This window comes from Salvelinus alpinus, chromosome 7, assembly GCF_045679555.1.
Source record: "Salvelinus alpinus chromosome 7, SLU_Salpinus.1, whole genome shotgun sequence".
Classification (NCBI taxonomy): domain Eukaryota; kingdom Metazoa; phylum Chordata; class Actinopteri; order Salmoniformes; family Salmonidae; genus Salvelinus; species Salvelinus alpinus.
The window spans coordinates 9,906,267-10,049,691 of NC_092092.1; the positions used below are offsets into that span (position 1 = coordinate 9,906,267).

Consider the following 143,425-nt stretch of genomic DNA (forward strand, 5'->3'; position numbering starts at 1 on the left):
GCGTGTCTCCAGCTCAGTGCCTCCAGTTCCGGCACCACGCACAAAGCCTCCTGTGCGTCTCCAGAGCCCTGTACGCACTGTTCCTTCTCCCCGCACTCGCCCTGAGGTGCGTGCCCTCAGCCCGGTACCTCCAGTTCCGGTACCACGCACCAGGCCTATAGTGCGCCTCGAGAGTCCAGTGTGCCCTGTTCCTTCTCCCCGCACTCGCCCTGAGGTGCGTGCCCTCAGCCCGGTACCTCCAGTTCCGGTACCACGCACCAGGCCTATAGTGCGCCTCGAGAGTCCAGTGTGCCCTGTTCCTGCTCCCCGCACTCGCCCTGAGGTGCGTGCCCTCAGCCCGGTACCTCCAGTTCCGGCACCACGCATCAGGCCTATAGTGCGTCTCAGCCGGCCAGAGTCTGCCGTCTGCCCAGCGGTGCCTGAACTGCCCGTCTGCCCAGCGGCGCCTGAACTGCCCGTCTGCTCAACGCCGTCTGAACTGCCCGTCTGCCCAACGCCGTCTGAACTGTCCGTCTGCCCAACGCCGTCTGAGCCGGCCGTCTGCCAAGCGCCATCTGAGCCATCCGTCTCCCCAGCGCCATCTGAGCCATCCGTCTCCCCAGCGCCATCTGAGCCATCCGTCTCCCCAGCGCCATCTGAGCCATCCGTCTCCCCAGCGCCGTCTGAGCCATCCGTCTCCCCAGCGCCGTCTGAGCCATCCGTCTCCCCAGCGCCGTCTGAGCCATCCGTCTGTCCCGAGCCGTTAGAGCCGCCCGTCTGTCCCGAGCCGTTCGTCAGTCAGGAGCCGCTAGAGCCATTCGTCAGTCAGGATCTGCCAGGGCCGCCAACCAGACAGGATCTGCCAGAGCCGCCAACCAGACAGGATCTGCCAGAGCCGCCAACCAGACAGGATCTGCCGGAGCTGTCAGCCAGCCATGAGCGTCCAGAGCCGCCAGCCAGTCATGAGCTGCCCTACAGTCATGAGCTGCCCTACAGCCATGAGCTGCCCTACAGCCATGAGCTGCCCTACAGCCATGAGCTGCCCTACAGCCATGAGCTGCCCTACAGCCATGAGCTGCCCTACAGTCAGGAGCTGCCCTACAGTCAGGAGCTGCCCTACAGTCAGGAGCTGCCCTACAGTCCGGAGCTGCCCTACAGTCCGGAGCTGCCCTACAGTCCGGAGCTGCCCTACAGTCCGGAGCTGCCCTACAGTCCGGAGCTGCCACTCAGTCCGGAGCTGCCACTCAGTCCGGAGCTGCCACTCAGTCCGGAGCTGCCACTCGTCCTGAGCTACTTCTCTGTCCTGAGCTACCTCTCTGTCCTGAGCTACCTCTCTGTCCTGAGCTACCTCTCTGTCCTGAGCTACCTCTCTGTCCTGAGCTACCTCCAAAATCATGTGGGGGCCTTGGGGAGGATTCTTAGGCCAAGGTCGTGGGCGAGGGTCGCCACTCAAAGGACGCTAAGGAGGGGGACAAAGACAGTGGTGGAGTGGTGTCCTCGTCCTGCGCCGGAGCCGCCACCGCAGACAGATGCCCACCCAGACCCTCCCCTTGAGTTTTAGGGGTGCGCCCGGAGTTCGCACCTTGAGGGGGGGGTTCTGTCACGTTCCTGACCTGTTTTCTGTTGTTTTGTATGTGTTTAGTTGGTCAGGACGTGAGCTGGGTGGGAATTCTATGTTGTGTGTCTAGTTTGTCTGTTTCTATGTCCAGCCTAATATGGTTCTCAATCAGAGGCAGATGGTAATCGTTGTCCCTGATTGAGAATCATATATAGGAGGCTTGTTTTGTGTTGGGATTTTGTGGGTGTTTGTTTGCTGTCTCTGTGATTGTCTGCACCAGATAGGTCTGTCTCGGTTTTTGCACATTTGTTATTTTGTATTGTTTGTAGTGTTTTACTTGTTCTTTATTAAACATGTTTAACACTAGCCGCGCTGCACTTTGGTCCTCTCCTTCACCCCTGGAAGAAAACCGTTACAGATCTTTTGGTTGGTTGTATCAAAAACATTGTTATTCTTCTGTTAATATACGGCAGTTTTTTATTCAACCATATGTAACAGTTTTAACTTTACGTCCGTCCCCTCGCCCATACCCGGGCTCGAACCAGGGACCCTCTGCACACATCAACAACAGTCACCCACGAAGCATCGTTACCCATCGCTCCACAAAATCCGCGGCCCTTGCAGAGCAAGGGGAACCATTACTTCAAGGTCTCAGAGCGAGTGACGTCACCGATTGAAAGGCTATTAGCGCGCACCACCGCTAACTAGCTAGCCATTTCACATCCGTTACACATAGGCTACTCATCTGAGAACCTTTCATGACTGTTTTTCCTTTGCATCACATGCTAGTCAGTTGCAGTGAAGGCCATCCTCCAGCCCCGTTTGCCTCCCACTCCTTTCCTTCCACTCATTCAAGCCAAACATGTTCAATATTAACATTGAAAATATCAACACTGTTGCTTTGTTAAACCAGTATTAGTTGATTATATTACAAATTATGCTGTGATATTATGGAGGCTGCCAGGGGATTGTGTGTGCACAATGATGTCTCATGTTAAAATCCATATACCGTTTTCAGTAGGGAACCATGAGACTGCAACAGAGTGTCAGAGCCGAGACAGAGGGATAAAGAAAGAGACGGTTGGATCTAACTGTAGAATTTGGCAAAGGCATTTTCCATTGTGTGGTTGATTGTGCATAACATGCATCAGATCAGGAGAACAGCTCTGGTAGCCCTTAACAAGACTGATTCTAATTTAGTGGAGTATATTATTGGGCTTGAAGAAAATGTAATTATAGCTCTATAGACAAGTTACTCAATCACCGCCTAGTAACCTGGCTTGAGGTTAATTCATTGGAGATTTGTATTGAACTGTTGTCATGCCTTTGTTGTTGCTGCTACGTTACTAATTGTAAAGATATAATAAATTAGAATAGAACAGAATAGAATAACTTTATTTTACACCGACTGAACTTTGGTAAGATATAAGACAATTTTCCACTGTAGTGTAGACAGACTTTAACCAGTCTTCCCTCTTCTCTCCCTACCCAGGATGCTCCACCCCAGTACAACAGAAGACAGTCTCTAGTGGTGTCTCCCTACGATGAACATACTGCTGCCATGGCCCACGGAAACATTGGATCCCAGGTGAAAAAAAGCCTCCCTCTTTACATAGTAGGGGAGAGTGGGGTAAGTTTAGCCATTTTGTTCATTCAGCATCACTCTGTCAAGGGAAATATGGTGTTCTTTCTAACAAAGATATCTACATATATTTCAGGATGTTGTGTATACCTGGTAATAATCAGAATACATGTCGACTTTACAGTTTTAAAAACATAGCTTGTCCAAAGAAAGTGTTCTTTCATCATAACTTACTCAGGGTATGGGGTACGTTGGGTATGGGGTACGTTGGGTATGGGGTACGTTGGGTATGGGGTACGTTGGGTATGGGGTACGTTGGGTATGGGGTACGTTGGGTATGGGGTACGTTGGGTATGGGATACGTTGGGTATGGGGTAAGTTGGGTATGGGGTACGTTGGGTATGGGGTAAGTTGAGCCGCGGGACAGGGTAAGTTAAGCCGCCTACACATTTCTGTACTGAATGAAATATTCCCACTACTTTTTAAAAACCGTGTCTATCTTTATTTCCCCAACACAATCACAATCATATTTTAGCCCTCTAGACTCTATTGTCTAAGCCTGTGGGGTTCTACTATGCTAACATATGGAATTGTTTTAAGGTGGCCATACCAAGGATCATTTAGCTATTTGATTTAGAATTTTACGACCCCTTTAGGTATCCCAAATGTATTTTTTTATTTTTTTTGATGAAACATTGAATTTGGCCTTACTGGTATTAGCCTATAGAAATGAAATGAATAACAGATTCATACATGGAAAAACAGATGTCCTATATCTGAGAGATTAAATAAAGATCAGGAGAAGTATTTGTTTTTACACATACAGTGGGGAGAACAAGTATTTGATACACTGCCGATTTTGCAGGTTTTCCTACTTACAAAGCATGTAGAGGTCTGTAATTTCTATCATGGGTACACTTCAACTATGAGAGACGGAATCTAAAACAAAAATCCAGAAAATCACATTGTATGATTTTTAAGTAATTCATTTGCATTTTATTGCATGACATAAGTATTTGATACATCAGAAAAGCAGATCTTAATATTTGGTACAGAAACCTTTGTTTGCAATTACAGAGATCATACGTTTCCTGTAGTTCTTGACCAGGTTTGCACACACTGCAGCAGGGATTTTGGCCCACTCCTCCATACAGATCTTCTCCAGATCCTTCAGGTTTCGGGGCTGTCGCGGGGCTATACGGACTTTCAGCTCCCTCCAAAGATTTTCTATTGGGTTCAGGTCTGGAGACTGGCTAGGCCACTCCAGGACCTTGAGATGCTTCTTACGGCGCCACTCCTTAGTTGCCCTGGCTGTGTGTTTCGGGTCGTTGTCATGCTGGAAGACCCAGCCACGACCCATCTTCAATGCTCTTACTGAGGGAAGGAGGTTGTTGGCCAAGATCTCGCGATACATGGCCCCATCCATCCTCCCCTCAATACGGTGCAGTCATCCTGTACCCTTTGCAGAAAAGCATCCCCAAAGAATGATGTTTCCACCTCCATGCTTCACGGTTGGGATGGTGTTCTTGGGGTTGTACTCATCCTTCTTCTTCCTCCAAACACGGCGAGTGGAGTTTAGACCAAAAAGCTCTATTTTTGTCTCATCAGACCACATGACCTGCTCCCATTCCTCCTCTGGATCATCCAGATGGTCATTGGCAAACTTCAGACGGGCCTGGACATGCGCTGGCTTGAGCAGGTGGACCTTGCGTGCGCTGCAGGATTTTAATCCATGACGGTGTAGTGTGTTACTAATGGTTTTCTTTGAGACTGTGGTCCCAGCTCTCTTCAGGTCATTGACCAGGTCCTGCCGTGTAGTTCTGGGCTGATAACTCACCTTCCTCATGATCATTGATGCCCCACGAGGTGAGATCTTGCATGGAGCCCCAGACCGAGGGTGATTGACCGTCATCTTGAACTTCTTCCATTTTCTAATAATTGCGCCAACAGTTGTTGCCTTCTCACCAAGCTGCTTGCCTATTGTCCTGTAGCCCATCCCAGCCTGTTGCATGTCTACAATTTTATCCCTGATGTCCTTATACAGCTCTCTGGTCTTGGCCATTGTGGAGAGGTTGGAGTCTGTTTGATTGAGTGTGTGGACAGGTGTTTTTTATACAGGTAACGAGTTCAAACAGGTGCAGTTAATACAGGTAATGAGTGGAGAACAGGAGGGCTTCTTAAAGAAAAACTAACAGGTCTGTGAGAGCCGGAATTCTTACTGGTTGGTAGGTGATCAAATACTTATGTCATGCAATAAAATGCAAATTAATTACTTAAAAATCATACAATGTGATTTTCTGGATTTTTGTTTTAGATTCCGTCTCTCACAGTTGAAGTGTACCTATGATAAAAATTACAGACCTCTACATGCTTTGTAAGTAGGAAAACCTGCAAAATCGGCAGTGTATCAAATACTTGTTCTCCCCACTGTATTTAGCCCCTTTTTTAGGCACTAAACTACTTCCAAACAGTATGTACTTCCATCCATTCAACTGGTACTGGGCTACCTTCAGGCGAGTCTTGTGAGGCTTGTCGGCGTTCTAGAGCAACACAACCGACATGTACTGTACATGTAATGAAAGAGTCACCTTTCCATAGAGGGGTCATATTAGTGTGTAGCCCAAAACGTTTGGACGCTACAGACAGAAGTTGGCAGATCGGCGGTACCGACTTCAGACGAGTCTAGTGACGCTTGTGGGGTTGTAGAGCAAAACCACAATAGAGATCTCTAGCCTAACAGACAGATTTTTATGGGGATTTTTTAAATTACGCTAATTATATTTCCACGTGGGGAAATGGACTCAAGAGGATTTTAACACAGGCTTAACACCTAACAAACACTTTATACTTTTTTAAAACACTTTTAACACAGGCAAGGCCCTGTTGTTACCTCATATCCCAGCGATAATGCCTTGCATTACGCCTGGGGAAGAAAACATTTCAATTTGCTCAATTTGACTCAAATTACCACATGGCCATTGGCTCAATTTACCCTAAGGCAAACATTTTAACTATATTACCCCACACAGCTACAAGGTTGCACTTTCATGCTAGGTTTAGGACCTCATATTGAAGCTTATAGAGAAGCTTGTTTTTTGTACCTAACTTGCTTAAACACTTTTTCCATGTGGTTACTTCCTCCACAAACTCCATGAAATTATGACCTCTTCCTAAATATTTGGGGAAATTATACATTTTGTGTATGATTTACTAGAAACAAGGGTGGCTCAACTTACCCCACACTCCCCTATTACGCATAGAGATTTAGGTATTAATCAATTCATTCACTTCTCCCTTTTATAATCTCTATTTAAAAACCATCTGAGCTGCTTTCACATTGTTATTGATGCCCAGTGCCGTTTGTAATTAGGCTGCGTTTACACAGGCAGCCCAATTCTGATCTTTTTCCACTAACTGGTCTTTTGACGAATCAGATCTCAGAACTCTTGAAAAATAGAAAAAGTGATATCATATCAACATGTTTGGTGTGTGTCTGCAGCTTCCAGGGAGGCTGTTTATCATCGGTAAGCCCAGCAGCTATCACCTGGATGGGATCCTGCCCCGCCTTCCGTCCTACGAGAGCGTCCGTAAGAAGGACCGTCAGAGACAGATTCACTCTATGATAGCCGACCGCTTTGGTATCAGCCCCACACAGTCTGAAACGGAGGTCAGTCACTCCTCTGTTCTGGACCTATTTTTATTATGTATTGTTCACTGCATATGTAAATATTGTCATTGATCATTGATTTATTCAAGCCTTATTTTACCATGTAAGTTGACTGAGAACACATTCTCATTTACATCAATGAAATTGTGGAAGGATGTTGCAGGGCTCCCTTGTAAAAGAGACCTTGCTCTCAATGGGAATCCCTGTTGAGATCAAGGTCAAATAAAAATAAATATATTCATACATAGAATATTTATTTATTACAGTAAATTTGATCTCCTAAAATGTCTCTGTACCTACAGCCTCCTCCGACGTATGAGGAGACTCTTCGCCAGTCCATGATCATCTCCTCTGAAGAACTTCAGTCTGTTGAGGCACTTCCCTCAGACCTCCCTCTCTCCACCTCTAACTCCAGCCTTGAACACACAAGTAGACAGTAGATGCAGCCCCGTCACCCTACCACCCTATTCAGAGCCCGACCCGGGAACCCCTCTCTGTCTAGACCAGGAGGTATTTGAGGGCCGGAACACTACTGGTTTTCAACTTCGCATTTTAACTAGAGACTCATGTTTCTACCCTTTGCAAGAGAAAAGAAGACGAATCAACAAAGAAAGAGACATTGTCATGATAATGCATGAGTAAGTTTCACTCAGAGTTTGTCCTCCTGAGACTAACGCTCAACTCTGACTGTCGTCTGTTGGTGTAGTGAGTGGTTTTAACATGACTGTATGCTGTAAATGGCTTGATATCCTGCCACTGGCAATGATATCCTTTATCAGCTAAATAATCAAATCAGCCTACATTTCAAACTAGACATGCTCGGGTGTGTGGAAAGAAGATGTCCGCACCTCACAAGCAGACATATTGTGCTTCATCACAACGTCCAATGTCGTAGACAACCACAAAACAATGACATTGTCTCGGGTTGAACGTGTTAATGAAAAATCTAAATCTCCTTGTTTCAAAAGAACACCGAGCTATGAATACCCAGCTACCTGACATGTGATGCTGACGGCTTTGAGTGTAGGGCCAGACCAGAGAGCTGTTGTGGTTGAACACATCACTAATTATTAACACTGCTGAGACAGACAATGCCTATGTCTCAAATGGCACCCTAATCCCCATGTAGTGCACTACATAGGAAATAGGGTCGCATTTGAGACACAATCAAAGTGTGTTCACTCAGGGACAGTTGACCAGAGACTGTTTGTCTTAACCCAGGTCAGACTAACTATACGCAGAGAAACTCACCATGACCCTGACGTTTTATGACCCTGACGTTTTTTTTTTTTCACTGTCGATTAGGGGCTCGTAAGTAAGCATTTCACTGTAAGGTCTACTACACCTGTTGTACTCGGCGCATGTGACTAATAAAATTTGATTTGATTTACCTCCTGGGCTAAACTGGAATGGGTTTTTTCAATGTGTTTAGACTGAGATACTAACTATGCAAAACATTCATATTATGTGTGACCCAAATCAAACAAACATATGAAAGTAATAGTTAAATAGCTGAACCAAAAAGGGTAAAATAGGTATAAAATAGATATAAATGACCTATCCGCTTTAAAAAAAAGTTTACTCTAACCACGTTTCCATAAGACAGTTTTTATGCGAGTAAAGTCATACCTTATAAAAATGAAATCACTACAGCTGTGATGGAAACAAGAAGTTTCAGTACAATGTTATAAATGCTGACAGATCATTTGTTCGTTCGACATGGTGGGATCTTTTTGTGTCTGTAAAATGTATTATGTGGGAAATGGTGGTGGAAACTCGTTTATGCACAAATATTGATATAACAACCATCGTATCGAAGTAAACTTGGAGTCACGCGATGACATGGTGTGTGTGGTCCTCCCACTACAACTGGGGAATCCATGCAGTTTATTAGAATACAGATTAAATAAATTATGAACTTCACAGGGTGATGAAAGTGCACAGTGATCTTGATGCTCCTTTCCAATAAATATTGAGGATCTTATTCTTGTGATCGATGCTTGACTGCCATATGACAAAAATAAATCCCTATCCATAATCTCCTCATGTAGACTAGCCTACCCGCACTGTATCTACAAGCTGTTGGCTAGAGCGAACGTGCCAAGACCAATGAGCCTGTCCTCCTACAGCTCCCCCCACCAGCCTCCATTGCAGGTTAGGCACATTTGCTATTTAACGTAGAGGTGAAAATGCGATGACAACATATTGAACTTTAGACTTTTATTTAGTACATGAAAACTTAAGCAAAAAATAAAATTGTGTGTGTCCTACGTCATCGCTCACTGATTTTTATTTGCAAGAAGTCAGTTTGAATTACACTAGTGGAAAAATTTCCATATTTTCTTTATGCAATTTATTGAATATTCACATGAAAATCTGTCGCAAATTGAATGGAAAACTAGCTAGTGAGACAAATTAGTTCAGATTTGTTGTATTAACTTGACCTATATTCATCTGATAGGATTGCTATCAACCTTACTGTCAAGGTGTCAAAAGGGAACACTCCTGCATCTGTTCATTGACGTTTGTTAAAGTGAGTTAATTTGGCTGTTTTTCTCTACCAGGCACAAATATGTCCATAACATAGAATAGATGGTGAGTAATGTCAGCGAAGGGAGTAGCGACCTCATTTTGACCTCTCCCTCTTTGCAGAGTTTCTCTCCCCAAACCCAATCTTCCCCTAAGCACTTACAAATCTTATAACACATACAACAGCGCTCTAAACTACAGCGCTCATCAGTTATTAGAGGGCCTCCATCAGAAGTGTTTTGACAAGCTGTCGTGTTGTGGTGAATGTACCAGGGCATTCGTAATGTATTCCACACTCCCCTGCATTCCACTGGGAGGAGTTGACATACCATCTGTAACTCAAACTCTCAAAATAAATGGCACCTAACTCACTCTACAAGTTCTGAGTAAAGTATGATCTGTAAAATACTATAAACATCCTGCCATCACACTGGCACAGACGTCAGTCCAACTTCTAGTTTTGATTTTCATTTGGAGGAGTTGTCAACTACTGTGAATTCAACTTCAACAACAAAACATCTCACCATGTCATTGGATTTAGGTTCAAAGTTTGGCGAAAGACAAATTCCCTTACGTTGATGACTTTTTTTCAAATTGAATCAGTTTTACACATTGATTCATTTTTTTGTTGTTGAAATAACATAGAAACATTGATTCAACCAGTTTTTGCCCAGTGGGATATCTATTTGGAGTTTTGTTATTCTCCAGAATGTGAATGGGTTTTACACTAAATTACAAGTCAACACCCAACGTTTCTTGAACCAGGGTCATCAACACGAAATTATGTGAGGTAGTTGGCTATAAGATAACGCATAGGCTGTGAGTTAATGATTAATGAGAGTTCTTTAGAATACACAGTGCTGCTAAAAAGTGTGATATTACTTCACTCTGCTTCGTAGGTTCTTTAAAAAACAAAACGTTTTTACATCAGCTCTCCGTGGTCTGTATGGAGAAAACAGAGGGGAAGCTTGAGCCTTGAGACACCCTGTGGTTACTTCAAGAACTATAGACCACATTCACACTTGATACAGGGGTGGTTTTAGATATTGATATTTTCCCAAACGATACTAAAATATTCCCAACAATGAAATACCTTTGGATACACAGGAAATTGTTCTCTTAACTAAGCTTAAAATTCCAACAACAGACTGCTGATGTCATGATTATATATAAAACTTTATTGGATGGAATGACATAGGTATGTCTTCTTAAAGCACAACAAGTCATAAAGGTGCCTGTTGAATAAACTTTCGACCAGTCACATTTCCAAGAGTGCAGGATCGATGACACCGGTCACCACAGCAACACAGGAAGCTCTGAGGAATTCCCTTGGAACATCCAGAATCCTCATCACGCAGTAGCTCAGTTCCACAACATTCACGACAAAGGAGTCCGCTGTTGAACAGAACCTTTCAAATCCAAACTGCCCAGTCCATAGAAAGAGTAGGGTTTGTACTTCCACAGAGTGGAGTAGGAATGAGAGTCATCAGTCTTTAGAACATGCCAACCAGTTTGAATTTGCCCTCCTGTTTATTGGGCACTATGTTGATGAAGGTCTTGTAGAGTACAGTTCCCGTGGGCAGCTTGGTGATGACCTTGAAGGTCTCAGAGCTGCGTGGGGCTGGAACATACACCTCCTTAGTGAACCTGACAATGCCGTCCTCCAGGGCATACAGGGTGTTGTTGGTTCCAATCCCCACCTGAGAGAGAAAGAGAGAGGTGGGGAAGAGAGATTAGTTGACAATCAACCAGCCACCTACAGACATTTGAACGCTTCCAGGGGTGTACTCACTAGGAACCAAACGAAACAGCGAGGGACCTACCTGAATTTGTCCTAATAGAAACATAGTTCTTCGGAGTAAATGGTTTCTTTTGAAAAACGTTTTGCTATGATGTCCAACGAATGAATACACCCCAGGATATTAACAGTGACAGTGTGAAACCTTACATGTGCTCCTGGTTGCCACCTCATGAGCCTCTGTGTTGCTAGGATGTTGCCAGCATGGACAAAGTTCCCTGAAGATGGATGACAACAAAACAGAAGAGTTAGTTAGATAATGCAAACATGAAGTGTGTAGGATCTAATGTTGTCACGATACCAGTATTGCGATACTTCGACACCTAATTTTCCATGGCAAAAAGATAAAGCAGAATAAACACTTTGGACTTTCAAAAACGACTGTATGAAAGTGTGTGTGACAAACTCAGCAAAAAAAAAGAAACGTCCCTTTTTAAAGGACCCTGTCATTCAAAGATAATTCGTAAAAAATCCTAATTGCTTCACAGATCTTCATTGTAAAGGTTTTAAACACTGTTTCCCATGCTTGTTCAATGAAACATAAACAATTCATGAACATGCACATGTGGAACGGTCATTAAGACACTACAGACGGTAGGCAATTAAGGTCACAGTTATGAAAACTTAGGACACTAAAGAAGCCTTTCTACTGACTCTGAAAAACACCAAAAGAAAGATGCCCAGGGTCCCTGCTCATCTGCGTGAATGTGCCTTAGGCATGCTGCAAGGAGGCATGAGGACTGCAGATGTGGCCAGGGCAATAAATTGCAATGTCCATACTGTGAGACGCCTAAGACAGCGCTACAGGGAGACAGGACAGACAGCTGATTGTCCTCGCAGTGGCAGACCACGTGTATCAACACCTACAGGATCGGTACATCCGAACATCACACCTGCGGGACAGGTACAGGATGGCAACAACAACTGCCCGAGTTACACCAAGAATGCACAATCCCTCCATCAGTGCTCAGACTGTCCTCAATAGGCTGAGAGAGGCTGGACTGAGGGCTTGTAGGCCTGTTGTAAGGCAGGTCCTCACCAGACATCACCGGCAACAACGTCGCCTATGGGCACAAACCTACCGTCGCTGGACAAGACAGGACTGGCAAAAAGTGCTCTTCCCTGAAGAGTTTTGTCTCACCAGGGGTGATGGTCGGATTCGCGCTTATCGTCGAAGGAATGAGCGTTACACCGAGGCCTGTACTCTGGAGCGGGATCGATTTGGAGGTGGAGGGTCTGTCATGGTCTGGGGCGGTGTGTCACAGCATCATCGGACTGAGCTTATTGTCATTGCAGGCAATCTCAACGCTGTGCATTACAGGGAAGACTTCCTCCTCCCTCATGTGGTACCCTTCCTGCAGGCTCATCCTGACATGACCCTCCAGCATGACAATGTTAGTCACATGTCTGTTGTCTGTGGAATTTGTTCAGTTTATGTCTCAGTTGTTGAATCTTGTTATGTTCATACAAATATTTACACATGTTAAGTTTGCAGAAAATAAACGCAGTTGACAGTGAGAGGACGTTGCTTGTTTCTTTGCTGAGTTCAGTGTGAGACACAGTGTGTGACATAGTGCTATAGCTTGGAAAAGAAACACGTGATTCTGGGTGACAAAATCAGATGGTTTTTTTTCCAACATTAGGACTGATTTCCTCAAGAAATGTAGTCCGATTCATGTTTTGTTTCCTTGCCACGATACCTCTTGAGTATCGCGATACTGGTATCGTGACTGCCCTAGTAGGGTGAAAGACATAACATGCACCTCACAGAGATGTCAGCACTAAGCATACTGACAAATAAACAGCATTAACGTAGCTACCATCTGTTTTCTTGAAGCCATATCTGCGACCAGGGCTCTTTCCACCGAGGTTCTTGCTGCTACCGCCTGCCTTCTTGGACGCGAACCGAACCCAGTCCGCAAGAGAGGACTGGCAAGGGAGCAGAAGACCTGCAATTTCATTGAGTTAACATTGTAGTTTGGAAACATTGTAACAGTTGTAGCAAGGGGATACAATGACTGTCTGGCTTGTATAATGACAGTGGGCTGTTCAATGCCATTTGTGATGCTCAAGCAATGCTAGCAACTTCTTTCCAATGTAGGTAGCTAGTTGTCGGATACACCAGCTGTAGTCCCAACATGACCAATCTCTCAAACTTAAGGCAGCATTCTGCCTTCTCCTTAGTTCTCAGGCATTCGTTTCACCCACGACTGCCTCATGTGAACTACAATCGAAAACATATGGCCCTTAACTTTCATCAGTGAGAAACAATCCTTCAAATAAAAGATAGTTATTGTAGCAGTTGTGCACTGATCCACAGTTATGGAGCCGCCATCCGACGAAAGTACACTTCCTGAGTTACACTTACACACAGGTGTTCAGAGCATGCTAGATAGCTAATTAGAACAGGAGGTCGGCTCTTGGCTTCTGTCTGTTTTCTGTAAACAAGTGCTGTAACATGGAGATATGGCCGTGTGGGAACACTAACCCTATCAAGGTATGTATCAATTCAACTTTTTTTTTTTTTTTTTAACCATACTGCAAGTGATGCATGTTAAGATCCCCGACGCTCGGTTTTTACATTAACAAAACTACCCCGTACAGAAGACGCCTTCGTCCAATGACTTATGTATAAAGTAATGTAACTGAGAGTCATGATCAAGAGCTAGACGTGACCATGCAATCCAATCCCTCGACAGCATGGCCACTATTACATATTACTATTACATATTATTACATAAACAAAAAACAAAATGTTCAAATATAATTTTAAATCAACATTTGTGATAACCTAAACTCCTCATGTCTTTCATCTAATAGAAGGGGCCCTGCTGTCCAGGGATTGGATAGCATGGTCATGTCGGGACGACACTAGTTATTGATAAGCCAAGGGGGCTTTACAGCCTCCCCTTAGGGTTCTCAGTTGAAGGTATGGACCCCAGCTGGCTCACTGTGAATTACAATCTGGACGCTCTGTTAACATTTACAAACAAACGTTATTAACCATCGCTTGCGATACAGTTTTGGACACCTTTGGAACTTAACTATAATTTCAGATAGAAAGAATTAGGGCTGGACGATATGGTCAAAATATCAGATCCCAGTATCTTTAATAAATTGGATGGAGTTTCAAGTTTTTTAATAATAAAAAGTTCAACATTTTCTTTATGAGTAGTGGGGTGACCCTAGGGTGGCAACACATATATTCTAAATTATTTCAATGGGTCTTTCTCCATTCTGATTGTTTTATACTGTTCAATTCAACCAAAAATCAGGGTAGCCCATCAATGTAAATAAGAATTTGTTCTTAACTGACTTGCCTAGTTAAATAAAATGAAAAAATGAATACAAAAGATACACTTACTGTATGCAGTTCAGAAAAGTTGCAAAAGGCTGTTTTCAATTACAGCCTCCAGCAGTGGTATGTCACCCTGTGCTCGCATTTCCATTGGACAATTCCATTTCATATTTTCAGCTGGAAGCAGGCGTTTGTCAAAACACAGCCGGGTGCGACTTTGCTATGTGTATCTTTTGTATTTGAACAATTCTCTTCTATGAAAGTTATGTTCCCAAAACCATATTGCAAGCGAGGTGTATTTGCGTTTGGACAGAGGGTCGGCGCGCCGGGCATAATCCTTGGGCAGCATATAGGTACGTGGAATGCCTCAATCTATTACACTATTGCAATTTGAGTCATAAGGGCAAGGACTACACCAGCCGGTGATAGTTAGCTAACTAAATCCAGAACGAAATAGCCAGCAGATCCGACCAGCTTGTTTACAGCTGCACAACATTCCTGTGTATCTCAATCCAAGGATGAGAAATGCGTTTTACTCGGAATTGTCCCATTATTCTAACTGTTACACAGAAGATTAAATTGTGTTAAATTTTCTCGGTGTAACAGTTGGGATAATGGAACAATTCGGACTACAACGCTTTTCTCATCCCTGAATTGAGGTACATTTTTCGACCCATATCTCTCGCCGGCTCCACGGTGTCTTAAAATACTGTATACACAGGAATGCCGTCTGACCCTATTGCAGCGTTAAGCAAGCTGATGACAGAGAACGAGCGATTTTGCTATTGTCATGCTAGCTAGCGTCAAAAACACGTTATCCAGCTAAATAGCTTTAAAATAAATACGCGTCATTGGCGTATATTAGTCTAAAGACGAGGTTTTAATTAACGCACATAAATGATGATTTGAATATTTTACCTGCTCTGGACTTGAACATCAAGGACGCGAGCGCAGCCATCTTGTTTTACTAGTTACCAGAGCCGCAAAGTCAAAATGGTCTATATAGTAACAATTCATGAAATCAAAAAAATCGATTTTTTTTAAATTTAAGGTTAGGCATAAGGTTAGCAGTGTGGTTGAGGTTAGGGTTAAAATCTGATTTTAAGAAAAAAATTAGAAATAGGCGGGGTTTAGCCTTGACTTTGTGGCTGCGGTTACTAGTGACGACCTTGTGTCACATCAAAATCCTCCCGTCAACCACCACACCCACGGAACCCAAAATTGTAATGGCTAGCATGTCGAGATAAATAGCGAATTACTTTTATTCTTTTGAAAAAAAAATATTGAATACATTATACAATAATGGTTTAATAACAATGTGAGTAGTTAGTTATTTTAAATTACTTTGACAGGTAGCTAACTATTAACGCTAGCTAATGTATTGGTAGCTAAACGTTACTGTAGCTTGCGAGGTTAGTTTTTACTTCGGCAACATTTCTTAGGTAACGTTAATTAGCTAATGTAGCTAAATGTAATAGTATGGCATTAGCCCAGACTATAATACGTCGCGAATGTCACTGTTACAATAATTACTTACAAGTTATTAACTATATAACTAGCTAGCTGCACGACGACGAACCCGTGTATATGGGCTAAGAATGGCATTATAGCCGAGAGACCTTCTTCTTCGATTAGATTTAACGGCGGTTGGCATCTAATAAATGTTGCATTACCGCCACCTACTAGACTGGAGTATAACTCCCTTATACTTGAAAAAATAAATAAAACAAATACCCTACCACCTAACACTACACTCACAAAAATAAATATATCATAGTCCACTATTTAAATATATTTAGTCCTACTTCAGGCCAACAGCCTGAAATGATGGGACACCACCACTTAAAACACCCCATAACTCTTCTGATGTCAAGTCTCGCACACCCAAATACCTCTCTGCAGCTGCCACCACAACCTCTATTTTCTGCGATTTACTTCCCATCCCAGCAGTACAGTTGATTACTATTGCTATAAATGCCAAAAATTCAATCTTACTGGAACGTATATCACTTGTTGGTTTATCCCTCTGTACTGGTACAGCTCTACTACTCCCACCACTCCTTTCAGGATCCCTCCCCCTTGACCCATCTTTATGTACTTTCTTCACTGCCTCAGCATATGAAAACTTCTGCACTACTCTAACCCTGGAAACCTCAACCTGCCTCTCTCACACGGGACATTTCTGATCCCCAGCCCCATGGGCACCACATACCACTACTTTCCCCAGGGCTACACATTCCTTTGTCTCATGCCCTTCTGCACACTTCTCACACCTAGGAACCTCCCTCCTACACACTACTGCCACCTGCCAATGAGCTTGACACCTGTAACATCTTAATATATTCGGCACAAAAGCTCATACAGGATAACTTATATATCCTAACAACACTTTGTCAGGCAAAGACTCATCAAAACTCAAAAGAACAGACAATAACTCTTCAGTTTCACCACTCACGCCACCCTGTCTGCGTCGCACAAAACGTTGAGCATCAAACACCAGGAATCCGCCCCTTCAGTTGGTCAGCTTTCACATTTACCGCTATCCCAGTAATCACTCCTTTCAATGGCGCCCTTTTCTTGAGAGCAAAACAATTCACATCTCCACTTTTTTCAAAAACATCTTTATCTTGACCCTCGGTGCAAGCCTCGGGCTCTGAGAACTTCACCACACCTACCACCTCCGATATTTTGCCCTCATTCACTTCCAGTTCTCCTCCTGTCTTCAGCTCATTCAGCTTATACTTTCTTACCATTCTTCTTTAACAAACCATCTCCCTTTTTTTCTGCCATTTTTAACTGACTCAAGCTCAACCTCTTCCTCCCTCTCTCTCGCTCAGACCTCCTCTGCCTCTCTTTTTTCCTCCATTCCTCCTCCGTATTCCAAGTATAAGCCTCCTTATGATAATACTGCACTTCTCCTTACATACATCTTGTTCTTGCCTTGTCAAGGGACGCCATTTAACCGGCTGTCACAATCTCCGTACAATCAACATGAACCCCTCGGGATGTAGCCCTCAAATCAAATTTTATTGGTCACATACACGTATTTAGCAGATGTTATTGCAGGTGTAGCGAAATGCTTGTGTTTCTAGCTCCAACAGTGCAGTAATATCTAACAATTCACAACAATACACACAAGTCTAAAAGTAAAAGAATGGAATTATGAAATGTATAAATATTAGATTGAGCAATGTCGGAGTGGCATTGACAAAGATACAGTAGAATACAGTATATACATATGAGATGAGTATGTAAGCAGTATGTAAACATTATTAAAGTGACTAGTGTTCCATTATTAAAGTGGCCAGTGATTCCAAGTCTATGTATATAGGGCAGTAGCCTCTAAGGTGCAGGGTTGTGTAACTGGGTGGAAGCCAGCTAGTGATAACTATTTAAGTCTGATGGCCTTGAGATAGAAGCTGTTTTTCAGTCTCTCGGTCCCGGCTTTGATGCACCTGTACTGAGCTTGCTTTCTGGAGTGAACAGGCCGTGGCTCAGGTGGTTGATGTCCTTGATGATCTTTTTGGCCTTCCTGTGACATCGGGTGCTGTAGGTGTCATGGAGAGCAGGTAGTTTGCCCCCGGTGATACGTTTGGCAGACCGCACCACCCTCTGGAGAGCCCTGCGGTTGCGGGCGCTGCAGTTGCCGTACCAGGCGGTGATACAGCCCGACAGGATACTCTCAAATGTGCATCCTGAGGTTGAAGAGGCGCTGTTGCGCCTTCTTCACCACACTGTCTGTGTGGGTGGACTATTTCAGATCGTCAGTGATGTGTACGCCGAGGAACTTGAAGCTTTCCACCTTCTTCACTGTGGTCCCGTCAATGTGGATAGGGGCGTGCAGCCTCTGCTGTTTCCTGAAGTCCACGATCACCTACTTTGTTTTGTTGACGTTGAGTGAGAGGTTATTTTCCTGGCACCTCTCTCCCAGGGCCCTCACCACCACCCTGTAGGCGGTCTCGTCATTGTGGGTAATCAGTCCTACTATTGTAGGCCAGTGCATCCCACTTGTAAAAAAGAAGCCTCGAGAGATCGCTAGCGAGCACTGTTCTTACTAACATTGTCCGCTAAGCAGAACTACAACATCAGAAGAACAGCACCCGATAGATGTTTCTCGAGGCTAATATGGCCAGAGAGGAAGGCCAATAAAGATACTATTTTGTATAGCATATGCCTTTTAGGCCGTCTCAAAATAGAACACAATAGATTGTAAATTAAATTTGCATGGCCAATGGTACCGGCAATATAACACCATCGTTCTGATTTTAACCTGCTTTTGTAACAGTATATGTAACAGTATAACTTTAAACCGTCCCCTCGCCCCGACCTCGGGCGCGAACCAGGGACCCTCTGCACACATCAACAACGGTCGCCTACGAAGCATCGTTACCCATCGCTCCACAAAGGCCGGGGCCCTTGCAGAGCAAGGGGAAAAACTACTTCTAGGTTTCAGAGCAAGTGACGTAACTGATTGAAAGGCTATTAGCGCGTACCCGCTAACTAGCTAGCCATTTCACATCCGTTACACTTTGTCCATCTACAGTCAGTCTCATCTGTCTGAGACCGGAGCCACCATGGGCAGCTACAGTGACTCCACTAGTGTCCTAGACGAGGATCTCCCTGTGTAATACTTCCTGCAGCCCGGCCGTAGCCTCAGCCGAGCCTCCCAGAACCACATAGACCAACCAAACCTGGTGGTCCTGGACAGTTCCGATATAGAGATCCCCATCTCCTCCTCCCCCGTCTCCGCCTCAGAGGGGGTGGTAGGGAGGCTGGTGGTTTAGGCCTGTTGGCACCGAATGGTCACTCAGAGTCCAAACCTCTATTCACCTCATACCAGAGCCTAAACATTCACCGTAGGATGGAGGAAGGTGGAGGTGAAGGACCAGACTGGGATGACCGAGAGGAGGCATCTCTCCCTCAGCTATGGCCCCTGCCAAAGCCCTTCTCCAGGGCTGGGAGTACCTCCAGCTCCCCTGCTAAGAGGAAGCCCTCCAAGAGGACTGCTGAGAAGATCCAGGCATCCAGAGAGAAGGCGCTGAGGAGGAGGGAGGCCCTGGAGAGACAGCAGGGGAAAAAGGAGGCGCAGAGGCTAGAGCAGGAGAGGCAAAAGGCAGAGAAGGCCCTGGCGGAGGCTGTGAAAGCACTGCGACCAGAGGAGTGTATCAAACACATAGTGGTGGCTGTGGATCCAGGTGAGTGGAAGAGAGGCCGTGGCTGTAGTTCCAGGTGGGTGGAAGAGTGGCCGTGGCTCCATTCCCTACCTTTCTCCCCGGAATGTGCACTTGTAAACAAAGGCTACACAGAGGAGTTTCCACCATATTTTAGTAGTTTCACATTTTTACCATGTGTGTGTATCCGAGGCCCACACAGTGATGCAAGTACCTGTTGATGACTTCATCAACCTGATCCACAGCTACAATATCTGCGCAGGGCGTTGCTATGGTTTGATTCCACTTCGTGTTTCTGCTGACGAGCTGGAATGTGCAAGTTGGGGAGCAATGTCAGCACAGCAGTTAATGGCCATAGGTTTATTCACACACATACACACACATGCCACACACAAACTTGTGTGGCATTGGATTTATGTAAACCAATATGCTTTAAAATCCAGCCCGCAGGTGGTTTAGAGTAAAATAATATATTTTTTTAGCGGTGGGAAAATTAACTCGATACACTTTCAAATGACTAAAACCAAATCGAAACTTGGTAGAAATTAAAACGGACCTACATTTATACAGTTTCTTGACTGTGTCCAGCACACTAATAATCACTGTAATTATTAGTCAGGTAGTATGGAAAATTCCATAAAAGATGCATAGAGGACTATCTTTTGCAAATTTTGATGGCGTGGAAATATAACACATTTTCAGTGCAGCCCTCTGTACCTCGTTGAAGACTGAATACTGCCCTAGGGCAAAATGAGTTTGACATCCCTGATTTACACCATGGATATTACATAGTTTTTTTTCTAAAGTTAAATCGCAAAACTTTTTGCAGGTATTTTTTCTATTTCATATTAAAGACAATATGGCATCATACACAGTGTGACATTTCTTCCCTATAGACATCGACAACAACAGTATTCAAATATGACATTTCCTATCTACAGACATCAACAATGACAGTATTCAAATATGCCAAGAAAGTGCTGTAAGATAATGTCATATTGTTGAGTATACTTTATTTTAAGTCTAGGAACAAAAAGAACAACCAAAAAAGCAGTCACACAATGATCATGTAAAGTATTTCATGCTAAACCTCCATAAAAAAGCGGGGCTGTGAACAGACGGGTCCATGACCTGGGCGAGCAGGGCTGTGAACAGACGGGTCCATGGCCTGGGCGAGCAGGGCTGTGAACAGACGGGTTCATGGCCTGGGCGAGCAGGGCTGTGAACAGACGGGTCCATGGCCTGGGCGAGCAGGGCTGTGAACAGACGGGTTCATGGCCTGGGCGAGCAGGGCTGTGAACAGACGGGTCCATGGCCTGGGCGAGCAGGGCTGTGAACAGACGGGTCCATGGCCTGAGCGAGCAGGGCTGTGAACAGACGGGTGTACCTCGGTTGTATCTCAATGTACAGAGGAAGTGAGAGTTAGAGTGATTGCCGGGGTTGGTTTAAAGGAAAGACTGGCCTTTGATCATCATGGTGATCGTGCTCCTGGGGATCTCCAAAACGAGTTCCTTGGATAAGGCTGTATAAATGAACGGGATATAACCATACTGTGGAAACTGAACCATTTGTTTCTTCACTTACGGTTCCACCCTCACACTGAATCTTGCTAGCTAGCATAATTAGCTGTCAGCTGGTCGAGATGGCTTGTTCTCAGAGGTGTGCAGTTTCAGCTTGTTTGTATAGCTAAATAAACCTAATATAAAAGCTAGGTTTTAGCCAAAGTTTAAACTGTTTCACGTCTCCACTAGTTACTTTGACATTGTTCAAAGATGTTATTTTCCACACAAGCTCAGCCATCCACATAGAGATGTATGTGCAATTATTGAACTGTGAACATTTTCACACTGTGAGAAATTTTACAACACGACTTCACAATCTGAACATGATTGGGAACATTTTCAAGCTGGGAAGATTTTTTACATGACATATGGCAGAGCCATTCACCTTTGCAACCAAATTAGTTTGCTGTTCCCGGTCACAACCATATTTTTATGGTCACACAAAGTAGTCAGCTGTGAATTTAAAATTAGTAGCCTAGCAATTATTTACATGCTCCAGTTGCATTTGCAACCAAATATTTTTTTCTGTGCAAATTTATTATGAATGGATTAACGGTTTAGCCTAAAGATTTGATCTAGGCTTTTTTGTTTTGTTTTACCGCTTGTCAAGGTGGGTTTCTGCTAGTTGAGTATATTTACGAATACAACTGGTCATATAATTGTTCTACAAATGTGTTGAATGGAATTCTACACTCTGGTTATACAGTAGGTAGTGAAGTTGGCAGTTCAAGGTCATGGTTGGATACACACAAACTCACATATCCATTTTTCTTTGGCATCATTGCATTCATTCCAAACGTTGACACTTCAACAGACATGGCTTTATAGTCATTTAAGTTGGCCATTCTGTCTCTGAGAGAAAGGTATCCTGACAATATAGTATAGTAAATAGAACAAGATAAAGCGATTTAATTGCAATGAATGTATCACACAAGTGTTAATACAGGGACCCGCTACATTTTGGGCTATCCCTAAGAGATGCCTCAACTATCATTTAAAGGACATCAACGTATTCAAAGAAAGTACCTTGTCTCATAACTATTCATTATTAAAATACAGTAGTTCAAGCAAACAGAAGATAATCCAGGAAACATTTACAACGATTAGAAAATACACTGTGGCCAGATGCTGCCCTCACTCCCTTTATGTTATCCAGTAGCAGAGGGGTAGAGGTGCAGACTGTAGCCCCTCTTTGACCTCCTGGAACTTGGGTCTGCAGGCTCCCCAACCCTGGTGGTTATAGACTTGGATAAGTACTTCAGGTGAGGGGCCTGGAGAGGAAGATTTGGTCAGCATCCCAAAATGGCACCCTATATAGTGCACTACTTTTGACCAGGGCCCATAGCGTACTGCACTATATAGGACTCTGGTCAAAAGTAATGCACTATGTAGGGACTATGCAACAGTCCCCTTACGGGGGTATTTATAATAGTTTATAAAGCATTAAAGTGTTACCATTTCAAGTAAGTGTAAGGGAGGAATAGTGTTTAGGTGGAAGGGGTGGGAAAGGGGACTTTTAGCTATCTCTTGTAGAAACATCAAACTGTGTCCCATAAAAGTCCACCATTTTGCAAAATAAAATAAAAAAATAACAGCTTGTTTTGCTTTTAGATCCCAGAAGTCCCAGAGCCAAAAGAAGCAAGCAGCAGGAAAGGGGGCGGGGGAAAAAGAGGAGGAAGAAAGATGGCGGTGAGGCACTGCCCTCGCAAGGTTTCTCGAGTTGAGGTTGAGGAGGTGGGTTGACATCATTAGCAGCTGATGATAGATAACATCTTCACAAAATAATTTAGTCATTTGATAATATAGTGGAAGGGATTATTTTTGCAAATACTATAGGAGCAAGTTTTGAGTCTTTGAAACCAACTCAACTATGGGCCATTCTGGATTCGACTTACTTGAGCCACGAAAGGACTTGGGGAACCTGTTTAATCATGAATCACATACCTATATGCACTTGTTCACTCCCATGTCCACTTGTATGGAGTATGTAGTAGGACACTAATGTGACACCTGGTCCAAAATCCTTCCCATCAGGCTGTGGTGCACCTGAAGCTACACACGGGGAGGGGGGGGGGGGGGTTTCCAGGGGGACGGGAAACGTATCCAGGTGCGTTTCCTGTCTACCTGGAAGGAATTCGCCAACCAGCTTCCCCATCCCAATCCTAACCTTAACCATTCAGGTAGGCAACGGAAAACAGACCTTAGATCAGTGTTTAAGGGCAACTTCCTCCTTCTCCGGCAAGGCACCACCCAAGGACTTCCTCCTGTGTCGGAGCAAGGCATTCTGGGTACAGTCGGATACCTGGAATGGTGCGTCTTGATTGGAAGAAGCATCCCCTGGCCTGTGGCTGCTATAAAATAAGGTTTTCCATTGATTCAATAAACTGAGGCATGCCACAATGCTCCATTCTCACGTACACGTCTCTGCAAAAACTACAGAGACAATCCTCCAGCTTACAGGCATTTATTGATGTTGACAGTCCTTGAGCAGAGATGTAGCGTTACAGAAATGAGTGCAGCCAACTTGCCCCAGATGGAAGACACAGGATTACTCAATATTTACAGCCTCACTGCACATGCTCAGACTGCCCCAACCAACCACAGATACCATTTATGATATGATCCGATTGGCTCAAATTCTGGCCAATACCTGGCTCTGATTGGCAGTTGGACTCAATTTTTTTTAATGATTATTTGACCCCTTTTGCCTCCCAATTTTGTGATATCCAATTGGTAGTTACAGTTTTGTCCCATCGCTGCAACTCGCATACGGACTCGGGAGAGGCTAAGGTGGAGAGCCATGCGTCCTCCGAAACATGACCATGCCAAGCCGCACTGCCTCTTGACACACTGCCTGCTTAACCCGGAAGCCAGCCGCACCAATGTGTCGGGAAAAACACTGTGCAACTGACGACCGAGGAGTCGCTAGAGCGCAATGGGACAAGGACATCCCATCCGGCCAAACCCTCCCCTAACTCGGACGACGCTGGGCCAATTGTACGCCGCCTCATGGGTCTCCCGGTCGCAGCCGGGGATCTAACCCGGATCTGTAGTGACGCCTCTAGCACTGCAGTGCCTTAGACCGCTGCGCCACTCGGGAGGCCCAGTTGGACTCTTAAGACTTTGACGCAGCACAGACGAGGTCTGTTACTATTGCCCAATCCCAAATCAACCCCTACCCTTTACGCCCTGTGCACCTGTGTAGATATGAAAGGAATGCACAGGTGTGTGTATATATATTGTATCTTGACCTTGCCCTCTGATGGGCAAGTTTGAGTTTTCACCATATTGAATACACTTATCCAGACCTTTCAGATCTACCGTGCCTAGGGGGTAGTAGGGGCTGGGGGTTGACTTGGGAGTGTGCATATGAGTCACACGGAAATTCTCCAATCACAACCTATTCCCTTTTTAATAGTGCACTACTTTGCAATAGAGTCCCACACTTTAGGGAACTAGGGTGTGAGACTGGGGTGTGAGTAACTTGTGACACAGACATCCACTGGTTAAAAAGAGAGCATACAAAACAGAGGAAACCAGGAGCGACGAAAGGACAATTCCATAGGAATTTAAGCTGGTCGTCTATCTTTCTTTTTTTCTCGTCAGTCCTACCTTCCTTCCTTACTCAGTTTTCTAACGTTTCCACAGGTTCCGTTGCCCTGGGTGCCATGCCGAGCGGTTCGAGGAAATGCGGCGCCAGAGAGGTTAGTTTCTGCAGCAGCTCTCTGGCTCTTATATCCACTTCCTGTACCAGCTCTCTGACCCTCAAATCTACTTCCTGTTCCCGGATCCAGGATAGGCCGTCATCCACAGCAATGTTGATTGGCGCGCACACCGCCTCCTTCTTTAGCCCTGTCAGATGACATACCCCGACAACTCCAGCCAATCCCAGCAGCACCAGGAGGAGGAGCTTGAAAAGCAGGCCAATGAGAGAACGTCGTTGGGCTTTGGGGGTGGATTCAGCTGCTGCTTTCTTATCTGGAGAGAGAGAAGTGAGTAAGTGATGTTCGCTGTATAGTCAACACGTGCACTGCACGACTGCATTAATGTCAACCTGGAACGCGCCCATTACATACCTGCTGCCATCTGTCCATTCCGCTTTTTCTTCTCCTCCTTTCTCTTATTCTTCTGTTCCTGAACAGCTAAGGCAGCCATGTGAGCGTTGTACTCCTTCCTCTTCCTCTCCTTCCCCTCTGCCTTCTCTCGTTTACGAGCCTCCCTCTCTTTCGCCTCCCTCTCTCTCTGTTTCGTCTCTTTCTTCTTTTCCAGTTCTAATGCCATGAAAAAAGATGAACATACGTTTTTATATGTTCACTCTGTGTTCTTAATGTTTTGTACACTCTCCTGCGGCTTCCATTAACATGTTTGTTGTCTCGTTCAATGATTGCCCAGTGGGGAATAATAATGTTTATTGAATTTAATCAAATTCCTAGCTATAATCATGGCAAGCTAGATATTACTGACTATCAGCTGCTCTGAGCTAACAATGTTAAAACAGTATGAAATATCACGAGTGAACCCATAGTGAGACGTATGCAGCAGGGACTCCAGACAATCACGGATTACAGAGGGAATACCAGCAGCGTCGCGGACACCGACGTCTTGCCCTTGGACAAGCTAAACACCTTCTTCGCCCGCTTTGAGGATAATACAGTGCCACCAACGCTGGACACTCCCGAGGTCTGTGGGCTCTCCTCCGTGGCCGACGTGAGTAAGACATGTTAACCACGTGATAACCCCCGCAAGACTGCCGGCCCAAGACAGCATCCCTAGCCGCGTCCTCAGAGCATGCACAGACCAGCTGGCAGGAGTGTTTACGGACATATTCAATCTCTCCCTATCTCAGTCTGCCTTCCCCACTTGATTCAAGATGTCCACTATTGTTCCTGTACCCAAGAACGCAAAAGGTAACTGAATGAAATGACTATCGACCGGTAGCACTCACTTCTGTCATCATGAAGTGCTTTGAGAAGCTAGTTAAGGATCATATCACCTCACTTGACACCCTAGACCAGTGGTTCCCAAACTTTTTATAGTCCCGTACATCTTCAAACATTCAACCTCCAGCTGCGTACCCCCTCTAGCACCAGGGTCAGCGCACTCTCAAATGTTGTTTTTTGCCATCATTGTAAGCCTGCCACACACACACACTATACGATACATATATTAAATATAAGAATGAGTGAGATTTTGGGTCACAACCCGACTTGTGGGAAGTGACAAAGAGCTCTTATGGGACAAGGGCACAAATAATAATATAATAATCAATAATTTAGCTCTTTAGTTAGACATCTTACATATAAAACCTTATTTGTTTATAAAAAAAATGTGAATAACTCACCACAGGTTAATGAGAAGGGTGTGCTTGAAAGGACGCACATAACTCTGCAATGTTGTGTTGTATTGGAGAGAGTCTCAGTCTTAAATCATTTTCCACACAGTATGTGCCTGTATTTAGTTTTCATGCTAGTGAGGGCCACGAATCTACTCTCACATAGATACGTGGTTGAAAAGGGCATCAGTGTCTTAACAGCACGATTTGCCACGGCAGAACACTCTTGAGTGCAGCCCTATCCAGAAATCTGGCAGTGGCTTCTGATTAAATTCAATTTTCACAGAACTGCCTTTTGCAATTTCGATGAGGCTCTCTTGTTCAGATATCGGTAAGTGAACTGGAGGCAGGGTATGAAAGGGATAACAAATCCAGTTGTTTGTGTCGTCCGTTTCGGGAAAGTACCTGCGTATTTGCGCACCCAACTCACTCAGGTGCGTCGCTATATCACATTTGACATTGTCCGTAAGCTTGAGTTCAGTTGCACACAAAAAAATCATACGATTATGGAAAGCCCTCTGTGTTGTCCTTGTTAATGTGTAACAGTATAACTTTAAACCGTCCCCTCGCCCCGACACGGGCGCGAACCAGGGACCCTCTGCACACATCAACAACGGTTGCCCACGAAGCACGGTCGTTACCCATCGCTCCACAAAAGCCGCGGCCCTTGCACAGCAAGGGGAAACCCTACTTAAAGTCTCAGAGCAAGTGACGTAACTGATTGAAATGCTACTAGCGCGTACCCGCTAACTAGCTAGCCATTTCACATCCGTTACAAATGCAGACAGAGAAGAGCTCCAACTTCTTAATCATAGCCTCAATTTTGTCCCGCACATTAAATATAGTTGCGGAGAGTCCCTGTAATCCTAGATTCAGATCATTCAGGTGATAAAAAATGTCACTCAGATAGGCCAGTCGTGTGAGAAACTCATCATGCAAGCGGTCAGACAAGTGAAAATTATGGTCAGTAAAGTAAACTTTAAGCACGTCTCTCAATTCAAAAAAGCGTGTCAATACTTTGCCCCTTGATAACCAGCGCACTTCTGTATGTTGTAAAAGCATTACATGGTCGCTGCCCATATCATTGCATAATGCAGAAAATACACGAGAGTTCAGTGGCCTTGCTTTAACAAAGTTAACCATTTTCACTGTAGTGTCCAAAACGTCTTTCAAGCTGTCAGGCATTCCCTTGGCAGCAAGAGCCTCTCGGTGGCGTCGGGAGCAACTGCTTGCACGCGCGTTACCACTCCACTATGTCTCCCTGTCATGGCTTTTGCGCCATCAGTACAGATACCAACACATCCTGACCACCAAAGTTCATTTGATGTCACAAAGCTGTCCAGTACTTAAAAAATATCCTCTCATGTTGTCCTGGTTTCCAGTCGTTTGCAGAAGAGAATGTCTTTCCTAATTGACCCCCCATAAATGTAAAGGACATATACCAGGAGCTGTGCCAGGCCCCCCCATGTCTGTTGACTCATCCAGCTGTAATGCATATAATTCACTGGCTTGTATGTGAAGCAGTAATTGTTTCAAAACATCTCCTGCCATGTCACTGATGTGTCGTGAAACAGTGTTTGATGAAGACATTGTATAGTTTTTGGGGCCTTTTGCTCCAGCATTGTCCCAGCCATATCCGCAGCAGCAGGAAGAATTAAGTCCTCCACAATAGTATGGGGCTTGCCTGTTCTAGCCACTCGGTAACTCACCATATAAGAGGCTTCTAGTCCCTTCTTATTAATGGTATCTGTTGCTTTTACACGTCTTACTACTCGAAAGTCGTCTTTATTCTCGCTCCAAAAACTCCCGTGGCTTATTTTTCAAATAGTTATGTTTCGTTTCTAAATGTCTGCACAAGAGTGAAGGTTTCCCGCAAGAGAGTAACAGTTAATGTGATTGGATGTTAATTATTTGACTAGGCTACCTGTATTTGACATTGTGTTGTTATTTCGCTGAACACTAGATGTTTTAATTTTATTTTTGGCAGTGAAACGAGGCTACTCAGGCGAGAAAAAAACCTCAACCAAATGTATAGCCCCATTGGAAAATATAAATGTACTGTTTGAAAATGTGAATCACAGTTGTATTTGGCGTACCGCCGATGGCATTGCGTGAAACGAGGCTAGTTTGGGAATACCTGCCCTAGACCCACTGTAATTTGCATACCGCCCCGATAGAGCCACGGATGATGCAATCGCCATCGCACTGCAAGAATGCTGTTCATTGACTATAGCTCAGCCTTCAACACCATAGTACCCTCCAAGCTCATCATTAAGCTCGGTGCCCTGGGTCTGACCCCGTCCTGTGGAACTGGGTCCTGGACTTCCTGACAGGCTGCCCCAAGGTGCTGAAGGTAGGAAACAACACCTGCACCACCCTGATCCTCAACACAGGGGCCCCACATGGGTGCATGCTCAGCCCCCTCCTGTACTCCCTGTTCACCCATGACTACGTAGCCACGCACGCCTCCAACTCAATCATCAAGTCTGCAGACGACACAACAGTGGTAGGCCTGATTACCAACAACCACAAGATAGCCTAGGTGAGGAGGTGAGGGCCCTGGCGGAGTGGTGCCAGGAAAATAACCTCTCCCTCAACGTCCACAAAAACGAAAGAGCAGATCGTGGACTTCAGGAGACAGCAAAGGTAGCATTCCCCTATCCACATCGACAGGGCCGCAGTGGAGAAGGTGAAAAGCTTCAAGTTCCTCTGCGTACCAATCACTGACTATTTGAAATGGTCCACCCGCACAGTGTGGTGAAGAAGGCACAACAGAAAAATGCCACGGGCACTATCTGATGTGTGGAGACATTTCACTGCAGCTAATGTAGAAGGAAAAGCTGTGTACATTTGCAAATACTGTGCCAAATCATTTGTGAAGAATGCAACAAAGATACAGAATCATCTGGCCAAGTGCATAAAGGTCCCTCAGCGCTCACAACAAGCAACCTCTGACAAAAGTCCCTCCACTTCTATTCAAGGTGAAAATTATGAATCAGACACCTTATTGATAGCAACAGCTCATGGTCCTCCTGGAATCAGACGTTTTTTTAACTCAATGGAGGAACGTAGTCAAAGAAATGAGGATGAATGTCGTGCTCAAGCTGTGTATGCAACTGGTTCACCTCTGATGCTCACAGGCAATGGGTATTGGAAGAGATTTCTGAATGTTCTTCGCCCAGCATACACCCCTCCAACCAGACATGCTTTATCTACTCATTTGCTGGATGCAGAGTTCAACAGAATTCAAGTGAAGGTCAAGCAAATCATAGAGAAAGCAGACTGTATTGCAATCATCTCTGATGGGTGGTCGAATGTTTGTGGGCAAGGAATAATTCACGACATCATCTCCACCCCTCAACCAGTATTCTACAAGGGCACAGCCACAAGGGACAACAGACACACCAGTCTCTACATTGCAGATGAGCTGAAGGCAGTCATCAATGACCTTGGACCACAGAAGGTATTTGCACTGGTGACAGACAATGCTGCGAACATGAAGGCTGCTTGGTCTAAAGTGGAGGAGTCCTACCCTCACATCACACCCATTGGCTGTGCTGCTCATGCATTGAATCTGCTCCTCAAGGACGTCATGGCACTGAAAACAATGGATACATTCTACAAGAGAGCCAAGGAAATGGTTATGTATGTGAAGGGTCATCAAGTTATAGCAGCAATCTACCTCACCAAGCAAAGTGAGAAGAATAAGAGCACCACATTGAAGCTGCCCAGCAACACCCATTTGGGTGGTGTTGTCATCATGTTTGACAGTCTCCTGGAGGGGAAGGAGTCTCTCCAAGAAATGGCCATATCACAGTTTGCCAATATGGACAGCCCCATCAAGAGGATCCTCCTGGATGATGTATTTTGGGAGAGAGTGGTAATCAGCCTGAAACCTATAGCAGTAGCCATTGCACGGATTGAGGGAGACAATGCCACCCTGTCTGATGTTCAGACTCTGCTTGCAGATGTAAAAGAGATCCGTACTGCCCTGCCCACTTCACTGTTGCTCCAAGCAGAGGAAACTGCAGTTCTGAAATATATCAAAAAGCGTGACGACTTCTGCCTGAAGCCCATACACGCCGCAGCGTACATGTTGGACCCCAAGTACGCTGGCAAGAGCATCCTGTTTGGTGCAGAGATCAACAAGGCCTATGGTGTCATCACTACCGTGTCTCACCACCTTGGCCTGGATAAGGGCAATGTTCTTGGCAGTCTGACGAAGTACACTTCCAAGCAAGGGCTTTGGGATGGAGATGCAATATGGCAGTCGTGCCAACATATCTCATCAGCCACCTGGTGGTAGGGACTTTGTGGATCAGAGGATCTTTCCCCTGTTGCCTCCATCATCCTCCAAATCCCACCAACAATCGGCCGCCTCAGTGCGCAACTGGTCCTTGTTTGGGAACACACACACCAAAGCACGCAACAGGCTGAACAATACAAGGGTTGACAATTGGTGGCCATCTGGGCAAATTTTTGGCTTTTGAGCCTGACAACGAGCCATCCTCAACAAAGTTGGAAAGTGACAGAGAAGATGAGGCCTCAGAGTCTGATGTTCAAGATATGGACATTGATGAGGTCCGGGGAGAAGAAATGGAAGCCTGAGAGGAAGACAACCAAAGCTTTAGTTTCTACACTATCATTTTACAGATGTATGTTGAAAACATTTTTTGGGACATGTGATGGATCTTTGGGATCATTCAATATTTCCTTTCTTTTGTTCAGTGAAATCATCCCATGTGAAGAGTCAACTCATATTGTTAAAGTTCAATTTGTAACTAAATAGTTTTTTTTATTTCTATTGGAAGGATTTAATCATTTGCAATTATGTCTACTTATGATAAGGTAAAAGGTTTATGTTTCTGTCTCCATATGATATGGTAAATATATCCAATGCAAAAAACATCTACATTTAAATAATATTAATTTTCATAAATTTCCGTTAATTCCCATATATTCCCACAGAAAGTTTCCATCTCTGAATATTCCCCAAAATGTGCAACGCTACACAGCACCCAAGGTCACAGGAAGGCCAAAAAGATCATCAAGGACCTCAGCCACCCGAGCCACGGCCTGTTCACCCCGCTATCATCCAGAAGGCGAGGCAGTACAGGTGCATCAAAGCTGGGACCAATAGACTGAAAAACAGCTTCTATCTCAAGGCCATCAGACTGTTAAATAGCCATCGCTAGCCGGCCTACATCCAGTACTCTGACTTGAACTTAGTTACTGTCACTAGCCAGCTACCACCCGGTTACTCACCCCTGCACCTTAGAGGCTGCTGCCCTATGTACATAGTCAAGGAACACTGGTCACTTTAACAATGGAACACTGGTCACTTAAATAATGTTAACATACTGTTCAAAATGTATATACTGTATTCTAGTCTATGCCATCCTATTCAACTATTACTGTACATATACTATTCTATCCACGTATTCTTCAGATATACTACATATTATATCCACATACTGTTCATACTGTCTATACAGCCTACCACACACACACATATACATATTTTACTCCGGACTACGACATTGCTCATCCTAATATTTCTTAATTCCATTCTTTTACTTTTAGATTTGTGTGTATTGTTAGATATTACTGCACTGTTGGAGCTAAGAACACAAGCATTTCGCTACACCTACAATAACATCTGCTAAATGTGTATGTGACCAATAGCATTTTATTTGATAGCTTCTAGCAATCCTAGGCTATGTCTCAAGTGGCACCCTTTTCCCCATATAGTGCACTACTTTTGATTAGAGCCCTATGCTTTGGTCAAAAGTAGTGCACTACAGAGGGAAAAGGGCGCCATGTTGGACGCAGACCCGGGCGGAGCCCGATGACTGACCACTGTTCAACGGTATCGTAGTACCTACCTTTGTTCTTTAGGAGGCGCCGCTCCCTCTCTTTGTCTACCTCTTCCTGAAGGATCCTCATGTGCTGGAGAACCTACAATCACATTGTAGTTGAAATGACACTGCACCATGCTAGAACCCAACAAACCTCTAGTCCATCTCAACGTCTCCTTCCTCTCACTGTCCTCCTGAGTGGCGCAGTGGTCTAAGGCACTGCATCTCAGTGCTAAAGGCATCACTACAGACCCTGGTTTGATTCCAGGCTGTATCACAATTGGCCATGATTAGGAGCCCCATAGGGCAGTGCACAATTGGCTCAGCATCATCTGGGTTAGGATTTGGCCGGGGTAGGCCGTCATTGTAAATAAGAATTTGTTCTTAACTGACTTTCCTTGTTAAATAAAAATGTCATCTCTTTGCTTCTTTTGAAGAAAGAAGGAACTTTATTATCAACTTCCATTGTCCTCCAAGAGTTGCTGAATCTCCTCAACTTCCCTCTGCCTACCTTCCCATCTCTCTCTCCCTCCCAGTCTTACCCTGGCAGCACATTGTTTACACTGTTTCTCGTCCAGACAGTCTCCTGCAGCCTTGGCCAGGTTGATTTCCAGAGGGTTGTCCTTCAGATCCAGCCACTTCAGGTTCTGCGCACACAAACACACATGCAGACAAAGGGGAAAAAAGAAGACTGTTGAGACTGTGTAAAGTGTTTTCTGTCTTCAACCTCCATCCATATACCACTGTGGTCGTGTTGAGTTCACCAATTTTACCCAGCTCAAAGATAACTGGCTAATTGTAGAGTTTACTGTGTAGTCTTGGTGATGAAAGGCACATATGACTTAATGTTTTTAAAACTGTTTGTAATTAACTGTCTAACAATAGAATTTTCAGATTGTCGTAAAAGGTTATGGATTGGCTGAGTACAGTTAGCCTTTCATACTGTTGATGGTTGGATTCAAAGTTTATTCCCAGCTCATTCACAGAGCTTTACACATTTTTCAGATTAATATCTGTGTCCACCAAAAATAAATTAACAGTAAATATTGCTATATATTATAGAATTAAGCAGATTCCCATATTAATTAATAATAGTAGTAAAAATGGCAGGAGAATACTGGGACTTTGAAACCCAGGGGGTGAGTACATTTGGGCTGTCTGTACGCTGATGTTTGGGAAATGTCTATTTTTCCTCTATTACATGAGAAGTATCATCACTAACTCATTTTGCCAAGTCAGCAGTATTTCCATACACCCACGCATTAAGACCACTTATTTGGGACTCGTAATTGCTCTGAATAAATTCACTCTAGTTCCAGGTCAAATTTATTTCCAGCAGAATGTCATCAGTGAACATGAGCCTTATATTGTGCTGTAGTTTGCCTACTAGAACTATTGCTCCAGAAGAGCTTGGGAGGGGAACTAACTACTATACCCAGGCAGATCTTGGCCAGCAGCATACCACTGCTGGCTTGCCTCTGAAGCTAAGCAGGGTTGGTCCTGGTCAGTCCCTGGATGGGAGACCAGATGCTGCTAGAAGTGGTGTTGGAGGGCAAGTAGGAGGCACTCTTTCCTCTGGTCTAAAAATATCACAATGCTCCAGGGCAGTGATTGGGGACATTGCCCTGTGTAGGGTGCTGTCTTTCAGATGGGATGTTAAATGAGTGTCCTGACTCTGTGGTCACTAAAGATCTAATGGCACATCGTAGGGGTGTGGCCACCTAATGCTTCCAATTGGCTCATGACTATTTCCAGGTCATTGAGAATGTGTTCTCAGCCAACTTACCTAGTAAAAAAAAAAGTTACATGGGTGCCAATGGTGAAACATGCTAACTCCTTTTGTTTTCTAATTAAATAGTGATCATTGTCTGGTTAATGACTTCAGTGGTTAGATACCGTTTAGTATCATGAGGTCCCTGGCAATTCCAAGTTCTAGTGTGTGTGTATTACCTACCTTGAGCTGTGAGAAGCTGACCGGCAGAATGGTCAGCTTGTTGTTGTACAGATCCAGGTGTTGCAGGTTGCCAAGGCGACCCAGATCATCAGGTAGAACAGTCAGCTGGTTCTTACTGAGGTCCACCTTGACCAGGTGGCTCAGGCTGCAGAACTCCAGCTGGACACACACACACACACACACACACACACACACACACACACACACACAGTTATGTACAGTCTGTAATACTCATCTCTCTCCCCTCCTACAGCATCATTCCGCCGTGGCTTCTATGATCCACAGACAGGAGACAGTGGAATGTCTGCGCAAGTTCAACGCTCAGAGGAAACTCAAGGTACACTAGTGCTGCTAACTCTTACACCCCTCTCCTCCTCTACCCATATACCTCTTGTTAACACACTGTAGTACAACTCCTTGACCCTCTGGCTGGGTTGGCTACCATACATTAGTCTTTAAAGAATATCTACTTTAAAGACATTAGCCACTTGTCTTCAGAGGAGAGCAACACTGTGAGCAGGATTTAGTTCCAGTCAAGCACTAACACAACTGACCGAACTGAAGATTGTGGTGACCAGTGTTTGGCTTTGGGGCTGAGGTCATTCAAGGTTACTCACAGGCAGGGAGGTGATGTTGTTGCAGGACAGATCCAGGACTGTAACTTTCGGGAAGGCAGCCTGAAAGCACACACATAACAGTATGACAACAAGACTACTGCCTATAATACATGGCGTTATAAAAAGTAATGTGGTGTGAGTGTGTCGTTGTTGGCCTACCAGTTCTTTAACAGGAACTTCAGTGAGGTTACAGAGGCTCAGATCCATCTCGTTGCCATCGATTTTGTCCTTCAGATTCAACACCTTGTTTTTACTCATCCTGAGTTTTGGGTGGGGGCTGGGGGAGAATACAAATGATTGTGAAAACTTCCAAACATAATTGAATAGCTAACTGACATGTTGACTACCATGGTTTGCTATCTGTAGCCTATCTAGGCAAACAAATTGAGAAAGCATACAGGAGCTAGCTACCGTAAGATACGTTGTTCCAACCTTATTTTAATGTCATTGCAATTACTTAGTAATTAAGCTGACTAGCTAAAGTTACACTTTGTTTCTCTTCTAGTGTGCTACCGTTTCTACGTTGGCAGCTAACGTAGTGACAGCGCAGCAAAGTAACCTTTTCTTGGTACAGTAACGTTAGTGAAAGTACTTACCTGTTTCACTGAGAAATTCACCACCGTTTTCAAACGTCTCAGACCTTCTATTCCTACTAATAAATACTACAAGAATGGCTACTTTATAGACAATTGTCAAAATAGTCGAGAAATCGCAGACAAATATATTAAATCGCATTAAATCGCAGACAAATATATTGTGTATAAGTAGCGAGGCTGCAGTAAATTCTTACAATGAAAGTCCACGTCATTGATAGAAAGATACAGTCGTGCCAATGACGCGATATTTCAGAGCATATCGCCATCTACAGCTTGGAGGAGCAACTGGCAAGATACTCTCTCTCTCACACACACGCACACTGGAAGGTCTTTCAGTTCTTTCTTTATTGCTGTTCAGCATAGTCTACAATATATAAAAAAAAATGTTTCATTAACACATTATAAGACACGAAAAGCATGCACCGTTTATTATAACCAGTTAAGAAACAATGTTGGGTAACAGAAATACTCTTGGGGCGGAAGGTAGGCAGGCAGGCAGGCAGGCAGGTAGGTAGGTAGGCAGGCAGGTAGGTAGGCAGGCAGGTAGGTAGGCAGGCAGGCAGGTAGGTAGGTAGGCAGGTAGGTAGGTAGGTAGCCAAGTGGGTAGATCGTTGGGCCAGTAACCGAAAGATTTCTAGATCGAATATCCGAGCTGACAAAGTAAACATCTGTCGTTATGCCCCTGAACAAGGCAGTTAACCCACTGTTCCTAGACCGTCATAGTAAATAAGAATTTGTTCTTAACTGACTTGCCTAGTTAATTAAAGGTTACGTTTAAAAATGTATTGTCATTTGAATATGCAAATGTCACAGGGTTATATTGGTGATTCCCCTTGCCACTTAATTGTTAAGGCAATGGGTTTTTGGTTTTTGTTTTGTTTTGCCTTCACCTACTCAACATGCCATCTTATTGGCTGGTTTGTGTAGCTTTCTTACGAGGGAGGATGTTTCGGGTTAGAATTGTCCCAGTGAACAAGCACCAAACCAGCGGAAAGTTGTTGGATGTAAAGCACTGTCCTTCAAAAGTGAATTTTATACTCCCAAGTGATGATTTAAATGTACAATTTATATCAATTTATTTGTAAATGTTATTCGAACATCACACATAAGATGCAGCGTTTTTTGGTGAATATTTGTTGTGCATTTTGTTGTAGAGAATTCCAGCTAATACTAGCTAGCAATTTACTGTGTGGTGGGGGGGTTCGTATATTTTGTACAGTGCGTGAGTGCAGAGTTGGATTGCATGACGTGCAATTTTGTGCTGTTCCTATCAGGTACATTGTTAAAGATATTATATTGTAATTGTATTATTTTGGTAACTACATGCCCAGTGAACAAGCACCAAACCAGGGTGCGTGAGTGCAGAGTTGGATGGTGAGCCGTGCATTGCATGACGTGCAATTTTGTGCTGTTCCTATCAGAATAAAGCTACATGACTGGTGCTACAAGTTGGAGTTCGTGTCGATGAATGATTGTACACAACGCAAGAAGAGTACTGTTACGCAAACCTACACACTTATTGATAAAATATTCTATAGATACATGGTATATATTTTATATAGATGAGCAAATGTAACAGTATAACTTTAAACCGTCGCCCCGACACGGGCGCGAACCAGGGACCCTCGTCGTTACCCATCGCTCCACAAAAGCCGCGGCCCTTGCAGAGCAAGGTGCAACACTACTTCTAGGTTTCAGAGCAAGTGACGTAACTGATTGAAACGCTAGTAGCGCGTACCCGCTAACTAGCTAGCCATTTCACATCCGTTACACAAACACACAAGTGCCTTTCAAAACAAAACAAAACACTCAAAACACCCATTGACACTGCACATGATGGAATTGATGAAAGAACACAAACATCGTTGAACTTATTAAACCACAAATGTAATTACGGGTGAAACTTAAAAGATCTTCTCATAAACCGTCATTCAGATTGACTCGCAACTCAGAAAGTATGTTCATTATGTCAGTCTACTAAGTTTGAAAGCTAAGTGACACTTCAAAAGATGGAAGAGAAAATCGCAACTTTCTAAAAAATAAATATTGCGTTCTCAATCAACCCCTAATAACTCAACTTCTCTTCCCTCTATGTCATGTCTGCATTTATGTGTTGTTTTTTTGTACCATGCTCATTAGGGACCACAATAGAAATAAGTCAGATTTTTTTCTGTTATCCCTGTGAAGTTTTTCAAATGTACAGTATGTACATGTGTGTATGTGTTGTTTTTTTACATGCAAATAAACTCAATCAAGTATGTTCATTGTGTCAGCCTCTGACATGCACTGTCAACACAAGTGTGTGCCTTTCCAAATCATGTCCAATTAATTGAATTTACCAGAGGTGGACTCCAATCAAGTTGTGGAAACAGGATGCACCTGAGCTCACTTTCGAGTCTCATAGCAAAGGGTCTGAATACTTACGTAAATAAGGTATTTCTGTTTTTTTATTTGTAATACATTTGCAAAAATGTCTAAAAACCTGTTTTCACTTTGTCAATAGGGGGCATTGTGTGTAGATTGATGAGGAAAAAGAATAAGGCTGTAACAAAAAGTTAAGGGGTCTGAATACTTTCTGAATGCACTGGTCGTGCTGCTGCTCCAGTTTCAACTGTTCTGCCTGCGGCTATGGAACCCTGACCTGTTCACCGGACGTGCTACCCATCCCAGACCTGCTGTTTTCAACTCTCTAGAGACCGCAGGAGCGGTAGAGATACTCTTAATGATCGGCTATGAAAAGCCAACTGACATTTACTCCTGAGGTGCTGACTTGCTGCACGCTCGACAACTACTGTGATTATTATTATTTGACCATGCTGGTCATTTATGAACTTTTGAACATCTTGGCCATGTTCTGTTATAATCTCCACCCGGCACAGCCAGAAGAGGACTGGCCACCCCTCATAGCCTGGTTCCTCTCTAGGTTTCTTCCTAGGTTTTGGCCTTTCTAGGGAGTTTTTCCCAGCCACCGTGCTTCTACACCTGCATTGCTTGCTGTTTGGGGTTTTAGGCTGGGTTTCTGTAAAGCACTTTGAGATATCAGCTGATGTACGAAGGGCTATATAAATAAATTTGATTTGATATGAAGAATACTTGTCTAAGCATTAACAATGATTCATATTTGTTCATATTTAAGTGACCTATGCATTACATTTGGGTTTTAAAACATGTTCCAAGGTCAAATAAATGCCCCCAATGCAAATTGCTGTATTGGCTTAGAGCAAGAACTATTCTGGCTGCCGCAGTAAAAATATTGTCGGAAATACTCAGTAGGGTCTGTAGATTGTATATATGGTGTCATTTCATGGGGCTCTGAATAATACGGAATGTTGCTGGCCTTTTACTCCACCCATTCCATTGGTTGCCAAATTACATCACAACAGTGCAGGGAACGCTCACTGAATTAAAGGGGAACTACACTCAAAATCTAAGTTTCTTAGATTTTTCCCAGACCTAAAAAGTCATCCCCTGATGTGGTTTAAGCATTGTTGTAAACACAGAAAATCTAATTTTGTTGTTTTTATAATAAAAGTAATTGTGAAAAAATGGGGAAATCAGAGTTTTTTGGGGAAATCCAAAACCTGGAAGAAAAAAAAACTAAAAAGAACCCCCTCTGAATGTGTTCCTGTGCATGACTGCACTTTAGAGTCTGTGTTATCCTGCGGCACAGCATTTTGGGGAAGTTGAGGTCAGTTCCACAATTGACTATGCACCTAAGAGGGAAAGAGTTGTGCCATCCTAGAAATGTTTTTGTGAAATTTAATATATAAAATTTAGCATACACTTTTATCCAAAGCAACTTACAGTCAGTCATGCATGAATACATTTTTACTTATGGGTGATCCTGGGAATTGAACCCAATATCCTGGCATTACAATGTTCTACCAAGATGCACGACAGGGTTATAAATGCTTTTTGCAGCCTCAATTTAATATGATTTATAAGGCCTTTATTAAGCGGTGCTTATGACACCCTTTATAAAGCACAGGTTTATGTCATATTTTACATAGTGGGTTATGTCGCATTTGACATTGGTGATTTGACAGGCAACACTTATGAACCCTTTATAAAGCATGACATACGGTTATAGATTATTTCTTACACATTTATGAAAGCATTATGATGCCTTTATAATCTGCACGTCATTTAAAGCAGGATCATATCACAATTTGTGCCACCGATAAGTGAGAAACCTACATGCCAAGTATAGACCATATAATGTGTCCCCTACAGGTTCTGTGTGGCTCAGCTGGTAGAGCATGGTGCTTGTGACGCCAGGGTTGTTTTGTTCGATTCCTTTGGGGGATCAACACTAAAATGTATTCACTCGCTACTGTAACAGGTTCTGGATAGGAGCAAAGACAAGTGTTAATGTAATAGAAAAGAGCAGAAGCGCTGAACTATCTGTTCAGATCCTAATTCTTCATACCTACAAGTTATGGATAATATGCTCAAGGAGAAAGCCTCCACTTCTTTGTAGTGTTATAGCAGCGTGTGAATATCAGATAGACGTTTTTTTTCCCTCCACTGTTTTCACTAAAACTTTGTGGTGCAGCGGTAAATCGTTGGCTTTAGTAGCCTATAATCAGTTGGAATACCAGGTTTAAATCTTACATCACGCTTCCCTTTTTCGCCTACAACTTTACTATTTTTCCAAAACGAAATCTATGGCATTATTTAGGATGCTTAAGACAGAATCTTATACTATATAAAACAAATGATTTGAACAATAGTACAGTCGTTTTAATGTTTTTATTCTAAAACAATGTGCCTTCAACGGGATTCAACCTCATACCCTCACCTCCCTGAATGTTCCATAGTTCCCTGCCTGATGTCATAGACTAGACGTAACATAGTCGAAGTAAATCCGGCACTCAAAATAATATATTATGTTTTGTTTGGTCGGGTTATATAAGATGTTTGGTCAGGGTGGATGGTGGGCATATAACGTGAACGTCTTGCAACCCAAAGGTTGCGGGTTCAAATCTCAACATGGACAACTTTAGCATTTTTGCTAATTAGTACTTTTTAGCTACTTTACAACTACTTAGCATGTTAGCTAACCCTTTCCCTAACCGTAACCCTTCCCTTAACATTATAACCTAATTCCCAAATTGAACCCTAACCCAGCTAACGTTAGCAACCTAGCTAGAATTCGTAACATATCATACATTTTGGAAATTCGTAACATATTGTACGTTTTGCAAATTTGTAACAGATAATACTAAATGGAGTGTCTTCGGATTTACGTACAGAATAATACGAAATGTTCTGAGAAGCCTACCTGCTAAGCTACCGGTCAGTTGGAACTTTTTGTACAAAATTCGAACTATATTTCAAAGTACGATGTCCAGTAGAGGTCGGTGTTTGAAAGCAGCTTTTAAATCGAAAAAAGCACCGGAACCACGACGAAATAAGTTGTCTCATTCACTGGATGTAAATAAGAAAAGGTAAAAGACTTTAGTTCGAAAAACTTTATTTTTTTTCTTGCAGTTGACATTTTCAATCAGCATTCTACAAAAGTGACCCATGGTCCAGTATACTGTAGGTGAGAGGGATACAGGTATGGGTGTATGAGCTGACGATGTGTGAACACTAGCTAACAGAGCTGTAGCCAGCCTGTAGTTGAGGATAAGGAAGAGAGCATCTGTAGTGTATCTTATAGACTATTTATGAATCTCAAATGGCACCCTATTCCCCCATATGGCTCACTACCTTCACTTAAAAGGGAATAAGGCTCTGGTCAAATGTAGTGCACAATACAGGGAATTGGGATCTGGTCAAAGTAGTGCACTATATAGGGAATAGGGTGTCGTTTGGAGACAATATGACAATACAGAAAGGTCAGAGGGGTGTACCACTATGGGTACTCTTTAGGGGTGTGTGGATCTGTGGAGCATACCACTGCAGGTACTCTACAGGGGTGGAGACTGACCTAGACTACCATGCTTTACTCTACAATCGCCTCATGCACCGCAAAGTGTGTTGCCTAGGTAACAGCAAGAAGTGCATTCCATGTTGGTGTCATCATCCCTTTTTTTTATGTCGTGTTTTTTTTTCTTCTCAAATACAATTATTAATTTCACATATCATCCACGGAATGAGCAACACATTTTTGTTTAAACAAATAAAACACAGAACATGTGACGACATTAACAGTAGAGCATACACTAAAAACAATATAATAGAAAATTAAACAAACTAAAGGTTTTCACAAAATGAGAGGGTTCAGGTTTGTCTATCGAACAGCACAGGTGTTTTTGTTGGGTGATGTGTGTTACTTGTTTACAGGTACAGGTTCTGTATTGCTTTAGTGTCTTTGTGGTAAAGCTCTTTACACCAGTCAGACTGAGATAATCTGGTGTGTATGACTGTGTGTGTGTTAGGAAAGGTGTGCAAGGGACACAGGTGGTAGTTCAAAGTTCAGAGGTCATTCTTCTACAGTTAATAACCCCAAAACAAATCATTACGTTACATTCTCCTCTGAGTGTTACACATCCTCCATCGGCATCGTACATTCTCAGGGACTCCACTCTGTTTTCTTTACAGTTCAGTATCTATCCACCACCGCCATTTTGGATCAAATCCTCCATTCACCACCATGTACAGCAAGTCCAGTTTCTTAGCTAACGAGGCAAGTCCCATTCAGGATAGATCACAGTTGAGTACAGTAGGGCTGATTGGAGACATAAAAGAGCTGCATGCAAAACCAGGGCCAGAGTCTACTGGTTCATGGACCGGAGTTGGCGAGTCCAGTCCAGTACAATCCAGTTTGGTAGTCTAGTGAAGCTAACTGTTGTTTTTATAGTGTTCGACCACTCGTTAGAAGGTCAAACAGAAATACATGAATATTAATTAGATTGCAGATCACACGAACCCCTGATTGGTTGGTTGGTAGAGGCAAGGGGAGGAGTCCCAAAGGTCTACCAATGACACGAAACACAAGAAAGCCATTATGACACATTGAGGGGGAGAATGGTCTAACTCTAGCAGTCTCCTTTTTGGACTGTGGATAGGTTAAATCCTCTTCAACATTTCCTTGTTAGATTTAGATTTAGCAACTGAGATAGATGCTTCTCATCTATTGTCCAGAGCAAGGAGAGGTGCAGGACGGTTGAGTGAGGAGAGGTGCAGGACAGTTGAGTGAGGAGAGGTGCAGGACGGTTGAGTGAGGAGAGGTGCAGGACGGTTGAGTGAGGAGAGGTGCAGGACGGTTGAGTGAGGAGAGGTGCAGGACGGTTGAGTGAGGAGAGGTGCAGGACGGTTGAGTGAGGAGAGGGGCAGGACAGTTGAGTGAGGATACTGCCTCAGGACATGGGCGTTGGTTGATTAGGTGAGGAGATGCAGGAAGGAAGGCCGAGGTCTAATGCGTAATCATGAGGTTGTGTAAAATGGCTAAAATATCAGTCTGTGCTGTTATGACGCTGAGGTCGGAATTGGACGGGTGTGTGCATGTTACACTATGAGTGGTCCGCGGCGTGGTGTGTGAGGTGTTTGTTTGGGACTCTGGCCATCCATAGTCTCCGCCCCCTGCTCCTCCAGGTTGATATTACTGGTTGAGGTGTGGTGGGGGAGAGGCTCCAACACTGGCCTATAGCCTCCCAGATACATCAGACCTGAGAGAGAGAGCGAGAGAGAGAGAGCGAGAGAACAAAGGATGTAAAAGAAAAACAACATGTTGAGGACTGTTCTATTCTATCGCCATCTAGTGGCTGATAATGGTAGTGTCTAAAGTCTGTGGCGGACCAGTCTAACTGGAGGGAAAGGGGTAAAAGGGGATACCCTGTCAGTTGTGCATGCATTCAACCAAAATGTGTCCTCCGCATTAAACCCAACCCCTCTGAGTCAGAGAGATGTGGGGGGCTCCCTTAATCGACATCATCGGCGACCAGTTGTTGCTGGGGGTTAACTGTCTTGCTGAAGGGCAGAACTGCAGATTTTTCCACCTTGCTGGCTCGGGGATTCGAACCAGCGACCTTTCAGTTACTGGCCCAACACGCTTAACCTCTAGGCTACCTACCTGGTCATTGCAATGGGGAGTTAAAGTCAGGCCTACTGGGCCACATGCACATTCAATAAGGGACCGATCCCAACTTCAGAAATGTGCACAAAACACTTTTACCAGATGTGTTTCTCAAGTTGGGATTCGTCTCTGAAAAACAGGAGAGTTACGGTAGCTATATGCAGGGTTTTGTACCAGCCCAGCACTTACAGCACCTGATTCAACTAATCAAGGTTTTCTTGAGGATTAGTCAATGATGGATGATTGAGTGCTGGGCTGAAACTAATATAAACTCTGAACACCGTTTGGCTCTCCAGGAGAAAGGTAAGACATCACTGATCTAGATCACACTATGGTTATTTAGCAGTTATTTACCAGGTAGTGGTTATTTAAAATGTGGTTATTTGCCAGGTAGCGGTTATTTACCAGGTAGCGGTTAATTACCAGGTAGTGGGTATTTACCAGGTAGTGGTTATTTACCAGGTAGTGGTTATTTACCAGGTAGTGGTTATTTACCAGGTAGCGGTTATTTACCAGGTAGCGGTTATTTGCCAGGTAGAAGTTATTTGCCAGGTAGAAGTTATTTGCCAGGTAGAAGTTATTTGCCAGGTAGTGGTTATTTAAAATGTGGTTATTTGCCAGGTAGAAGTTATTTGCCAGGTAGAAGTTATTTGCCAGGTAGAAGTTATTTACCAGGTAGTGGTTATTTAAAATGTGGTTATTTGCCAGGTAGCGGTTATTTACCAGGTAGCGGTTATTTACCAGGTAGCGGTTATTTACCAGGTAGCGGTTATTTACCAGGTAGAAGTTATTTGCCAGGTAATGGTTATTTACCAGGTAGAGGTTATTTGCCAGGTAGTGGTTATTTACCAGGTAGTGGTTATTTACCAGGTAGAAGTTATTTGCCAGGTAATGGTTATTTACCAGGTAGAAGTTATTTACCAGGTAGTGGTTATTTACCAGGTAGAAGTTATTTACCAGGTAGTGGTTATTTACCAGGTAGAAGTTATTTACCAGGTAGAAGTTATTTGCCAGGTAGAAGTTATTTGCCAGGTAGTGGTTATTTACCAGGTAGCGGTTATTTACCAGGTAGCAGTTATTTACCAGGTAGCAGTTATTTGCCAGGTAGAAGTTATTTGCCAGGTAGAAGTTATTTACCAGGTAATGGTTATTTACCAGGTAGAAGTTATTTGCCAGGTAGCGGTTATTTACCAGGTAGCGGTTATTTACCAGGTAGCGGTTATTTACCAGGTAGCGGTTATTTACCAGGTAGCGGTTATTTACCAGGTAGAAGTTATTTGCCAGGTAATGGTTATTTACCAGGTAGAGGTTATTTGCCAGGTAGTGGTTATTTACCAGGTAGTGGTTATTTACAGGTAGAAGTTATTTGCCAGGTAATGGTTATTTACCAGGTAGAAGTTATTTACCAGGTAATGGTTATTTACCAGGTAGAAGTTATTTGCCAGGTAGTGGTTATTTACCAGGTAGTGGTTATTTACCAGGTAGAAGTTATTTGCCAGGTAATGGTTATTTGCCAGGTAGTGGTTATTTACCAGGTAGTGGTTATTTACCAGGTAGCGGTTATTTGCCAGGTAGAAGTTATTTGCCAGGTAGAAGTTATTTGCCAGGTAGTGGTTATTTACCAGGTAGTGGTTATTTACCAGGTAGCGGTTATTTACCAGGTAGAAGTTATTTGCCAGGTAGTGGTTATTTACCAGGTAGCGGTTATTTACCAGGTAGAAGTTCTTTGCCAGGTAATGGTTATTTACCAGGTAGAAGTTATTTGCCAGGTAATGGTTATTTACCAGGTAGTGGTTATTTAACAAGTGGTTATTTACCAGGTAGTGGTTATTTACCAGGTAGCAAGGTAGTGGTTATTTACCAGGTAGAAGTTATTTGCCAGGTAGTGGTTATTTACCAGGTAGCGGTTATTTACCAGGTAGCGGTTATTTACCAGGTAGAAGTTATTTGCCAGGTAGAAGTTATTTGCCAGGTAATGGTTATTTACCAGGTAGTGGTTATTTAACAAGTAGTGGTTATTTACCAGGTAGAAGTTATTTGCCAGGTAGAAGTTATTTGCCAGGTAGAAGTTATTTGCCAGGTAGTGGTTATTTACCAGGTAGTGGTTATTTACCAGGTAGAAGTTATTTGCCAGGTAATGGTTATTTACCAGGTAGAAGTTATTTACCAGGTAGCGGTTATTTACCAGGTAGAAGTTATTTGCCAGGTAATGGTTATTTACCAGGTAATGGTTATTTGCCAGGTAGTGGTTATTTACCAGGTAGCGGTTATTTACCAGGTAGAAGTTATTTGCCAGGTAGAAGTTATTTGCCAGGTAGTGGTTATTTACCAGGTAGCGGTTATTTACCAGGTAGAAGTTATTTGCCAGGTAATGGTTATTTACCAGGTAGAAGTTATTTGCCAGGTAATGGTTATTTACCAGGTAGTGGTTATTTAACAAGTGGTTATTTACCAGGTAGCAAGGTAGTGGTTATTTACCAGGTAGTGGTTATTTACCAGGTAATGGTTATTTACCAGGTAGCCAGGTAATGGTTATTTACCAGGTAGCCAGGTAATGGTTATTTACCAGGTAGCCAGGTAGTGGTTATTTACCAGGTAGCCAGGTAGTGGTTATTTACCAGGTAGTGGTTATTTACCAGGTGGTGGTTATTTACCAGGTAGTGGTTATTTAACAAGTGGTTATTTACCAGGTAGTGGTTAGTTAGTGGTCATTTACCAGGTAGCAAGGTAGTGGTTATTTACCAGGTAGCCAGTTAGTGGTTAGTTAATGGTTATTTACCAGGTAGTGGTTAGTTAGTGGTTATTTACCAGGAAGCGGTTATTTACCAGGTAGTGGTTAGTGGGTATTTACTGGCTCGGGGATTCGTGGTTATTTACCAGGTAGTGGTTCTTTTCCAGGTAGTGGTTATTTACCAGGTAGCCAGGTAGTGGTTATTTACCAGGTAGCGGTTATTTTCCAGGTAGTGGTTATTTACCAGGTAGTGGTTATGTACCAGGTAGCCAGGTAGTGGTTATTTACCAGGTAGCGGTTATTTACCAGGTAGTGGTTATTTACCAGGTAGTGGTTATTTACCAGGTAGTGGTTATTTACCAGGTAGCGGTTATTTACCAGGTAGCGGTTATTTACCAGGTAGTGGTTATTTACCAGGTAGTGGTTATTTAACAAGTGGTTATTTACCAGGTAGTGGTTAGTTAGTGGTCATTTACCAGGTAGCAAGGTAGTGGTTATTTACCAGGTAGCCAGTTAGTGGTTAGTTAATGGTTATTTACCAGGTAGTGGTTAGTTAGTGGTTATTTACCAGGAAGCGGTTATTTACCAGGTAGTGGTTAGTGGGTATTTACTGGCTCGGGGATTCGTGGTTATTTACCAGGTAGTGGTTCTTTTCCAGGTAGTGGTTATTTACCAGGTAGCCAGGTAGTGGTTATTTACCAGGTAGCGGTTATTTACCAGGTAGTGGTTCTTTTCCAGGTAGTGGTTATTTACCAGGTAGCCAGGTAGTGGTTATTTACCAGGTAGCGGTTATTTACCAGGTAGTGGTTATGTACCAGGTAGTGGTTATGTACCAGGTAGCCAGGTGGGGGTTATTTACCAGGTAGCCAGGTTGGGGTTATTTACCAGGCAGTGGTTATTTAACAAGTGGTTATTTACCAGGTAGTGGCTATTTACCAGTTAGCAGTTATTCACCAGGTAGTGGTTATTTACCAAGTAGTATTTAACAAGTAGTTATTTGCCAGGTAGTGGATATTTAACAGGTAGTGTTTTTTTTTACCGGTAGTGGTTATTTAACAAGTGGGTATTTACCAGGTAGTGGCTATTTACCAGCTAGTGGTTATTTACCAAGTAGTATTTAACAAGTAGTTATTTGCCAGGTAGTGGATATTTAACAGGTAGTGTTTTTTTTATCGGTAGTGGTTATTTAACAAATGGGTATTTACCAGGTAGTGGGTATTTAACAGGTAGTGGTTATTTACCAGGTAGTGGTTATTTACCAGGTAGCCAGGTAGTGGTTATTTATTAGGTAATGGTTATTTACCAGGTAGCCAGGTAATGGTTATTTACCAGGTAGCCAGGTAGTGGTTATTTAACAAGTGGTTATTTACCAGGTAGTGGTTATGTACCAGGTAGCCAGGTGGGGGTTATTTACCAGGTAGTGGGTATTTACCAGGTAGTGGTTATTTACCAGGTAGCCAGGTAGTGGCTATTTACCAGGTAGTGGGTATTTACCAGGTAGTGGTTATTTACCAAGTAGTATTTAACAAGTAGTTATTTGCCAGGTAGTGGATATTTAACAGGTAGTGTTTTTTTTACCGGTAGTGGTTATTTAACCAATGGGTGTTTACCAGGTAGTGGGTATTTAACAGGTAGTGGTTATTTACCAGGTAGTGGGTATTTAACAGGTAGTGGGTATTTACCAGGTAGTGGTTATTTACCAGGTAGTGGTTATTTAACAAGTGGTTATTTACCAGGTAGTGGGTATTTAACAACAGTAATTATAATTAGGTAGAGCAGTCTACAGTGTCAATAGCGTGAGCCTGTGGTTTTAGTTTAGTGAATATCCTCTGACCTACCAGCTAGCCACAGCTATAGCCATACCTATTCCTCAATGTGCACAGGGCACGAATCCGCATCTGTCCATCCAAAAGGGAGGAGAGAGAGAGAGAGAGAGAGAGAGAGAGAGAGAGAGAGAGAGAGAGAGAGAGAGAGAGAGAGAGAGAGAGAGAGAGAGAGAGAGAGAGAGAGAGGGACATCGAAGAGGAGACGGAAAATATGAAATGATGGATAAAGGAGAGAAACAGAGAATAGAACACATTTACGGCACAGAGAATTCAAATACCACAAAGAGAAGGGGTGAGGGGGTGGGTGGGTACAAGGGCGACCAAGGGAGAGCGAGGGACTGGGGTCAGAGGTCAATAAGTTGGGAGTTACAGGAATGGGAGGAGCTAAGGCTTCGTTTAATTATTAAAATAGGGACTGTGCTCAAGTAGCCAGATGTCTAAATCTTTGCGTTCACTCTGTGGCTTGAGCTTTGTAACAAAAAGGCCAGAAAACAGGGACTAATAGTTTGAGAGTTGGTGGCCGCAGAAACATCGCCCATGTTAGAGCGCTACAGAGATAAAGTTAAAGCAACGTTTTTTTCACTGGTTTTGGATACTTGTTGTTCTTGTCAAAAGCAGCACCTGGATCTTGACACACTGCTGTGTACTGGGATTATCTCTTGAGAAGCAAAGCCTTTCACCCCTCCCTCACTGTAACCTGCTTCTGGTCAGCACAACAGAGGGGCACATCTAGCAAGCAAGGGAGAAGCAGAGGAGAGGGAGAGTTGGATGGAGGGAGGGATGAGTCGCAGACGATTAGCAAAGCGGCTCGGAACTGGCAGACACTGAACATGAACTTGGAGCTCTGGGATGAACCGGATAGAACACCCACACACACTCACCCACACACCCCCCCTCTCTCTCACTCACACACACACACACACACACTCACACCCCCCCCTCTCTCTCACACACACACACTCACGGACAAACAGAACACGGACAAATAGAACACCACAAAAGCTCACACACACACAAACAAATAAAACATGGTCAAACACACACAGTTATATGCAAAGACACACACACTCTCACATATCCACAATCAGACACACTCACAAACATAAAGACACGCACACAGGAGTTTTTTTTACTGGGGGGAGAGTAGGAAGAGATTGCACAACTACCGCTATAGAGAAAAACAACAACAGACGACAACCACAAGTGAAAGAAGGGTGGATGATGAGAAGGAAGCCTCCTGTTCTAACTGCTGAGAAAGACATGCTGTCAGTGTTCGGTATGGATGGATCCCACTGCTGACGCCAATTACAGCCTGATTTAGTCTGGCTCATTCATTCCCTTCCTGCACCTGTTTACTGAGCCCTTTGAGATGAAACAACAGTAGTAGACAGACATTTGAAGGGCAAATGTTTATACTAAACAAATCTTGGCTAGATACATCGGAGCCTCAGCTTTGACTTAAAGCTCTGTAGACCTGTGTCTGCCACTTCCTGCCCTCTCCACCCTCTCAATCTTCTTCTCCTCACTCTACCCTGACTTCTGGTCCACTGTTTTTCCTCTCGTCCAGGATCCCTCGCTCACTTCTTATTTCCTTACACTGACACCCCTTTCTCTCCCCATTCGCCCCAGTCTCAGCTCTGATTGGTCCATGTTCGGTAGGTTGCCACTCACCGGCGAATCGGCAGTCGGGAACCTGCTCATTGTCCAGCCCCCCCAAACAGTGCGTGTCGCAGAGGGCGACGCCCTGATTGTTATTGGCCAACTCTGGACACCTGCTCCGCCCACCTGCAAGCGAGGGCAAAGGTCAAACAACAGCAGCCAGGCACAGCAGGGGACGGGGCCAGGAGTGTAGCTAGTTTTGTGTGTGTGTGTGTGTGTGTGTGTGTGTGTGTGTGTGTGTGTGTGTGTGTGTGTGTGTGTGTGTGTGTGTGTGTGTGTAAAGGAGGGCATGGGTGAGATCATGTGATGGTGATGAGTAGCATGTGGCTCAGCAGGCTCAGAGGATGCACATGGAAGCTGGCACACGGTGCAGCAGGGACAGATACATGCAAACATATATCATACGCACATGAACATATATAGAGACAGGATTCCTTTGGTTTCCTTATTAACTCATTTATTAATTGTTTGTTATTGTTTATTTAATGCACACAGCCAATAGCACCACTCCATATTAACACACACATACATCTTACTATACTTGTGAGGACTTTTTGGTGACCAACAATTGATTCCCATTCAAAATCTTATTTTCTCTAACCTTAAACCTAACCTCTAAGCCTAAAATAGCCTTTTTACAAGTGAGGACCGGCAAAATATCCTCACTTCTCTGAATTTTAGTTGGTTTAGTATTCTTGTGAGGACTTCTGGGACTCACAAGTATAATAAAACATGTACACACGCACACACACAATTATAGTAAAATGTGTACACACGCATACGCACGCACACACACACATGCAAACCGACTACGACTGGAGAAAAAATAAATATTAAGAAGTTGTATACTAGTCAGAACATGCATGGTGATTAAGATGTCACAAACATACACACAAGATACACAAACATGCAGACATACAAGCATTTAAACACACATTCATAAATTACACACACACACGCATTCAAACTCTGGGGTCACACGCATTCAAACTCTGGGGTCACACGCATTCAAACTCTGGGGTCACACGCATTTAAACTCTGGGGTCACACGCATTCAAACTCTGGGGTCACACGCATTCAAACTCTGGGGTCACACGCATTCAAACTCTGGGGTCACACGCATTCAAACTCTGGGGTCACACGCATTCAAACTCTGGGGTCACACGCATTCAAACTCTGGGGTCACACGCATTCAAACTCTGGGGACACAGAGAGGCAGGGTTAGAGATTGAAGCCCAATTTATCACTTTGGAGTGGAGGAGGAAGAGAGGAGGATGAGGAGATGGAGTATGACTCCACACACACACACACACAGAGACACACAGAGAGCGAGAGAGAGAGAGAAAGAGGCTCACACTCACGCAAATATACTGTACATACAACTGCATATTAGGGTGTGGAATCTAAGCAGCGCATGCAGAGCACAGCAGGCAAACACACAAGCATTGGCAAGCTAACAACCCACACACATACACAGCTGACCTGGATACAAATACTATTTAGGGGATTTCAAGTACTTTCAACGACATTTGGAAGTAAGTATTTAAATACTGTATATTTTATTTGAAAAGACAAGTAGTTGAATATTGGAATGTATTTGGAAATACACTTGGAAAGTATTTTAAAATACACTGACTCAAATATACTCCCATTTAACCCAGGTATTTGAAAATACTTTCCAATAGTAGACTATTTATTGGAAATTGTTTGAAAATCATTTCAATAGAAGTAGGCTAATTTATTTTGGTCACAGTATTAGAAAATACTCAAATACACATAAAATAGGTATTTGAACCAGGTCTGACTGACACACACACACACACACACATACACAGAGCAAACTGAGCCAAGTGCAAAGGTGCAAACGCATGATTTGTGATGATTTCACCGATGGCCAGTATTTTAGCCCCTCATTTTCATTTACAGTAGAGAGAATCTAGCATGGCACTACTTAAAAACACCCTGCTATCTCACTAATAATGGTCTTTCTATGGTAGATCAAAGTATAGGGTGCTGTAACAGGGTAGTCAGTCACTAGAATGCCATGTTAGAAAGGACAAGTGGCAATGTCGTCAGAATTGATGAGAGTATTGGAGATTATTATTATATATATTTTTTAATGTAAGGCAAGGGTAAGGAGGCTTTAAGTTAGGAAACTGTCTCCACAGTATATATTATAATTCAGAAATGTTCACAAGTTGTTCACTGTTTTCACAAGAGACAGACTGACACACATTTTCTGTTTTGACTGAGCTTTAGACTGCCCCATACTTCTGTCCTTTCCAGCATGGCCAAATAGTGAGGTGGGTAAAGCAGAGGAGTCAGAGGTGAGAGGTCAATAAGAGGTCACATAGTTACCCTGCTCGTGGGAAGGGGAGGGGCAGTCTTCCTCTGTGACATCATTTCCCTGTGAGAAGGAGAGAGACAGTTAGATTTATGTTGTATTGAATATTTTATACGTTTTGTATCTATATCCATTCATATAGTTTAGGTACATTCCACCAATTCGGTGCCTTTTGAGAAGTGCAACTTGGGTCCAAAAAAACTTGATTTCATCTCATTTAAAAATTCTGTCACAAAGAGCATGTTAAGTGCCAAATTAAGTAACAGGTTTGACGATTTCATCTTAAAATCAGCCATAAATTCCCTTGTGACAGGGGGAATGGAAGCTTGTTGTGTGCAACAGGAGTGCCAATTAAATGGAAGAGTCACCCACCCCCACAAAATATATATATATATATATATATATATATTCTAGCCTGTCTATCTCTGGGTAACAGGGTTGACATGTTATGCTCGACCCGCTCAGTTTTCCACCACAAAAAAAATATGAAAATGGCCAAAAAGAGTAGAACCAGCTCACCTGATTTAACTATTCGATTTTAAATAATCTAAAGATACATTGAACAAGGAATAGTTTCACCATATTAAAACGAGAGTTCAGTTCACGTAACAGGGTTGACCTTAAAATTAGGGACAGATGTAAATGAATCACTGTGACAGTGCAAGGGGTTTTACACTGTCTAGGGTGTTAGGCATAGGTAATAACTCAAAGGTAAAGGCACAGGAGACAGGAACGCGGTGCAAACAAAGTGGCTTTTATTAAGAAAATGAAAATGACATCCTGGCTCTTGCAGAGCTCTACAGGGTCAGACTTTAACATAAAGTCGACAGGACAAGCCAAAAGCTTAAGCGCTGCCAATCATATCGGTCCTGTCCATACCTCACGTGACGTGTGCTCTCCAGAATGCTCTCCCCACAGAGTCAGAGCTGCACACCTTTAAGTCTTTAGGCAGTCAATTAGAGGGCTGCCCCACCCTCGTTAAGGGAACAGTGCTGGCTAGGCTTGGCTCTTCTGCTCCACAATCTCTACTAACATTAAATAAATAATCATCTTCAGAAAGGACTTTGTCAAAGCAACAAAAAAACTAAGGCTTTACAATGATGGTGATACATTTTTGGGGGGGGATTAAGTGGGTTAAAATCTTCCTAGAAGTGACGCAGGGTTGACAGAGGGACATGTGAAAATCCTGTATTTTGGCACTTTAGCAAGCCTTTATTCATGTTAAAAATCAGATTTATTGAATTCTCCATGTGGCCTATATTAAAGGGCACTTCATTTAATATAACTGGCTTTTAAAATGCAATATTTTGGAATGACCCTACTATATATGCACTCTTCGTGGAACGACCCTACTACATATGCACTCGTCGTGGAACGACCCTACTAAACAGGCACTTTTCGTGGAACGACCCTACTATATATGCACCTCTGAATCCTGCTCGTCTGACACAGCGACTGAGAAGTTCTGTTCTTTTGGTTCCATGGGTAGCTCCTGAGAAAGAGACAACAAAAGAGGGAGAAAGAAAGAGGGGGGGGTTATTCTCTATGTCAGAGATTTCGACAAGCCACTCCTCTAGGTGTTCCCTCACTCTCTCCACCCCTGTTCTCCCTTCTCTCCCCCGTCTCACTTCCCCATCCTGCTGTGAGGGTCCCCGGCTCTCCATGGGTGCATCCTGGTTCTCCTCCCCCTCTGCTTCTCCCCCCTCCTCCCCCTCTACCTCCCCCTCCGGCCCAGCCAGGTAGGAACCGGACATGGAAGACAGGGTGTCAGTGCTGATCTGAGAGTGATGGCTGTGGGACGAAGCCATGGACATGACTGACTGGGCCAGGCTACTGCTCACTTGGTCTGAGAGGGGGAGAAACAGAGAGAAGAAGAGACAATTAACAATGTTTTATAATTTGACACATTTTCTATTGCCCACTGGCCACCCTCTAGCAGCGCCTGCCAGCCAGCCCCAGCAGAAGGCCCACCTTCAGGGGAGGTGATGGTGGAGGAGAAAGGTGTTCCAGTACAGGAGGACTGGTCGATGGCTCCAGACGAAGATAGAGTCAGGTTCTCACTCTCTGGAGTTACACCACTCTAGAACAGGGAGCAGACAGAGTAAGGTCAACCACACACACACACACACCGGAGACAAACAGACACCAACACACACGCACACACTGTGTCAGTGTACCTCCGGTTGTTGTTTCCGGCGGCAGGCCTGAACTTCTGATTCACTGCGTTCTGACTTCTCGTCCTCCTCCTCGGGCAGCACCGAAGAATTCTGGGAGAGAGACCTGACACATCCCATAATGTAGCAGTCAGAATCATAAACACCACAACAAAACACTCACAACACTACCTTTGTCCCGAAAGAAAGATATTCTATTAGCTAAACCTTTAAAAGTCCTAGGAAATTAATTCCTATTCAAATGTACAGTATGTTTGTATGCATATAGTGTCTCCTGACCCCTCCTGTCTCAGCCTCCAGTATTTATGCTGCAGTAGTTTATGTGTCCGGGGGCTAGGGTCAGTTGGTTATACCTGGAGTACTTCTCCTATCTTATCCAGTGTCCTGTGTGAATTTAAGTATGCTCTCTCTAATTCTCTCGTTCTCTCTTTCTTTCTCTCTCTCGGAGAACCTGAGCCCTAGGACCATACGTCACGGCAAACCGGGCATGATGACTCCTTGCTGTCCCCAGTCCACCTGGCCTTGCTGCTGTTCCAGTTTCAACTGTTCTGCCTGCTGTTATGGAACCCCTACCTGTTCAACTCTTAATGATCGGCTATGAAAAGCCAACTGACTTTTATTCCTGATTATTATTTGACCATGCTTGTCATTTATGAACATTTTGAAAATCTTGGCTCTCTCTAATTCTCTCCTTCTCTCTTTCTTTCTCTCTCTCGGAGGACCGGAGCCCTAGGACCATACGTCAGGACTACCGGGCATGATGACTCCTTGCTGTCCCCAGTCCGCCTGGCCCTGCTGCTATTCCAGTTAACTGTTCTGCCTGCGGTTATGGAACCCCTACCTGTCCCAGACCTGCTGTTTTCAATTCTTAATGATCGGCTATGAAAAGCCAACTGACTTTTATTCCTGATTATTATTTGACCATGCTTGTCATTTATGAACTATTTGAAAATCTTGGCTCTCTCTAATTCTCTCCTTCTCTCTCTCTTTCTCTCTCTCGGAGGACCTGAGCCCTGGGACCGTGCGTCGGGGCTGCCGGGCGTGATGGCTCCTTGCTGTCCCCAGTCCACCTGGCCTTGCTGCTATTCCAGTTTCAGCTGTTCTGCCTGCGGTTATGGAACCGCCACCTGTCCCGGACCTGCTATTTTCAACTCTTGATGATCGGCTATGAAAAGCCAACTGAAAATTATTCATGATTATTATTTGACCATGCTTGTCACTTATGAACATTTTGAACATCTTGGCATAGTTCTGTTATAATCTCCACCCGGCACAGCCAGAAGAGGACTGGCCACCCCTCATAGCCTGGTTCCTCTCTAGGTTTCTTCCTAGGTTTTGGCCTTTCTAGGGAGTTTTTCCTAGCCACCGTGCTTCTACACCTGCATTGCTTGCTGTTTGGGGTTTTAGGCTGGGTGTCTGTACAGCACTTCGAGATATTAGCTGATGTACGAAGGGCTATATAAAATAAACTTGATTTGATTTGATTTGATATATGCATCCCAAATGGCACCCTATTCCCCATGTAGTGCACTACTTTTGACCAGGGCCAATAGGGTAGTGGTCAAAAGTAGTGCATTATATAGGGAATTGTGTCATTTGGGACACAACCTGTGTCTTCAAGTGTATGCTCCTCTCACTTGGAGCCGCTCTTCTTCAGTTTGAGTCCCTGGCTGGAGTTGGAGTGGTCCAGGGGGGACATGGAGCGTGCCGGGGCGGGGTGGGTCTCACTGCTATAGTGGGGCAGTGTCCCTGAGACGTGGCCCCCAGAGAGGTCCTGCAGAGGGGGGGCCGAGGGAGACACGCTCAGGGGCCCGTTCAGAGCCTCCAGGAGAGACACGGCCTCATAACCTGGGGGGATGTGGTCCGACGCCTGGGGGGAACGAAAAAAGGAGATGAGATGTCATGTTGCTATACGCTGTATTTAAGAACAAAAGCTGTGTTTGTATATATCATACCGAGTGTTCCTCTGAGTCAGAGGTCTGGGAGGTGATAACGGGGTTAAACCCGGCAGGAGAGAGAGGACTCAGCTTCTTCCTCATGGCTCGGATCTGCAGCAGGGCCCGGAACGCTAAGGACGCATTATAACATGACTAAACGCCCACATCAGTAGAATTCAATTTTTTCGGAGTTGAAAGATGGCCAGAGCTTACCCATGATGCTGTACAACAATGTAAGTCAATAAGTAATTGTTTTAGTCAAAGTATGATATATTTGGGCTTAAAGTGACAAAAACTGCACACTTTGTGCAAATTCGTGCCTATGACATTTATTTTACTATGAAATGACCTATAAATAATTTTTTGCCTAAGTTTTGTTTCAGTGCCGGGTTTTATTTGAATGGTACCACCCACCAATATGGCATTGTTTATTAATCAGAAACACCTACAAAGTTTGCGAGTCGCGGTGAAACTGTTTTTGCACCTCCCCTTTTTTTACCAGAAAATTATCATAATGCATATTGGATATTTTATCAAATGTAACTTATTACTGAGCTAGTCTACATGAAAAAAATATGACCATATTATCGATAGTAAAATTGCATGATATGATTGCATTTTGGAACCCCGCTCCCCTTGTCGCCCTAAGATAAATGGTTTTGCAGGGCCCACGGCCCCGGGTGTGCAGGGTTTGCTCCTTTTTGACCATTCAATTGATCCTAAAGAGAAATCTCCACCCACCCGGGGCACCGGACCATGCAAAACAAACATTGATATTTAGCTAGCTAGCTAGCTTGCTAAAATGATAACAGAGAGAACAAAGAATATAGCTATTTGATCATATCCGTGTGCATGTCCAAACACTAATGACGTCTGGAATCCGACACAGTTTCATGGAATTATCAAACAGTAAGAGTCAGACAAACGTCAACCCTCAACATGTCAACAACTATAGGCAGGGTTTAGCTGTGACTGACCTCTTGACAGGGAGGCTGCTAGTCTCTTTCTGAAATAAGTATTTTCACCTGACTTACAGTGTGCCCGTCTTAACTGAAATGGTGCTCACATAACTTTCAATTAGCTAGCAAAGGTTAGCATGCTAGCTAGTTACACTGACAGCTGACAGTCAATGCCTTATTGGTTGTTATTTCTCTGCTACACTTGAAAATCACCACAACATTTTCCACCCTCCAATTCCTGAACATGTATTAGCAGCCTGTGTCAGTCTTCGAGGTGGAACCTAAACGAGAATTTCAGCTCTAGGATGGGAATTACTCGAAATAGGTGCAGCAACTTCCTCTGAGGTGGGTCTTTAAGTATTGATGTGGTGGTCTTATGCATACCAGAGTATGGCTTATGAAGGTCTTATGCAGCATTATAGACTCACATGGTCTGCAGATGGGGTAACAGTTAGGCTATTAGTCCCTGTGCCCAAGAACACTAAGGTAACCTGCCTAAATGACTACCGACCCGTAGCACTCACGTCTGCCATGAAGTGCTTTGAAAGGCTAGTCATGGCTCACATCAACACCATTATCCCAGAAACCCTAGACCCACTCCAATTTGCATAACGCTCAAACAGATCCACAGATGATGCAATCTCTATTGCACTCCACACTGCCCTTTCCCACCTGGACAAAAGGAAAACCTATGAGAGAATGCTATTCATTGACTAAAGCTCAGCGTTCAACACCATAGTGCCCTCAAAGCTCATCACTAAGCTAAGGACCCTGGGACTAAACACCTCCCTCTGCAACTGGATCCTGGACTTCCTGATGGGCCACCCCCAGGTGGTAAGGGTAGGCAACAACACATCTGCCACGCTGATCCTCAACACGGGTTCCCCTCAGGGGTGCATGCTCAGTCCCCTCCTGTACTCCTTGTTCACCCATGACTGCATGGCCAGTCACAACTCCAAGACCATCATTAAGTCTGCTGACGACACAACAGTGGTAGGCCTGATCACCGACAACGATGAGACAGCCTATAGGGAGGAGGTCAGAGACCTGGCTGTGTTGTGCCAGGATAACAACCTTTCCCTCAACGTGATCAAGACAAAGGAGATGATTGTGCACTACAGGAAAAGGAGGACCGAGCAAACCCCATTCTCATCGACGGGGCTGTAATGGAGCAGGTTGAGAGCTTCAAGTTCCTTGGTGTCCACATCACCAACAAACTTTCATGGTCCAAACAGTCATGAAGAGGGCACGACAAAGCCTATTCCCCCTCAGGAGATTGAAAAGATTTGGCATGGGTCCTCAGATCCTCAAAAAGTTCTACAGCTGAACCATCGAGAGCATCCTGACTGGTTGCATCACTGCCTGGTATGGTAACTGCTCGGCCTCCAACCGCAAGGCACTACAGAGGGTAGTGCGTACGGCCCAGTACATCACTGGAGCCAAGCTTCCTGCCATCCAGGACCTCTATACCAGGCGGTGTCAGAGGAAGGCCCAAGAAATTGCCAAAGACTCCAGCCACCCCAGTCATAGACTGTTCTCCCTGCTACCGCACGCACACCAAGCGGTACCGGAGTCTAGGTTCAAAAGGCTTCTTCACAGCTTTTACCCCCAAGCCATAAGACTCCTGAACAGCTAATCAAACTATTTGCATTGTCCCCCACCGCCCCTCGTTTACGCTGCTGCTACTCTCTGGTTATTATCTATGTATAGTCACTTTAACTCTACCTACATTTACATATTGCCTCAATTACCTCGACTAACCTGTACCCCCACACATTGACTCTGTACCGGTACCCCCTGTATATAGCCTTGCTACTGTTATCTTAATGCTGCTCTTTAACTATTTGTTATTTTTTACTTAACACTTATTTTCCTTAAAACTGCATTGTTGGTTAAGGGTTTGTAAGTAAGCATTTCACTGTAAGGTCTACACCTGTTGTATTCGGTGCATGTAACAAATAAAATGTGATTTGATTTAACTGAGAATGTATTAGGTATTGCTATGAAGCTCACAAATGCCAACGTATGGCTTACAAAGGTCTTTTGTAGCATTATAGACATTATAGACTCACGCAGTCTGCATATGGGGCAGCAGTTGGCCTGGTAGCGGAGAGTGTCAGCGCAGGCATTACAGAGACACAGGTGTCTGCAGGGCAGGATGAGTGTGTCGCGGACGTCCGACAGACACACCACACACTCCGCACTGTTATCACTGATCTCATCATCCGCAACCTGGGGACAACACAATCAATCAATCAATCAATCAATCAAGACATCACTACATTCAGAGAGCAGTATGGTAGCTTGGTCAAACACAGTAAAAATGAGATTCACTGTCCATATACTCTAACCCAGTGTGTTTAGGGCATGGACTACTGAACACAATGCTTTTTGTTCAAAACTTTCAAAATGACTCTCTGTAGAACCAGTCCTCCAACAGTGCATAGTTTTATTGTAGCCCCGGACAAAAAAAACACCTGATTCAACTTGGCAACTAATCATCATGCCCTCAATGAGTTAAATCAGGTGTTCACTAGTCCATGTCCTAAACAACCAAATTCTCAACTTGGTACCTTTGATTCTTGGCTGTTGTACTTGTTCTCGATGCCGTAGATCTCCTGAAGAAGGTAACTCACCCCATCCACCTGGAGAAGAAACATGTTGGGGATGAGAGAGAGAAGGTTTCACTATAAAACATACCAGGAAGGATGGTGACAGGGGAGAGAGGGTTTGGAGGAGAAGGGAGGAGGCAATACCAGTCAGGAAAGAGAGGGGGGCAAGATAGAATACAGAGTGAGACAAGAGAGCGATAGAGAGAAGACAGAGAGAGAGAAGAGAGCGAGAGGAAAAGGACTTGGTGGAAACAAACTCACCACTTGTTTCTGTTTCAGAGGTTTGACACAGTAGCTCCCATCCATGTGCTGTGGAACAAACAGTAGATACTTAGCCGACGCTTGTAACAATCCAATCCCACTGGACACAGACGGCATTTCAACATCTAGTCTTTACATTTGATTGAGTTGACAACTAACGTGAATTCAACGTGAAATCAACAAACGTTTGAAGCATGTCATTGGATTTAGCTTAAAAGTTGGATGAAAAAAAGACAAACATACGCTGATGACTGAAATCAGTTTTCCACCTTGATTCAATGTTATCATATAGATTTTGTTGTTGTGGAAATGTGGAAAACAACGTTGATTCAACCAGTTTGTGCCCAGTGTGATACTTTTAAGAGTCAAACATTTCAAAACATGTCAGACAAACATTAAGATACCTAATGAGTAAACGTTAACATACTTCAACACGTTGTAAATGTAACACTTTACTTACAATCCTACAACACATCAGACTTAAAGCTCCTTACCTTCTCAAAGGTGGCCAGGAGTACATGGGAGTGACCCATGTGATCTTCCCCCTCGTCTACTGTCGCTTGAACGACCATGGGAAACACATCCTTATCCATGTCAAACAGCAACTAGAAAGAGCGGGAGAGAGAGAGAGAGTGAGAGAGAGAGTGAGAGTGAGAGAGAGAGAAAGAGAGAGAGAGGGGGCGGAGGAAGAGAGAGAGAGCGAGACAGAGAGAGGGGGTGGTGGAAGAGAGAAAAGAGGGTGAGATAAAGAGAGGTTATACACTGAAAACACACATACTTCGTTAGTAATATGCATAAACACACACACAGACCGTACCTCCTCATCGGCCCACTCCGACAGATTGATGGAGTGGGAGGGCAGACAGAACTGCTGACAGACTCCTCTCTTAAAGTGCACCGTCTCTGACTGGAGAGAGCTGTCCTGGGGAATGTAGCTATAGGAGAGATGCAGAGAGTTAGAAGAGATAAATATGCACACACACACACACATACACACACACACAGACTTACATAGGCACTCCGTTGTGGAACTCCTCTATAGCTTGATAGTAGATTGTGATGGCCACCTGTGTGTCAGCGTCGAAGGTGAACTCTATGTTGTAACAGGCTTTGCTTTTCCCTGCCACGTCCTCCCCTGGCAGTTTCAGGTCCTCACTACACCTGCCAGCATGCATAAACACAGCTAGCGTCATCTACACACCGTTACAATAATGTAATAACAGTATAGGGAGTAACCCACAACCAAAGCTTGTGAAAGCCTCCGGCCAGCTATTTGGTTCTAGGGGGAGAAGTTAAGATGTTGGACTAGGGGCCTCCCGGGTGGCGCAGTGGTCTAGAGCACTGCATCGCAGTGCTAGCTACGCCATCAGAGTCTCTGGGTTCGCGCCCAGGCTCTGTCGCAGCCGGCCGCGACCGGGAGGTCCGTGGGGCGACGAGCCCGTACGGGAGTTGTAGCGATGAGACAAGATAGTAATTACTAGCGATTGGACACCACGAAAATTGGGGAGAAAAGGGGATAACATTTTTTAAAAAAGAACAAAAAAAAAAGAAAAAATGATTAAAAAAAAAAATACAAATAAAAAAAAAATACAAATATAAAGATGTTGGACTAGTGCAATAAAACAGACTACAGATGTAGGATTTTAATTTGAGCCGGTTTGAGACAGGAGGGAAAGAATCCTGAATTATTATGTGGATTATAATTAATGGACCTTTTTGGTAGGGGTTGATACATTTTCCTTTGAGAAAATCAAGTCTGACAATTTAAAAGTGGAAATTACAAACTTTAGAAGCCTTTTTAAACCTCAGAAACACTACAAGTTTGCATTTCCTGCTGTGCGGTAAAATTCTCAGCAACAAAAGGGTGATGCAATTAAGATCTTACATCTGTAAGCATAAGTAAAATAATAATGAAGGGGATATAAACTAGAAGTAAATTGTGTGTGAGATACTCACCGTACGAGCCTCAGTGTATCTTTACGGATGTTTATAAGGCTTCGTAGCGTCTTTACTGGCTCCTGAGGAGGCGGGGCCGCATAGGGAAACTGTAAAGGAACCAATCACAAAAGGTCACATCAATAACAATGACAAAAGGGTCACATGATCTGATCAACTAATCACCAAGCCCTTGATCAGTTGAATCAGGTGGGTTAGTGCAAAGCATTGTCCTGGATACTTCACCCACTTAAAACAATGGATACATTTTCTTTCCCCACTTTTATTACTGGACTTTGCACAATCTGAGCGTCTTTCCCCGGTATACTGTGTTTTTGTTGCTGACTGTGTAAGAAGAGAGTTGAGTGGGTCAAAAATACAAAATGTCCAACACTTAACTATTTAACTGACATTATGATGTCTGTGTAAAGTAACTAAAGTTTGGGAGGAAAGATGACACCTGTAACAAATTAAATCTCCTCCCCTCTCAACAATCAAACAATCTCCTCGCCAGTGAACGGCTGCGTCTATAGTATCCAGATCCTGTTATCCTAATCTGTTGTTGTATTTCTCATCCCTCCACCACCCGTCATCCCTCCACCACCCGTCTCCTCCCTTCTCCCTGTTTTTAAGGGTCCATAAGGGGGATTAACTCTGTGCTGAGAAGCAGAGACCACCAGGACTCCCACCCCAACACTCAAGTCTTCATCTCCCCTTCACGATCCATGCGACGACCAAGCAACATCCTCCCCAACCATCATCCTCCACCAACCATTAAGCTCCACCAACCATCATCCTCCACCAACAATCAACCATCATCCTCCACCAACAATCAACCACCAACCATCAACCTCCACCAACCATCAACCTGCACCAACCATCAACCTGCACCAACCATTAAGCGCCACCAAACATCCTGAGCCATCAAGCTCCGTCAACAATCACGATGCCTCAACCATCCCGAACAATCACGATGCCTCAACCATCCCGAACCATCACGATGTCTCAACCATCCCGAGCAGTCACTTAAATCATCCAGTTTTCCTCTCCATCTTGCAACACCATCTCTGACGGCACCTTTCAAGACTCTTCCATTCTACAACCATCTAACAATCATCCAACCTCATTCCATGCTCAAATTCATTCTGAATAACATTATTCTACATTCATACCTTGTAACCTTTCCTGCATTAAACTATCTCAAATGCATTATGTTGAAGGTGTGGTTTATACTTCTTTATTCCTGGCACGATCAGGCTGATAACGTGCCATTTTAGAAAACAGGTTTAGTGACCTTGATCTGCGGTTGTTTACTTATTTTAGATGAATGCACTTTTTGTAAGTCATTCTGGATAAGTGTCTGCTAAATGACTGAATGTACTGTAAAATGTGTATAGAAGAACCTCTATGGAACATGCCATCCAGTAGGGAGGGAGGATGTGGTTGGATACCTCTACACCGCTCCTCTGGGGGGAGGTGTGAGTGTGTGTGTGTGTGGTTTCCAGGAAAGGCTCCTGCTAGGCCCAGATGTGTTAAAATACGGAATACCGACACATTCAAAAAACACACACCAGTAGAGTTCTGCTATGGGATCTGAACATGCAAACACACACACACACACACACACACACACACACACACACACACACACACACACACACACACACACACACACACACACACACACACACACACACACACACACACACACACACACACACACACACACACACACACACACACACCTCTTTCTCTCTATAGTCTTAATGTGACTCTGGTAGATTACTGGTAGCTTTGCAACCCTACCTGGAAAAAAAAGTTACCGGAATCTTCAGTAATTAACAGAAAATGTGTGACAATCTATCGTAAATTTGGTCATTTATACTTCAATAACTTTTTTAAAAGTATTAATATATAGTACTCGTTTTTTATGTACAGTTGAAGTCGGATGTTTACATACACTTTGGTTGGAGTAATTAAAACTTGTTTTTCAACCACTCCACAAATTTCTTGTTAACAAACTATAGTTTTGGCAAGTCGGTTAGGACGTCTACTTTGGGCTTGACACAAGTAATTTTTCCAACAATTGTTTACAGAAAGATTGCTTCACTTATAATTCACTGTATCACAATTCCAGTGGGTCAGAAGTTTACATACACTAAGTTGACTGTGCCTTTAAACAGCTTGGAAAATTCCAGAAAATGTCATGGCTTTAGAAGCTTTGATATGCTAATTGACATAATTTGAGTCAATTGGAGGTTTAGCTGTGGATGTATTTCAAGGCCTACCTTCAAACTCAGTGCAGCTTTGCTTGATACCGCTCAGGAAGGAGACGCGTTCTGTCTCCTAGAGATGAACGTACTTTGGTGGGAAAAGTGCAAATCAATCCCAGAACAACAGCAAAGGACCTTCAAATCAAATCAAAGTTTGTCACGTGCGCCGAATACAACAAGTGTAGACCTTACAGTGAAATGCTTACTTACAGGCTCTAACCAAAAGTGCAAAAAAGGTGTTAGGTGAACAATAGGTAAGTAAAGAAATAAAACAACAGTAAAAAGACAGGCTATATACAGTAGCGAGGCTATATACAGTAGCGAGGCTACATACAGACTCCGTTTAGTCAGGCTGATTGAGGTAGCATGTAGATATGGTTAAAGTGACTATGCATATATGATGAACAGAGAGTAGCAGTAGCGTAAAAGAGGGGTTGGCGGGTGGTGGGACACAATGCAGATAGCCCGGTTAGCCAATGTGCGGGAGCACTGGTTGGTCGGCCCAATTGAGGTAGTATGTACAGTCGTGGCCAAAAGTTTTGAGAATGACACAAATATAAATTTTCACAAAGTCTGCTGCCTCAGTTTGTATGATAGCAATTTGCATATACTCCAGAATGTTATGAAGAGTGATCAGATGAATTGCAAAGTCCCTCTTTGCCATGCAAATGAACTGAATCGCCAAAAAACATTTCCACTGCATTTCAGCCCTGCCACAAAAGGACCAGCTGACATCATGTTAGTGATTCTCTCGTTAACACAGGTGTGAATGTTGACGAGGACAAGGCTGGAGATCACTCTGGCATGCTGATGGAGTTTGAATAACAGACTGGAAGCTTCAAAAGGAGGGTGGTGCTTGGAATCATTGTTCTTCCTCTATCAACCATGGTTACCTGCAAGGAAACACGTCCCGTCATCATTGCTTTGCACAAAAAAGGCTTCACAGGCAAGGATATTGCTGCCAGTAAGATTGCACCTAAATCAACCATTTATCGGATCATCAAGAACTTCAAGGAGAGTGGTTCAATTGTTGTGAAGAAGGCTTCGGGGCGCCCAAGAAAGTCCAGCAAGCGCCAGGAACGTCTCCTAAAGTTGATTCAGCTGCGGGATCGGAGCACCACCAGTACAGAGCTTGCTCAGGAATGGCAGCAGGCAGGTGTGAGTGCATCTGCACGCACAGTGAGGCGAAGACTTTTGGAGGATGGCCTGGTGTCAAGAAGGGCAGCAAAGAAACCACTTCTCTCTAGGAAAAACATCCGGGACAGGTATAGGGATTGGACTGCTAAGGACTGGGGTAAAGTCATTTTCTCTGATGAATCCCCTTTCCGATTGTTTGGGGCATCCGGAAAAAAGCTTGTCCGGAGAAGACAAGTTGAGTGCTACCATCAGTCCTGTGTCATGCCAACAGTAAAGCATCCTCAGACCATTCATGTGTGGGGTTGCTTCTCTGCCAAGGGAGTGGGCTCACTCACAATTTTGCCTAAGAACACAGCCATGAATAAAGAATGGTACCAACACATCCTCCGAGAGCAACTTCTCCCAAACATCCAGGAACAGTTTGGTGACGAACAATGCCTTTTCCAGCATGATGGAGCACCTTGCCATAAGGCAAAAGTGATAACTAAGTGGGTCGGGGAACAAAACATCAATATTTTTGGTCCATGGCCAGGAAACTCCCCAGACCTTAATCCCACTGAGAACTTGTGGTCAATCCTCAAGAGGCGGGTGGACAAACAAAAACACACAAATTCTGACAAACTCCAAGCATTTAATATGCAAGAATGGGCTGCCATCAGTCAGGATGTGGCCCAGAAGTTAATTGACAGCATGCCAGGGCGGATTGCAGAGGTCTTGAAAAAGAAGAGTCAACACTGCAAATATTGACTCTTTGCATCAACTTGATGTAATTGTCAATAAAAGCCTTTGACACTTATGAAACGCTTGTAATTATACTTCAGCATTCCATAGTAACATCTGACAAAAATATCTAAAGACACTGAAGCAGCAAACTGTGGAAATTAATATAAACAGAGAGTAGCAGCAGCGTAAAAGAGGGGGGGGCACACAATGCAAATAGTTCGGGAAGCCATTTGATTACCTGTTCAGGAGTCTTATGGCTTGGGGATAAAAACTGTTGAGAAGCCTTTTTGTCCTAGACTTGGCATTCCGGTACCGCTTGCCCTGCGGTAGTAGAGAGAACAGTCCATGACTGGGGTGGCTGCCGTCTTTGACAATTTTTAGGGCCTTCCTCTGACACCGCCTGGTGTAGAGGTCCTGGATGGCAGGCAGCTTAGCCCCAGTGATGTACTGGGCTGTACGCACTACCCTCTGTGGTGCCTTGCGGTCAGAGGCCGAGCAATTGCCATACCAGGCAGTGATGCAACCAGTCAGGATGCTCTCGATGCTGCAGCTGTAGAACCTTTTGAGGATCTCAGGACCCATGCCAAATCTTTTTCCTGAGGGGGAAAGGCTTTGTCGTGCCCTCTTCACGACTGTTTAGGTGTGTTTGGACCATTATAGTTTGTTGTTGATACAAAGGAACTTGAAGCTCTCAACCTGCTCCACTACAGCCCCATCGATGAGAATGGGGGCGTGCTCGGTCCTCCTTTTCCTGTAGTCCACAATCATCTCCTTAGTCTTGGTTACGTTGAGGGATAGGTTGTTATTCTGGCACCACCCGGCCAGGTCTGTGACCTCCTCCCTATTGGCTGTCTCGTCGTTGTCGGTGATCAGGCCTGCCACTGTTGTGTCGTCTGCAAACTTAATGATGGTGTTGGAGTCGTGCCTGGCAATGCAGTCGTGGGTGAACAGGGAGTACAGGAGGGGACTGAGCACGCACCCCTGGGTAGCTCCAGTGTTGAGGATCAGTATGGCAGATGTGTTGCTACCTACCCTCACCAAATGGGGGCGGCCCGTCAGGAAGTCCAGGATCCAGTTGCAGAGGGAAGTGTTTAGTCCCAGGATCCTTAGCTTAGTGATGCGCTTTGAGGGTACTATCGTGTTGAACGCTGAGCTGTAGTCAATGAATAGCATTCTCACATAAGTGTTCCTTTTGTCCAGGTGGGAAAGGGCAGTGTGGAGTGCAATAGAGATTGCGTCATCTATTTGGGCGGTATGCAAATTGGAGTGGGTCTAGGGTTTCTGGGATAATGGTGTTGATGTGAGCCATTACCAACCTTTCAAAGCACTTAATGGCTACGGATGTGAGTGCTATGGGTCGGTAGTCATTTAGGCAAGTTGCCTTTGTGTTCTTGGGCACAGGGACTATGGTGGTCTGCTTGAAACATGTTGGTATTACAGACTCAATCAGGGACATGTTGAAAATGTCAGTGAAGACACCTGCCAGTTGGTCAGCACATGCCCGGAGCACACATCTTGGTAACCTGTCTGGCCCCGCAGCCTTGTGTATGTTGACCTGTTTAAAGGTCTTACTCACGTCGGCTACGGAGAGCGTGATCACACAGTCGTCCGGAACTGCTGACGCTCTCATGCATGCCTCAGTGTTGCTTGCCTCGAAGCGAGCATAGAAGTGATTTAGCTCGTCTGGTAGGCTCGTGTCACTGGGCAGCTCGCGGCTGTGCTTCCCTTTGTAGTCTGTAATAGTTTGCAAGCCCTACCACATAAGACGAGCGTCGGAGCCGGTGTAGTATGATTCAATCTTAGCCCTGTATTGACGCTTTGCCCGTTTGATGGTTCATCGCAGGGCATAGCAGGATTTCTTGTAAGCTTCCGGGTTAGAGTCCCACACCTTGAAAGCGGCAGCTCTACCCTTTAGCTCAGTGCGAATGTTGTCTGTAATCCATGGCTTCTGGTTGGGGTATGTACGTACAGTCACTGTGGGGACGACGTCCTCGATGCACTTATTGATAAAGCCAGTGACTGATGTGGTGTACTCCTCAATGCCATTGGAAGAATCCTGGAACATGTTCCAGTCTGTGATAGCAAAACAGTCCTGTAGTTTAGCATCTGCTTAATCTGACCACTTTTTTATAGACCGAGTCACTGGTGCTTCCTGCTTTAATTTTTGCTTGTAAGCAGGAGGATGGAGTTGTGGTCGGATTTACCAAATGGAAGGCGAGGGAGAGACTTGTACGCGTCTCTGTGTGTGGAGTACAGGTGATCTAGAATTGTTTTCCCTCTGGTTGCACATTTAACATGTTGATAGAAATTTGGTAGAACTGATTTAAGTTTCCCTGCATTAAAGTCTCCGGCCACAAGGAGCGCCGCCTCTGGGTTAGTGGTTTCCTGTTTGCTTATTTCCTTATACAGCTGACTGAGTGCGGTCTTAGTGCCAGCATCTGTCTGTGGTGGTAAATAAACAGCCACGAACAGTATAGCTGAAAACTCTCAAGGCAAGTAGTGTGGCCTGCAATTTATCACAATATACTCTACTTCAGGCGAGCAAAATCTAGAGACTTCCTTAGATTTCGTGCACCAGCTGTTGTTTACAAATATGCACAGACCGCCCCCCTCTCGTCTTACTGGAGTGTGCTGTTCTATCTTGCCGGTGCAGCGTATATCACGCTAGCTGAATATGTCGTCATTCAGCCACGATTCTGTGAAACATAGGAAATTACAGTTTTAATGTCCCGTTGGTAGGATATTCGTGATCGTACCTCGTCTAATTTATTGTCCAATGATTGCACGTTGGTGAGTAGTATTGACGGTAACGGCAGCTTTCCCACTCGCCTTCTTCGGGTCCTGACGAGGCATCCGGCTCTTTGTCCTCTGTACTTGCGTCGCTTCCTCTTGCAAATAACGGGAGTGTCGGCCCTTTCGGGTGTTTGGAGAATGTCCTGTGTAGAAAAAATCTTTGTCTAAACCGAGGTGAGTGATCGCTGTCCTGATATCCAGAAGCTCTTTTTTGCCGTAAGATACGGTTGCAGAAACATTATGTACAAAATAAGTTACAAATAACGCGGGAAAAAAACACAATTGGTTGGGTACCCGTAAAACTGCTGCCATTTCTTCCGGCGCCATATTAATATCACCTTGTGAAGATGCTGGAGGAAACAGGCACAAAAGTACCTATATCCACAGTACAATGAGTCCTATATCGACATAACCTGAAAGGCCGCTCAGCAAGGAAGAAGCCACTGCTCCAAAACCGCAATAAAAAAGCCAGACCAGGGTTTGCAACTGCACATGGGGACAAAGATCGTACTTTTAGGAGAAATGTTGATGAAACAAAAATAAAACTGTTTGGCCATAATGACCATCGATATATATATATCGAGCAAGGAGGACTACAAACCTGACTCAGTTACACCAGCTCTGTCAGGAGGAATGGGCCAAAATTACCCAACTTATTGTGGGTAGCTTGTGGAAGGCTACCCGAAACGTTTGACCCAAGTTAAACAATTTAAAGGCAATGCTACCAAATACTAATTGAGTGTATGTTAACTCCTGACCCACTGGGAATGTGATGAAAGAAATAAAAGCTTAAATAAATCATTCTCTCTACTATTATTCTGACATTTCACATTATTAAAATAAAGTGGTGATCCTAACTGACCTAAAACAGGGAATTTTTACTAGGATTAAATGTCAGGAACTGTGAAAAACTGAGTTTAAATGTATTTGGCTGAGGTGTATGTAAACTTCAGACTGTATGTGTCCATATTTTCCATGACTTTCTAGTAGATAGACCATATGGTTCAAGAGAAAATAGCCTAATTAATGAACAAAAACATCTAATCAACAACGGCATTATTTTCAATTAACTCTTCAACTCCTCCAACTATTGACTTTTCTTCACAACTGCCACCAGTTTGACCACAAAACATTGATAACAAATACATATTGTTTTATTCAAATAAATAAAAGTGCCAAAAAAAAAGGATATTATGCTGAAATGCGCATATTAAACACCAATGGTATTCATTGACTTTGTGGTTTATATTTAAGATAATGCTTTAAAGCTTTGTCATTCTATTTGTTTATTTTTAAATAATCTTATTTAATGGTGTGATATAATTGACATGTGATAAGGCTACACAGAGGGCCAGAGATAATTACAAATACCTGTGATAATCTAAAATACCCAAAAGGGCCACTACATGTCTTGTGAGATTACTTCAAATCCTTGAAAGATAGCAAAATTCTGGTAGTTTACTGGTAAACTTTAAAAGTTTCCAGTAATACACTATCCTTTTCCAACCATAATTACAGCAGTAAGCTGCTGTCTAAATCCCCAACATCACAGGCCTGTGTACTTCCAGTCGCACGCAAGTACACACACACACAGCTGTACAAATCCAGAGTAGGGGTCAATTTCATTTCAAATGCACTAGACCTGTGCTGCAGATCACAGTTAACAACTCCGGGAGAGAGGAGAGAGATGTAGTGAGTGGGGAAGAGAGATGTGGCTCTACATTGCCATCTGCTTAGAGAGGGCAGGATGACTTATATAACGGCATTTGAGAGAGACAGAGAGACAGAGAAAGAGAGAGACAGATATCCTGTGTAGCTCAGTTGGTAGAGCATGGTGCTTGCAATGCCAGGGTTGTGGGTTTGATTCTCACGGGAGACCAATACGAAAATGTATGCACTCACTACTGTAAGTCACTCTGGATAAAAGCGTCTGCTAAATGACTAAAATGTAGAGAGAGCAAAACACAGAGAGAGAGAGAACAGCGAGAGAGAAAAACGGCAAGGATTTCAAATACCTGAGTTAAATGCATGGGAGTGTATTTGAGTATTTTCAAATACTTGCCAAGTGTATTTCTAAATACATTCCAATGTTCAACAACTTGCCTTTTAAAATTAAAAATATCTGAATACTTACTTCCAAATGTCTTTGAAAGTAATTTAAATACCTTAAATAGTAAATAGTATTTGAACCCAGGTTTAGTGTAGTGTAGCTTAGTGTAAGAATCAGTACCGCCACTGGTCTGATTCCCAGGAAGTTGAGGTCGGTGTTCTCTCCGAACAGGTATCCCTCGGGGTGGGTGGAGTCAAACTTCTCCCCGCCCATGATGAAGTGGTTGGCAAAGTAGCTTCCTGTGGGGAACAAGAAGAAGGAGTGAGCAAACCTGATCCCAATACACACACTATAGGCCAATTAGGTTTCTCCCCTTTTACTTGAACAGAGGACAGTTAAAGGAGCTCACCGAGCTAGGACAAGGTGTTCCAACCCTGGTTCTAATCTTAGCCAATAGGGGGAGAAACAGATAGGGAATAGGTACAGTAGACATTGCCTCTAAGCACTGATTTTATATCAGAAATGTCTTTATCCCCCTAATTGCTAACATTACGGTTTTAGGTAATGTAACTGATCCTAGATCTGTGGTTAGGGTGGCAACTTCTACCTCGAGTGTCTCGCTACACAGTAAAGTAATGTCTGGTAAACTGCAGACTAGGGTTGGCTGGTCTGAATCAACGTAGCTGTTCTGGCTGTTTCCACCCCCCAAGCAGTGCTTGTAAAACCACTTTGTGTTTTTCAACTCAGAAAAAAAAAAATAGATGATTCTGATCAGGAACAAAACACCTTTTTTGTGACACTGCCTGGTGGGGGAAATAATTAGAATGTATGTTTTGAAAGGGTCATAGAAACGCAGACAGCCAGATACTATTCAAATTATAATCAGCTGTAGGGAATGTAAGCCTATCAACTGCCCTTGAATGCCCACTGTGTGTATTTCTGCACAGACACAGACACACAGACACACACACACACACACACACACACACACACACACACACACACACACACACACACACACACACACACACACACACAAAGCTGAGGCTGAGCAATCCAAGTAGAGATCCCAGGCCAGGCCATAGCTACTCAATAACGGTGATGGAAGTGGTTCGGTGAACAACGCTCAAGTGATGAGCCACCTAGCCTTAGACTTTAAGGCTTGTGTTAGCTCCCTAGGCTAATTCATACACTTTAGCTCAGCACGCTAACACAGTCTTATACCACTTTCTTAAAAAAAAAAAAAAACTATTCTCTCTTCTTAACTGCAATGACTGATCTGTCATGACTGGATAGGTGAAAGCAGGGGCGCAACTTTCACTGGGGACGCCCCCCCAAATTCTAAAATGGCATTTTTGTCCCCCCCAGTTTTATCATTGGAATGTGATACAAAACGAGGCAACGGTGTGCTTTAGGACCATGTTGATGCCTCCAAGCGGTCGGGTAAACTGTTTTGGAGTGTTTATCCAGCTGGATTAAAAAATGTATTATAAAAATTATGTCTCCCCCCACTTCTAAAACCAAATTTGCGCCGCTGGGTGAAAGTATGCCTATGAGAATCCAGATAATGCAGATCATTTGGGTATTAGCAATAAAGATTATTTATTTAATTTCATTATCATCCAAGTGTTGCTGAATAGCCTCTCTTCTTCAGTTTGCGCTTACATTTATGCACCTTGGTTGGAGAGCCAGGTAGCGGCAGTAATCCTTTCCCTTTGCACTATAAGGATAGCCAGAAACAGGGTTTGAGTCTGGAATGGCACCCTATACCCATAGTGAACGATGGGCCCTGGTCAGAAGTAGCGCAGTTAAGAAGGGTGCCATTTTTGGACATAACCAGAGACAAAGCCAGACACACTCCTCCACATAATCTAAGGACCTGCAGTCAGACACACTCCTCCACATAATCTAAGGACCTGCAGCCAGACACACTCCTCCACATAATCTAAGGACCTGCAACCAGACACACTCCTCCACATAATCCAAGGACCTGCAGCCAGACACACTCCTCCACATAATCTAAGGACCTGCAACCAGACACACTCCTCCACATAATCCAAGGACCTGCAGCCAGACACACTCCTCCACATAATCCAAGGACCTGCAGCCAGACACACTCCTCCACATAATCTAAGGACCTGCAGCCAGACACACTCCTCCACATAATCTAAGGACCTGCAGCCAGAGATTCAGATGCAGTAGAATGGCAGACAGGGAGTCTGGTTACACTGGCTGTTTCTGTGTCCTTGGATATCAATCCTCCTCCACACACACATCCATTACCACTCATGTTGTATCTTATACCTAGCATAAGGGCAGGGTTCGATTTACAGGGCCATACATAAACAGATTTTAAAATCGGTCATTTGAAAAATGTAAGTGGACTCTTTAATATCAAATATTGTCTGGGTAACAATTACGTACCTTACTGTGATTGGTCTCAACTAAAATGGTCAAAAACAAACAAAAATAGCTTCTTAGCAAGAGTAATTTCTCAAGCAAGACTTTGCAGAGTGGTCTGAGAGGGGAGGGGGGAAATGAAAATTAGATATTATTGACAGAGAGGTTTGGAACTCTCTTTCTTATTGGTCTATTAGTGAATTTAACACATGGTGATTATAAGCATGGAAGGCCAAAACTCCATCCCACCAAAAAAGGTTGACATTTCAGGCGGTATTTTCAAACAGCTCTTACACAAAAAAGGGTATATCATCATGTTCACAATTTCACAGTATTATTCCTACCTCATTATGGAAATATATATAAAACACGGGGGGGGAATCATGTTTTTGACTGCAACGAGCCTTTAAAATATAATTATATTCAACATTCTGGCTTGTACAGCTCATGACAGGAAACTATCCTGATAAACTCATTTATGCCTGACATAGAATTCAATGTGGGGTTTCCAGACTAGGTTCGCTCCTATTCATGAGTGTGCTGTCGCCTATGAGGCACAGGCACCACTTACCAGATTTCGGTGGATAGCGGTACACCGAGTTGGACGGTATATCGACCTCTTCCACTCCTGCATTTTGTCTGCTGGTCAAAGCTCCCATTTCCACAGAAAAGAAAAGCTCAAATTAACGTACATACCAAGAAAACATTCGCTATTCTCAAAAATCTCTATTGTCTTTAACTTAAACCAGTTCCTGCTGCCGTTTCCATTGTTATTCTTGGTTTATGTCCTTGGTTCCCTGCCGTTAGCAGCCGTAGCCTAGTTGTTGTGCTCGTTCTGGGGATTAGTTGTTGTTATTGCTGCTTTATCCAAAGCCCCGTGGGACTGTCACTGTTTGTTTAGAGGCAGAAAAGCAACAACTGCGTCCCTTTAACAGCAAAGCTATGTATCCATTCACTTAGCGACGCATTCTCCTCTCCACTGCAGCGCTTTTCGGGGGCCGCTTTGAGGAGGAAAACGAGGTCTCTCCCTATGTAGCACCGTATAACGGTCCACTCGACATCTTTTCTGTTTGTTCTCTCCCGTTTGTAAGGCCGTGCGGGGATGCTGATGGCTGTCTTTGCTTGGACTCTCCGTGCTCCAACTGTCAAAGAACGAATCTAATGGTGGCTACCCATGACGTCAGGCACAAATCCGGACTATGGGTTTTGCGCAGTACAATTCAGCAGGCAGGCAGCTCCCGGTTCGCTATAACGTGACCTTCCCCAAATGTGGGAACGAATCACTGCAATGCTGCAGCAGATGATGGCTTAATAATGCAATGTATAGTGACTGTTACAACGACATGCAGAGCTGCGTAATTATATCTATAAAATTAAATGTGTCTTTGAAATTTGGACAGAAATAGACAATTTAGGCTACACGCATAATTATTGATAGGCAATTTGGCAAGTATAGGCTTGTATCTGAACTGAACAATGATAAAAACAATATGAGAAACTGATAACATAACACGTAGGCTAGATGGCTACAGCGTTGCAGCCTATAATGTGCAAACTGTATGTTTTTGTACAACCTAACGTAGCAGGCGTAAAATACACTTGAACAATGTTGCTATTTCCACCTTGACATGATCAGTGAGCGTTAACTGTTGTACTATTCCAGTCCTCTATGGGGTACTGTAGGGCATCGGGAGTAGTTCTGAACCCGCCCACACAGAAAAAGGAAGCTCTGGCGCCGCCATTTCATGTGCAAGGAGTTGAGACAACCGTGTGTGAGGTAGGCTTGGAAATCGGCAAAACAACATCGAATTTGACCAAAAATAAAGGTTTTAATTGGAAAACAAGTTCCGTACTGTCTGTTTTCGATTTTTAATCGTCTGGCTGTTTCATTTTGAGGAGCAAAGATGAGCTACGGAAGGCCCCCGCCCGATGTCGAGGGTATGACCTCGCTCAAAGTGGACAATCTCACCTACCGAACTTCTCCTGAGACACTACGACGAGTTTTCGAGAAGTACGGCCGGGTGGGAGACGTGTACATCCCCCGCGATCGGTACACAAAGGAGAGCCGCGGGTTCGCATTCGTGCGGTTCCACGATAACCGCGACGCTGAAGACGCAATGGACGCGATGGACGGGGCCTTGCTTGACGGGCGGGAACTGCGAGTCCAGATGGCGCGCTATGGCCGTCCACCAGACTCTCACTTCGGACGACGAGGCGGCGGTGGACCTCCAAGGAGGCACGGAGGCTATGGTCGCAGGAGCAGGAGGTAAGTTATTGGTTCAGTTTGATTTTTAAAAAAACATCGGAACTAGCAATTGTTGTAACTACAGCAACGATGACGTAACTGGCCAAGTTCAGTCAAAGCTAATCTTCTGTTGACAGATCTAACGACGGTACAAACACATTTTAATTTTGGGTTAAACAAGATTAAAATCCAGTGTTGCCACATTTCTATGAATTATTTGAAGTAGTTTTCCTTTAAAAAATGGTAATTAAGTACCGTAAAACATAAATTAGTAACCCAGGCGCTTATTAGAGATGGCATGTCTATTTCCTTAATGCACACGGGTTTTTCTCATGTGTAGTTAATTGTTTAATTACAGCATTCACTTCCAGCATTTTTATACATTTTGTAATCTCCTGCACTTATTATTTACATACTGTGCTAAGTTTATTTTGGCTTAGTAACGTATGTCTCTGGAGAGAAAAAAATCCTGACTGCAATTTCGTCTGTTCTTACTTTCGCCACTAGAGGGCGATTGGCCCTGTTTGTGCTTGTTATTTAGCTACCAGTTCTCTGCTGTTAGTAGCCAATGGCTAGCAGTTTCTTACTGGCAATTCAAATCGGATGATTGCAATTTGAGTCATTACAAAATTATTTAATTAAGCATTAAACCTCGTAAACAATACATTTCGATCTGGGTGTTTTATTTGCTAAAATGTGTACCGTTACCTGGCTATTGGCTGCTAACAGCTGAGAACTGCTTTTTAACTGAAGTTTGACAGTATGTTAAAGTAACTTTCCCGTGTTGATGTGGTGTGGGTGTACCCCAACCGAATAGTGTGGGCATATACCGCCATAAAAAATATTAACGCAAGTAGACCGCTGATTGGTAAGCTAATCCTCTGAGGAAATTGCCATTTTTGTTTGAGGTACAATTTTGAGGTGGGGTTTTATATTTTTTTTTTTATGATTTGGCCACAAATAAAAGTGTAGGATGAGTCAACATTATTTGGGTAGGAGTTTTTTTTTATTCCAATTTTTGTTCACTGGACTGCTACTTTAAACCTAAGCTAACTGGTTGGCAAGTTAATCATTTGCATGGGTTTTTGTCTAGCGAAGTAGTTTGTTTACTTTTTGTAGAGAGTTAGGTACCATGTTTTCAGTTGAGTTTGTGAGTTGCAAATCTCCAATTAGTCTAGCAAAAGGACAGGGGCTTGTTTAACCCGCGTTGCTGTTCATTTCTCTAGGTAAAGATTTCTCCATGTTTCTCCTCTCCCCCCAGTCGTTCGGCCAGCCCCCGTCGGCGCAGACGCAGTCGTTCCCGGAGCAGGAGCCGCTCCCGTGGCCGTGACTACAGCCGCTCCCGGTCTCGTTCCTACTCTAGATCCCGTTCCAAGTCCCGCACCCCCCGCAAGAGCAAGTCCCCATCTCGGTCGAGGTCCCGTGGTGCTTCCAGGTCCCGCAGCCCGGCTTCCAACAGAGGCTCCAAATCCAGGTCGAGGTCCAAGAGCATGCCCAAGTCCCCCGAGGACAACGGAACCGACTCTTAGTAACAACAGCTCCAACCCGGAGCCATTAAAACGGTACACAAGGAAGGGGAGAAGGGGTGTGACATCACATATATATATGTAAGGATGGTTTGGTTCGTGTAGGAGAGACTACAGGGCAGGTTTAGATGCAGTTGGACAGTGTTCTGCAGCCTTGACAGTCTGATATTGAGTGTGACACTTTAGTCTTGTTTAGTCACCAGTGTTGCAGCGTACCAGTCAAGACTGCAGAATCCTGACCTTGGGTTGTTGCAGGGGAAACTGTACGATTGTAAACTAGGTTTTAGAACCAGTTCAGAAAGTAGTGCACACATCAAGTAACATGCAGTTGCAGGGTACAAAAGTAAAGACAGGAAATAAAGCTGGATATCTGAACACTTGAATGCTTTTATTCAAGTGTGTGGGTGTCTACCAATGTTTTACATCCAACCAAACTGACACATCAGCCAACATTAGGATTTTATCTACATGGAAGGTCAGAAGTAAAGTAGGCTAAAATTGTTTACAATATTTATAAAATGGGCTTATTATTTTTGAGATGCTATATTTATGGCGGGGTGCTAAAATTAAACATTCGTTTACCTAAATGTGGAATTCTCTCCTCCAAGCTGCGGTCCTCTTGTCAAACAGAGAGGTGGGGGTGTGGCAGAGATGGCAGTGTGAGAGCAGTTAGTGTGGTGTGACGCGACCCGCCCATGTGACCTGCCTGTTGCTGAGTTGGTGGGTGCGATGGCGGTTGCTATGGAGCAGGTCGTCAATGGCGACGCATGGTCCGTGCTGTCAGTTGGTGAGGTGTGAGGTGGTGGTGAGGTACGGCACTTTCACAGGACCACAGACAGAATTCTGCTGGCTGTACCGCTGTGTCTGTGGTCTCACTGGTGAAGGAGGGAGGACCCCAAGGTTTGTTGTCCAATAAATGCCTGAGTAAAAAATAAGCAAACAATTGTGATATTGAGAGGTAGCTTTGGGTTGGGGGCCCTTGGAGTGTGAAGACGACTGACGCTGTTAGGAACTTATTTCCTACCCACAAGGGAAAGGGTCAGTTCTATACCAGTAACATGGACAATTTACATGTTAAATCGCCATTTAAAAACAGACCGACAAGTCCTCGATGGAATGGTCGATCTGTACATTTGACTTTAGATTGACACAACTAGACAATCAACTGTTCTCAAACTAGCAGCGTATCATTTGACCGCCACCAACACAGCTTGTCTTTTCTTTCCAGGTGAGATACGATGGAGACTTCTTCTCTGCGGACGCCAGCCAGATCATAAGTCTGCCAGTGGACACCTCTCTACGCCCCACAGAATACTGACCAAAAGGTTATTGTGACTTGGTCTAAAATGATTTATTTGGTTTCAGTTGCCCAGAAAGACTCTACTATATATTTACCAAGGCGATGTAACTCCCATGACTAGAGTAGAGGACATGTTTAAAGGTTTTGTGAGGTGTAATCTGGATTTTGTCTTATTGTTAGTGCTGGTTTGTTGCATTTTGATTTGATATTGTTAATAAAACATTTTATGGTGAAGTAGCTACAGCTTTTCTCTGTATTTAGTAGTTTTTTATTCTCTACAGACAGATTCTGGTTTGAGTTAACTGTGTTTTTTTTCTTTTGCAGAGTTGATTTTAGCAAATGGAGAGTGACTAGCCCCTAAATAGTTTCCATTATTTTCTAAGCAAAACCAGTAACATGTAGAGGGAAGTGAAAAGGAACAATAATAAGTCAATATTGTATCAAATGTCACGTGTTATGTAATTGGTTAACCTGCCTAGCAATGGCTTTTTTTTTTGCCTAATGTATGTATACTAGATCATTTTTTCTTGCCGTTTATCTGTTATAAGTTTGCTTTCCTGTGAATTCTAACCCTCCTCTCTTGTTATCTTTTGTGCATTAGGCGCAGTTGTGTAGCAGTTGAGTATTGCTGGTTAGCTGTTAAGGTGCGATGCAGTGCTGATGGTGAGGTGGCAGTGCAGTGGCTGGCGGGGGTGTTGCGGTACCCTGTGAGTGCCCGGTGCAGTTGTCGCCCGGCGCTCGTCTTGGTGCTACTGCTGCCGTTTGCCTTGTTCTGGTTTGTAAGAGTCAATCACAGCTGTGGTGGTAGATCTGATCACGCCATCTCTCCCCCTGTGTTGTTCTCATATGGTCTCTTCCCATTCCTGATGTACAAATACACTCCTCTTTCCCATTCTCTATCCCAACCCTAGCCTGGTGGAACCAGCCTGTTCGCTGCGTTTTAACGTTTGTTCGATCAAGCTTGTTCCACCAGGCTATCCCAAACCCCCCTCCTACTGTGGTTTAGTCCCTCTGTTGTGAGCTGGTTGTACATTGTTGATGGAAGAGTCTTATGGCTCGATAGGGGAGGGTTTGATGAAGGGCATTCCTCTAGCTTAACAAATGAATCTGTGGATTTTGTGTACCCTCGCAAGATGTCTTGTAACTGCTTTAGGTGAATGCTAATAAACATTTGTGGTTATTTGATTCACTATTTTGTTACCAGATCTGTCCTAACAGTCCTTGAGCCCATCGGCTCCTTCACACCGCTAGCCAATACCCATTAAGTGATTTTCAAACTAGATTCCTCATGAGTTGTTACAGTATACTACAATTTTAGCAATTCTACACTTCTGAAAATGGAAAAACATGTTTAATATTGTTTAGTCAATGATTGTATTGCTACACCTTGAATGAAGCTGATGGACATATTTACCAAATATGTGGCTGCTTTAATATGGGCATCAGCACTCCTCTTTGCTCATCTTCCATTAAACACAAAGTCTATAGGTCTACAGACTTCTTATGTACTTAAAAGACATTGTGAGACCCTTTACTGTGCACAAGCCAGTTCTTAACACAGTGCTTCCTCTATACCATTGGTTCTCAAACCTTTCCTGTGGGACCTCCATCCGTTCTATGTATTTGAGCTATTCCAGCGCTGGCACACCTGATTCTGGGTGGGGGGCAGTCATACAACTCAGAATTCCAAGTCAATCTCTGGAATCTTTCTTGAGCTCCAACTTTGACTTGAAGATCATTGATGATCATGATTAAACCTAGTTTCCCCCCCCCCCCCCCTAGTTGTCTTGAAAGCACCATAGGCATGTGGAGTAATGAGTAGGATTCTGTGTTTTCACGTAAAAAAGAGATTGCTTTTGATAACACTTCATCTGCGGCAGGTAGCCTAGTGGTTAGAGCGTTGGACTAGTAACCGAAAGGTTGCAAGATCGAATCCCCGAGCTGACAAGGTAAAAATCTGTCGTTCTGCCCCTGAACAAGGCAGTTAACCCACTGTTCCTAGGCTGTCATTGAAAATAAGAATTTGTTCTCAACTGACTTGCCTAGTAAAATAAAAAAAATCTGCCTTCCTAATGAAAACTAGTTTGAAAATTTGAGCATATATTTAATGGAAAAGAGATGTACAGTACCAGTCAAAAGTTTGGATACACATACTCATCCAAGGCATTTTCTTTATTTTTACTATTTTCTGCATTGTAGAATAATAGTGAAGACTTAAACTATGAAATAACACATGGGATCATGCAACCAAAAGTCTTAAACAAATGAAAATATTTGAGATTCTTCAAAGTAGCCACCCTTTGCCTTGACAGCTTTGCACACTCTTGTCATTGGGTGTGTGCCACTCCAATGCGTGTTGACAACATGGTTTAGCTGTGAAGATTGTTTTGATTTGAGAAGGGTCAGTGCTATCCGGGATCATTGGGAAGTCCCTACATCATTGAAGTTGACATTTAAAACGCTTACGGTGATGGTTTAGTGTAGGGACGTCCCAAGGACCCCGCATAGCACTGACCGTTTGAGAAGTGCGCTCCTCTCACGGCTTTTGGCCGTTCACTGTAACGGGCCATAGACCTGTGCACCGCATCGATTAAGGAAATTACGTTTCTTTTCCATGCGTGTCACCGCGGTCAAAGCACCTTTTTATTCCTAAAGCCTTTGTCGCGTTCAATAAAACTGGGAATTCGGATGCATCCGTGTTCAGTGCGTCCATGACAACTGGAAACTCGGAAGAAAAAAATATCTCCGACTGGGTAAAATCGTTTTGAACCGTCATCCAAAGAAAATCACCGACGTCATGATTTGACCACGTTTTGTACGAGTTACCAGTTGACTTGAAAGCACCATACATTCTCCGAGCTACACTAGTGGACACGGTTATCTGTAATATTACAGCAACAAAGCCATCCGGACGCGGGGAGGCAAACTGGGACTGACTACCACATAAGTGAGAATACCGGGGAGAGGCTCATTTAACAGTATTTCTCCGGGATAGGCTAAGCGGTAGAGCCTACAGACAAAAATAGAAGACAATATGATAAGCAGATCATCTTTTGCTGACTCGAATATTCTACACACTTTCTGTCAGAAACAATGTCATTTAGTTTTATATTGCCTATTCTCCACGTTTCTTGCTATTATTCTGGTGACCTCATTGTTCAGTAACAACGATACTACTGCTGCAGACTCGTCCTCTGGCTTTGCAGCATCCAAAGCAGATCACTCAGGGGAGGAGGGCTCTTTGGCGCAGTCCGTGAGAGATGAGGTGAAAACTGGATTAGTTAAATCAGGACCGTCGGTAAATCTTACGGAGAAATAGGGGACAGTAGCAGGGCTAACCTCTGCGGACAAACCGGAGGAGGACAGTGAATGCCGATTCGTGGGGAAGATAACGGATCCGGTGGCAGCGGACAGAAGGACAGTTTGGGAGGAGGGGATGCACGCTGCTGAAGTTAGGATCCACGCTGCCGTGCACGAGGAAATGGTGAAATCTGGCATTACGGTAATATAATGTTCTGTATGAGTAGCCTATCCTATTATGTTTAATTATAATATTACTGATGTATCAGAATACACAGTTTCTCATAATATCTCAAAATATTTGCAGCACATCCAACTAATTTATATGATCAATCAAATGTATTTATAAAGCCCATCTTACATCAGCTGATGTCACAAAGTGCTGTACAGAAACCCAGCCTAAATCCCCAAACAGCAAGCAATGCAAATGTAGAAGCATGATCACACAGATAGGCTACAAGAGCCGTGGCCAATACATCACACATGTAGAGTACCTCTAATTTAATTAGCCATGCCCATGCTGCTAGTAGCCAACAAGCTACTTGGAGCATGATTTTCTGAAGTGCACGGTGGGTGGCAGTCCAGTACACTGTGTCTGACTGACTAAACCATCACCATAGATACTGAGAGGAAGCACTAAGGTGTCAGCACCTTGCAGGGAAAGAGAAAGGGAGCGGACCTAAGCCTTTGGGAGTGTCAAGGTGACACAAGGGGAGAGTCAGGTGTCAGGTCAGTATCCTTCTGAGAGAGAGTGGGATAAAGAGGTAAAGCAATGGGGGGAGAAGATAAATAGTGAGGAGTAGAGGAGACTTGGTGAGAGAGACAGACAGACAAGGGCTAGATCAGCACCTAGCAGATAAAGGGAGAAGTCAAAAACATGAGCTATATAATTGATTTACATAACAAGCTTTGACCTTATTTACATAAGTATTCAGACCCTTTGCTATGAGACTCGAAAATTGAGCTCAGGTGCATCCTGTTTCCATTGATTATCCTTGAGATGTTTCTCCAATTTGATTGGATTCCACTTGTGGTAAATTCCATTGATTGGACATGATTTGGAAATGCACACACACCTGTCTATATAAGGTCCCACAGTTGACACAGTGCATGTCAGAGCAAAAACCAAGCCATAAGGTCAGGGGTCCTAAGAGACCACTTATGCTGCTTGTGCCTGGAGCCGGCCCTGAGTCCAATGTTTCTCAACCTCACTTTCTCCTTCCATCTCTCTCTCTCTGTCTCTCTTCCTCTCTCTCTTCATCTCTGACAGTCTGGCCAACAGTGCTGGAACTCAAACCCCGCCTCAGCGCCGGTAGACATTCCAGGAAGAGACTTTGGTCACCTACAGTTCCCTGAGGGGTGGTCTTTTCTCTTAGCAGATATGGAAGAAGTGGACGCAGAATGTGCACCCATGAAATACGCCCCCAGAATGCAGCGGACCAGCCAGATGGAGAAGATGAGGAGCTGGAGGAGGAACAAAGGTTTGTACTGGACTGGGCAGCATCTCAATACTCTGACGTGGCTTCCTCTCCTAGTCTCCTCTCCTTTCCACTTATTTAAGTGCCACTGCTTACCAGCAGTAACTGGCCATGTCCGAATACCCATACTTGTGTTCTAAATAGTAGGCTTTTTGGGTATGCCAAAATATGTTTTATAGGATGTGAGATTTAGAAAATGTAGTAAACTATAAAGGCCAGGATGTCATACTAATTTCAGCTTTTCATCTGGTAGAATTTGCTGCACACTATTGAGGAAGACAATAGTCAAACATGCGTTTGACAACAGCTAATTATCCGAATAGTGAATGCGGCGGGGAACAAGCGCCATTTTGCATTACATGACGCCTTCTCAGTATGAATGAGCTTAGAATGTTCATCTTTGTTGCTTACTGCATACATTGTTACTAAAAAGTATGTTCTAAATACTATGTAGTATGATTAGTACACAGTATGTAGATTTCGGATGTAGTAGACAAGACAGATTTCAGACACGGCCATTGTAAATAGTCTTTCCAACTCAGTATAACCCTCTCCTGTCCAGTGTCCTCTGCTACCTTACAACCCCTCTCCCTTTCTCCAAGCGTCAGTGTGTGTCAGTGAGTGTTGTCTCTGTGAGGTGATTTTGCTTAGCAGCTACTTCTATCCACGGCACCACTGGGGACTTAGGACTGACCAGGGCTCCGAAAACAAGGTGAAAGAAAGAAAGAGAAGGAAACGCCCCAACGAGTTGAGGGAGAAACACAAATCAGACCTTGGATCAGTGTTGGAGGGCAGCTTCATTTTACTCCAGCAGAAACCCAGGCTTTGTATTTAGAGACCCACCCAGGCCTGGTGTCTGTCTGTAACATCTGTATTCAGAGACCCACCCAGGCCTGGTGTCTGTCTGTAACATCTGTATTCAGAGACCCACCCAGGCCTGGTGTCTGTCTGTAACATCTGTATTCAGAGACCCACCCAGGCCTGGTGTCTGTCTGTAACATCTGTATTCAGAGACCCACCCAGGCCTGGTGTCTGTCTGTAACATCTGTATTCAGAGACCCACCCAGGCCTGGTGTCTGTCTGTAACATCTGTATTCAGAGACCCACCCAGGCCTGGTGTCTGTCTGTAACATCTGTATTCAGAGACCCACCCAGGCCTGGTGTCTGTCTGTAACATCTGTATTCAGAGACCCACCCAGGCCTGGTGTCTGTCTAACATCTGTATTCAGAGACCCACCCAGGCCTGGTGTCTGTCTGTAACATCTGTATTCAGAGACCCACCCAGGCCTGGTGTCTGTCTGTAACATCTGTATTCAGAGACCCACCCAGGCCTGGTGTCTGTCTGTAACATCTGTATTCAGAGACCCACCCAGGCCTGGTGTCTGTCTGTAACATCTGTATTCAGAGACCCACCCAGGCCTGGTGTCTGTCTGTAACATCTGTATCCTGCTCTCTATTTCTGCAGGGTAGAGTTCACCACTGACTTTACCTCTCTGTAAGCCGACCGGACAGACAGACAGACAGACAGACATGCAGGGGTTGTAGTAAAAGCATGGTAAAGTATGAACATATGATTTGCCCTAATTCATTAGGGTCGTCATTACCTGACCATGCTAAAACGGATGGATGTGCAATGCTTAAACTCTAACCTCCGATGTGATTTTGAAACTTAATCTAAATTAAACTGTTACCAGAAAATAAAGGTATTCAGTTTTGAAGCCCATTGTCTTTTCTAGCATGGACATCTAGTGACCTACCATCATCTAGTGACCTACCGTCTTCTAGTGACCTACCGTCTTCTAGTGACCTACCGTCTTCTAGTGACCTACCGTCTAGTGACCTACCATCTAGTGACCTACCGTCTTCTAGTGACCTACCGTCTTCTAGTGACCTACCGTCTTCTAGTGACCTACCATCTAGTGACCTACCATCTTCTAGTGACCTACCGTCTTCTAGTGACCTACCGTCTTCTAGTGACCTACCGTCTTCTAGTGACCTACCGTCTTCTAGTGACCTACCATCTAGTGACCTACCATCATCTAGTGACCTACCATCTAGTGACCTACCATCTAGTGACCTACCATCATCTAGTGACCTACCGTCTTCTAGTGATCTACCGTCTTCTAGTGACCTACCGTCTTCTAGTGACCTACCGTCTTCTAGTGACCTACCGTCTTCTAGTGACCTACCGTCTTCTAGTGACCTACCATCATCTAGTGACCTACCATCATCTAGTGACCTACCATCTTCTAGTGACCTACCATCTTCTAGTGACCTACCATCTTCTAGTGACCTACCGTCTTCTAGTGACCTACCGTCTTCTAGTGACCTACCGTCTTCTAGTGACCTACCATCATCTAGTGACCTACCGTCTTCTAGTGACCTACCATCTTCTAGTGACCTACCATCATCTAGTGACCTACCATCATCTAGTGACCTACCATCTTCTAGTAACCTACCATCTTCTAGTGACCTACCATCATCTTGTGACCTACCATCTAGTAACCTACCATCTAGTGACCTACCATCTTCTAGTGACCTACGATCTTCTAGTGACCTACCATCATCTAGTGACCTACCATCATCTTGTGACCTACCATCTAGTAACCTACCATCTAGTCCCCTGGCCTTACACTTATATCAGATGTCACAACTCCATTCCTCAAGAGACCAGCAGACACTGCTGCCTTCAAGGACCCGTCCCATATTCTTCATCCCTACAACACCACATGGATGCAACCCCCTCCCCTTCCCTGCTCCATCTCCACAGCTCCCCTGAGGCTGTTGCCATGGTTCCCAGGTGTTAAGTACAAATCAGGTGTTTCCCAATGGTAGGTAAGGTGTTGATTGGGACCCAACATTCACCTGTGTGTCTCTAGTGATCACCTCAGAATGCAGGCCAGATGACATTTCCCCCATTTAATACAACTCAGATAGCAATTCCCCAATGAGTGGTACACTGCATTACCAAACTCCTTTTGCTAGTTAGTTTGCACCTGGCTTGCTGGTGTGCTTATCAAGATTAAACAATTAATTGACTTTATTTTCGTTTCAGATTTGATCCAAACAGGATAATTGCATGACCCTGCCTGGTCATATGTTTTTGTTTGTAGAGATCGGTTCAGTGGCCATTTTACTCACACCGTATTCACTGTTCTGTGTTGGTTGTGTTTCTCCATGCTGCACTTGGCTGAGTAGGGCTGGGCTGGGAGAGACTATAAATATACTGCTGACCTGCAAAACAAATAACCAAAATCTAAAACGTAACCTAATTTTAACTAATTCTGAAATGAAATATCAGTTTGCAGGTAAGTAGTGTCCGAATAGCTTTTTCTGTCTGGGCTGTACCATCATCTGGCTTTGCTGACCTAGGTTCTGCACTTTTTCATGAACCAGTTGTCGTTAACCATCTGTGCATGAATGTAGACTAGAGTTGATGTATATAAACCAGCCTGTCCCAATGTGTTTTATATTTTTCCTTGGCCAGGTGAGGGCAGCAGAGTGGACACTCAGATTTGTAAACCTTTGTGTTTTTCCCAGGGTGCAACGAGAGCAGCTGGCAGCCATCTTCCAGCTGCTGAAGTAGAACCAGGAGACGTTTGGGGAGGTGTCAGAGGGAGCCGTGGAGGAGCAACTCTACTCCATCTATACCCCTAGTCTACTCACAGTCGACTGTACTACGCCTAACTCTACTTTTCCCAAACTCTACTCTATGTTAATCCCACATAAAACTGACAATCAAGATTAAGATGCATTCACATGGTCCACTGGGTTTCAAAGGGGGTGTTGTTTCAAAGGTCCACTCTGTTTTGAGGCACATACTCTTCTCTAAAGATTCTGAGGTGATAGCAAATCAGGCTTTGGATAGTTGGGCCTGAGTGATTTGATTGGTCTGATAAAATTGGAGGTTCTTATACCGTACACACCCATGAAAGCCAGCAGTTTCAGCAAGCCTCACATCAAACACTTATCTGAACAGGTCTTACTTCTTTCAGCTATTCCCTGCCTTGCCTCGGCCGAATCCTTATCTCACCCATTGCTATCTCTCCTCACCCTTTCCTATGGAGCACCCTTTCCCTCTAGACCACTCTGTTTGAACAAACACATCATTGGTGCGAAACACAAACATGCACATTAGATACTCCAACACGGCTTCTGCTTTTTATTACTTTTATATACCATTCAAAGCAATAAACACTGTGTATTTGATACAAGTAATGGCGTCATCGTTGTGTCGATTCTGGATTTTGTCATCTCCCCTGTGTGTGGCTGGCAATGTAATCTGACTAAATGTCTGTAATAATAATAATAATAATGAATAATACATTTTATTTGTAGAGACCTTTTCATTTACAGACAGAAATCAAAGCTGTGGCAGAGTTGCATACTTACTGCATTCATACTGCGTACTTTTTACACTAAGTTTGAAACTGTTTTTGAAGAAGCAACAGGTAAGGCGATGACATCAGCCGTCCATTCCATGAAGGATTGTGCAACATCTTCTCCAAAGACAATAAGACGCATCTACAATAAGGCTATATTGAGCTTACACGTTAACTGTATTGCTAAAGCTATTGGGATTTTAAATGTTTCTCCTAACATGTCTTTACATGTCACATGCCTATGCATTTATTTATTAGTGGTGTAAAGTACTTAACCTCTACAGGACGGTTGAGCTAACGTAGGCTAATGCGATTAGTATGAGATTGTAAGTAACAAGAACATTTCCCAGGACATAGACATATTGGTAGAAAACTTACATTTGTGTTAATCTAACTACACTGTCCAATTTACAGTAGCTATTATAGTGGAAGAATACCATGCTATTGTTTGAGGAGAGTGCACAGTTATGAACTTGAAAATGTCTTAATAAACCAATTAAGAACATTTGGGCAGTCTTGATACAATTTTTTTTAACAGAAATGCAATGGTCCATTGGATCAGTCTAAAACTTTGCACATACACTGCTGACATCTAGTGGCCAAAATCTAAATTGCACCTGGGCTGGAATAATACATTATGGCCTTTCTTTTGCATTTCAAAGATGATGGTGCAAAAAAAACAAAAAAAACGCAAGTTTTTTTCTTGTATTATTTTTTACCAGACCTAATGTGTTATATTCTCCTACATTAATTTCACATTTCCACAAACTTCAAAGTGTTTCCTTTCGAATGGTATCAAGAATATGAATATCCTTGCTTCAGGTCCTTCAGGCAGTTAGATATGGGTATGTAATTTTAGGCGAAAATGGGAAAAAAGGGGCGGATCCTTTTTGCTTGTAAGCAGGAATCAGGAGGACAGAATTGTGGTCAGATATAAATGGAGGGTGAGGGAGAGCTTTGTACACGTCTCTGTGTGTGGAGTAAAGGTGATCTAGATTTTTTTTCCTTCTGGTTGCACATTTAACATGCTGATAGAAATTAGGTAAAACTGATTTAAGTTTCCCTGCATTAAAGTCCGGGGCCACTAGGAGCGCTGCCTCTGGATGAGCGTTTTCCTGTTTGTTTATGGCGGTATACAGCTCATTGAGTGCAGTTTTAGTGCCAGCATCTTACTTATGTCTGGGTGTGCCCCCTGGCTATCTGTAAGTAAATAAAAACTAGAAAATGTGGCTGTCTGCTTTACTTAATATAAGGAATTAGAAATTATTTATACTTGTACTTTTGATACTTAAGTATATTTTATCAATTATATTTACTTTTGATACTTAAGTATATTTAAAGCCAAACACTTTTACTCAAGTAGTATTTTACTGGGTGACTTTCACTTTTACTTGAGTCATTTTCTATTAAGGTATCTTTACTTTTACTCAAGTATGACAATTGAGTACTTTTTCACCACTGTTTATTAGTTAATTAGTCACACAGTAGCCTAATCCCAATCAAACCGTCTGCCGGGCCTATATTAATTATATTGTGCTTTGCTTTTTGTAATGTGTTATGTTTTGCTTTTGAAAGCCACAAACGTTTTAAATACTGCGAAACATTATTATTAATTTATTATCAAACAACCTATTTTCTGGCCGTTTGATGCATCGGGTTGTCATCGTTACGCACCATGGCCCATGATGGGCGCGCACGTGAAACCTGGCAAGTGGCCAAGAGGGCAGGAGAGAGGCAAAACAGTTCAGCGCATCCCACCACGACCAAATACTTATTTCAAAATGTTGCTATAGTCAGTCATCAGTGTACCTAGGTAGATCCTCTTTCTCTCTCTTGGAAATGACAGCCCGATTCCGGAGAGTTATGCCCCTGGCGCTGGTGGTCATGTGCGCGCTGATCTATGTGTTTCTGTATGGACATATCTCTGAACACCGCATCGGGTATGTATTCTGCACCAACAAATGGCAACATATTTGACTTGTTGAGTTAGTCAAAGGACGGTATTCAGCCGTTAGTATTTTACAAAACTGTGGGGAACGTTCACAACAAGAATAAAAAACTAAAACTCCAAAATATATTTTTTCTTGTTGCAATTGTTGCATTTGACCCAAATACAAGTTAAGAAAACAGTTTACATTACAGTGCACTTATTACCGTGTAATTACATGTAGTTATTCACAGACTATTCAGTCTTACACTGTAATCCCTTACAAAAAAGATTGCAGTTTTGAAACTGCAGTAAAAGTTCAGTAACTGCAGTGGACTGTGGTATTTTGGACACAGTAATTGCAGAATAACTGCAGTGGACTGTGGTATTTTGGACACAGTAATTGCAGAATAACTGCCTTGTAGTTATAATTCACTGTAACTACAGTCAAACTGCAAAATGACTGTATAAAACCTCTCTAAGTTTCTTCCTAGGTTTTGGCCTTTCTAGGGAGTTTTTCCTAGCCACCGTGCTTCTACACCTGCATTGCTTGCTGTTTGGGGTTTTAGGCTGGGTTTCTGTACAGCACTTCGAGATATTAGCTGTCGTACGAAGGGCTATATAAAATAAACTTGATTGATTGATTGATAAAAACAGGGTTCTTTTGTATGAGGTATTTTCAGCATTATGCAGTTATATTGCACTCTAACTGCAATTGTTTTTTCTTAAGGGATTGCACTGTAAACTAATTGCTGTAACCCTAACATTACCATGTACTTAGTGTAAAGGATTTGCCCCATAGTCTGTGGCTTGTTGAAATTGGCCAGTTAAAAGGCATACTTCACCACTTTTTGACATCATATTAAAAATCATAGATGACATCATAGGGGGTTTTCTTATCTTTTTTTAATGCAGAACATCTTGTTTCCCCCCCCACGTATACAAACACTGGTATGGTGCTGGATGTATAGGTGTCTGTATAAGTGAGAGAAAAAAGAACAAGATGTTATGTATTAAAAAAGATAAGAAAACCCCCTATGATGTCATCTATGATTTTTTTATTCAGCAATTTTCAAAAACTACAGCTACTTTCTAGGGGACGGCATCTCCTATAGTAAAAATACAACAGATGTTTTTGGCACATTCATGAAGTATAGGCTTTCTACCACTCTCAAATCAATCATCAAAAGTAATTAAGGACATATTTAAATAATCCATTAACACACATTGTGTATTTCTATCATTCTTGGGTTTCTACGGTGATGGAAACATTGTGGCTGTCTACGACATATCTAAAAGGGGGAGCTTGTCCACATGGTTGAAAAACTTCCACTATGCCTCCAATGTGGACTTAAATATTAATATAACTAAGAAAACTGCAGCTGGTAACTTGGCAGCAATCCCAACCAAAGAAAAAAGTAATTCCGTGACGACTGACCCAACAACTTTAAAACAGACCGTAAAGCAGACAAATGGATTAACAGGTGGACCCAGGTCTGCACACAAGGAGACCCCCATGGTCCCCCTGCAAAAAAAGGACTTCAAGCAATATCCCGACTGGGATTTTGAGGATGTTTACATCCAGGACAAGCAACCAAGACAGACGGTAAGCCTATGTTTTTAGACAGTCACTGGTCAAGGATTTGCAAATATTAACAAACATCCCAAATAAACTGTGTGTGTGTGTGTGTGTGTGTGTGTGTGTGTGTGTGTGTGTGTGTGTGTGTGTGTGTGTGTGTGTGTGTGTGTGTGTGTGTGTGTGTGTGTGTGTGTGTGTGCCAGGCCTGTCCCCAGTCTCTGAGGAACTCCAAGGACCCAGGCTTCAAGCAGGCCTTTATACCAGACGTCCAGTTGTACCTCCACGGTGAACTACTCAACGTGCCAGAGTGGAACAGGCTAGCTCACTTCAATAACCCCTTTGGCTTCATGGAATACACAAACTACACAGGTGTGTGAGTGTGAGTGTGAGCGTGCGCACGCACTAGTGTGTGTGTGTGTGTGTGTGTGTGTGTGTGTGTGTGTGTGTGTGTGTGTGTGTGTGTGTGTGTGTGTGTGTGTGTGTGTGTGTGTGTGTGTGTGTGTGTGTGTGTGTGTGTGTGTGTGTGTGTGTGTGTGTGTGTGTGTGTGTGTGTGTGTGTGTGTGTGTGTGTGTGTGTGTATGTGTGTGTGTGTGTGTGTCCAGGAGTATAGCTATCCAGGCTGTATCACAACCGGCCGTGATTGGGAGTCCCATAGGGCAGCGCACAATTGGCCCGCGTCGTCCGGGTTTTTAATCCATTCTGCGGGGATGGATTAAATCCATTTTTAATCCATCCCCGCAGAAGGCATTTAGCCTTTTGATAGGCCATCATTGTAAATAAGAATTTGTTCTTAACTGACCTGCCTAGTTAAATAAAGATTAAATTAAAACAATTTTTAAAATCCTTGGCAGGCAGCGCAGCTCGTATGGCCAACTCCCTCTTCAGCCATGTAGACTTTTGACACAATGACAAACTTTCATCCTTTAGTACACAGTAACACACGATTAAAGAGGGCGGGTCTAGATTGGCTATGGGTGTGCAGTATCAGGAAGATGGCATAAATCAAGAAACATCAAAAGAAGTGAGAAAGCAAGTGGAATATGTGTCTAACTGCCATACTCGGCTACCACAGGTTTAAATAAGAGCAAGAGGAACAAACACAAATTACAAACAGGTTCTTAGTTTGGGTTTGAGTGGCAGAATAATGAATTCCCAGACATGCGTCAACTTCCCACGTTTTATTTCCATCTCCACAATAGTCAATGCAAATTGAATTACTGAGGTTTAATTTTGAGACTGGCCAAAAAGGAGGACAAAGGTAACGCAATGATTTAATCAAGCAAAACAAAACACAGATTCTGGTGCATGGTTGAGGGAAGCACTAACTAAACAGTCATTTTACTTCTCAATATTAGATTTTTATTTTTAAATGATCTCAAAATTAAGTCAGCAATTTACAACGTTAGACCCCAGCTACATGGCAAACTTCCCTCTTAGCTGTACTTTCAAACTTAGAAAAGACAGGATTTAAAGGAAATGTCAATGAGAACAATGAATCAATCATTCAATTAGCAGTTGTTTTCTCAAACCAAGGCAGCATGCACAAGCAAATGGAGGCTTATTGGGAGATTCTCATTTGGCCAAAAGACTGTCCTCTGCTCAACTCCTCCACCCTCTCTCCTCAGTGATAAGTGATTGAGGAGAGTGTCAATTCGTTGGTTCTATATGGAACCATAATGACTCAAAGAACCTTTCAGAAAAGGGTTATTGAATCTTTTAGTGATAATTAAAATGTAGGGGCGCCCACTCATTAGAATATTTTGGGGCGTGGTTTGCTATTTTTGTGAAACCGTGACAAGTGAGAGTGTCATTCCAGTTGATCTAACTTGATCTGTTATGTCAATGTATCTTAAATATAATTAGGCCCAATAACAGTATCTGTTGAAAGACTCACGTAAGGCCTTGTGTCAATTGAGAACTGTTTACTCAATCAGTAGCCTCTTCCAAATCCCCAACAACCTGATGTTCCGGTTTTCAGCAGAAATGGAAAGAGAGCCTGTGACCAGACTTCGGCTTTTGGACGTTAACAAGGTGATGCTCCATCTTAACTCCTCCTCCACATTTACTGGATTGGTTGAACAGTGCGGAAGAGAACCTCCCCCGACAGTTGTTTTTCCTCTTATCAAGACTATGAAAGAGATCTAGCTTCAGGCGTTTCTTTAATGGCTGCTACGTTAGGTTACTAAAATCAGTGGTACTCAATTCTCTCCTCAGTGACCCCCAGCTGTTCCAGAGATATACACCGGATTCAACTTGTGAATTAACACAATAGTAACACCTATGGAATTTTAATAATATAATACAGCTAACTACAATCATTTAAAAAAAAAAGTTATTCAAAAGGTTCTATAAAGAACCAAAAAGGGTTGTAACCAGGGGAGAATGACTGCCCCCGCTCATTGAGGATTTCAAGTTCCTGTGTCAAGTGCAGGCATTGTTTTCAGAAAACAGGATCCCCCATTATAGTGAATGATAAAATAGCAAACTTCGTGGTCAATCTTTGTATAAATAAAATAAGACAATCATGGTACCGATGATTACTTCTATTACACCATGTCCTTGAGATGGTTATTTTTTAAATCGCACACAGAAGAAGTTAAAAGGATCATTTCGTTGCTAATGGCAGCCTGCAGTACCTCGACCGGCCTTCAACTTGAGATACTCAATGAGCTAATGCAACACTGTGCTAGCCTGCAAAGTCACTTCCTAGAGTAGCTCAAACTGCGCATGCAATGTTTCCAAAAACTCATCCATGAAGCAAGATGGCAACACGCTGAAACGACACTTCACACTTCCTGATCTACAAATATGCCACAGACTTCACATAGGAAACAATGGGGTAATGTCATCAATGGCTCTGTCCATTTTCTTTTACAGTCAATGGTTGAAACCATAGTGGAACCCTTTTTGGTGCTATAGAGATCCTTTTTGTTAATGGTTCTCTATAGCACCATAAAGGTTCCATTTGGAACTTTATGATCATGGTTCTTTATAGAACCTTCAAAAAAGGGTTATTTTTAGCACCAAAAAGGCATTTGTTATGGTTACAAGCCAAATAACGCTTATTTGGCACTATGGTATCCTACCTGAGTCCTTGGCAGAAGATTTTTGATATCTGCCACACCCCCTTTGAATCAGCTGTTGTTTTGTCGGAGGACAAAATACACGTTTTTAAAACGATATGCTACTTATTGTTTTATCTATGAAATGTCAAACTAGTGGAATTTATTGTTACCACTTCACACATATATTTTGGTATTCCAACACATGCCCTATGCTACACACAGAGAAAACCATTGTTACTCTCCCGGGACGGACACAAGCCCGCCCCCCCTTCGGCAAATCAGATCACGCCTCCGTCCTACTCCTCCCTCCCTATATGCAGAAACTTAAACACGAAGCCCCCGTGGTGAGGACTGTTTAACGTTGGTCTGACCAATCTGAATCTATGCGTCAGGACTGTTTTGATCACGTGGACTGGGAAATGTTCCGGGTCACCTCTGGGAATAGTATCTACGTATACACTGACTTGGTGACTGGGTTCATCAGGAAGTGCATAGAGGATGCTGTTCCTAGCTATGACTGCCATAAGGCAATCAAAGAGGCAAAACGACAGTACAAGGACAAAGTGGAGTCACAATTCAACGGCTCAGACACGAGACCCGTGGCAGGGACTCCAGACAATCACGTATCATAAAGGGAAAGCCAGGCAGGTCGTGGACACCTATGCCTCATTCCCGGACAAGCTAAACACGTTCGATGAAAACAACACCGAGCCACCAACGTGGGCCCCCGCAGCTCATGTGGACTGTGTGCTCCCGATCTCCATGGCCGACGTAAGACATTCAAGCGTGTTAACCCTCGCAAGGCTGGCGGCCTAGACAACATCTCAAGCCTCAGAGTATGTGCAAACCAGCTGGCAGGATTTTTTATGGACATATTAAATCACTCCCTATCCCAGTCTGTTGTCCTCACTTGCTTCAAGATGTCCACCATTGTTGCTGTACCCAAGAAAGCGAAGTTAACTGAAGTAAATTACTATTGCCCCATAGCACTAATTCTGCCATCATGAAGGGCTTTGAGAAGCTAGTTAAAGGACCATATCACCATAACCGGCACCATAGATCCACTACAATTTGCATATTGCCCCAACAGATCCATGGACGACGCAATTGCCATTGCCCTGTACACTGCCTTATCCCGCATGGACAAGAGGAATGCCCGTGTGAGGATGCTGTTAATCGACTACAGCACAGCCTTCAACACCATGGTGCCCTCCAAGCTCATCACTAAGCTCAGTGCCCTGGGTCTGAACTCCTCCCTGTGCAACTGGGTCCTAGACTTCCTGATAGCCCGATCCCAGGTGTTAAAGGTAAGTAACAACAACTCCGCCACGCTGATCCTCAACACGGGGGCCCCAAGAGTGCTCAGCCCCCTCCTGTACTCCCTGTTCACCCATGAGTGTGTGGCTATGCACGTCTACAACTCAATCATCAAGTTTGCTGACGACACAACTTATGATCATGGTTCTTTATAGAACCTTCAAAAAAGGGTTATTTTTAGCACCAAAATGCATTTGTTATGGTTACAAGCCAAATAACGCTTATTTGGCACTGTGGTATCCTACCTGAGTCCTTGGCAGAAGATTTTTGATATCTGCCACACCCCCTTTGAATCAGCTGTTGTTTTGTCGGAGGAGAAAATACACGTTTTTAAAATGATATGCTACTTATTGTTTTATCTATGAAATGTCAAACTAGTGGAATTTACCAACAACAATGAGTCAGCCTACAGGGAGGAGGTGAGAGCCCTGGTGGATTGCCAGAAAAATAACCTCTCCCTCAATGTCAACAAAACAAAAGATCTGATGGTAGACTACAAACAGCAGAGAGAGCACCCCCCCTCCCCATGGGTCCACAGTGAAGACAGCACATCACTGAGGACCTGAAATGCTGCCTCCACACCAATACCATGGTGAAGAAGGCGCAATAAATTTGTCTTGGCCGCTAAGACCCTCACAAACTTTTACAGTTGCACCATCTCTAGAGCATCATCGCCTAGTACAGCAACTGCACCGCCCACACCCGCAGGGCCCTCCAGAGGGTGGTGCGGTCAGCCCACGCATTACCGGGGGCACACTGCCTGCCCTCCAGGACATCTACAGCACCCGATGTCACAGGAAGGCCAAGAAGACCATCAAGGACCTCAGCCACCCGAGCCACGGCCTGTTCACCCTGCTACCATCTAGCAGGCGGAGACAGTACAGGTGCATCAAAGCTGGGACCGAGAGACTGAAAAACAACTTCTATCTCCATGCCATCAGACTGTTAAACAGTCATCACTAGCCGGGCTCCGCAAGGTACCCTGCCTTGCACCTTAGACACTGTCACTAGCCGGCTATCACCCGGTACTCTTACCCTGAACCTTAGAGACTGCTGCACTATGTACATGGAGTCATTGAACACTGGTCACTTTAAAAATGTTTGCATAAGGTTTATTGTTTTGAAATCATTTATGTAGTTAGAAACAGATAAGATTATAATTCCTGCAGCCTTGTTCTGTTGAAAAGTAATTTGATCGCTGAGAAATTAAGCTTTTTGATTACACACTTTATACAGTATGTACAGTATATCACAAAAGTGAGTACACCCCTCACATGTTCGTAAATATTTGAGTATATCTTTTCATGTGACAACACTGAAGAAATGACACTTTGCTACAATGTAAAGTAGTGAGTGTACAGCTTGTGTAACAGTGTAAATTTGCTGTCCCCTCAAAATAACTCAACACACAGCCATTAATGTCTAAACCGCTGGAAACAAAAGTGAGTACACCCCTAAGTGAAAATGTTTAAATTGGGCCCAAAGTGTCAATATTTTGTGTGGCCATCATCATTTCCCAGCACTGCCTTAACCCTCTTGGGCATGGAGTTCACCAGAGCTTCACAGGTTGCCACTGGAGTCCTCTTCCACTCCTCCATGACGACATCACAGAGCTGGTGGATGTTAGAGACCTTGCACTCCTCCACCTTCCGTTTGAGGATGCCCCACAGATGCTCAATAGGGTTTAGGTCTGGAGACATGCTTGGCCAGTCCATCACCTTTACCCTCAGCTTCTTTAGCAAGGCAGTGGTCGTCTTGGAGGTGTGTTTGGGGTCGTTATCATGTTGGAATACTGCCCTGCGGCCCAGTCTCCGAAGGGAGGGGATCATGCTCTGCTTCAGTATGTCACAGTACATGTTGGCATTCATGGTTCCCTCAATGAACTGTAGCTCCCCAGTGCCGGCAGCGCCCATGCAGCCCCAGACCATGACACTCCCACCAACATGCTTGACTGTAGGCAAGACACACTTATCTTTGTACTCCTCACCTGGTTGCCGCCACACACGCTTGACACCATCTGAACCAAATAAGTTTATCTTGGTCTCATCAGACCACAGGACATGGTTCCAGTAATCCATGTCCTTAGTCTGCTTGTCTTCAGCAAACTGTTTGCGGGCTTTCTTGTGCATCATCTTTAGAAGAGGCTTCCTTCTGGGACGACAGCCATGCAGACCAATTTGATGCAGTGTACGGCGTATGGTCTGAGCACTGACAGGCTGACCCCCCCACCCCTTCAACCTCTGCAGCAATGCTGGCAGCACTCATACGTCTATTTCCCAAAGACAACCTCTGGATATGACGCTGAGCACGTGCACTCAACTTCTTTGGTCGACCATGGCGAGGCCTGTTCTGAGTGGAACCTGTCCAGTTAAACCGCTGTATGGTCTTGGCCACCGTGCTGCAGCTCAGTTTCAGGGTCTTGGAAATCTTCTTATAGCCCAGGCCATCTTTATGTAGAGCAACAATTCTTTTTTTCAGATCCTCAGAGAGTTCTTTGCCATGAGGTGCCATGTTGAACTTCCAGTGACCAGTCAGTATGTGGGAGTGTGAGAGCGATGACACCAAATTTAACACACCTGCTCCCCATTCACACCTGAGACCTTGTAACACTAACGAGTCACATGACACCAGGGAGGGAAAATGGCTAATTGGGCCCAATTTGGACATTTTCACTTAGGGGTGTACTCACTTTTGTTGCCAGCGGTTTAGACATTAATGGCTGTGTGTTGAGTTATTTTGAGGGGACAGCAAATTTACACTGTTATACAAGCTGTACACTCACTACTTTACATTGTAGCAAAGTGTCATTTCTTCAGTGATGTCACATGAAAAGATATACTCAAATATTTACAAAAATGTGAGGGGTGTACTCACTTTTGTGATATACTGTACATACTGTATTCTGGACATAGCTCATCCTATATAACTACTGCTGTACATACTGTATACTGGACATAGCTCATCCTATATAACTACTGCTGTACATACTGTATTCTCCACATAGCTCATCCTATATAACTACTGCTGTACATACTGTATTCTGGACATAGCTCATCCTATATATCTACTGCTGTACATACTGTATTCTGGACATAGCTCATCCTATATAACTACTGCTGGACATACTGTATTCTTGGGTTTACTACCATTTTATTTGTTCAGAAATGTGGTGGGTACTCTCTTCGTTCGCAGGACTTTATCCTGTTAACTGCTCCAAATGTCTGAACTGAATTTGGTAAAAGGGCTTTTATGTACTGTACTCTGCGCCATCGGCTTGGAACGCCTTACAAAATACTTTTAAACAGGAAGAACTTGTCCCGATTGGCGTTTTTAAATCACTGATGAAGGATTTTGATGCTGATTCCCTGGCCTGTCAATGTTTTTAATGTGCTGTTTTATGATTTTGTTATACTCTTGTGAATTCTATGGTTTTTACTAGATTACTTGTAGTTTTTCATGTTGTCTGTCTGTGATTGTGTAATGACTTGGTGCTGCCTATCTTGGCCAGGACGCTCTTGAAAAAGAGATTTCAAATCTCAATGGGCCCTTCCTGGTTAAATAAATAAATACAATTCTGGACATAGCTCATCCTATGTAACTACTGGTGTACATACCTTTTTCCTACTTATATATTGTCCATACTGTCAATACACACCACATATTTATATTCCGAACTCAGACATTGGAATTTATCATTCTGATATTTCTTCATTTATTGATTTCTTCAATTATTTTTCTTGTTTGGGGGGGATTATTTGTGTATTACAGTGGCGGTCGATGCCATTTAAGATGGGGGGGTGATGAATTTTTTTGGAGTATGGTCTTATTTCTATTACAGCATATTGGATGACCGTCGTTACCCTTTTTTAAAAAGTTTGCGAGGAGAGGACCGAGGAATTAGCAAATCCAATTGAGAATCTCCCAAAGGAAGTCCACTGCAAAAATATATTTAAAAAAAGGTCTACTAGGCCTGTTTTTGTGTGGTTACAATGTGTAGTAGTACAGTACTTTCTGATACTGATACCATTGAATGGTGCCAAGTGATGCTTGCTTTATGGAATCCCAAAGACACAGACAAGGAAAGCATACTGTGTGTGTGTGGTTACAGAGATAAAGGCAGTGGTGGACCTGATCCCCAAGCCAAGAGAGCCCCTGCTCCTGCCGCGGGGAAACCCCAAGTGTATTCGCTGTGCTGTGGTGGCCAACGGAGGAATACTCAACGGCTCTCGGATGGGGAAGGAGATCGATGCCCATGACTACGTGTTCCGGTCAGTGTGTGTGTGTGTGTGTGTGTGTTTTTGTGCGTGCGCCTGTGCATATTCCTATGACTGCATGCATCAGTGCATCACAATGATCAGGCGATTTTATTTAACCTTTATCAAGGCAGGGAGTCCCATTGACCAAAGTCAATTTTTCAAGAGAGCCCCTGCAATATACAATAAAATAGCATAAAAAGCAACACTAATAAAAATAAAATAAAAAGTGTGAATAGTGTTTCAGCTGGAACCTATATTTGGTTCTGGTTCCGGAATGTGTGAGAGATTCCTATGAGTTTAACCTGTGGTCAATTCCACGGTAATGGAATTATGAGTGTCCGATTTTTCACTTTAAAATGTATGCCAAACATAAGCTATTGATTTCAAAGTTTAACAAACCATACAACTCTATGCACAATTACTGCTTTGAACAATTTACACAGTAAATAAATAAAAAATTAACATTTACTGCAAAAACTGTGCAAAATCTCCTTCAGTTTTATTTAGTTACCTAACGTATCTGCACAGTTCTTCCTGTAAATGTGTTTTTGTACAAATGTTCAGTTGAAATTGTTAAAAGCATTCCTTGTGCATAGAGTTGTATAGTTTGCTCAACTTTGAAATCAATGGTTTTTGTTTGTGCCTTCAGAAAGTATTCACATTCCTTGACTGTCACGCTGGTATAAAGGATTTGGAGACAGGTGCAGGAATACACAATAGGGGTTTTTAATACCCCCAAAACAAACACGTATACAAAAACACTGGGCTGTACCCAAACAAAAGAGCGAAGGTAAACCTCGTTGAACGACACGGGACGAGACCCGTAATAATATATACAGCATAACAGCTGCACCATCGCATAGGTACTCACACCACCAACGGACATGGGAACAATAACCAACAAAGACAGCGGTAACAGAGGGCATATATATAACATACTAATCAGGGGAAATGTGAACCAGGTGTGTGTAATCAGACAAGACAGTCCGGGGTTGATGATAATGAATCCCGTTCAGTGAAGCCTAGAAAGCCGATGACGTAGACCTCCGGAACTGGTGAACAGAATGAGCAGTACCCCCCCCCTGACCTGACCAAAATAATACAGAAAACTAAGGTCAGGGGGTGACAATGGTGAAGTTATTAATTACACTTTGGATGGTGTATCAGTACACCCAGTCACTACACAGGTACAGGCGTCCTTCCTAACTCAGTTGCCGAGGAGGAATAAAAATCCTCAGGGATTTCACCATGAGATCAATGGTGACTTGACAACAGTTACAGACTTTATGCTGTGACAGGAGAAAACTGAGTATGGATCAACAACATTGTAGTTACTCCACAAAAATAACATAATTGACAGAGTAAAAAGAATGAAGCCTGTACAGAATAAACATATGCCAAAACATGCATCCTAACAAGCCACTAAAACAATACTGCAAAATATGTTGCAAAGCAATTCACTTTTTGTCCTAAATACAAAGTGTTATGCTGGGGGCATATCCAATATAACACATTACTGAGTACCACTCTCCATATTTTCAAGCATAGTGGTGGCTGCATCATGTTATTGGTATGCTTCTAATCAGTAACGACTTGGGAGTTTTTAAGGATAAAAAAAGAGACGAAAGCTAAGCACAGGCAAAATCCTAGAGGAAAACCTGATTCAGTCTGCTTTACACCAGATACTGGGATATGAATTCACCTTTCAGCAGGACAATAACCTAAACACAAGTCCAAATCTACACTGGAGTTGTTTACCAAGAAGACAGTGATGATCAACAACCAATCTGACAGAGCTTGAAGAATTTAGAAAATAATAATGGGCAAATGTTGCACAATCCAGGTGTGGAAAGCTCTTAGAGACTTAGCCAGAAAGACTCACAGCTGTAATCACTGCCAAAGGTGCTTCTACAAAGTATTGACTCAAGGGTGTGAATACTTATGTAAATTAGATATTTCTGCATTTAATTTTCATGTTTTCACATTGTCATTATGGGGTATAGTGTGTAAATGGTTGAGAAGAAAATCAATTGAATCCATTTTGAAATCATGCTGTAACACAACAAAATGTGGAATAAGTCAAGCCGTATGAATATTTTCTGAAGGCATTGTACATTTTAAACTGAAAAATCAGAGTCTCAGCGTAATTCCGTTACCATGGAATTGAACCGTTACCATGGAATTGAACCATTACCTATGACCTTTCCAGGAAAAACTGCTTTACTCTTGGCCAGCACTGTACTGGAGGTGTTTGTCCCAGTAAGGTTTTAGTCCAAGCAGGGTGAATTATTATAACACCAACAGGATAGTCCATGTACATGCGTGATCTCTGCAGTACTGTTTGTGACAACCTCTTTGGCATCATAATTGGCTCCTCCAGTGTGTTGCAGACTTTTTCAACATCAAATATTTGTTGTACAATATTGTCTTAAGGTGTGGTTACTTGGAATGGGATTCATTCAGCAACCCACATAGAGAATGTGAGAGAGACACCTCATTTCTGAATGTACTGTACTCTGACACGATGTATTAAGAACAAATAAACCCCAACCACACAGTACTGTTACTTTCTGGTTCACCTGGTCTGACTATGTAAGGGTTATTAAAGGATTTATGCTAAAGTCTGTGGTCCTGTTCATGTCCTGTTCAAGGGGTTGAATAGACTAATTGACTATGAGCTTATACAGTTGAAGTCGTAAGTTTACATACACCTTAGCCAAATACATTTCAATTCAGTTTTTCACAATTCCTGACATTTAATCCTAGTAAAAATTCCCTGTTTTAAGTCAGTTAGGATCACCAATTTATTTTAAGAATGTGAAATGTCAGAATAATAGTAGAGAATGATTTATTTCAGCTTTTATTTCTTTCATCACATTCCCAGTGGCTCAGAAGTTTACATACACTCAATTGGTATTTGGTAGCATTGCCTTTAAATTGTTTAACTTGGGTCAAATGTTTCGGGTAGCCTTCCACAAGCTTCCCACAATAAGTTGGGTGAATTTGGGCCCATTCCTCCTGACAGAGCTGGTGTAACTGAGTCAGGTTTGTAGGCCTCCTTGCTCGCACACGCTTTTTCAGTTCTGCCTACAGATTTTCTATAGGATTGAGGTCAGGGCTTTGTGATGTCCGCTCCAATACATTGACTTTGTTGTCCTTAAGCCATTTTGCCACAAATTTGGAAGTATGCTTGGGGTCATTGTTCATTTGGAAGACCCATTTGCGACCAAACTGACTGATGTCTTGAGATGTTGCTTCAATATATCCACATAATTTTCCTTTCCTCATGATGCCATCTATTTTGTGATGTGCACCAGTCCCTCCTGCAGCAAAGCACCCCCACAACATGATGCTGCCACTCCCATTCTTCAAGGTTGGGATGGTGTTCTTTGGCTTGCAAGCCTCCCCCTTTTTCCTCCAAACATAACGATGGTCATTATGGCCAAACAGTTCTATTTTTGTTTCATCAGACCAGAGGACGTTTCTCCAAAATGTACGATCTTTGTCCCCATGTGCAGTTGCAAACCGTAGTCTGGCTTTTTTATGGTGGTTTTGGAGCAGTGGCTTCTTCCTTGCTGAGCGGCCTTTCAGGTTATGTCGATATAGGACATGTTTTACTGTGGATATAGATACTTTCGTACCTGTTTCCTCCAGAATCTTCACAAGGTCCTTTGCTGTTGTTCTGGGATTGATTTGCACTTTTCGCACCAAAGTACGTTCATCTCTAGGAGATAGAACGCGTCTCCTTCCTGAGCGGTATGACGGCTGCGTGGTCCCATGGTGTTTATACTTGCATACTATTGTTTGTACAGATGAACGTGGTACCTTCAGGTGTTTGGAAATTGCTCCCAAGGATGAACCAGACTTGTGGAGGTCTACAATTTTTTTTCTGAGGTCTTGGCTGATTTTTGTTTGATTTTCACACTATGTCAAGCAAAGCGGCACTGAGTTTGAAGGTAGGCCTTGGAAGACATCCACAGGTACACCTCCAATTGACTCAAATGATGTCAATTAGCCTATCAGAAGCTTCTAACACCTCAGGTATGACATCATCGTCATTTTCTGGAATTTTCTAAGCTGTTTAAAGGCCCAGTCAACTTAGTGTATGTAAACTTCTGACCCACTGCAATTGTGATACAATGAATTATAAGTGAAATAATCTGTCTGTAAACAATTGTTGGGAAAATGACTTGTGTCATGCACAAAGTAGATGTCCTAACCGACTTGCCAAAACTATAGTTTGTTAACTAGAAATTTGTGGAATGGTTGAAAATGAGTTTTAATGACTTCAATCTAAGTGTATGTAAACTTCTGACTTCAACTGTAAGTGTGATTGTGTCATTTTTACTCTGTGTAGAGTAAAGCACTCATAACCACACCCATTATTATCATATTTCCCAGCATGCTCTATTTTAGGTTGATTTTCAGAATTATTTGTTTAAAAATCTGTGTTTTTGCATGTACATTGATTCGTTGATTAATCTTTTGTTGCACAAAGATAAATAACATAGATTTTTCTAAACTAATCCAATCTGTTCATAGAGGGACTTATTACACCCATTACTGAGATGGTTGTTCCAGTTTAAATGATTTAGGTAGTCTCTATAATCAACATTTAGTTAACCTGGTAGTAATTCTGAAAGCAGGTTGCAGATAATAAAACAATTCTAATTATTGGAACTCTTCACTGTGTTTCAATAGGAATTATGTATCACTTTGCAAGGCTTTGAAGTGTGACTTTCAGTCCTGATGTGGCCTGTAAACCAGGAGTTTCTGACCACTGTGTTAGGATATAACTAGGCCCTGAAAGAAAGCTCTTACTATATATCTAATGTACTGTCATAAAAAATATGCAATGAAGGCTGGTAGAACCATTCATGGAGGGTTCTATAAAGAACCCTTCATAAAGGGTTATAGGTAGAACCCTCTGCAAAATGTTCTACCTAGAACCAAAAAGGGTCCTCATAAGGGGACAAACGGAAGAACCCTAAATGGATCTACTTAGCACCCTATTTTCAACGAGTGTACCTACCAGTGACCATGATAATGTAATGGAGATTGCTCATGAAGAGTGATGAATGACTGTCTCTCTCTTTCCTTGTCTCCGTACCAATCCCTGTCTCTCTTGCTGTATCTGTCCCATTTCCTGTGTCTGTCTCGGTCTCTGTGTCTGTCAGGATGAATGGTGCCGTAACCAAGGGTTACGAGGAGGATGTAGGTAATAGAACGTCGGTGTACATTCACACCGCCCACGCCATCACCGAGTCTCCTTATTTATTCCATGAATATGGCTACAACAATGCACCTCATGACAAGGTAGGTTACCACAGTCCTTCTGTTGTACTAGACCACAGCAACATTTTTAAAGGCCCAGAGCAGTAAAAAACTAGATTGTCCTGGTAGTTTGGTGATATCTATATGATTGATTATATGGATTATATGATTTATATGAGTTTGAAATAACACTCTGAAATTGTGGAAATTATGAAAATTCCCTTTTTGTGTAAGAGCCTTAAATTTCAGCCTCTTCAAGTGGGATGGAAAGGGGATACCTAGTCAGTTGCATAACTGAATGCATACAACCGAAATGAGGGGGGGGGGGGGTTGTTTTGGGGGGTTAACTTCCTTGCTTAAGGGTAGAACGGCTTGGAGATTCGAACCAGCGACTTTTCAGTTACTGGCTCAACGCTCTTAACCGCTAGGCTACCTGCCGTACCACGGAGTGTTTGGCCCGCCGCATAAAGTCACAAGGTGATCTGATTATAATAGATCAATGAACGTTCATTTGCATTTATCCTAGTTCTGGTAGTGGTCCCGCCCAAAAGCAAGAGAGATTGTGCAGTATGACTGTCTTCCATCCGAACAATCACTTCGTCTGATTTGGCTTCGATCAGCAGCAACCATTCATGAAGTAAATGTCGAGCTATTTTTCTATTATAAAAGTCAAGGACATGCTGTTCATGGTTTGCATGCTTCTTCACATTTTTTTCTAACGTTCTCTTGAGGATTGACGCCCGAATAAACTTTCTGATGAAGATTTAGTCTAAAGTGCATTATAGTGACATGGAAAAATAATGATATTTCAATTTGACAATTAAACGGGAGCTAGTAAAAATATTTCTGGAAAATAAATTCTAAATAAATGATTGAATTGACGCGTCATTCAGGGCAGGTGGGGCAGATCCTGTTTGTTGCCTGATTTGCATTTTATTTTGGAATTACTACGTGTCTCATATCAGTTTGCTAACAATGTAAAAACATATTACCATTGAGTTAATAACGCTGCATACAAACATGGTCTGTTTTTTGCTTTCTTGAGTAAGGCAGCTCCAAAATGCATGCATTTCAGCCTAGCTCAGTGCTTTCTGTGGTGGGGCAGCCATTGGATAATACAGAGTGTAGGGGTTGGTAATGTTCTCTAGTTGTGCCGTGATTGGCTCAGTGTTCTCTCACTCATGGGGACACTATGTCACCGCAAAATCTACGGGTAGAGCTTGAAAATTCAAGCCCCTTGGATGCTGCCTTAGACTTACATTAGGAGTGCCCATCCAAGAAGGCTCAAGGTCATTGGCCACAGATAAAATGACATCAAATCACGTTTTATCTACAGTAGCTTTGATTGGACTGATACTTTCAAAATCTTAGCTAGCAAGCTAGACATCATGCATCAAGTCGGCAATCTGCTGGCAAATCCTTTTAATCCTTGTCATATGAAGAGAAATTATAGATTAAATGCATCTGTGCTCATCGGCCACTGTACATGAACATTACACAACAAGTTGGAAATCGCAAATTCAACAATGAGTGCTAAGGCGCCACTGCAGCCTGGGTTCGATCCCAGGCTGTGTCATAGCCGGCCGTGACCGGGAGACCCATGAGGCGGCGTACAATTGTCTCAGCTTCATCCGGATTAGGTTTGGCCGGCTGGGATGTCCTTGTCTCATTGTGCTCTAACGACTCCTTGTGGCGGGCCGGGCACCTGCAAGCTGACAATGGTCGTCATTTTGACAGTGTTTCCTCTGACACATTGATGCGTCTGGCTTCCGGGTTAGACCTTGTTATTATACTGAAGAATATACCATGGGCCTCTGCCCTGTAGATAATCATGCCATTCTGCCCTGAATAGACGGCAGGCAGGGGGTGGGCAGCAATCAGGGATGTATGTAAATATATAAACATTTGTATCCCTACGCCCACACAGCCGGACTGAGCAATTCAGTGGCCCAAGGAGGCACAGGGAATTAAATGATATGTTTTTTTTTGTTATATAAAAATAAACATTGATTTATTAGACAAAGTGATGATTTAAAAATATAATAAAAGACTGCATGTGAGCTGTAAAAGTCATGACAGATGGTATTGTGTTCACACACACACACAGTGTCTCTGTTCTGTGCAGGGTATAAAGTATGTGCTGATTCCAGAGGGGCTGAGGGATTTCCAGTGGCTACAGGGTCTATTGGGGAAGACACCAGTCTCTAAAGGACCCTACAAGGACAGAGAGTAAGCCTGTGACGTGGATAGTCTCACACACACACACACACACACACACACACACACACACACACACACACACACACACACACACACACACACAGACTATTTGCCCTCCCCACACACACTCACTCACTCTACACTGCTCAGTGTTGTCTCTGCTGTCTTATCTGCAGGCCGTGGAAGGACTACTCAGGACAGTTTGATGAGACCCGTTTCTATGTTCTTCACCCTGACTTTCTCAGATACATCCGCAAAAGGTATAACAAAGTGTCCAATAATTATAATAATTTGGTGGTTGCTTATATTTGTCCCAACGTGTTGTCCAATAGGTGTTGTATTACAGGAGAGAAGGTTAGCACTCCCCTTGACGAGGATGGAAAAGGCCCTAGTCTACTGGCCTTCAACACACATATGGTTAAGGCACTTTGTGGCATTTTGAACGTGGTCCATTCTGGCTTAGTTGGAAGAGCACAGTACTTACAATGCGAGAATTGTGGGTTCGATTCCAGCCGGAACCACCCATACGAAAGTATATGCACACATGACTGTAAATCACTTTGGATAAAGTTGTCTGCTAAATGTCATATTTTATATTTAAGAAGACACACAACATGGGGCAGTTCCCATAGAAATTACGAGTCAAGTTAGCTTAGCAAGGTTAGCTTAGCAAGGTCATAGCGCCAAGCTAGCTACGTAGAACCCTGTGATCACATTCACTTCTAAGTGACTTCTGAAATGAAACTGTGCGCGTGTGCTCCTCATCTGTAGGTTCATGTGGTCCGAGGAGATGAAGAGTTCATTGTGGTCTATATTCAGACCTACTAACGGAGCATTCACACTCTTCCTGGCCCTGCACACCTGTGACATGGTGAGTCTGTACGCCACGAACACACACACACACGCAAACACAAACAATGGAGGAGACACTAATATGATCACCATTGAATTATTTGATTGCCTTATGTGGGTTCGATTCCAGTTGGAACCACCCATACGAAAGTGTATGCACACATGACTGCAAATCGTTTTGGATAAAGTTGTCTGCTAAATGGCATATTTTATATTTAAGAACACACACAACATGGGGTAGTGTATCATAGAAATGACTAGGTACTTTAGCTCTTTATTGAACTTGGGGGCTGCAGTCTACATATAGGTCACATGGTGTCATCGGAGATCCTCTTCTCTTTCCCCTCTCAGGTGGATGCGTATGGATTTATCACAGAGGACCACGATAAATATCCCAACTACTATGTTGAGAGGAACTCTAAAACCAAAGTAATCTTCTACTCTAATCACGACTACAACCTAGAGATTAAGACCTGGAAGGAACTACATGACACCAAGATCATCCGGCTTTATCAGAGACAGGAGGACCCAGAAGGAAAGACAGGCAAAACAAAACAACCATAAAACCCTGTCTGTCTGCAGAGGTGGACAAAGATACATCAAAATGTGTCTGTTACAAAATAACCTAAAGAACAATTGGAATGGGGAAATTTAAGATCAATAACGTTCATATTTAGTTGTGTGGTTAACACAATGTTTAGCAAATTGATATATTGTTCCTTTCTGTAATACACATGATTTCCAGTGTTCTGTTTGTGAATCTCGGGTTGATGGTGGTCACTAGACTCGATATTGTATGTTATGGATTAAACTCATAATTTTCAACCCAGGGACTGTGGTTGAACATTAGCCGGCTGGCTAAACCGGCACTTTCACTGAAACGTTGATTAATGTGCACTGCCCCTGTAAAAAAATAAAAAAAATAAAACTCAAATAATTGTTGATTGTGACTGACGCCAGACTGGAGGTACAAGGACTCAAGACACACTGATTATTATTGTATTGTGTGAAACACTGTGATTATGAAGCAGCTGGCAAAGCCACTACGTCTTGTTCCGACTTCCTATTTCTATAGTCCTACAAGTCTTGTCTTTTTAAAATGGTGGCCGTGAGGCTTGCCACGGTACAAGCGCTGATTCTATGTCTCTCACTTTTGTCAGTGTTATTTGTACGGAGGACTAAATATTTACACAAATACAGTCGTTTGGAACTACTAAGCATCAGGGAGAAATCGTATGGTGTCTCTGATCCACAACATCGTTCTTTACCTGTGGAATTGGCTAACAACGTACCTGGGCAGTCACTGCCTACAGGTGGGAATACACCCGGACATGGAAGGAGAGCTGGCCCCCTCTGCATGCCTTGCTACTATCGAACGTCCGATCACAAAATGGATGAACTCCTGCTTTTGATCCGAACTAAGAGATTATGGGGAATGCTTTGCCATCTGCCTGACTGAGACATGGCTGGACCAATAATTTTTTTACCCCAATTGGTAGTTACAGTCTTGTACCTTCGTTGCCACTTCCCTATGGACTTGGAATAGGCGAAGGTCGAGAGCCATGCGTCCTCCGAAACACAACCCCACCAAGCCACACTGCTTCTTGACACACTGCTGGCTTAACCCGGAAGCCAGCCGCACCAATGTGTCGGAGGAAACACCGTCCAGCTGGTGACCAAGGTCAGCTTGCAGGCGCCCGGCCCGCCACAAGGAGTCGCAAGAGCGCGATGGGACAATAAACAAAGTTCAAATGCCAAGACTCAGAGATCATTGAGTGCTTTTGAAATCTGTAGCCTATCTCTGCTGCGCTGTATCAGCACAATATACAAAGCCCTACAGCAAGGCCATTTTGGTAATGAATATAGGCTACAAGATAGATAGGCTGTTTGTAATAGGTGAATTGCCCTATGTGAATGCAGTCGCACACACAATCGTCTTACCAAAATAATGCAAATAAAACGCTGAAAGTAGTAGCCTAGTTATTTTTGCAAACAAAAATACTGAATTGCAGTTTGGCTTAGAATACCGACACAACCGCGAATTGGAACTAATGAATGCAAACAGAACAAAACCGGGGATCCAAATAACCTAAACATAGCCTATTAAATTTATGTTTTTGGACAAAAACCCTGCGGGCGACTAGGGTAGGATTCTAGGCTAACCTGGGCTGGCTCCTTTGTTCCAAGATCATCAGAAAAAGTTGGAGGAGGAGAGATTATCCTAGCGGCGCTTTTGGAAGGGTGGGTAGGTTCTGCATACGGAGCTAGCTGGAGCTTGACGGAGGCCTCGTGGTGTGATGCTGCTGCTGCTCATCGCTCTCCTCTGTTTGGGTACTTTGGCGAAGCCAATTTCTGATATCCATCATGGTAGATTAGCTGGTTCGAGCTAGCTAAATAGGCTAAGGCTAATAACAATAATGCTTTTTTTACAGCTAGCTAAGAAGCTAACTAAACTTGGTAGTGGTGGAGCGTGAGGCAGAGTTGAGTGAAGCAGCTTCAACCGTAAACTTGACCCCGCCCTTATAAATCAAAATCAAATATTACAGTGGAGGAGTATCACGTTATTCACTTAGCCTACCACAGAGATGAGAACCGCTTTTCCCCACTTTTTATGGAAACCCAAAAGGAACAGGGCATACCTAACCTCCCCGTGGCTTTCCATAGCCCCCCTACAAACACCGCAGCGCGCACTGTCCATTGTGCTGAAACAGCGCAGCGGAGATACAGAATTTTTTTGTGCCAGCCTGTCACTCAATCATTTTAACTTTTCATTGTAAACTTTCGTCTATTTTTATATAGGGACATAAAACAAAAACTGAGGTTCAGCCCCCTCGTGGAGCCGGGTCCGGGTATACTTGTTATCGGCAGGGGAGTTTGTCAGGATCAAAATACATATGAAAGGAGCAAAGCCCAGTTAAAAAGTTTGAGGACAACCCACCATAGGATAGTTTAATTTTTCAGCAGGACAATTACACAAATTGTAATGCCAAAGACACACCAGAATTGCTTTCCAGGAGGTGTTGAGTGTGAATATTGCTGTCCATCAATGATTCCTAACCAAATTTACTGAGCTTGAGAAATTTTTACAAAAACAATGACTACAGTATACTGTATGTTTTCTTAATTAAGAGTTGTGAAAAATTGGTAGAATGTTATTCAAAATGATTCACAGCTGAAACGGCTGCCAAGGTGTTCCCAGCAAGTATTAACTCTGGGGTGTGAAGACATATTCAATCAGTACATTTTTATTTAATTCATTTATTTAACCTTTATTTAACTAGGCAAGTCAGTTAAGAACATATTCTTATTTACAATGATGGCCTACCAAAAGGCTAAATGCCTTCTGCGGGGATGGATTAAAAATAAAAATATAGGACAAAACACACATCACGACAAGAGAGACACCACAACACTACATAGGGGTTCCAGAGTGGCGCAGCGGTCTAAGGCACTGCATCTCAGTGCTAGAGGCGTCACTACAGATCCTGGTTTGATTCCAGGCTGTATCACAACCGGCCATGATCGGGAGTACCATAGGGCAGTGCAAAATTGGCCCAGCGTTGTCCGGTTTAGGGCCGTCATTGTAAATAATATTATGACTTGCCTAGTTAAATAAAGGTTAAATTAAAAAAAACTTAAAATGTAAAACATAAAGAGAGACCTAAGACAACAACATAGCATGACAGCAACATATGACAACACAGCTTAGTAGCAATACAACAACATGGTAGCAACACAACATGGCAGGAGAACAACATTGTAGCAGCACAAAACATGGCACAAACATTATAGGACAAAGACAACAGCACAAAGGGCAAGAAGGTAGAGACAACAATACATCAAGCAAAGCAGCCACAACTGTCAGTAAGTGTCCATGATTGAATCTTTGAATGAAGAGATGGAGATAAAACTGTCAAGTTTGAGTGTTTTTTGCAGCTCGTTCCAGTCGCTAGCTGCAGCGAACTGAAAAGACCCATGGTTCAAATCAAAAATCTAATCTAATTTTGTGTGTGTGCTTTGGGAACCTTTAAAAGAATGTGACTGGCAGAACGGATGTTGTATGTGGAGGATGTGGGCTGCAGTAGGTATCTCAGATAGGGGGAACTAGGCACTGTATGTACAGCGCAGAGGTTACTTGTACTTTTTATGGACCTCTTTATGCGCCATCAACGCCCGGGATCAGTAGTAATGATGCTTTCAAGACAACTGGAAACTCTGAAAAATATGAGGTCAAATCATGACATTAGTGATCTTCAGGTAGGAAAGACGGAGCTCCAGAAAGAGGCCAGAGTTCCCGACTTGAAATTCCAAGGATACGGTCCAAACACTTAAAAGACACACCCTCGTCCATTTACCCTCTCCTTATGCCCTTGGGGGAATCCCCGTCACCATCTTGGAGGGCAGTCCAAATGATTAGCCAAGCAAGGGAAGTTTGCAATGTAAGCCCCTCAGCCCTCGTTTTTAGTCGGCTTTGCGAGTGTACAATTATGTTCACTCCGGGCTGAAACTCCCCATAATTCAATTCACGACGATTGTACATCCGCTAAGAAAAGTCTGCAAAAACTTAAAAACAACATCAATGGAGAAGTTAACATACAAGTGTAAGTAAAAACGATTGCAAATAAGTTTGAAATTGTGCTACTATTGCACATGACGGCACAAACATGTCTGTAAAAAGTACATATGTTTTTGTTTGGTTAGCTTTTGGAAATTGTAGCAATAAAACAGTTCCAGCTAGGCAGGCTAACATTAGTTAGCTAATTCATTTGCTAGCTATCATACAGTAGGCGTATATTAATAATTATATATTTAATATAAGTAGACATGCACTCATAATTGACTGAAACGCATATAAAGCACCCACAAGCTACCGGTGGCTGAAAACACAATCATCGGGGGATGAATGAGTGATGAATTTCCGGCCAAGGGTTGTCCTTTTAAAAATCATTCCTTCCTCCCTCGCCCCTTGCCCTGCAAGTGTATACTCGTCAGACGTCATGATACGTCGTCAGAAGTGTCCACTTAATTTGAGGGCTGAGGGCATAGGGTGTGTCTTTTAAGCGTTTGGACCGAAAGTTAGATGACCGTTCAAAACAAATTTTCCAGTGAGATTTGTTCCGAGTTCCCAGTTGTCTTGAACACAGCATCAGTAATTGCCCGTGGACAGTTACACGCCCTGCGACAGCCTCGCTGTGCTAGCTTCTACTACCACTGTGTGTCGCAATGGTTATTTTTCTCCGTGAGCTATTGTTGGTAACTGTACTGTAGGATTTGGACAGGGCATGGATTAATGTCAAGCTTCTTTCTACAGACTTTTCCAGTACACGAAAAACGGACTCTTGGCGGCAGTAAGAAATCCATCACCATCACCGCTCATTCAACATAGCCTCGATTTACGTTTTTTTTTTAATTACTTAAACAAAATCACTTTTTGGGGTTCTCATACACTTACACTGATGTTTTGATTCTTGCTTTTACAGTCGCTAAGAATATATTTGGTTGTGATCTTTGCAAAATAACTATTTTGGATGGATCAGTTGAACTAGAATGCTAATGCTCATTGCTATAGCTAATGCTAGCCACTGGTTTAAGTATACTTTTTTATACAGTTGAATTGCGATGATGATACGAACATTATATTAAGCAGGACATTCATATGTGCCTTAAAATTGAATTATATTCTAAAAGTAGTGTGAAATTAGGATTTGTTTTTGCTGGCGTTCTATAAGCACTCCCCCTGTTCTGTCACCAATTTGCGCGCATCACCCTCGTGCGGCAATGTTTATGAAAGTCGATTTTTCTGCATGAGCGCTGTTTTCGCTTTCAGGTATTTTCATGCTTTTGCTTTAAAAATAGTATATCTTTATTATTATTTCTCTTTTCACAGGTTTTTTGGGGGGGTGGATAATAAAAAAATTGATTAATATCATGCATTGTACATTACATCACATTTACATTATTACTTTTTATTTTAGCCTACATGGTAAATATTTTCTTATTGAACTGCACTGTTGGTTAAGGGCTTGTATGTAAGCATTTCACAGTAAAGTCTACACTTGTATTCGGCGCATGTGGCAAAAAAAGTTGGATTTGAACCGCCCCCCCCCCAAAAAAAAATTGTTTGGAGAATCAAGTCAAGAACGTCCCATTGTTCACCCCTTCCACGTTTCGTTTATGCGGTTCTCCTTTTAAGTTCCGTTCTAATTTGTTTAATTTTTTTTCGCTGGGAACCAATATATTTTCAATTCCAGGTTTTCCATCATAGTACAAGCACATCCTGTACTGTCTTTGGTAGAAGTCTCTCGGAGCGACCAGGCTAAACTGCTGTTCTCATGCCCGTGTATGTTTCTTTCTACCTATTCCTAATAATAAGTAATACACCACCACCGTTTGAGCCATGATTGTGATATACCTGTCGGTATTGAAGTTGTCCATTCCTCTTTTGAAAAGTAATATTTAAAGTTTGGGAAGTGTTTTTGAGCTGTGGATGTATGTGGGTCTAAACTGCGCATGCCTATTTGCCAAATCAGTCTCTGTTTTTGTGAAATGCAGACTACTCTTATAAAGTAAAAAAAAATAAACATTTAATTTCGGTCAGCAGGTTTTTATTATTTGTAAACTGTAAAGCGCCATTCCAGACGTCAATGCTGTAACAACCAGGAAGTAGTGTATGCTATATTACCCAGAGTCCCCTTCGCTTGTGTATATGGAAACGGTATTTGATTACTTGTCGTAATTCCACCCAAAACATTTACGTATAAAGTTACATGAACACGGTAGTGGACGCCTTATTTATGCGTCTATACCCACACGGTATTGTTGTGCGCAACAATATTAATCCGTTACCGGGACTGATAGTGCCGCGAATCTAGATGGTTTCACCCCCTTATTATCGGTAGTACACTCTGGTTTCTCTTCAGATCGCATAAATCTTTCGCCTTTTACTAAAGATTTCCGTGGAGAGGAACATTATGAGTATCAACTAATTTTTTGATGCCCGGCTTAACGGCTGGGCTTCCTACACTTGTTTAAATATAGTCGTGGTGCACCAGACTGTTAGGAAGTCCGTCATGCATGTAATTACAGGCTTTGGACACTACATGCAATACGTTGTGTTGGAGATGTGTTCAACGTGCAGTTTCATTCAGAGTTTATCTACCTAAAGAAATATGTGATTTGGAACACTTGATTAAGTAGCCAGAGCGCTAGAGACATATAGTTGTTGAAAGTTATGTCTTGCTACATTTATTGCTAAACCCACTATGAGCGTCTGTGTGCTGCCACTGTCTTGATTGGCACAGCGTTTTATTTGTTTTTATTATTATTGTTTTATTTATTTAATCTTTATTTAGCTAGGCAAGTGAGTTAGGATGACCATTGGGTTTGCCTGATTTGAATTGATTACATACTGTTTGATTTGATTATTATTTGGAATTTTAAAATTAACGATGGATTGAATTTTTTACTTGTTGAACGTTTTAAACTGGAATGAATTTGGATTTCTGTGGAGAGGAACATTATGAGTGTCAACAATTGTTTTTATGCCGGTCCCGTTCTGTCATTGTTGCTCATAGATATTTCCTATGCATGTTTAGTATGTTACAGGGAAGCAAGTGGCGATTTTAGCATGTAAATGTTGGTGTCTCTGATGTCTTGAGATGTTGCTTCAATATATCCACATAATTTTCCTTTCCTCATGATGCCATCTATTTTGTGAAGTGCACCAGCCCCTCCTGCAGCTAAGCACCCCCACAGCATGATGCTGCCACCCCCGTTCTTCACTGTTGGGATGGTGTTCTTCAGCTTGCAAGCATCCTCCTTTTTCCTCCAAACATAATGATGGTCATTATGGCCAAACAGTTCTATTTTTGTTTCATCAGACCAGCGGACGTTTCTCCAAAATGTACGATCTTTGTCCCCGTGTGCAGTTGCAAACCGTAGTCTGGCTTTTTTATGGTGGTTTTGGAGCAGTTGCTTCTTCCTTGCTGAGCGGCCTTTCAGGTTATGTCGATATAGGGCTCGTTTTACTGTGGATAAAGATACTTTTGTACCTGTTTCCTCCAGCATCTTCACAAGGTCCTTTGCTGTTGTTCTGGGATTGACTTGCACTTTTCGCATCAAAGTACGTTCATCTCTAGGAGACAGAACGCGTTTCCTTCCTGAGCGGTATTTTATTACATTTTTAATTTACCTTTATTTATACAGGTTTTTTCTCATTGAGATAATATCTCTTTTCCAAGAGAGACCTGGTTCAATAGCAGCAGTGGGAACAACGTTTCAGACAAAACAACTTACACAACATTAAACAAAACTATAAACACACATACAGTACAACAATTACATATTACATTAAAAACACAAACATCTTGACTAAAAACAATTACACTCTTCTATGATATATACACCGATCAAGTGTTTAAACTCACATTTTAAAATGTTCAGGAGAGAATTCCAAGACCACGGTGCTAAGTAACTTAAACTATTTCTACCATGACCTGTTCTCATTTTTGGTACTGTTAGAAGCAAATCAGAATGGGACCGTAATTGATATGTATTTACTGACCTGACTAAAAAAGAACAGAGATAAAATGTAATTTTACCCAATATGGTCTTATAAATCAGTGTATACCAGTGTTTAAGCCTATGCAAGGTCAATGACCACCAGCCAACAGCGCTGTAGAGATCACAATGATGTGTTAGACGTTTCTGATTTGTAATGAACCTGAGGTCTGCATGATACACTGAATCAAGTGCTCTCAGGGTAGTAGTGGCTGAGGCCTGCATATATATAACATCAATAAAATCTAAAACAGACAGTAATGTACATCGTACCAGCTCCTTCCTGGCCTCAAAAGAAAAACAAGCCTTATGCCGGTAATACAATCCTATTTGCAGCTTGAGCTTCCTTATCAAGTTCTCTACATGCACAGTGAAGCTCAGCTTATCATCAACCCACACACCCAAATATTTGTACACTAACTTTCTCTATAGTATGTCCAGCCAATGTAGCAATGACATGATTTGTAACATGCCTGGCATTTGAAAATACCATGCATTTTGTTTTACCCGAATTTAGAATCAGCTTTAAATCATACAGAGTCTGTTGTATGATGTTAAATGCTCTTTGGGCATTTTCAAAAGCTAAAGATAAACTACCACCACTTGAATAAAGAACAGTATCATCTGCATAAAAATGAACATCCGCTGTTTCAATAAGATCCCCAATGTTGTTGATATACAAAATGAACAACAGTGGGCCCAAAATAGAACCTTGCAGAACACCTGAGCACACCTCTATGGACTCAGATTTACCTAGCAACCTTCAATGTTGCTGAAACAGTGCTGTGGCCAGACCTAAAGCCTGCTTGCATCCCATTTAAGATGTTGTTTTCTTGGAAGTAGGTCTTTACCTGCCTACTAACTAAGGACTCCAGTACCTTTGACAGTACAGACAATTTTCATATGGGTCGATAGTTGTCAAATAGCGAGGGATCTCCACCTTTCAGGAGAGGCAGTACAAAAGCAGATTTCCATAACTTGGGGATTTCCTTCACATCATGCGTAAGGTTAAAAATACATGTTAAGGAGGGAGAAATTATGTCTGCAGCTAGGTGTAGGAGGCGGGGGTCTAGTTCATCAGGGCCAGGTGATTTTTTCCCAACAATTATGATGGCTGCGTGGATCCATGGTGTTTATACTTGCGTACTATTGTTTGTACAGATGAACGTGGTACCTCCAGGCATTTGGAAATTTCTCACAAGGATAAACCAGACTTGTGGAGGTCTACGATTTTTTTCTGAGGTCTTGGCTGATTTCTTTTGATTTTCCCATGATGTCAAGCAAAGAGGCACTGAGTTTGAAGGTAGGCCTTGAAATACATCCACAGGTACACCTCCAATTGACTCAAATGATGTCAATTAGCCTATCAGAAGCTTCTAAAGCCATGACATCATTTTCTGGAATTTTCCAAGCTGTTTAAAGGCACAGTCAATTTAGTGTATGTAAACTTCTGACCCACTGGGATTGTGATACAGTGAAATAATCTGTCTGTAAACAAGTGTTGGAAAAATTACAAAAAAAAAAATTACATCTACTTAAGTAGATGTCCTAACCGACTTGCCAAAACTATAGTTTGTTCACAATAAATTTGTGGAGTGGTTGAAAAATGAGTTTTAATGACTCCAACCTAAGTGTATGTAAACTTCCGACTTCAACTGTATATTTTCTACATTGTTTGTAAACTCCTGAGTGGCACAGCGGTCTAAGGCACTGCATCTCAGCGCTGGAGGTGTCACTACAGACCCTGGTTCGATCACAGGCTGTATCAAACAGCCCCACCTGCCCTGAATGACAGGTCACCACTGGTTACTAAAGTGAGGATTCACCCTCTTCAGATAATTATTTTGTAACTTATCTGCAGAAAAACGTTTTGTGCCCATAAAGCCGTAGTTAGCCGTGTGCAAATTTGGGAGCCAAATAAACGGCACTTTCTCACGATGTGATTCGGTTCCTGATGTTAAATAAAAGATCCGTTCATTTGCAAACGATCCATCACTATTTATACATTGTAGCTGGTGTTGGAGGCAAGCAGCTGCATGAAGGCTGTAATTTCAAAGCAAACTGATCTTGATGTAATAAAAAAGTCATTGTAAAGTTGGAAATGTAGCTAACAACAAAATATTAAATTGTATTTAAACTTTTGATGCAAACCTTCTAGACTGTGGGACTCTTGTACCGGCTATAGTGTGACTGTGGACTGTGGTCGGGCCCGGTGGGTGGTTGTAGTGAGGTGTACCCCCATAGACCTTCTCTGATTAGGCAGCAGAACATATTAACCTCTACTGGAACTCCTGGTTCTGCCAGTGCCAACAATTTGGTTTCTCTTCATATGGCATAAGTCTTTCGCTTTTTACTTAAGATTTCCATGAACAGGAACCAGTGGGGGCTGGTGGGAGGCGCTATAGGAGGACGGGATTTCAAGGTTTTACTGCTAACCTACAAAGCATTACATGGGCTTGCTCCTACCTATCTTTCCGGTTTGGTCCTGCCGTACATACCTACACGTACGCTACGGTCACAAGACGCAGGCCTCCTTACTGTCCCGAGAATTTCTAAGCAAACAGCTGGAGGTAGGGCTTTCTCCTATAGAGCTCCATTTTTATGGAATGGTCTGCCTATCCATGTGAGAGACGCAGAGTCGGTCTCGACCTTTAAGTCTTTATTGAAGACTCGTCTCTTCAGTAGGTCCTATGATTGAGTGTAGTCTGGCCCAGGGGTGTGAAGGTGAACGGAAAGGCACTGGAGCGACGAACCGCCATTGCTGTCTCTGCCTGGCCGGTTCCCCTCTCTCCACTGGGATTCTCTGCCTCTATCCCTATTACAGGGGCTGAGTCACTGGCTTACTGGTGCTCTTCCATGCCGTCTCTAGGAGGGGTGCTTCACTTGAGTGGGTTGAGTCACTGACGTGATCTTCCTGTCTGAGTTGGTGCCCCACCTCGGGTTCGTGCCTTGGGGGAGATCTTTGTGGGCTGTACTTGGCCTTGTCTCAGGGTAGTAAGTTGGTGGTTGAAGATATCCCTCTAGTGGTGTGTGGGCTGTGCTTTGGCAAAGGGGGTGGGGTTATATCCTGCCTGTTTGGCCCTGTCTGGGGGTATCGTAGGACAGGGCCACAATGTGTCCCGACCCCTCCTGTCTCAGCCTCCAGTATTTATGCTGCAATAGTTTGTGTCGGGCGGCTAGGGTCAGTCTGTTATATCTGCAGTATTTCTCATGTCTCATCCGGTGTCCTGTGTGAATTTAAGTATTGCTCCCTCTAATTCTCTTTTTCTCTCGCTCACGCCTTCTCTCTTTCCCTTTCTCTTTCTCTCTCTCTTTCCTTCGGAGGACCTGAGCCCTAGGACCATGCCTCAGGACTACCTGGCCTGATGACTCCTTGCTGTCCCCAGTCCACCTGGTCATGCTGCTGCTCCAGTTTCAACTGGTCCAGTGAACCCTGACCTGTTCACTGGATGTGCTACCTTGTGCCAGACCTGCTGTTTTGGACCCTCTCTCTACCGTACCTGCTGTCTCAAACTCTGAATGATCAGCTATGAAAAGCCAACTGATATTTACTCCTTAGGTGCTGACCTTTTGCACCCTCTACAACCACTGTGATTATCATTATCTGACCCTGCAGGTCATCTATGAACGTTTGAACATCTTGGCCATGTTCTGTTATAATCTCCACCCAGCACAGCCAGAAGACTGGCCACCCCTCAGAGCCTCAGAGCCTGGTTCCTCTCTAGGTTTCTTCCTAGGTTCCTGCCTTTCTAGTGAGTTTTTCCTAGCCACCGTGCTTCTACATTTGCATTGCTTGCTGTTTGGGGTTTTAGGCTGGGTTTCTGTACAGCACTTTGTGACATCGGCTGATGTAAAAAGGACTTTATAAATACATTTGATTGATTGATTGATTGATTGATGGGCTCAATGTAATGGCTGGAATGGAATCCATGAAACCGTATCAAACATATGGAAACCACGTTTGACCCCGTTCCACCTATTCCATTCCAGCCATTACAATGAGCCCGTCCTCCTATAGCTCATCCCACCAGCCTCCTCTGAGAGGAACATTATGAGTATCAGCCTCTTTTTCTTAATATTTATTTCAATATCAGTGGAAGCTCCTCAGAGGAGGAAGGCGAGGACCGTCCTCCTCAGTGAATTTCATAAAATAAAAAAACCTTTAACATTAAAAAAAAAGTTATCCTTTTTAGATAAAACTATACTAAATACACTACATGACCAAAAGTATGTGGACAACTGCTCGTCGAACCTCTCATTCCAAAATCATGGGCATTAATATGGAGTTGGTCCCCCTTTGCTGCTATAACAGCCTCCACTCTTCTGGAAGGCTTTCCACTAGATGTTGGAACATTGCTGCAGGGACTTGCTTCCATTCAGTCACAAGAGCATTAGTGAGGTTGGGCACTGATGTTAGGCAATCAGGCCTGGCTCACAGTCGGCGTTCCAATTCATCCCAAAGGTGTTCGATGGGGTTGAGGTCAGGGCTCTGTGCAGACCAGTCAAGTTCTTTCGCACCAATTTCGACAAAGCATTTCTGTATGGACCTTGCTTTGTGCACGGGGGCATTGTCATGCTGAAACAGGAAAGGGCCTTCCCCAAACTGTTGCCACAAAGTTGAAGAACAAAATCGTCTAACATGTCATTGTATGCTGTAGCGTTAAGATTTCCCTTCACTGGATCTATGGGGCCTAGCCCGAACCATGAAAAACAGCCCCAGACCATTATTCCTCCTCCACCGAACTTTACAGTTGGCACTATGCATTTGGGCAGGTAGTGTTCTCTTGGCATCCGCCAAACCCAGATTCGTCCGTCGGACTTCCATATGGTGAAGTGTGATTTTTCACTCCAGAGAACGCGTTTCCAATGGTGGCGAGGTTTACACAAGTCCAGCCGATGCTTGGCATTGCGCATGGTAATCTTAGGCTTGTGACTGGCTGCTCGGCCATGGAAACCCATTACACGAAGCTCCCGACGAACAGTTTTTATGCTGAAGTTGCTCACAGAGGCAGAAGTGAGTGTTGCAACCGAGGACAGACGATTATACGCGCTACGCGCTCCAGCACTCGGTGGCTCCTAGATGCTTCCACTTCATAATAACAGCACTTACAGTTGACAGGGGCAGCTCTAGCAGAGAAGAAATGTGAGGAACAGACTTGTTGGAAAGGTGGCATCCTATGACGGTGGTGTCACATTGAATGTCACTGATCTCGCCTGTAAGGCAACTCTACTGCTAATGTTTGTCTATGAAGATTGCATGGCTGTGTGCTCGATTTTATACACCTTTCAACAACGGGTGTAGCCGAATCCACTAATTTGAAGGGTTGTCCATATACTTTTGTAAATATAGTGTATATTCCAAATAATTGATTAAAACACACTGTTTTGCAATGAAGGTCTACAGTAGTCTCAGGAGCACTAGGGTAGCTTCTATCCTCTTCAAGGTATATTGACTTCAATACAAAACCTAGGAGGCTCATGGTTCTCACCCCCTTCCATAGACTTATACAGTAATTATGACAACTTCCAGAGGTCATTCTCCAACCGATCAGAGCTCTTGCAGCATGAACTGACATGTTGTCCACCCAATCAAAGGATCAGAGAATGGATCTAGTACTGAAAGCATAAGCTACAGCTAGCACTGCAGTACATAAAATGTGGTGAGTAGTTGACTCAAAGAGCAAGAAATACAATAGTTGAACAGTTTTGAACAAATTCAATTTCTTCATAAATTAAGGAGAAGCAAGTGAGAGAGAGCTTGCTATATTTTTTACTTTCTCTTTCACTTAGCTAGCAAATACATGTACCTAGTTTAGCCTACTCAAACACCCGGCTCAAAAAAGTAGAGGGATGCTTGCTATGCCTATCCAACACTGGAACTTTTCCAAGTCAAGGTAAAGTTAAGCATTTGGTTTTATGAATTTATTGTAACTGCTAAACAGCTTTCTGACTGTACTGCATGATTGCGTGTCACACACACACAATGTATCAGGTTTGATGGACGTGAACAATGCACCAAATATTCAGCCTTTTAAAATCCAGTCTCTCTCCCGCGCCCCTTTTCTCTTCTCCCCAACTCTTTCCGTTAACGTGACACACATCGGTTGTGTGACAGGTCACGTGATGGTGGAGGAGGAACGGGACCAGCCGGAAGGAGGGGGAGCCGATGTTTAGCCCGATTGAACGACTAGTCTAGCTAGCCAGCATTCCTCTTCCCCCCGACGCTCCCCTAGAAAGAAGGAGAGAGCGATTTAAAAACGAGGGTCACAAATTATAATTCAGATACAGATTGGATTTGTATGATCAAGACAATTTGCCGTGGACTCGGCTATAAACAACAACGCGACAGAAGGCCTCGAAAATGGCCACATATACACCGCTGGATCTGAAAGAACTGGCGAGGCGTGTTTGAACGCGACGGATTCTTTTTGTTTCGGTGTGATCAGCAAACCAAACGAGTTTTGTGAATAACCAAGGCCCTGTATGGATTCTTTCTTGCTTTTTTAAATGAGGAGTGCAAGATGGCTGATGACAGCTACATTTGAATAAGGCCAGAATAGCGACGTCCTCTTTAAGTTAAGATTAGAAGGGTGTTATATATATATTTTTTATATACATTAGATAGAATATTGGATGTAAATGTAAAATCTGTGGTAGTCGTAAATATTCTTGCGTAGCCTTATTTATGCGTTGTGCAGCGGCAGAACATAGTGATGTGACGTCTCAGATAATTGAAACGATTTAATTAAGCTTACGAAGTAAGCGGAGAGTTGTTGTTTTTTTCGAAATGTGAGTTGATAATAGTCATGATCCGTCTCTGATTAAACCAAAGGAATGAAGCCAGGACATTTGGGGTCTGGAGACGTTTTGATGGTCTGTGTTTCTGATCTGAATGCTCGCCACAGCAGCCAACATTCCAGTGTATTCTAAAAACCCTTTGTTTTGTGTGTATGAACTGGAGTCGGCTATTAAACCATAAACTATGCAGTACATAGCCATCTAACGAAGTATTTGTATGATATTTATGATCAAGTCTTTAAAGGCCAACATAGCCGAGAGGAAAGAGTATTTGGTGAGAAACGTCGAGGCCTTGTGTGCAGATATGCGATCGTTGCCCGTGGAGGCTTCATAGCTGACGACATTACACATCAAACAAATAGGCTGTTATTTTGTCGCTATCGTGAGGATCAAAGTGCGTCGCAACGTGATACAATGTTTATTGAAGGACACTTGTCATATGTATCTGATTTGCAAATCCGAATAATATTTTTTTGTTAGATCCTACTTAGAAAAAGCTGTCACGAGCATAATCATATTAATTGTGAATGCACCTAAAATAGTCTGTGCATTTTTGGAGGAGGACAAAAGAACATAATTAATATTCTCTTTATTGGAACATCGGCGTTTTATTAACCTTGGGCAAGCTTGATCGATTTACAAATCGCTTTATTCAGGGTGTGGGTATAGGAATACATTCTGCAACGTAATATTTTCCTTATGTTCATTTCTGGACTTCAATCGATTGAGGAACAAACAAACATAAACCGACGAGGAAGTCGAGGCTAAGTCGTCAAGCTAAAGTAAGACCTACGCAGAAGGGGAGAGTAATGGGTGAGCGTTGAAGTCTTTCATCAGCTGTATAGAAATCAATTCAAGCTTGGCGGTGATGTAACCATCTAAACGGCCCTAATTTAGACCGATTCAGTGTAATGTCTGAACCGTATTGCTTGGTAGATCTCTGTGCCTTCATTGCTATCATACCGTAGCATATACGTGTAGCTAGCTGGAAATACGAACAATTGAGGTGCCAGAAATAGGCATATATTACGCACAAAGTCAGACGTTTCTTCCCTAACTCGTGTGATTTAAGATTAACGGGAAGGGCTTGCTACACCTTTACGGTAATATGCATAACGTCAGCCCGGACTGTGTGTTGTAATCACCGAGGTGTTGTCATCGCTGCCCGGAGGCCTTTTCTGACTGCGCCTGTCGCTGTGGAATCTGCCTACCTGCTCTGCCCTACAGGATGTGCACTGCTGCCTGGATTTAAAGCAATAGCAGAGAGCTGAGGACATTCACAAGACTCACTGACAGTGTCATCAGTCGGTTGGACTAAACTGGTTGACGGTGCTGGTGATTAAAAATAACCTTTCATTGCTACGTTTTTGGCGCTTGCACAATAGACAATTATCCCTCAAGGACTAACATATTGGACTAGAACATTTCATTATACAGTCCTCAAGACATTTGCGCTATAGTCAAGGGGCTCAGTATATGGCTATAGAGCCATAGGATTGTTATTTTTTCATGTGAGAAGCTTGTCGTTGTCGCGTGTCTATGTCCGCCACTCCCAACATGGCCTCCAACACGGCGACCTCCGACCTGTCCGAGACGTGGAGGAACTGTTTCGAAGAGGAGCTAATCTGCCCCATCTGCCTGCACGTCTTCTCCGAGCCCATCCAGCTTCCCTGCAAGCACAACTTCTGCCGGGGCTGCATCTCAGAGGCCTGGGCTAAAGACTCCTCATTGGTCCGCTGCCCCGAGTGCAACCATGCCTACAGTCAGAAGCCCGCTCTGGAGAAGAACCACAAGCTGTCCAACATCGTGGACAAGTTCAACGCGCTGTCTGTAGAGAAGGCGGCCTCGCCGGTGCTACAGTGTATTCTGTGCCGCCGTGGGCCACCGCTCCCGGCCGTCAAGGTGTGCCTACGATGTAGCGCCCCCTGTTGTCAGAGCCACGTCCAGACACACCTGCAGCAGCCCTGCTCCGCCCTGGGACACCTGCTGGTGGAGGCTGAGGCGGTCAAGGCCTGGACGTGTCCGCAGCACGACGAGTACAGACTTTACCACTGTGAGGCAGAACAGACTGCCGTGTGTCAGTACTGCTGCTTCACGCGATGTCATCCCAGTCACGGACACGGAGTCACCGACGTTGAGCTACGACGCAACGATATACGGGTACGATTAAGATCTATTATGTCTCTTACACCCTTTCTTTTAGTTAAGGACAAAGCTGCTGAAATTGGGGAAAATATTGTGTGTGTGTGTGTGTGTGTCAGGGCTTCCGTTAGGAAAATGTGGCAGCTCACATTGGACCGGCAGCATTTCAATTTTCTGGACATTTTAAGAAATTTACCGGACCCATATGCATTGGCTAGGCTACTTTTGAAGCAAGGTAAGACATGCCTCATAATATGTAGTAAAATGTTCAGGTTTCAGACAATTTAAATATTTGTTTTCAAAATGCATACTGCCCTGCAGCTCATTTCAAAGTGTTGTGTGACACGTTGAAGCTGCGTCGACTGGTATTTCAATCAATGAACAGGCTAAAATGCATTATTTCGCATTTTTCTCTTGTCCCGGACAATTGGCCGGCGGTAATTTATCGTCTTTCTTTTTTTTAATCAATAACGGGAAAACCTGGTCTGTTTGTGTGATGTGAGTCTATACTTGGGTGAATGCATTTTTCTATTTTGATCCATTCCAACCCCCACTCTCATCTGTTGAGAGTGACAAACAATGTGTTGGAGGGGTGGAACAATGAGGGGTTTCAGCCAGCCTTATCTCCTCAGCACAGGTGCATCCTCGCCTGGGTCCGCAGTCCGGGAGAAGGGGGTGGTATGGGGAGAGGGAGGGGGGGGGTGGTGAAGTGAGATTCTTCACTCCATTCTGTGGTCGAAAAGGATGACGAATGGTTGTTTATGGCTTCTTTTTTAGTTTTCTTGTGAATCTCTTTATTTCCTGGTTTCTAGTAAGGAAAGCTGTGGTTGGTTTAAAAACGAAAAAACTATCCCCAGATCTGGGATATCAGATAGGGGCTTGTCAGAGTCATACAGGCTTTTCTCCTGACTCATATTGGCGACTACTTCTGGTGTCTGACTCAATAGTATGTTAGTACTCTGTGTGTAGGTGGATGGGTGTGTGTTTGGGAACAGCCACATTGGAATGGTTAGGAGGACATTATGTTTTGCTTAACAACCTACAGTGTGAATTCCTATCCTCTGATTGTTGCTGTGACTACCATCTCCATATGTGATGAGTGACTTCGGGAACCCGGGGCGAATGCACTGACGCTTAAGTGTGTCTGGTGGAGGTGGTCGTGACGGGGGTAGAGATGCCCTGCAGCCTCCCCTACTGGGAGTCCTCGTGGAGAAGATGTTGAATGAGACGGAGACCTGTTCCAATTGGACGTGTGTATAGTCAGACCCATTCCGCAAAAAGGCCCATGGAAAAACAGACCCATGCTGGTCCCGAACCAAGAGGCCCGTTCAGATCCGGGAGTAGAAAGATCGAGCGAAGGAAACCAACTGGGCATTGCCAGCGCCATCAATAAACAAGCGATTATTGGCCAAATTATCCACAGTTAAGTGTCCTTAAACTGCCTAGAACAGATATTTATTTTAGATCTGTAGCATTTTCAAAACTTTATAGCCTGTTTTATTGGTTTTTACTTTCCTAAACAATAATTGTCCACCTTTACGGTTCAGCTGTCAGAGATTTGAGCACAAAATGCATCAGGACATTTCATCGGCCTTTAGGCTTAGGGGTCCACTGTATGATATTAATATTACCTAAGTTATATAAAGAAAGAGCGGCTTAGGCTAGCCCTAAAGAGACCGAGAGAAAGATTTTCAATCAGAAAATTATTTATATTGTTAGATTATAGGAGTAACTCTGGTAGGCCTAAAACATTCTTCATGCCTTTATAGAGCTGCAGTAGCTAAACCTAATAATAGCCAAACCAAACATTTTATTAGGGTAATATCAAAAGACATTGTTTATAGGGATAGTACGAACAGGTTATTATATTGTGGCATTAAGTTTAGCATCTCGCCCTCGTTGGTTTTTCCTTTTCATGGTTTGAGTGCGAGTAGCTATCGGTAATTCTATTATATTGCGGAAAACACAACATTACAGTTGGAACATAATCTGGTCAAAGAAAATTACTTAACAGAATTAAACAAAACACATGTTGCATATTTTTATGCACAGTCATTCTGAAAATTACTTTTTCCTCACATGGCTAACTTCCAGGAAGTTTGAGAAGACAGTCTTGTGGTCAGGGAGCTTATATCCATGAGCCTTGACTAACAGCTCGTTGAAACGCTTATGTCAAGCAACTTGGACGTGGTGTTGGAGTCAAATCATCTCAAGCAAATTTGGTGATCAACAAAGCAACTCAAAGAACATTGAAATTGCATCAATTATATCTATATATTGTTATATACATCTCCCGTTTGTCATGTCTGTTGTGATGCGGTTCACAGCAGCACTGACGGATGTTTTGACTTGACAACTGCGTCAGTTTTGAACGATCCTTTTGTTCCATGCTCGCTGAAGACCTAGCTAGCCAGTAACTACCTAACACCAGACACAGATGAAAGGGGAAACTTATGTCTTTTCCATTGATAAATAGGGTACACTTTTTATTATTTTTGACACCCTACCGTCTAATTTAGGCACCAGTAGAGTAGCTATATAAACCACGCCCCTCTGCAAACACTCCTTCAATGTTGGTTATAAGCAGTGCACAAGCACTGAGCATATTTCAGGTCTGCTGAGCACAAATTTGAACGTTAAAGTGATGTGCAACTTCCAGTGCGCGTTTACTGTGAACACTGAGGCTGTACCCACTAAGTTAATTTTAACAGTGACAATTTGATCATAATGTAGGTCTACCAGAGTGGCCTACCATCAAAAACAATGGAGAAAATACATCCCATAACATTTTAACATCGAAATAGCTGTTCTGTCATTCAGCATACAGTAGCAGCCAATGTGTGGTGTTGAATGTAGGCCTACATTCCATGAGACTTTTGGAAAAAACGTGCAGGGCTTTACATTAACCTGTTTAACCACTTGTCCTTCAGACAAGGAGGTGACTTTAATTGTTTCATGCAATAATAATTCAGAATAAATGGATTATTATTCCTGTACCATTTATTACAGAGAATCAAACAAATTATGTTACCCTCTGTCTATTGGCTACTTAGCTTATTCAAGCCTGTCTCAAAATATGATACTGCCCCTTTTAAGGCAAAATAAAGAAGCTCTTTACCTGACTCGCTTTTTCAAAAAGCTCTTGTAGGAAGAAATCACTCCCCTTGGGTAAGATGCGGAAGACACATTTAAGTTGAATGCTTTCAGTTGTACAACTGACTAGGTATTCCCATTTCCCTTTCCCTATTGCTGACTACAAATTATCTATAACTGGGCTAATACCTCACTAACTAGCAAAGGATATGAACAAAATGTGGACACGTGGCTACATGCAGCTCTCGCTTTGATCTCAAAACAAGCTCATGCTGTAAGCACAGTCCAGTTCAAAGTACATGGCACAGAGCCATATATGACAATGGTCTATTTACATATAGGCCTCCTGCAGCTCTGCTTGTTTATGCCACGCAAGTCTTTGTAGAGTACGGGCTGAGTAGTGCGTGTCAATGCAATAGAATCCTTCTCCAATGCATTCTGCCTAGGGTTGCAAAGGGTCTGAAACTTAACGGTAAATTTCCGAAAATTTTCAGTGGGAAGTTAAGCCCGGGGATTTGGGGAATTTTGCTTAAATTCATTAAAAAAAAGTTGGCTTATAACAGGGAACCTTTTTTTGTGGGATACACAACGCAATTCTAGGTCTTATGGCATATTTTGGTTAAACTATCCCCAATTCAATGGAATTGCAACCCTCTGCATGCACAGTGCACTCTTCCATCACATGTACAGCTGATTCTCAAGATCTTGCACACTGAGATGCTATTGAGCCCACACTACTACACTGTCTGAGCCAAGGACTACATGCTTTCTGGTAAATTTTGATTACAGTACTGGGTGGGGAAAATATATTTTATATGACATGCATGATTTTTTGTTAACAAGTAAATAGTAGTCTACTGCAATGTGTGTTTAAATCATTTCTAACTTGTAAACAATTTCTGCTAGTTAGTTTTTGCAAATAGTCCGGGTAACCATTTGGTTACCTGTTCAGGAGTCTTATGGCTTGGGGGTAAAAACTGTTGAGAAGCCTTTTTGTCCTAGACTTGGCACTCCGGTACCACTTGCCATGCGGTAGTAGAGAGAACAGTCTATGACTGGGGTGGCTGGGGTCTTTGACAATTCTTAGGTCCTTCCTCTGACAACGCCTGGTATAGAGGTCTTGGATGGCAGGCAGCTTGGCCCCAGTGATGTACTGGGCCGTACGCACTACCCTCTGTAGTGCCTTGCGGTCGGAGGCCGAGCAATTGCCGTACCAGGCAGTGATGCAACCGGTCAGGATGCTCTCGATGTTGCAGCTGTAGAACCTTTTGAGGATCTCAGGACCCATGCCAAATCTTTTCCGTTTCCTGAGGGGGAATAGGCTTTGTCGTACCCTCTTTGCGACTGCCTTGATGTGTTTGGACCATGATAGTTTGTTGTTGATGTGGACACCAAGGAACTTGAAGCTCCCAACCTGCTCCACTACAGCCCCATCGATGAGAATGGAGACGTGCTCCTTTTCCTGTAGTCCATAATCATCTTAGTCTTGGTTACGTTGAGGGATAGGTTGTTATTCTGGCACCACCCGGCCAGGTCTCTGACCTCCCTATAGACTGTCTCATCGTTGTCGGTGATCAGGCCTACTGTTGTGTCGTCTGCAAACTTAATGATGGCGTTGGAGTCGTGCCTGGCCATGCAGTCGTGGGTGAACAATGTTGATGACAACGATGCAGTTGCCACTTTGCTTCTTAATATAAACCTACTAGCATTCTATATTTGCACTATTAGCTTGTGTTTCTTACATCTGCAAACAGCTAGTTTGTCTTTTCTTAGTAAGTTGTTCCTAAATCTTGTTAGCTGCTGATTGTTAGCCGCCAATCGCTAGCTAGCTAATAAATGTACTGAGTAAGAGCAAGCGTAATTAGCTACAAAGCCTGATAATACCAGTGATGGTGTTGACTTAAATCATCATGTTTGCGCAACAGTATCTTCTAAATTAGAGGTAAACGCAAAGTAAGAATGTTAGGAACATGAAGTAGCTAAGAGAACATACAATGTAGCCAAAGCTTATAGGGTCCCCTAGGAAACACCTATCAACACTTTAGTTCCTACCCTATCACAATAGCTCCTCGCTGGCATTTTCATGTCATGTCAAACAACACTGTATTCAAAGTGCCCACTATTATATTCTAACTAGAGGTTGACCGATTAATCGGAATGGCCGATTAATTAGGGCCGATTTCAAGTTTTCATAACAATCGGAAATCGGTATATATATTTTTTTTTTTACACCTTTATTTAACTAGGCAAGTCAGTTAAGAACACATTCTTATTTTCAATGACGGCCTAGGAACGGTGGGTTAACTGCCTTGTTCAGGGGCAGAACGACAGATTTTTACCTTGTCAGCTCGGGTATCAATCTTGCAACCTTACGGTTAACTAGTCCAACGCTCTAACCACCTGCCTTACATTGCACTCCACGAGGAGCCTGCCTGTTACGCGAATGCAGTAAGAAGCCAAGGTAAGTTGCTAGCTAGCATTAAACTTATCTTATAAAAAACAATCAATCAATCATAATCACTAGTTAACTACACATGGTTGATGATATTACTAGTTTATCTAGCGTGTCCTGCGTTGCATATAATCGATGCGGTGGCATTCGCGAAAAAGGACTGTCGTTGCTCCAACGTGTACCTAACCATAAACATCAATGCCTTTCTTAAAATAAATACACAAGTGTATATTTTTAAGCCTTCATATTTAGTTAATATTGCCTGCTAACATGAATTTCTTTTAACTTGGAAAAATGGTGTCACTTCGCGTCAATTTTACGTAATTATGACATAACATTGAAGGTTGTGTAATGTAACAGGAATATTTAGACTTATGGATGCCACCCGTTAGATAAAATACAGAACTGTTCCGTATTTCACTGAAAGAATAAACGTTTTGTTTTCGAGATGATAGTTTCCGGATTCGACCATATTAATGACCTAAGGCTCGTATTTCTGTGTGTTATTATGTTATAATTAAGTCTATGATTTGATAGAGCAGTCTGACTGAGCGATGGTAGGCACCAGCAGGCTCGTAAGCATTCATTCAAACAGGTTTTGCCAGCAGCTCGTCGCTGTGCTTCAAGCATTGAGCTGTTTTTGACTTCAAGCCTATCAACTCCCGAGATTAGGCTGTTGTAACCGATGTGAAATGGCTAGCTAGTTAGCGGGGTGTGCGCTAATAGCGTTTCAAACGTCACTCGCTCTGAGACTTGGAGTAGTTGTTCCCCTTGTTCTGCATTGGTAACGCTGCTTCGAGGGTGGCTGTTGTCGACGTGTTCCTGGTTCGAGCCCAGGTAGGAGCGAGGAGAGGGACGGAAGCTATACTGTTACACTGGCAATACTAAAGTGCCTATAAGAACATCCAATAGTCAAAGGTATATGAAATACAAATCGTATAGAGAGAAATAGTCCTATAATTCCAAAAATAACTACAACCTAAAACTTCTTACCTGGGAATATTGAAGTCTCATGTTAAAAGGAACCACCAGCTTTCATATGTTCTCATGTTCTGAGCAAGGAACTTAAACGTTAGCTTTCTTACATGGCACATATTGCACTTATACCTTCTCCAACACTTTGTTTTTGCATTATTTAAACCAAATTGAACATGTTTCATTATTTATTTGAGGCTAAATTGATTTTATTGATGTATTATATTAAGTTAAAATAAGAGTTCATTCAGTATTGTTGTAACTGTCATTATTACGAATACATTTTAAAAATCGTCCGATTAGTCGGTATCTGCTTTTTTTGGTCCTCCAATAATCGGTATCGGTATCGGTGTTAAAATCATAATCGGTCGACCTCTAATTGTAACTATATAATTAGAGTAGACTTTCTATTTCCATGATTCCAACAGTTAACACAAGTGTTTTGCTCTAAATCGCAAGTCAAATTGCAACATTTGGTTAAAAATAAGCCCCAGATTGCTTGCCCATATCGTGCAGCCCTATGTGGCAGTGTAGAAATTATCTCAAATACAGAAATTGATGAAAATGATTTTTAAATTGAACAGTATAAAACAATCAGAATGGAGAAAGACCCATTGAAATCACTTAGAATATGTGTTGCCACCCTAGGGTCACGCACTACACAAAGCAAATTTAGAACTTTTATTATTAAACATAAAATACCGTCATTTAAAAAATATATATATATATATATATTTTTTTTTTCTCTAATCTTTACAGGAAAATGCCACAGGCACTATCTGATGTGTGGAAACATTTCACTGCAGCTAATGTAGAAGGAAAATCTGTGTACATTTGCAAATACTGTGCCAAATCATTTGTGAAGAATCCAACAAAGATGCAGAATCATCTGGCCAAGTGCATAAAGTTCCCTCAGCGCTCACAACAAGCAACCTCTGACAAAAGTCCCTTTACTTCTATTCAAGGTGAAAATTATGAATCAGACACCTTGAAAATTATGAATCAAGACCTGATTCCAGGTCCTCCTGGAATCAGAAGTGTTTGACTCAATGGAGGAACATAGTCAGATAAATGCTGATGTATGTCTTGCTTGAGCTGTGTATGCAACTGGTTCACCTCTGATGCTCTCAGGCAATGTGTATTGGAAGAGATTTCTGAATGTTCTTCACCCAGCATTCACCCATCCAACCAGACAACCAGACATGCTTTATCTACTCATTTGCCAGATGCAGAGTTCAACAGAGTTCAAGTGAAGGTCAAGCAAATCATAGAGAAAGCAGACTGTATTGCAATCATCTCTGATGGGTGGTCGAATTTTCTTGGGCAAGGAATAATTAACTACATCTCCACCCCTCAACCAGTATTCTACAAGAGCACAGACACAAGGGACAACAGACACACCGGTCTCTACACTGCAGATGAGCTGAAGGCAGTCATCAATTACCTTGGACCACAGAATGTATTTGCACTGGTGACAGACAATGCTGCGAACATGAAGGCTGCTTGGTCTAAAGTGGAGGAGTCCTACCCTCACATCACACCCATTGGCTGTGCTGCTCATGCATTGAATCTGCTCCTCAAGGACGTCATGGCACTGAAAACAATGGATACACTCTACAAGAGAGCCAAGGAAATGGTTAGGTATGTGAAGGGTCATCAAGTTATAGCAGCCATCTACCTCACCAAGCAAAGTGAGAAGAATAAGAGCACCACATTGAAGCTGCCCAGCAACACCCGTTGGGGTGGTGTTGTCATCATGTTTGACAGTCTCCTGGAGAGGAAGGAGTCTCCAAGAAATGGCCATATCACAGTTTGCCAATATGGACAGCCCCACCAAGGGGATCCTCCTGGATGATGTATTTTGGGAGAGAGTAGTAAGCAGCCTTAAACTCCTGAAACCTATAGCAGTAGCCATTGCATAGATTGAGGGAGACAATGCCATCCTGTCTGATGTTAAATAAAAGAAGAAATCCGTACTGCCCTGCCCACTTCACTGTTGCTCCAAGCAGAGGAAACTGCAGTTCTGAAATATATCAAAAAGCATGAAGACTTCTGCCTAAAGCCCATACACGCCGCAGCATACATGTTGGACCCCAAGTATGCTGGCAAGAGCATCCTGTCTGTATGAGGGCAAGGTTCTTGGCAGTCTGCGAAGTACACTTCCAAGCAAGGGCTTTGCGATGGAGATGCAATATGGCAGTCGTGCCAACATATCTCATCAGCCACCTGGTGGAAGGGACTTTGTGGATCTGAGGCTCTCTCCCCTGTTGCCTCCATCATCCTCCAAATCCCACCAACATCGGCCGCCTCAGAGCGCAACTGGTCCTTGTTTGGGAACACACACACCAAAGCACGCAACAGGCTAACCAATACAAGGGTTGAAAAATTGGTGGCCATCCGGGCAAATTTGAGGCTTTTTGAGCCTGACAAACAGCCATCTTCAACAAGGTTGGAAAGTGACCGTGAAGATGAGGCTTCAGAGTCTGATGTTCAAGAGGTGGACATTGAGGAGGTCCAGGGAGAAGACATGGAAGCCTGAGAGGAAGACAGTCTAGAAACTAAAGCTTTTGTCATTTTACAGATGTTTGTTGAAAATGTTTTTGGGAGATGTGATGGATCTTTGGGATCATTCAAAATTCCCTTTTGTTGTTCAGTGAAATCATCCCATGTGAAGAGTCAACTCATTTAGTTAAAGTTCAATTCGTAACTTTTTTTTTTAGTTTGGAAGGATTTAATCATTTGCAAATGTCTACTTAGAAACAAACCTTTTGCCTTGTCATGTCTCCATATGATATGGTAAATATATCCAATTCAAAAAACATACATATTTAAATGGTATTCATATTAATTTGCATATATTCCCGTTAATTCCCACGGAACGTTTCCACCTCCTGAATATTCCCGATTAGTTTGTTTCGGTATGTTGCATTGAAAGTGGCTAATATTGCGTTGATTCGATCACAATTACCACAGTAAAGGGAAACGTTGATGGTGTTAACTAACCTTTTGAGTCAAAATGCAAGCTGAGATCTACCGCTCATATACCGACAACGGTATCATGAGTAGGCCTAATGTGTGTTTGTGGGGCTCAGAAAGAGTATTGAGGAAGAGGTGAGGAGCAGCAGGAGAAAGGAAGAGTAGGAAAATCTCTCTCTGCCCCCCAGTTGCTCTCCACCCTAGGGATGGGCTCGGTTATTCAAATATCCAAGCTGACGTTAATATTCGAATACAATTTTTTTTAAATAATTGGTCTATTTTAACAATGAAAAGGCTTTGTCTCAATTGAAATGATCTATGTGACATTGCCACACACGGATATACCATGACATTTGAAGTTCTTAATTCAATAAACCAACAAACTTTTGTATGTAGATTTATTGACGTGTGCCCCATATAAAGACTGTGTAGCCTACATAGGTTCATGCGTGTATCTTGTTGTTGGCACCAGTCGGAGGCTCCATGTGTAGCAACGTGACATGGGAGATCTCTAATCAGTGCAAAATATAATTAAAATTACGGAATTTAATTGGCTAAATGAGGATTAGGCTAAAACGAGTAACCGACAGGTAGTCTGTTTAATCCGAATGGAGTTGTATACAAGGACAGGGAGCGCAGCAAAATATCCTCAACTAGCCTAGCGAGCTAACGTCTGGCAATCTTAGCTTCTTTACATCAATTTGATACAGTAAAGACAGCCACTGCCATATTTTTTTAACCCTTATTTGAACAGGTAAGTTGACTGAACACGTTCTCTTTTACAACAACAAACTGGAGAATACTTACAGGGAAGCGGAGGGGGGAGGGTGAATGAGACAATTGGAAACTGGGGATGATTACATGGCTATGATGGTATGACAGCCAGATTGGGAATTTAACCAGGACACCGGGGTCAACACCCCTACTCTTACAATAAGTGCCATGGGATCCACAGAGTCAGGACACCAATTTTAACGTTCCATCCGGAAGACAGCACCTTACACAGGGCAATGTCCCCAATCACTGCCTTGGGGCATTGACAGATTTTTTTTTTTAGACCAGAGAAATGTGCCTCCTACTGGCCCCCCAACACCACTTCTAGCAGCATCTGGTCTCCCATCCAGGGACCAACCCTACTTATCTTCAGAGGCAAGCCAGCAGTGGGATGCAGGATGGTATACTGCTGGAAAATGGGATGATAGATAACCTATGTCATTTATAAGTTTGTTTAACTAGCGTGAGTCAGTGGCTACTTTTTCTCTCCCTCCCATGTCAACACACTCCCAGCCCCTGCCCATCCCCCGCCCTGCTGCAGTGCGCACCCTCTCTCCCGAGTCGTGCAGGCTGCGCAGCAAACAGGTGTCCAAGTTAAACAAAGGGCTCCCGAGTGGCGCAGTGGTCTAAGACACTGCATCTCAGTGCAAGAGGCGTCACTGCAGTACCTGGTTCAAATCCAGGCTGCATCACATCCGGCTGTGATTGGGAGTCCCATAGGGCGGTGCACAATTGGCCCAGCGTCATCTGGGTTTGGCCGGGGTAGGCTGTCAATGTAAATAAGAATTTGTTCTTAACTGACTATTTTTTTTATTTAATTTATCTGGCTATCCCCCCATTTCATCCCTTCATACCTCACACACATGCAACCAGAAAATATCTATTGGTTGCCATGACAGCCCTTCTTCCCCTTAGATGGTGTGTTTGTTAGATGGAGCCTAAATTAGCTGGCTCAGCCTGCTGGAGGCTTGGTAGTGGGCTGGTTTTGTTTGTCTTCACTCATCATATTGATTTGTTCAGAGTTATGGAACCAAACTATGAACTTACCATTTCTCGTTCTCTCCCACTTTCGCTCTCTCTGTCTCGTCGCTCTCTCTCTCCCCCTTCTCCCCTTCCCACAGCAAAATCTATTGCGGCAGCAGGAGAGGGTGGAGGAGAGAGTTCAGGACATCGATGAGCAGCTCTGTAAACTGGACTCTGACAAGTGTGTGGTGGAGGTACGTCTGATTTCTCAAACTCTCTCTCTGTGTGTATGTATGTGTGTATATCTATGATATATCTGTCATCTATCCATACACATAGAGTACCAGTCAAAAGTTTTGGACACACCTACTCATTCCAGGGTTTTTCTTTATTTTTCCTATTTTCTACATTGTGGAATAATAGTGAAGACATCAAAACTATGAAATAACACGTATGGAATCTTGTAGTAACCAAAAAAGTATTCAACGAATCAAGATATATTTGAGATTCTTTAAAGTAGTCACCCTTTGCCTTGATAACAGCTTGGCATGATCTCAACCAGCTCCATGAGATAGTCACCTGGAATGCATTTCAATTAACAGGTGTGCCTTTGTTAAAAGTTAATTTGTGGAATTTCTTTCCTTAATGCATTTGAGCCAATCAGTTGTTGTGACACGGTAGGGGTGGTATACAGAATATAGCCCTATTTGGTAAAAGACCAAGTACATATTATAACAAGAACAGCTCAAATAAGCAAAGAGAAATGACAGTCCATTTCTTTAAGACATGAATGTCAGTCAATCTGGAAAATTGCAAGAACTTTGAAAGTTTCTTCAAGTGCAGTCGCAAAAACCTTCAAGCGCTATGATGAAACTGGCTCTCATGAGGACCGCCACAGGAAAGGATGATCCAGAGTTACCTCTGCTGCAGAGGATAAGTTAATTAGAGTTACCAGCCTCAGAAATTGCAGCCCAAATAAATGTTTCACAGAGATCAAGTAACAGACACATCTCAACATCAACTGTTCAGAGGAGACTGTGTGTATCAGGCCTTCATGGTCGAATTGCTGCAAGGAAACCACTATTAACGGCCACCAATAAGAGGAGACTTGCTTGGGCCAAGAAACACGAGCAATGGACATTAGACTGGTGGAAATCTGTCCTTTGGTCTGACTCCAAATTTGAGATTTTTGGTTCTAACTGCTGTCTTTGTGAGACGCAGAGTAGGTGAACGGATGATCTCCGCATGTGTGGTTCCCACCGTGAAGCATGGAGGAGGTTTGATGATGTGGGGGTGCTTTGCTGGTGACCCTGTGGTTTATTTAGAATTCAAGACACACTTAACCAGCATGGCTACCACAGCATTCTGCAGCGATACGCCATCCCATCTGGTTTGCGCTTAGTGGGGCTATTTGTTTTTCAACAGGACAATGACCCAACACACCTCCAGGCTGTGTAAGGACTATTTGACCAAGAAGGAGAGTGATGGAGTGCTGCATCAGATGACCTGGCCTCCACAATCACCCGACCTCAACCCAATTGAGATGGTTTGGGATGAGTTGGACCGCAGAGTGAAGAAAAAGTAGCCAACAAGTGCTCAGCGTATATGTGAGCACTCTTCAAGAAGACTGTTGGAAAAGCATTCCTCATGAAGCTGGTTGAGAGAATGCCAGGAGTGTGCAAAGCTGACATCGAGGCAAAGGGTGGTTACTTTGAAGAATTTCAAATATAAAATATATTTTGATTTGTTTAACACTTTTTTGGTTACTACATGATTCCATATGTGTTATTTCCTAGTTTTGATGTATTCACTATTATTCTACAATGTAGAAAATAGTAAAAATAAAAACTCTTGAATGAGTAGGTGTTCTGAAACTTTTGACTGGTACTGTATGTATGTACACTACCGTTCAAAAGTTTGGGGTCACTTAGAAATGTCCTTGTTTTTGAATGAAAATAACATTTTATTTTTTTGTCCATTTTTAAAATAACATCAAATTGATCATAAATACAGTGTAGACATTGATGTTGTACGTGACTATTGTAGCTGGAAACTGCAGATTTTTTATGGAATATCTACATAGGTGTACAGAGGCCCATTATCAGCAACCATCACTCCTGTTTTCCAATGGCACGTTGTTAGCTAATCCACGTTTATCATTTTAAAAGGCTAATTAGACAACCCTATTGCAATTATGTTAGCACAGCTGAAAACTGTTGGTCTGATTTAAAGAAGCAATAAAACGGGCCTTCCTTAGACTAGTTGAGTATCTGGAGCATCAGCATTTGAGGGATCGATTACAGGCTCAAAATGGCTAGAATCAAAGAACTTTCTTCTGAAACTTGTCAGTCTATTCTTATTCTGAGAAATAATGGCTATTCCATGCGAGAAATTGCCAAGAAACTGAAGATCTCGTACAACGCTGTGTACTACTCCCTTCACAGAAAACAGTGCAAACTGGCTCTAACCAGTATAAAAAGAGTGGGAGGCCCCGGTGCACAACTGAGCAAGAAGACAAGTACATTTAGTGTCTAGTTTGAGAAACAAGATGCCTCAAGTCCTCGACTGGCAGCTTCTTCACCTGCGGAGGTCCTGGGCTGGCGTAGTTTCACGTGGTTTGCGGTTGTGAGGCCGTTTGGACGTACTGCCAAACTCTGTCAAATGATTGAGGCGGCTTATGGTAGATAAATTAACATTCAATTCTCTGGCAACAGCTCTGGTGGATATTCCTGCAGTCAGCATGCCAATTGCACACTCCCTCAACTTGAGAAATATGTGGCCTTTTATTGTCCCCAGCACAAGGTGCACTTGTGTAATGATCATGCCGTTTAATCAGCTTCTTGGTATGCCACACCTGTCAGGTGGATGGATTATCTTGGCAAGGGAGAAATGTTCACTAACAGGGATGTAAACAAATTTGTGCACATTTTTGAAAAATAAGCTTTAAGTGCGTATGGAAAATTTCTGCTATCTTTTATTTAAGCTCTTGAAACATGGGACCAACACTTGACATGTTGCATTTTATATTTTAGTTCAGTATATAACCATAGAGATCCTATTAAACTAAGATAATGATGTGTGTATGTGTTCACTCCTACAGGACCGAGTCTGTGAGCTGAAAGAGGAGGTGCGTGTGCAGTATCTGCGGATGCAGCACTTCTTGGAAGAAGACTTGTCCCGTACGCTGGAGGTTCTAGAGCGGGCCCGTTCTAGGTTCTGCCAGGAGAACGCGGGCCAGGTTCTAGCTTTGGGAGAACAGAGACACGAGGCCCAGAAGCTGCTCAGCTCAGTCCACACGGCCTTTGGCAAATCTGAGGAGCTGGGCTTCATGAAGAACACCAAGCCTGTCAAGATCCTCATGGAGCGGTGAGAGACAGGACCATTACAAACATGTTATTACAGATACAAAAAGGAGATTACACAAGGCTTATTATGCACATTACCACTGTAATCATGTTATAATGGTCATGCTTGTTACACGCATTGCAACTATAGGTACAGTATGTTTGTGGGAGGCGGGTGAAGTTCCAGACTCCTTGTATGTTTTTATTACAGGATATGAGCCGTAGCAGCAGAAATGCGTAGGGCTCATTCAGGGATTGAACTGGGATCCTCGCTACAGGGGGAATCGTATGGTTCCGGAGGCAAGAGTGTTAACCACTCATCTAGACTCCGGTCCCGCAACTATACTTTTAATGGAGCGCTATGATACGAGGCTTGTTACATACATATTTGTGTGTGTTGCAGGTCTCAAGCGTGCGTGGGCAGTGCACTCCCTCCCTACAAGGTGGGAAGTCTCAACTCTAAGCTGTTCCTGTCAGAACTCTCCAAGAGAGAGAAGAGCCTACGGAAAACAATGGAAGGTAGGATTGAGAGTATTATCTTTACAGAACCATCACAGCCTTATCTGGTTTGTCTTAGTGGATCAAGGTAATTCTGATCCCCTCTTCTCTTTCCTCCTCTACCTCTCTCACCCCCCTCCAGCCCCCTTAAACCCTCCCTCCTCATTCCTCCAGTCCGTCCCTGCGTCTCCCAGCGGCCTCGGCTCGGGGGCGGAGAAACGCAAACACTCCTCGGCGTTCCCAGAAGGCAACGGGAGCGCCGGGAAAAACACTGCTTCCGGGTTCAAGGACTCTTCATCTTCCTCCTCTAAGCAGTCCTACCAGGGCCCAAACTCTGCCCCCGGAGAGGGCCAATCCTCGAATCAGCAGCCTCTGGGCCCCTGTGGCCCCTCCCACATGAGCGAAGGTGGCGGAACAGGAAGTGGAAGCGGTTCTCTGACCAATCACCATTCAGGGTCTGTGTTCGGTCCCTCCCACTTCCCCCCTGCCGGCAGTAGCTCCTCCCATTCTTCCCAGCAGGCTGTGCTCCCCCAGTATGGCGGGCGTAAGATCCTGGTGTGTACCATGGATAACTGCTACTGCTCCGGGGTACCCTCCGTGTCGGGGCACCGCGGCCACCCGCCCTACCCACGTTCAGGCTCCTTTCCCTGGGTAAGCGCCCAGGACTATCCCCATCCCCCCGGCCTAGCCTCTGGAGCTCCAGCCATGCAAGGGCTTGCTGTCAGAGACTGGATAGATGCACAGCAGACGCACCGACACACAGACTTCTATGGCCTGTATGGGCAGCCCTCCACCAAGCACTATGTCACCAGTTAACACACACATTTCTACAAGCAAATAGGTCTCCGGTTAGCACTGCGCTACTATTTAACACACACACACACACACAATTAGATGCACTTACAGACATACACACATTCGGAACATGTATACCGCTACACACACAGAAGTACACTTCTACAGGTTATACGGACAATCCTCTGCTCAAACGCATTTCCGCACACACCACACTCGGGGGCAGGGTTGATGTATTAGTTTTCTATGTTTTCTTCGTCAGACAGACAGTGTTATTACTGTATGATGATTATATGTGTTTGTGCAGCAACTGTTGACGCTGAAGCAGTTCGGCTCAACTAAAATGTTTTAGCGACATCTCCCTCCCTGTCGTAGTGAGATCGATTAGCCTTATAATATTGTTATAATTATTATTTTCTGTCTGTTGGACATGGGGTATCTGATGGATGTGTGAAGAGAAGGATGGTTTATTACTGTTAAAGCTCTGGTTTTGTTGCAGCACTTTTGTCTCCTCTCCTTGCTGAGTTCAGGAATGTACTGTACAGCTTGAACACACACACTCATGCTTCCAGGTTCTCTTCTCTGTGTGTGTGTGTGGGACTCCCTCCATGCACTTTGGGGGTGGTGGGATTTCGCTCTGTGTAGAATTTGCCTCGATCAGTAGACACAGGTCTACAATCAGTTTATCCGCGCCCCCCCCCCAATCCTAACCTTAAACATCATAGGGTCAAATGGCAGAGACTGACCCTAGTTCAGGATGTAGGGGTAAGCCACCTCCATTTTAGATCTTCTCTGTTCCTGTTCTCTATGCCCATCTCACTGGAAAGTGGATCCAAACCCCTTCCCTCCTGCTGTCAGGCTTCCCCTCGGATTAAATTCTTCCGTCTGAAAGACTAAGAGACTGACTCCTTTTATTTTCTAGTTATTAATATACGAATCATGACACGTGAGTTATTTCCATATGACATATGAGTAATAACCCCATATGAGCAGGTTTCATGTTTGTCTTAAAGCCAGTTGGCCTGATAGACACGACTGAGGCTCTCCGAGCCACAATATGGGCTGGGCTGGACTGGACAGACAAAACAAATCAGCTCAAGCATCCAGGGGTGTGACTGTGACAATGCGTTAATGATGTACTTCCTGCAGGGTGATGTCACGTCCTTTCAACAAGCACACAAGCTCTCTGCTTCAAGTTTGCGGCTGTAAGCATGCGGGGAAGAGTTTTATAAAGCACTCTGGAATATAAAATAATCGGTAACCGTTTTAAAAAGGATGAGCGAAAGTACTGGTTGAGGGTTTTTTCATGGACTTTTTCTAAAGAGAAACTGGACTGCCTGACGTAACCATTGGTAAAAAACGCCTGAAAGGAACCATTGTTACAAGAACAGTCGACCAATATAAAAATTTAAAAAAGGAAAACTATCTTTTTTGTAAATATTTTGTGAAATGAAAAATTAAGGACATGTCATTTGGAGGAGGGTTCCAAATAAATCAAAGAATTTAATTCAGTTTTCCATTTCTTGTCATCATAGCCCAAGAGGCTTCTTACTTTTCTCTCCCATTCAGCCTTTGTATTCATATCTGTCAACTGTTTTAAGTTACTAATACACAACTGAACTAAATGTCGTCATGTAGTGGGTTGAAGGGAGACTCCCATAAGAATACAACCAACACCCATATGGGAAAACATCCAACTAAGCCTCTTATTTACTGGGTGTTAGTCTGAGAGTAAGATCCTGTGGTGAGGGGTGGGAGAAAGACACAGTCAAAGTTGTCCTGCTCTTTCTCTGGTGAAGAGTTGGGGGTGGGAGCCTCCCTCCCACTCATTCACTCAATCACACTCTGGAGAAAGTCCTTCTGCTCTGTCTCTGTGGAGTCTGGGTTGGGGATGTTGGTAAGACCTTGAGGAGAGAGCTGAGCTCCACTTAACAAACTCCCCATCTGAGAAGTCAGCTGATCTCTGAGGCGAGGTTGGTCTGTGGGGGGCCGGGTG

At 43.3% G+C, this 143,425-nt stretch overlaps 6 protein-coding genes, 1 long non-coding RNA gene, 2 other non-coding genes and 1 pseudogene across 24 annotated transcripts; 7 read left to right on the top strand and 3 right to left on the bottom strand.

Moving 5' to 3' along the window:
* Window positions 1-10,472: 10,472 nt before the first annotated feature.
* On the bottom strand, window positions 10,473-16,024 carry LOC139580432 (large ribosomal subunit protein bL27m-like). The gene is made up of 4 exons (XM_071409096.1): window positions 15,330-16,024; window positions 12,934-13,062; window positions 11,264-11,331; window positions 10,473-11,015 (listed from the first exon to the last, which is right to left on the bottom strand). Exons 1-4 carry the CDS (start codon window positions 15,367-15,369, stop codon window positions 10,809-10,811), a joined length of 444 nt encoding a protein of 147 aa, XP_071265197.1. The 5' UTR covers window positions 15,370-16,024; the 3' UTR covers window positions 10,473-10,808.
* A 2,961-nt stretch (window positions 16,025-18,985) lies between these two features.
* On the top strand, window positions 18,986-23,506 carry LOC139580285 (crossover junction endonuclease EME1-like; annotated as a pseudogene).
* Window positions 23,507-23,592: 86 nt separating this feature from the next.
* Window positions 23,593-35,763, bottom strand: LOC139580436 (leucine-rich repeat-containing protein 59-like). The gene is made up of 8 exons (XM_071409104.1): window positions 35,502-35,763; window positions 35,065-35,182; window positions 34,906-34,965; window positions 34,289-34,447; window positions 32,877-32,981; window positions 32,362-32,434; window positions 25,221-25,415; window positions 23,593-25,122 (listed from the first exon to the last, which is right to left on the bottom strand). The coding sequence occupies exons 2-8, from the start codon at window positions 35,161-35,163 to the stop codon at window positions 24,770-24,772; spliced, it is 1,044 nt and encodes a 347-aa protein (XP_071265205.1). The 5' UTR covers window positions 35,164-35,182; window positions 35,502-35,763; the 3' UTR covers window positions 23,593-24,769.
* LOC139580438 (uncharacterized) lies at window positions 34,473-55,900 on the top strand. The gene is made up of 3 exons (XR_011676038.1): window positions 34,473-34,625; window positions 54,021-54,185; window positions 54,707-55,900. It is a non-coding gene; the product is annotated as an uncharacterized lncRNA (long non-coding RNA).
* On the bottom strand, window positions 40,961-74,906 carry LOC139580433 (E3 ubiquitin ligase RNF157-like). Of its 7 annotated transcripts, none has more exons than XM_071409100.1 (19): window positions 73,910-74,906; window positions 71,119-71,237; window positions 61,984-62,072; window positions 61,039-61,188; window positions 60,845-60,962; window positions 60,522-60,632; window positions 60,028-60,075; window positions 59,728-59,799; window positions 59,227-59,386; window positions 56,214-56,326; window positions 55,896-56,128; window positions 54,262-54,364; window positions 54,056-54,164; window positions 53,713-53,930; window positions 53,511-53,576; window positions 52,099-52,147; window positions 49,753-49,866; window positions 48,119-48,153; window positions 42,985-43,117 (listed from the first exon to the last, which is right to left on the bottom strand). In XM_071409100.1, the coding sequence occupies exons 1-18, from the start codon at window positions 73,995-73,997 to the stop codon at window positions 48,119-48,121; spliced, it is 1,995 nt and encodes a 664-aa protein (XP_071265201.1). In that variant the 5' UTR covers window positions 73,998-74,906; the 3' UTR covers window positions 42,985-43,117. The 7 variants fall into 7 exon arrangements, with proteins under 7 accessions (XP_071265199.1, XP_071265198.1, XP_071265200.1 ...); XM_071409101.1 differs by having other exon boundaries at window positions 42,986-43,117; window positions 48,094-48,153; XM_071409098.1 differs by lacking the exon at window positions 48,119-48,153 and having other exon boundaries at window positions 40,961-43,117; window positions 61,039-61,182.
* A 92-nt stretch (window positions 74,907-74,998) lies between these two features.
* Window positions 74,999-79,594, top strand: LOC139580437 (serine/arginine-rich splicing factor 2-like). 10 transcript variants are annotated; one of them, XR_011676037.1, is made up of 6 exons: window positions 74,999-75,115; window positions 75,235-75,604; window positions 76,845-77,145; window positions 77,718-78,009; window positions 78,338-78,434; window positions 79,011-79,594. XR_011676037.1 is itself a non-coding variant. In XM_071409109.1 (4 exons), the coding sequence occupies exons 2-3, from the start codon at window positions 75,243-75,245 to the stop codon at window positions 77,110-77,112; spliced, it is 630 nt and encodes a 209-aa protein (XP_071265210.1). In that variant the 5' UTR covers window positions 74,999-75,115; window positions 75,235-75,242; the 3' UTR covers window positions 77,113-77,145; window positions 78,338-79,594. The 10 variants fall into 10 exon arrangements, 4 of the variants coding, with proteins under 4 accessions (XP_071265210.1, XP_071265209.1, XP_071265206.1 ...); XR_011676036.1 differs by having other exon boundaries at window positions 76,845-78,434; XM_071409109.1 differs by lacking the exon at window positions 77,718-78,009 and having other exon boundaries at window positions 78,338-79,594.
* Window positions 79,595-89,316: 9,722 nt separating this feature from the next.
* LOC139580402 (alpha-N-acetylgalactosaminide alpha-2,6-sialyltransferase 1-like) lies at window positions 89,317-109,002 on the top strand. Its single transcript, XM_071409035.1, has 9 exons — window positions 89,317-89,509; window positions 90,796-91,102; window positions 91,279-91,444; window positions 99,567-99,726; window positions 104,892-105,030; window positions 107,114-107,217; window positions 107,385-107,468; window positions 107,980-108,079; window positions 108,412-109,002. The coding sequence occupies exons 1-9, from the start codon at window positions 89,409-89,411 to the stop codon at window positions 108,622-108,624; spliced, it is 1,374 nt and encodes a 457-aa protein (XP_071265136.1). The 5' UTR covers window positions 89,317-89,408; the 3' UTR covers window positions 108,625-109,002.
* Window positions 107,541-107,669, top strand: LOC139581984 (U6atac minor spliceosomal RNA). Its single transcript, XR_011676311.1, has one exon. It is a non-coding gene; the product is annotated as a U6atac minor spliceosomal RNA (small nuclear RNA).
* A 5,958-nt stretch (window positions 109,003-114,960) lies between the features above and the next one.
* Window positions 114,961-115,076, top strand: LOC139581986 (U5 spliceosomal RNA). Its single transcript, XR_011676313.1, has one exon. It is a non-coding gene; the product is annotated as a U5 spliceosomal RNA (small nuclear RNA).
* A 7,658-nt stretch (window positions 115,077-122,734) lies between these two features.
* Window positions 122,735-142,940, top strand: LOC139580403 (E3 ubiquitin-protein ligase TRIM8-like). The gene is made up of 5 exons (XM_071409036.1): window positions 122,735-125,577; window positions 136,951-137,046; window positions 139,893-140,158; window positions 140,540-140,655; window positions 140,777-142,940. Exons 1-5 carry the CDS (start codon window positions 124,957-124,959, stop codon window positions 141,448-141,450), a joined length of 1,773 nt encoding a protein of 590 aa, XP_071265137.1. The 5' UTR covers window positions 122,735-124,956; the 3' UTR covers window positions 141,451-142,940.
* Window positions 142,941-143,425: the final 485 nt, after the last annotated feature.

What these genes read in the sequence shown, in the direction of transcription:
- LOC139580432 (XM_071409096.1), bottom strand. Translation starts at nt 15,369, where the DNA reads ATGGCTGCGCTCGCGTCCTTGATGTTCAAGTCCAGAGCAG. An exon ending in GATGTTCAAGTCCAGAGCAG is followed by an intron (nt 13,063 to 15,329) that starts GTAAAATATTCA and finishes ATGAAATTGCAG; the next exon opens with GTCTTCTGCTCCCTTGCCAG. An exon ending in TGGCTTCAAGAAAACAGATG is followed by an intron (nt 11,332 to 12,933) that starts GTAGCTACGTTA and finishes ATCCATCTTCAG; the next exon opens with GGAACTTTGTCCATGCTGGC.
- LOC139580436 (XM_071409104.1), bottom strand. Translation starts at nt 35,163, where the DNA reads ATGAGTAAAAACAAGGTGTTGAATCTGAAGGACAAAATCGATGGCAAC. An exon ending in ACAACATCACCTCCCTGCCT is followed by an intron (nt 34,448 to 34,905) that starts GTGAGTAACCTT and finishes GTGTGTGTCCAG; the next exon opens with CTGGAGTTCTGCAGCCTGAG. An exon ending in TCAGCTTCTCACAGCTCAAG is followed by an intron (nt 32,982 to 34,288) that starts GTAGGTAATACA and finishes TTGTGTGCGCAG; the next exon opens with AACCTGAAGTGGCTGGATCT.
- LOC139580433 (XM_071409097.1), bottom strand. Translation starts at nt 73,997, where the DNA reads ATGGGAGCTTTGACCAGCAGACAAAATGCAGGAGTGGAAGAGGTCGAT. An exon ending in CTCTGAAACAGAAACAAGTG is followed by an intron (nt 59,800 to 60,027) that starts GTGAGTTTGTTT and finishes TTTCTTCTCCAG; the next exon opens with GTGGATGGGGTGAGTTACCT. An exon ending in GCCGGAAACAACAACCGGAG is followed by an intron (nt 54,165 to 54,261) that starts GTACACTGACAC and finishes TCCCTGTTCTAG; the next exon opens with AGTGGTGTAACTCCAGAGAG.
- LOC139580437 (XM_071409108.1), top strand. Translation starts at nt 75,243, where the DNA reads ATGAGCTACGGAAGGCCCCCGCCCGATGTCGAGGGTATGACCTCGCTC. An exon ending in TATGGTCGCAGGAGCAGGAG is followed by an intron (nt 75,605 to 76,844) that starts GTAAGTTATTGG and finishes CTCTCCCCCCAG; the next exon opens with TCGTTCGGCCAGCCCCCGTC.
- LOC139580402 (XM_071409035.1), top strand. Translation starts at nt 89,409, where the DNA reads ATGACAGCCCGATTCCGGAGAGTTATGCCCCTGGCGCTGGTGGTCATG. An exon ending in GCCCATGACTACGTGTTCCG is followed by an intron (nt 99,727 to 104,891) that starts GTCAGTGTGTGT and finishes TGTGTCTGTCAG; the next exon opens with GATGAATGGTGCCGTAACCA. An exon ending in CTCAGATACATCCGCAAAAG is followed by an intron (nt 107,469 to 107,979) that starts GTATAACAAAGT and finishes CCTCATCTGTAG; the next exon opens with GTTCATGTGGTCCGAGGAGA.
- LOC139580403 (XM_071409036.1), top strand. Translation starts at nt 124,957, where the DNA reads ATGTCCGCCACTCCCAACATGGCCTCCAACACGGCGACCTCCGACCTG. An exon ending in TACGACGCAACGATATACGG is followed by an intron (nt 125,578 to 136,950) that starts GTACGATTAAGA and finishes CCCTTCCCACAG; the next exon opens with CAAAATCTATTGCGGCAGCA. An exon ending in GTCAAGATCCTCATGGAGCG is followed by an intron (nt 140,159 to 140,539) that starts GTGAGAGACAGG and finishes TGTGTGTTGCAG; the next exon opens with GTCTCAAGCGTGCGTGGGCA.